The sequence below is a fragment of the Hyaena hyaena genome, unplaced genomic scaffold (assembly GCF_003009895.1).
Source record: "Hyaena hyaena isolate Hyena2069 unplaced genomic scaffold, ASM300989v1 scaffold_367, whole genome shotgun sequence".
NCBI lineage: Eukaryota > Metazoa > Chordata > Mammalia > Carnivora > Hyaenidae > Hyaena > Hyaena hyaena.
The window spans coordinates 1,683,993-1,822,462 of record NW_024081002.1 but is presented as its reverse complement, the minus strand read 5'-3'; the positions used below and the strand labels follow the sequence as shown (position 1 = coordinate 1,822,462).

The 138,470-nt window shown below is 48.1% G+C and overlaps 2 protein-coding genes and 1 non-coding gene across 8 annotated transcripts in view; 1 reads left to right on the top strand and 2 right to left on the bottom strand.

Moving 5' to 3' along the window:
- Positions 1 to 55,948: 55,948 nt before the first annotated feature.
- HTRA1 (HtrA serine peptidase 1) lies at positions 55,949 to 107,156 on the bottom strand. Its single transcript, XM_039250449.1, has 9 exons — positions 106,647 to 107,156; positions 79,907 to 80,006; positions 79,261 to 79,465; positions 63,242 to 63,436; positions 62,268 to 62,300; positions 60,748 to 60,862; positions 59,606 to 59,663; positions 58,019 to 58,114; positions 55,949 to 56,662 (listed from the first exon to the last, which is right to left on the bottom strand). The coding sequence occupies exons 1-9, from the start codon at positions 107,116 to 107,118 to the stop codon at positions 56,494 to 56,496; spliced, it is 1,443 nt and encodes a 480-aa protein (XP_039106380.1). The 5' UTR covers positions 107,119 to 107,156; the 3' UTR covers positions 55,949 to 56,493.
- A 15,040-nt stretch (positions 107,157 to 122,196) lies between these two features.
- Positions 122,197 to 122,269, top strand: TRNAK-CUU. Its single transcript has one exon. It is a non-coding gene; the product is annotated as a tRNA-Lys (tRNA).
- Positions 122,270 to 131,097: 8,828 nt separating this feature from the next.
- Positions 131,098 to 138,470, bottom strand: part of PLEKHA1 (pleckstrin homology domain containing A1) — a 59,147-nt gene continuing 51,774 nt past the window's right edge. For 3 of the 6 annotated variants that reach the window (XM_039250460.1, XM_039250461.1, XM_039250464.1), the window contains 3 exons: positions 137,769 to 137,832; positions 136,087 to 136,176; positions 131,098 to 133,538 (listed from right to left, as the gene is read on the bottom strand). In XM_039250460.1, the coding sequence (XP_039106391.1) occupies positions 133,227 to 133,538; positions 136,087 to 136,176; positions 137,769 to 137,832 (466 nt within the window). In that variant the 3' untranslated portion in view covers positions 131,098 to 133,226. Of the gene's footprint in view, positions 133,539 to 134,821; positions 134,863 to 136,086; positions 136,177 to 137,768; positions 137,833 to 138,470 lie in introns of all 6 variants that reach the window. The other 3 variants (XM_039250462.1, XR_005531467.1, XM_039250463.1) reach the window with 3 other exon arrangements.

Genomic DNA, 138,470 nt, shown 5'->3' with positions numbered 1-138,470 from the left:
CACGCCGGTCAGAGTGGCTAAAATGAACAAATCAGGAGACTCTAGATGCTGGCAAGGATGTGGAGAAACAGGCACCCTCCTACACTGCTGGTGGGAATGTAAGCTAGTGCAGCCTCTCTGGAAAACAGTGTGGAGGTTCCTCAAAACATTAACACTAGAACTCCCCTAGGACCCAGCAGTAGCACTGCTAGGAATTTATCCAAGGGATACAGAAGTGCTGAGACATAGGAGCACATGTACCCCAATGTTCATAGCAGCACTCTCAACAATAGCTAAAACATGGAAAGAGCCTAAGTGTCCATCAACTGATGAATGGATCAAGAAGATGTGGTTTATCTATACATTGGAATACCACATGGCAATGAGAAAGAATGAAATCTGGCCATGTGTAGCAACATGGATGGACCTTGAGGGTGTTATGCTGAGCGAAATAAGTCAGGCAGAGTAGGACAAATACCATACGTTTGCACATATAGGTGGATTAGGAGGAAGTTAACGGAGGACAAAGTGGAGAAGAAGGGGGAAAACAGTTGGGGAGAGGGAAGGAGGCAAACCATGAGAGACTCTTGAATGCTGTGAACAAACTGAGGGCTGAAGGGGGGTGGGGGAGAGGGGAGGGGGGGTGATGGGCATGGAGGAGGGCACTTGTTTGGATGAGCACTGGGTGTTATATGTAAACCAACTTGAAAATAAACTATTTAAAAAAAAAGAAACAAAACATAAATTTTTTAAAAGTTCGATGTTAGCAATGCACTTGTGGGAAAGCCTTGATATCATTAAGTCAGACTTATGATGCAGCCATGAACCATTTGGGAAAATGTTACAAACCTAAATGCACTTGACATTGAGCAAAATATAGACATTAAGAAAAATAAGTAAAAATAGATAGCATTTAAATATATATATACATATCTCTGCCACTGTCTTTGGAAATTATTAGTAAAGATGTGCCTTTGGAATTACACTGCAAACAAATTCAGTACTGGGCCATTCAGCATGGCTGCTCAAAGTGCGGTCTACAGACCATCTTCATTTTCAGTTACATAACAGTTCAGATTTCTGAGCCTCAACCCGGACCCTCCAAATCAGGGTCTGAAGGGTAGGAAGGTAAATCCCAAGAACTGGCATTTCGAAAAAATACCCTCATTGATTCTGCTGTGTGCTGAACATGAAAGTTTGAGGCGAAGGCAACAAACAACTGAAGAAGAACATAACAGTATAACTACTTGGTCCATTTAACATATAACTGAAAGAAGTTTCTATTGTCCTTGTGTTTCTACAAAGGACACAAATCATGCCTTTGTGTAGACCTCATACTACAGGCAGTGTTTATGCTTAAGATTTAATAACTGCATAGGATGATAGTTAAATTTTAATCCAAATTCAGGACATTGTTTTTAAAGTACTCACCAGGTGTTGTGAGAAGATCTGACAGGGTATCTATAAAGGAATCAAAGAAAAATCAGACATGAGTGTGTTTCATCTACAGGGATCCTGACCAAGAAATCCACTTTTGAACCATTGCTTTTCTTTTGGTTGACTCTGAAGTAGAGTTATAGCCACTCCATGTGGATCAATATCGACGGATCTGTAATTTGTGTTTGAAACTTAATTCAAATTGATAAAGGTTTCTTGAGTCTCTGGTGCATGGAGAACGAAATGCTAACTAAGATAATCCCCAGAAACATAGTGATTTTTAAAAAATGGCTTTTTACATCTTAAGAATAAATTCACTGAAACATTCTTTAATAATGCATGCATTTGTTTCTGCATACTTCCTGTTGCAGATATTTCTGTCTTTCATTAAAATAGAAATGAACATTTCATCCCTGAAGAAAAACAAATTAGGCTTGTACCTAATCTGGTACAAATGTGGGACCCATTACTTTTATTATTTCTTTGAGGGAACTGAGCCTGGCCAGCTTCTATGAACGGGCATGAGGAGCTGAGAGGGTGGGCTTTGATTTCTCAGTTCTCAACTACCTGAAATCACTAAAAGCATAGATTGGCAACTATTTGGTCCAAAAAACAGTCAAGTGGCTTTGTGTTGACATAGACAGTGGGGAGGCAAAAATGTCTTTCCTTTCTCATAAAATGACAGAGGTGGTCACTTACTGAGACTTACTGACCCTCGGAGGGCTATCAGGAGAATTAAACGAGAAGTGTAGATCGAATGTGTATCAGACTGGGGCGCATGTTGCCAGCACATGACAAATGTTAGCCTTCCTTGCAGTAAGAATTACGAAGATGACGATAATTATACAATTTCCAACACTCACTGCCTTTAAGTACGTCACCCACATTGTCTCATTTGGTCCTCACGGCAACCCATAAGGGTAGGAGTCCCTCCTCTTATAAAGAAGTAAATTGAAGCACTTAGCTGTAAAATAAGCTGGCCAAGGCCCTCTATTATTTCCATTTTCTTGATGGAGAAATCAGTTTGGAGAGGAACAGGGGTCATTCCTATCAGGACTCTACCCTGAGCTATGTAATATGCATTATCTCTTCGAGGCCCTCCCCTCCCTCTCCCCCCGCCCTGGGGCAGATGGCGTTGGCTTCTTCCCTACCCACGCAGTCATGCGCATTGTGGGGGCAGTGCCATAAGTAGGATTCATTTTCTGAGCAGTGCACATCGTCCAGGACAATCTGTGCTGAATCCTGACCACACCACTCACTTGTTCAGATGCTATTCAAGAGCTTTCCATGTATCATTCTCGTAATCCTCAAAATAACCCATGGTAAAACTGAGGCTCAGGAAGGGGACCCAAGACCAGCTGACCAGGAAGTGATAAGAGGCAGGACTTGTACTCAGGCCAGTTGCTCGTAACCATGGCATAGTTTCGCCTGTCAGTATATACATGTATATATTTAACATTGAACTATGTGGCCCAAATCATAAGGTCTGCACTTTTGCACAAGCAGGCACACTCAGGCACACACAGGGACAGAGTAAGATAAAGAAACAGCAGAAGAAGTTACTATTTAAAGCATCAATCTAGGCAGAGGTATTTGCTGTTTTCCCAACACTTGATAAAAATTCTAGAAAAGAGGGGAAATCATAACCGATTATATCCAGAAAGTCTTAGTTAGATCCTCCTGTGCCCACCTGCCTCTGCTGCCCCACTGAGTGGCTGCAACCCCTGGGGAACACCCTGTTTGTGGGGAGATCTTAGGAAAGAGGTGTCATTGGCCAGAGGCTGGCATGGAGACTCAGGGCCTATCTTCTGGTCAGTGTGGAACATTGCGAGGAAGAGGCCGGGGCCCAGGTGGGCCCCATCAGAAGAGGCCCTTCCTTGTCCTACATCTAAAACCCAGCAAGAATCTCCATAGGGGGCCTTCCTGAGTCCTCGGGGGTGGCGTTGGGCCCCATAACCACCCAATCCCAGAGTTCAGTTACCACCTGGTGTCTGCGTCTCTTCCCAAATGGCTTCTGCTATTCTTTGTGTCTCTGACTCAGCTGAAAAATACAAAGAAAAAGAGTCAGATGAGAACTTTTCTGAAAACAAGTGTTAAATCTGACCTCCTTGCTAAGTCAAGCAGAGGAGGGGGCTACATAACACTTTATTTTGGAGGCTTAGCTGGGTCTCACTCATTAATTAATTCACTCAGCAAAAATGGACTGGTCTCTCACTGCCCTTGAGGCACCGCATGAAGTTCGGGGAGAAGGGAGGACTCCATCAGAGAAGACAAGACTCCATCCTCTGGAGCTCGCAGGCGACTCGGCAGCCCGTCTCTGTAGCCTGCAATCCCGTCTTGCCCTCGAGAGGAAAACAGAGTGTAGGGGGGTGGGAATCTCAAAGCGAGCAATTTATGGGCTTAGGAGGACAGCAGGAAGATTCCAGAGAGGAGCAGATATTCATCTAAATTTGAAAGAAGGCAACAAATGTCAAGAAAAAATGGATCGGAAGTAGGATTGCCAGATAAAAAATACAGGAGGTCTGGGGAGCCTGGGTGGCTCATTAGGTTGGGCATCTGACTTCGGGTCAGGTCATGATCTCATGGTTTGTAGGTTCAAGCCTGCGTCGGGCTCTGTGCTGACAGCTCAGAGCCTGAAGCCTGCTTCAGATTCTGTGTCTCCCTCTCTCTGCCCCTCCCCTGCTCACACTCTGTTTCTCTCTCTCTAAAATAAATAAACCTTAAAAAATTTTTTTTAAAAATACAAGAGGCCAGCTAAATTGGGATTTCAAATAAACAAAGATATTTTGTAATATAAGTATATCCCAAATATTGTATGGGACGTACTATATTAAAAAATTATTTTTAAAAAGGTTTTATTTGAGTTTCAGATAAACAATGAGTACTTCTTTAGTATAACTATGTCCCAAATATAAGTATGTCCCAAATTTGCATGGGACACACTTACACTTAAACACACACACACACACACACACACACCAAAAATATTTTTTTTACAAATATGAAGTTCCAATTTAACTAGGTGCATTGTATTTTTATTTGCAGTATCTGAATACTCTGGTAGAAAGTCATCTTGTAGGTGGCAGTAAACAAATTCTCTTCACTGACCTTTATTTAACTCCCTCCCCAGGTGAACTGACACCCTCTATCCTCCCTATAAACCTATGGATCACTAGGGCTGGGAGGCTGTTCTCTAGCAACCCTGGTAACTTCCATCCCAACTAACTTAGTTGTATGATCAGCGAGAGCCAGGGATGAGCCAGCCTCAACCTTGATTATGCGAGTCGTCCTTGGCATTAAATTCAATTAAATTTTAAGTAAATCAATGAAATGTGGGTTAAAAAAAAAAAAAAGAGGGGCACCTGGGTGGCTCAGTCAGTTAAGCGTCCGACTTCGGCTCAGGTCATGATCTCATGGTTCTTGGGTTCGAGCTCCACGTCAGGCTCTGTGCTGACAGCTAGCTCAGAGCCTGGAGCCTGTTTCAGATTCTGTGTCTCCTTCTCTCTCTGACCCTCCCCTGCTCACGCTGTCTCTCTCTCTCTCTCAGAAATAAATAAAGCATTAAAAATTAAAAAAAAAAAAGAATGATGGCTTTCTATAAAAATGAGGCTGAATGCTTGGGAAATAAAATCAAGTTACTAAAAAGAAATCAGGCAAGAGAGACACTGAAGAGTACAGGAAAGATGTATAACCACAGGAGAATGTCTGTGTTCACACCACTTTGCAAGTGTCTTTCATTTCACACTTCCCTTTAGAGACATGAAGACTAGAAATTACAGATATGCAAAATGGGTATGGTTTATGCAAGAAAGACATTCGAGAACCACCTAAGATCGCTACTGGGACATAGACCTACAGCCACAAATTGGTGAATCAAAGTGTATTTATGTGTCTTAAGTTAAAACAAAACACTTAAAATGTGTATGTGGTCTAGCTTATGGTTCCCCATTTTATTTATTTACTTATTTATTATTTCTGAGAGAGAGAGAGAGACAGGGTGAGCAGGGGAGGGTCAGAGAGAGAGGGAAACACAGAATCTGAAACAGGCTCCAGGCTCTGAGCTGGCTGTCAGCACAGAGCCCTGACACAGGACTCGAACCCACGAACCGTGAGATCATGACCTGAGCCGAAGTCGGACGCTTAACCGACTGAGCCACCCAGGCACCCCTGGTTCCCCATTTTAAACAACATGTTTGAGTAACCAACAAACTGCCTGGTCCAGTCCCATTAGAGAAGGTTCTTTTGGAGCAATGGTTCTCCAAGTGAGGGCTGTGAGTCGGCAACAGCAGCCAGCACCCAGAATGTGTTAAAACCGCAAATTCTTAGGGCTCCCCCAGACTTAAGAATCAGGAGCTCTGGAGGTGGTGCCCAAGTATGTGGGTTTTACCAAGCACTCCAGGTGCTTCTGATGTATCGGAAAACCACCATGCTGTGGCATATGCAGAGGAAACGCAATAGCGAGTTCAACGGTGCCGTGAGATACACTTCCTTCGACCACTGACGCAGCCCCTGTAGGACACTGGACCCCTCGGGGCAGGGGCTGTACTGACATTGCGTCGTGATGCCTCCACTGTCCTTTGTAAATTGGCCCTAGTACGTGAGGCGTCCAGGTAAGCAGCTGGTGAACAGGGAACTAAGGGCTCCAGTTGAGGGCTGTCCAGGGCTCTAGCAGAGATCCTATGGGATTCCCCGCACAACCTCAGGAAGTACAAGCAGATGTGGGCCAGGCAGAGGGGAAGATGTGGGGCAAAATGGGCTCTGAGGAAGTAGGGACACTACTTCTACACTACACTAAAGTGTTCCTTCAAAACAGTCTTATAAGAATAAAATACAAACTCTAGGGGCACCTGAGTGGCTCAGTCAGTTAAACATCCCATTCTTCATTTGGGTCAGATTATGATCTCATGGTTCATGGGTTTGAGCCACATGTCGGGCTCTGGGCTGACAGCTGTGGAGCCTGCTTGGGATTCTCTGTCTTCCTCTCTTTCTGCCTCTCCCCCATTTGTGGTCTCTGTCTCTCCATCTCTGTCTCTGTCTCTCTCTCAAAAAGAATAAATAAACATTTTTAAAAAACCTAAGAAATACAAACTCTATGCAAAGCTTCTTTACCATCTCCTGCAGAGGGAGATATAAATGAACCAGGTTTCTGGATGGAAGGACTGATTACAGAAATGTCAGTCACTGTAAACCAATTTGGGGTTGCTCTAATTCCCATCCAAAGGCTCTTCTTTGAGAGGTTCTAACAGCCTAAAACTAAGTTCTTGAAAAGGAAAAGATCCTGATGGGGCAAAGTTGGGATATTGCGAGCAGAGCTTGTACATCCAGGGGCTTGGGGGACAGGAACGTGAGTTCAAATTCTAGCTCTCTGCTCCTCTGCCCTCTAAACGTGAGCCGATCATTAACCTCACTCTCCATCTCCTTATCTGTAAGAGGATAATTACACAAGCTACTGCATTAGGTTATTGTGAAGACAAAACCAGGAAATCAAGTGTTTAAGATAGTGTCTGTCATGTAGCTGGCATTCAAAAAATTATCATTAGCTTTGAAATATTAAAAATCTAATGACATGAATTAAAATATAGGGGGAAAGCCCCTTGTTTTAGATACTGACTTCGCACCAAGCAAAATACTTTTCAGAACAAAAGAACTAGATATTTAAACACACAAAAATAAGAAACTCGTTAGAGGGGCGCCTGGGTGGCTTAGTCGGTTGGGCGTCCGACTTTTGCTTAGGTCATGATCTCGTGGTTCGTGGGTTCGAGCCCCACGTCGGGCTCTGTGCTGACTGCCAGCTCAGAGCCTGGAGACTGTTTCAGAGTCTGTCACTCCCTCTCTCTCTGACCCTCCCCTGCTCATGCTGTCTCTCTCTCCTAGAAATAAATAAACCATTAAAAAAATTAAAAAAAAAGAAACTCGTTAGAGACCCAGATACACTGTTAAACATCTTAAATGCTGTTAAATGTCTTAAAATATGCAAGTCAGAGCCCCACAGCAACACTTCAACCTGACCTGAAAGGTCAGTAGCGCTGAGGTAGAAAAACCCTGGGTTCAGACAAGAAAAAAATGACTTTTCTCTGAGCTCCCATTTCAAAACACATGTTCCTATTTTACAGAATAGGAAACACGAGGGTCAGAGATGTTAAGTAATCTACCAAAGTCACATAGTAAACAGTTCCCCTTCCTTGCCTTATATCATCAATTTCAATTTACTGAAATTGCAAAGTATTTTTTTTTAATGTTTATTATTTTTGAGGGGGGTAAGAAAAGGGCTGAGAGAGAGGGAGACAGAGAATCCCAAGCAGGCTCCACGCTCTCAGCACAGAGCCTGATGCGGGGCTTCAACTCACGAACCATGAGATCACAACCTGAGCTGAAATCAAGAGTCAGACGCTCAACAGACTAAACCACGCAGGCGCCCCGCAAAGTGTTTTATTCTTAAACAATACTGTTCGAAGAGCACCATATATAGGCTGCCAGAAATTATATTTTCTGCTTCTTTGTGAGATTTAAATTTCAGCTAACGCTTTCACTGGTTCATACATTCTCACACCTTCAAACATCAGGCAGGCTGATGGCATCCACATTTCTGTATCCATCCTTCTTTTGACCCTTTTGCATAGGAAAGGAATGTATAAGGCATAAAAGGAAGTAGACACCATAAATCTTAACAAACATATACCGTTGTTGTTTCTTTGTCACACTTCTGGCCCGGGGAATGGGTCTAGCAAGAAAACGCTATGGCCGATGTCAAAGAGGTTGCTGCCTGCGTTCTCCTCTATGATTTTGATGGTTTCCTGTCTCACATTTAGGTCTTTCATCCATTTTTAATTTAGCATCCCAGAAGCTACATCCAAGGAAACAGAAATACTGCTTGGGACCTAGAACAAGGGCGTGACTTTGGGGATGGCTCATAGGCACACTTGCTCCGGCCCAGCTGGCCCCGCACTGGAGAGGTCAGGCTGCTCCTCCATTAGCATGAAATAGGCACTTTGTTAGGCTCTTGGAAATGCAAGATGTTGTGTCAGGTGCTAAATGAGCAAGATACTGCCCTCTAGCAACCCCTAGCATAGCAGAATCCCTAGAAAAATCCACAGATAATTCAGTGCAAGATGCTATGGAAAAATAAGAGTGATAATCATAGGATGACACACTCTATGTGTCTGTGTATCTATATATGTGCCTGTGTTGTGTGTGTGTGTGTGTGTGTGAAGAGTATATGTCAGGGAAAGATTCCTGGATGGGACAGCAGTTAGGGGTCCTTGGGTGGCTCAGTCGGTTAAGCGTCTGACTTCGGCTCAGGTCATGATCTCACAGTTCGTGAGTTGAGCCCTGCATTGGGCTCTGTGCTGACAGCTCAGAGCCTGGAGCCTGCTTCAGATTCTGTGTCTCCCTTTCTCTCTCTGCCCCTCCCTGCTCACACTCTGTCTCTCTCTTTCAAAAATAAATAAACATTAAACAGTTTTTTAATTAAAAAAATAAAAAATAAAAGTAGCAACTAGGTTTAGGCAGGTGAAGGCCAGGGAGAGGGGGAAGAAGACTGTTCCAGGTAAAGGAAACAGCATGAGCGCTGTCCACATGGCAGAGAACAGCTTTGCTGGAGTGTGGGAGGTGGGAAGTACAGGTTGCCTGGGATTAGATAACAGGCTGTGAGGACAAATACAGGGTGGGAAACAGCGTGCAACATGTGGGGAAGGGCAACATGGGTGGGTGCCATCCAGCAAGGTGTGGAGACAAGTGAGGCTGGAGAAGACAGGCGGGTGGGATCGTGGGGTCCTGGATGCCAGGCTGTCCCACCTGGACTCAGTCTGCGGCGCCGCCATGGACTTTCTCCTTGTTCCAGAACATTTGGCACCTCGACCAGACTGGGTCACATAACTTTCCCTGGTGAGTTTGCACAACAATCGTGCTCTGAAGAAAGACCTGCTCAGGAGAGTGATTCAGAAGTGCCCCTCCCCACCCCCTCACCCCCCACCATCCAAATGTCACCCACATTACACAGCTTCTCACAATGTCTGAAAGCCCCTTCATTAGTTTTCTCCTTATTTCAGGCATTCATCGTTGCCAACCCCCTGAGAAGCTGTTGGAAAGGATAGATACAAGACTATCAATCTGTTGGAATTAATTTATAAGCAGTTATTACTTCCTCATTTTGCAAAACATTGGCCTTCAAGAAATGGGACCAAAGGAAGTTATGCTAAAAATGTTCTTGGCATAACTATAGGGTTCTAGAAAAGTTGCAGAGCTAATACAGAGATCCCATACACCCTGATCCAGCTCCCTTGACATTATCCAATACTACCGGGGCGCATTTGTCATGACTACCAAATCAATGCCAGTACATTCCCACTCACTAAACTCCAGGCTTTATTTGGACTTCACTAGCTTTTCCTTTTTCTCTTTCAGAATCCAATGCAAGACACCACCTTGCGCTTAGGTAGTTTAGTTTGGATAAAACATTAGGACAATGTCTAGAGGCCTAAAGTGAGTAGTTCCAATGCACCTACTATGGGCCAGACACTGGTGAGTTCGTGTCCTTAGGAGCCTAGAAGGTTAGAACACAGTCTTGTATTACAAATGAGTAAAGGGAGGCTTGCAGAGGCCCCAGAGCAGGCAAATGGCATCACCAAAGACGTGGCTATGAGGGAGGTTCCACCGTCCCTCCAACACCACACAAATCTGGTGGCACTGAATTTTTCTCAAGAGCTTGTGCAAGGGCCAGAGCTGAGGACAGTGCCTGCTGCTGTGGCCGTCTGGCACCCAGCTCCACCAAGGGGCTCCAGCCCTGAGCCAAATGCTGAGGTTTGTCTCCTGGGCTCTTTGCAAGAAGCAGCAAGAGCCATCGGGCCAGAACCACTCCCTGAATGCCAGCAGACCTCCTCCAAGGTTCAAACCCTGGCCCAGTCGCTCACCGGCTGCTGACAAGCCACGTAACCTCTCTGGGCCTCAGTTTCTTCATCTGGAATGCGGCAGACGGGATACTTAACTGTGGGGCTGTTAGCAGATTTACATCAGAAAACATAGGCACACTGTCCAGCACACACCTGGTACAGAGGAAGCACTTTGCAGAGGGTCAGTTCCCACATCTAAACTCCAAGCACTGCCAGGCACACACGTGTGTGCATTTGCACATGCGCATGCCTATAACACCATGGTAAAACCATGAGTTCCCGCGATCCGAGATCGCTGCGGCCATAACCTTACTCTGTAGGTAAGAATAGGGCAAGTCATACCCTCAGGGGCTGGCTGTTCAGCCAATCCAAGTCCAGGGATTAATGTCCTATAGGTAAAAGCTAGAGCTAACAATACTGTCCCTCATTTGCCAGTATTTTGATGGAGACAAAGTTTACAGCCCCCACACTGCCCAGAGCCAGTACTCACTGACATCCTTTTGACAAGAAAAGAAGGTGGGCGTCCTCGGTCACCACATGGTCTGTACCCAGTTAATGTAGAACTGGCCCACTCCCCATCACCAGCGCAGTGAGGGCTTCATCATGGGGTGCTTGGGGTGCTGCTTTCAAGAAGGCAATCTCCCAAATGAACCTCTATCTTTGGAGCTTCCCCTACAAAGCCTGGGGGTAGGCATGAGAGTTCTAGAAGTTCTCTAAGAATTAGGGTACTTTTGTCCTGTCTTCTGGAATTTATGAATGTAGCAAAAAGGTGACCGCAAAGAAAGGGGAAGGGAGGTAGAAGAGAAGAAGGAAGGAAGAAATGGAAGGAGGGAGGGAGAGAAGGAAGGAGAAAGGGGAAGGAAGGGAAAACAGAAGGAAGGAACTGAGGGAAAGACAGACAGAAGAGGAAAAGGGAGAGGGACGCAGAGATAGCTAATAGGCAGACTGGCTAACCAGGCTGTTCACATATTCTCTCATACATTGACACTGAGATTCCACAGTCACACTGATTTCTCCGTGGCTCTTTTGTGTATATTGATTTGTGTATACTTGACGCTCTAAGAACCCAAAGATATTCATGAGTTATTGAGCTTCAAATCATCTATCAAAAGCAGTGAGTGACAGATACAAATTTCGAGTCTTAATCATCTTGTCTGTGCTCAGCTCTTTGACCTCAGTTTTCCTGGTAAATATTACCAAGCCAGATATACCTGCAGAAAGAAGTCATGTAATAAGCATTTTCAGGGGCAATCTTACTGCCCATTTTTATAGTACACAAACTGCATCCTTAACCAATGATCAAAGTTTTAGAGCCTCTTAATAACACACACACACACTTTTTCTTAATGCCAGAGATTTTCTAAGGCCAAGCAATCATTTCCTTAGTTGAGCTACTCGCTGAAAACATTGACATAATGACTGACTTTTTCTAGGTACAGCTATTGTAGTTCTCAACCAGAAACAAAGGGGGTGGGGGACATTCCTTCTAAGTACTTGCAATAACAATTATCAGCAAAGACTTGCCTCCTCCTTGATACAAAACTCCCCTCGAGATGGAAAGTCTAGCACCAGGGAACAAGTAGATACAATTTGCCATGATTTGGATTTGCAGGAGTGAAATTAATGAATATAATAATTAGATAATAATTAGAATAATACCTGTAGATAGAACTGGACCCAGTAAAAGACATATTTGGAAGATGACCGTGGAGATCCCCATTTTGCTGGGTTCTTCTCAACTGGAAGAAAAAGTACCTTGACATTTATAGGTTTCCAGCTGAAAGGAGGCGTCGCCGCTTGGGTGGTATATTTCTACTACTGCCATAAATCAGTGTAAAGGAAGTGAGGACTTTTGCTAACAGTTGATGGTTAATCTGTGGGAACAGCTTAGGTGTGTTAGATTGATTGCTCTGTGAATGACCTGGCTATTCTCCAACTGCAAACACACTGACAGTGATACAATTCCCAACTTCCTTTTAGGTGAACCTCTAAGACACTCAGGTGCTCTCTGAATACGGGCTTAAGTTTAACCTTGGAGAATTTGGATAAAGTTGTGGGAAGTCAGCCCCAAGAGTCGGGGCATAGCAGGATGTGGGCTGCTGGACAAACACAGAACATGGTGCCAAGGGGAAATCATCTCTTTGGGATGATTTGTCCTGGCAGTGCATGCTCTTGTTGTCCTCTGGCCTTGGAGAAACAACATGATTGGAAAGTAGAAGGTATGAAGTGTGAGTCCATAGACTCTGTGGGCTCGAACTAGCTTCTACCATCTTCTGGCTCTCACATTGATCCCATAGCACAGGAGCTGAGAAACATGAACCACCTCCAACCATTTCACAGGCTCTGATTTCTTGGCCCTTGGCATTCATGTTGTATAATTCTTGGAGCTTGGCAAACCTGCAAAGGCTGCCCCTGACCTCCTCCTACCTTATGCACTATCCCTCTCCTTGGGTTTGTCATATAGGTATCACTTTGTCCTTTGGGACCCCCAATCTTTGTCACCAGACTTTATCACCAGACTCTGGTAAACCCCCCACAATCTCCAAGGCTGTTTGTCTTGTATTGTGATCAAAATGCTCTTGGTGGTTGGTAACCCTTGGTAGAAGTATTTGCAGGACTTGCCTGTCATCCTGACCTAGAGGAGCAGTGAGTGCCTTGCCTCTCAGCCCAGACACCAAGGCTGTCTGATTACACCTTGGTTTCCTTGCTATGAGCTGATAACCTATGGTCTCCTGGTGTGTCATTCTGGAAGGATACCATGAACTCGTGCCAATCAGGATTTAAGGCTGGGCATCTACAACTTGCTTCATCCAGATGAAAGATACATTCAACCCAGGGATTTTGTTTTTAATCTTACAGCTCTTCCTGTTGTTCCCAAGTTCTGCCTCTCCCCTTGATGAAAATAAGCATGCTTCTGCAGGACAGCCTCATGGTTTTGCATTCTCCTGATGTCAGTTCAACGATTGGTAGGTCTCAGGGAACAAGAGAGCAAGGATACACAAGAATGCCTAAGACCAGACAGCACATCACATTCCTCTGCTGGGGGATATAATAGTTTGGTTCCTGGTAGGCTGAGCTGAAGGCGGTCATGAAGCCAGGCCTGGGATCATCAGAACAGGGGAGCTGTGGTAGCTTAGTAAGGTCTGCCTTGAGCACAGTAGAGAAACGTGGTGGTCAGAGTCTGAAATATCTGTGGGGGAGAAAAGGGTAAATGTGTCTTTTCCTCACCAAACGATGCACACTGCCTTCTCTTAGGGACAGATGCACATGCTGACAAGCACAACAGGGGGCAGTAAGTATTAATACAAGTTGTGATGGGAACATACAGAAAAGGTATCAAAACCAGGTGACAGAGGCAGTTTCTCACAGAAGGGAACACCTGAACGTAGTGTTGAAACATAAGCAAGGGTCACCCAGTGACCACCAGTGGGAAGACCCAGTGAGGAACAAGGTGTGACTTTCTGGACTGTGTGAGAAGGGAAGCGGGAGGGTATCCTGCCAGGAGCTTGGGAAGCAAGCTTTGTTGATAGCTCCTCCCAGACCAGGAACATCTTTCTTGAGAGTTTGGTGTGATTTTCCCAATGGCACAAGCACCCCTCATTTTTGTTATTTTGGTGACCCCATTCTTCCTCCTCTTTGGTCAGTAGGAAAGAGCCAAATAAAACAAGGGCTTGTGTGCTTTTTATTCAGAAGACTCCAGGGAGAGGGAAGTGGAAGGGATGCACCTGTCATTTCAAAGCCACTTGGGGATGTGTCCCAGGTGGGAAAATGGGTAATGTCAGTGGAGCAGGAAGAAGGTGGACATCCCTAACATGCAGAATAGACACAATGAGGCTGAGGGCATCACCATGTAGGTCCTTCATCACCAAGAACCCACCTTGTCCCAAGGCCCTTTGCTGGTTATAAGACCCTGTTCAGAGAGGTCTTCCTGTGTGTAGAGGAGGGTTCTGGGGGGACCCAGCCCTCTAGCAACATCTGCTCCCTCTCCAAGGGAAGGCCCACTTTCCCACTGCACCCTGGCTTAGAAACACCTGTGTGAGTAACACATCTTTGTGGAAGAACCAAGCTATAAAGCTGCCATGAAGAACAACCAAAAAGGGGCACCTGGGTGGCTCAGTCGGCCCTTGATTTCAGCTCAGGTCATCATCTCACAGTTCACAGATTGAGCCCTGCATTGGACTTTGCACTATCAGTGCAGAGCCTGTTTGGGATTCTCTCTCTCCCCCCGTCTCTGCCCCTGCCCCCGCTTGTTTTCTTTCTCCATCCCCCTCTCTGTCCCTTCCTTGCTCACTTCTCTGAAAAGAAAGAAAGAAAGAAAAGAGAGAGGGAGGGAGAGAGAGAGAGAGAGAGAGAAAGAAAGAATGAAAGAAAGAAAGAAGGGAGGGAGGGAGGGAAAAGAGAAAGGGAAAGGGAAGGGAAGGGAAGGGAAGGGAAGGGAAGGGAAGGGAAGGAGAAAACGAACAACGGGACAGAGAAGCAGAGAAGCTCATCAAAGCTCTGAGGCTCGGCACGCAGGCCCACGTGTGAAGGGCCTTCTCCAGACAAACATGATACTGATGGCCACCCGCCTGCAGACTCCGGAGGTGGAACCAGGCTCCCTACCTCCGTCCCAGAGGCATGGCCCTCACTGGAACCCTGTAGGCTTGCACACGGCTTTTACTTATTCCAACACTAGAAACCTTTCCTAAATTGAAATTCATAGGAAGCCCCCAAATATGAAACGGGTCAGCAGAGCCCTTCAGATTATAGCAGGAGGAGTCCCTGCCAGTTTAGACAGCTCCTCCTCCTCCCTGTACTCATGGCCCCACTTACCACCCCCTCCCACAATTTCCTCCTGCAGGCAGGCAGCATGGGGCAGGGCTGGAAATCCCTTGAGGGAGCTCTACCCTTCCTTTTACAGGACAGAGAATTGGAGGCCTAGTGAGGCTCCGGGGATTGTCAGAAGCAGTGCCCTGATGCTGAGCTGGGGTCCCAGGAGGACTCCCCAGAGCCGGCGACCCCCCTCAGCTTAAGTGGCCTAAGCCCCCTTTCCCCAGAGATTGGCTCCACCCACAGACAAGCGCCCTGCCTGCCCCCATGGGGACTGGCGACAACACAGGTTCCCATCACCTCTGCAGGGTGTCTGATCTATGAGCCCAGGAGCCCTGTGACCTGGGACAGACCAGGATCCTTGAGCTGAGGGTGCAAGCGGGAGGCTGGGGAGCCTGGGTGGGAAGGGGTGGGCGTCTTTGGACATGGCTGTTTGCTTCTGGCCACTGGGTCCCAGAAGTCTTGCCACCACGGCTCGCCTTCAGGTGTCAGGCTGACCTCCAAAATCTGATTTTACCCTTGCTCAGTTTACACACCAGAACTGTTAGCCATTGTTACCGTTCTAACAACGCTTCCGGCACAATGTATGTAATGCTTACGGTGCCACTCAGCTTTGAGCTCGCAAAGCCTATCTTCCCAACCAGGCTCCAAGGGACCCTGGCCCCATCCAGCCCCGCCGTGATCTGAAGTCCAGGCTGTCTCTGTGTTTCCTGCTCCTCGTCTGTAATCACGGTGCCTCAAGCAGAGCAGGTGCTTGGCTGGTGTTGGCTGGGAAGGTGGATATGAAGAGCAGCCCCTGCTCCTGATTTCCAGGGTCACCAACATGCAGCCTTGAGCTGGGGACACTGAGATCCAGAGAAGGGAAGTGACACACAGAGCCAGGCCGGTGTCCAAGACAGCCCCCAACAGAAACTGCCTCCCATCAGAAGAATGGAGAGTAAGATGATTGATACAGCTTGCTGTCCCTCAGGACACAATCCAACTACAAAAGTTTCTAGAAACAAACAAACACTCTAATGACCCTTGAAAAATAGAAGTGTGATCATATTACTCTCCTCTTTCTCAAAATAATGCTGAAAGCCCTGGCATGGTTTATAGGCCCCACAGAGCCAGCCCCCATAGCCTTTCCTCTGAGCATACTCCAGTGATAGTCTAGCCCCAGGGCCTTTGCACTTGCTATTTCCTCTGCCTGGAAGATTTTTTTCCCCACAAGTCTGTGAGTTTACTCCCTTCCTTCGCTCCTTCAGATGTTTTCTGATATATATTTCCTCCTTGCATCTTTTCCTAACCACCTCTATTTAGCCTTCCCTAACCCCCTCCTGGCTTGCCATTCTCCACAGTGCTTCTCACCGTCTGGCCTCCTCATATTTTATGTCTTTGCTGTTTTGCCTATCTGTTCCCACTACAATACAAGCTCTACAAGGCAGGGATTTGTGTCTGCTATATCCCCCTAGATTCTGGGGAATCTAGAACAATGCTTAGCACATAGTAGGTACTCAAGAAATATTTGCAGATGGAATTGACTGAATGAGTGTGAGCAGATCTGGAAGAAGGAGAGCGGGACTGTTCACATAGAGTGAGCTCCACATTAACTGGGTACTAAGTACATATACGAGATTATGCTATTTATTCATCTGCTCATTTAGCAAATATGTCCTGAGTACTTATGATGTGCCAGGCACTGCTCTAGCTAATGGGGCTAAAGTCCAAAGCTAGGGATACATAATCTCTGCCTTCCTGGGCTTTAAAAACTAGAGCAACACAGACTGTAGACAAGAAATAAATAAGTAGAAAGAAGCATTTCCGATTGTGATAAGAATTATGAAGGAAATGAAAAAGGTGATAGAATAGAGTATTGGTAGTAGGAAGAACTACTTTGAACAAGGTGCCCAGAGTACCACACTAACTCAGTAACTGCTTCAGAGGAATCTGAGTCTCAGAGAGGTTAAGTAACTTATTCAAATCACACAGCTAGAAAATGGCAGAACCAGAGCTTGAATCAGAAGTCTGACTCCAATGCCTGGTATTTTTCCGCTAAACCCCAAAGTCCTCCCAACCCACACCTAGGAGATCGTATTTCCTATCAAATGGTGGGCCTTGGATTTGAGTGCGTCTACCAAAGGACATGTTGATATTCAGAAACATTCAAAGGAATGGGTAGAGAAAGAAAACAAGCTCTGAGGTCTTCATAACAGGTGCAGAATTTTTTGACATAGGCCTTATGAAAGGCGCTAAGCGGCCTGTCCCCAAAACAGTGAAGGGAGAATATTTTTAAGGATAACATGAGATCAAGACCAACACAATTGGAAGCCTCACAGCAGCTGCTATCCAGAGTTGGTTCACAACAAAATGGGAAAATAAAAGGAAATCAAAACTGCAGCTTCCCACTCCCTCTCTGCTACCTGTTTTTCCCTTTCTCTCCCTCTCCTTAGACACCCAGGAGCCATCTCTCCTTCACCATCACCGTCTTCCCTGGAGTTATTTCCAACTCTTTCCCACTGAGGCACGGAAGATTAGTAAAGCCCAGCGCACTGCTTCTCCGAGGGGGTTGTTATATCTGAGCAGGGAACCCCTGAGTGTGAAAGTCCAAGGACAAAGTGAAGGAAGCAGGGGACAGGAGCCTGGGGGCAATGGGAGTCCCCTCACATAAGATGGCAGCATCATGGAGTGTTAGCCTTTTCAAGTTCAATTCGCCCCAGGGTGATCAGGTACTAGAAAATCCAGTGACACTAATTACACTCACCAGACACTAACTGGTAAGCCAGGGGGCCAATTCATTCATTTACAATAGGAGTATACTTTGGCTTCAGGACCTGTCTGCTTGAAAGACCAAATTATATACCAATAGTTTGTTTGGTGAGCAAAGAATGGGAACAAGGAAACTGGATGGTGTCCAAAAGAAACTCTTATCAAGATAATGGAACCTGTCATTGTCCTCGGGAAGTTTCTGCATAAAGAAGTATTCGGGGCACCTCTAAATGTTTGTGGTCAGGAGAGTGCCTGCAGTTCCCAAATGTGCAGCCCCTGCTGTGGAAGACACAGGACACTCTTAAGTAGGCCACCTCCAGCCAGAGCATGTGTGAACCTGGGCCACAGCCAGTTTGGTTCATGCCATTATTTGTGTCCAATCCAAGTTACGTTGGTGGTTGTTTTTGCTAAATTAAGAGGCTGAAATTTAATTATTTTAGAAGTCTTGTGATCCAAAGGGGCTAATGATTGGTCAATGTGTACCCAGAGGGCATTCTGTGCCATAAGTCCCTCAACCTCTTCCCCTTCATCACCTCTACCCGTGGCTGGGAAAAGACATAGAAAGAGGGATGAATGGAAACCAAAGATACCACCGGTATGTACAACACTCTGGAAAGACTGAGCAGCTGGCGAAGCTAAACATGATTAAATGCAGCCCAAATTAGACTTGTCCTTGAGTCTAAAACTCAACTGCACCAGTCCTAGATGGCAGGATTTTCACCAGGCATCTGTAAAAAACAACAGCAGAGTTAGAATGGACCGGAAAGATAGTAGGAATCCAGTGGAACGAGGCACCACTGAAAGCAAAGCATCCAGGTACATCCTAGTTGCTGCCTGGGGCCCCAAAGGAGGGAGTACCCGGTGCCCTCTGTATAGAGCAGAGCACACCTTGAATACTCCAGACATTTGATGCACTGAACCACTGGTTCTCAAAATGGGGTTCCTGAACCCACAGCATCACCCGAGGACTGGTCTGAACTGCAGCATCTTAGGCTGCAAAGCACGACCCAGCAATCTGTGCTTTAACAAGCCCTCCTGGTGGCTCACAGGACAGCTGTACGAAACAAACCTCACACCTCCACGTGCCTGGCTCGTGTCCCCATCTGGGGGCGCACAGTCGAGTAAAGCTTGGCCCTGTCCTGCTGGAAGGAGGCAGGGCTAGTGGCATTGGGGAAGATTCCAGGGTGGACAGGAGCTGAAGCCGGGGTCTACTGGGTGCCGGGGGAAAAAGGCAAAGGAGGTTGGGGAGCCCAGAATGTCCGGCTCTGCTTTGAGTCATTGGGCCACCAACTAAAGGAGCCACTGCCTGAGACAGGGAACTCAAGAGGAAGGGGGGCACTGGGGACAATGGGTGCTTTTCTGGGCTCTACCTCAGCCCCTGGCTCCCCCTCCATCTACTCCCATGGCTTGGCACCTTTGACCCCAATTCTCTACCTGGCCCCTGCTTCCCCTGTCTTTATCTACCTGCTGGCCGTCTCCACCTGTCACTAAGCCTAACCTGAACATTCAGTTGATTTAAGCCTGCAGCGGATGGGGGTGAGGGGGAGGGCCTGGGAAAGATGCACTGAAGATCTAACAAACAGCCGGGGTGGTGGCTGAGATTAAGCCACAAACCAGAGGGGCCCAGACCCAGGGGAGGGTGGAGAAAACTGTCGGGTGGTTTCAGGGGTCTGGCGGGTGAAGGTCATGGTGTGATGAAAGGAAAGAAGTGAAGCAGGGGTGGGGTGGCCAATGAACTGGCGGGGGGGGGGGGAGGGCTGGCAGAGGCTCCAGTGAGGTGAGGTCTGGATCAGTCACACCGTGTGGAGCTACGGACAGAAGGTGGAGGCTCTGTGCCAGGACTGGGGTCTGGCAGCAGCAGGCTGAGATTCTGGAAGTTGCTAAGGCCCAGGGCACGGCAGTGGGGAATCGAGGAAGGTCACTGGGAAGAAGATCCAAGAACCAAAAGCCTCTGCTGGGTGCTGCGCTTCGGGCAGGAGGCAGACCTCTTGTTCCCAGGCCTTCGCTGTAACAGACCCTTTGGTTTTCAAACAAATTTTGTTATGGAACTAACACAACGGTGCCATCTTTTGTTTGGTAAAGGAAAATGTTTTTAAAGCCCAATTTTCATCACCACCATTTCATAAACTAATGGACATTTAACCAAAAAGAGACAAGAGTGACAGAAGCTCAGATTCAAGGACGGAGAAGAGGCCTTGTTTTCTTGCTTTGCCTTGGACCAGTCCATCTTCAGTCTGGAGGTGCCACCCCTGGTCCAGGGGCAGAGACCGACGGGGGCGTCCCCAGCTAAGTGGGACCAGGGCCCTGGCTGGTAAAGCCTACTGGCTCCGCAGCACAGCCCCAGGGCCAGCTGCCCCCCACCCCCACAAACCTGGCCTGGCCCCATAGTCCCTTGGCCCCCTTCCAATCTGGACTCCATCCAGAAGCTACTGGGAACTTTAAACAACACAGGATGGATCCACTGTTCCGCTGAAGGCTTCAGGGCAATCCTTGTGTGTTCTACATTAAGATCAGACTCCATAGCGTGGCCAGGGTCACATAGGGACCATATGTCCAGCTGTCCTGACAGACCTTTTCTTACTTCTCATCCCAGGGCCTTGACTTCCAGAACCCACCTCTGCTTCCACCAGTGTCCTGGCTGGGGAGGTTTGATGTGGGCATCTTCCCTCTGCCCACCACCATCTCCCACCTTTAACAAGATGAGCTTCAGGGCACCCAGGTGGCTCAGTCATTTAAGCATCTGACTCTTGATTTTGGCTCAGGCCATGAGCTCATGGCTTGTGAGATCAAGCCCCATGTCAGGTTCTGCACCAAGCACAGGGCCTACTTGGAATTCTCTTTCTCTCCCTCTCTCTCCACCTCTCCCTGACTTACACTGTCTCTCTCTCCCTCCATCCCCCTCCCACTCAAAATAAATAAATAAACATTTTAAAAGCCACAAGGACAAGGAGTGTGAGCCTTTCAAGCCAGTGAGGCCACATTGTGGGCAGAGGAGGGAAAGGGAACAAGGAAGAGAGCAGTGTTGGCTCAGAGGACGGGGTGACACTGGTGGTAAAGGATCAAGATTCAAACCCAGCATGACTACCCCCAGTGCTGCCAATCTTTACACTTCTCTGCACCCCAGGATTGGAGGTCAACATGAGGGGAGGCTAGCAGGGCCCCCGTCGGGCCCAAGCTACCTGCCCTCTAGGCTCAGAGATGCTGTCTCTGGCTCTCATTCTGACTCAGGAAGGAGGCAATGGCTCTGAACTCCACACTAAGTGGGCCAAGGTGGGGCAGCCCAAAGGACACCCAGCACCCTAGTGGAAAGCTTTTTATTTGCAAAGGGGATCATCTGTTACCCTCATTGGCTGTAGTCCTAGGTGAGCTCAGGTGACAAGGGTGGCCCTAGAGACGAGGAAACCATCACCTCGGCCCCTCCACTCTGGAGAACTGGCTCACATTGGGTTTAAGACAACAGTTCAAATCCACTGTTTTATTCGCCAACAATCACCAAGTCAGTTTTTGTCATGGCCTTGACAGGTGGTGTTGAAAACCACAACAAGACCTATACCTCCAAGGAAATTGGAACAAAGGAAGAGTCTGAAATGCATACGGGGTAATGACAAGCCCGCCACACTCAGCCAAACCAAAGAAACAAAAGTGCTACTGGTGTCACCACAGCCATAATGGACTTCTTATGCGCATCCAGTGAAGAAAGAAACCACGGTTGATGGCCTCCACAAAGCTGTCTCTGATTCTCAAGCTAGTTCCTTGAGTGAGAAATGTTTCATTCATATTTCCTTCTTCCTTATTACAACATGAAGGCCAGAGAGCTAGTGTAAGTGTGTGTGTGTGTGTGCACACGTGCACACACATGTGAGCATGCATGTGTGTGCACAAGTATCCCCCAAGAGATGGCTGACCCACCATTTCATTGGATATAATTGATTGAACACATTTTTTTCCATGGCCTTAAAGAATGGTTTTGATCAGGCTGAGAGATTAATGCCAGGGGTCCAGCTCTACAGGGAGCTGGCCCCAAGCCAGAGAGAACCAGTCCTGTGGGAGGAACTGCTCTTCCCCAAGGCTGGGGTGGAGCCGCTGAGTCCTCCATCCCATCTGGGGTCACTCCCAGCATGGCTTGGGCTCGGCAGAAGGGCTCCAGACCGAGAGGTGTGCCAGGGTTCAACCCTTTCTTCATACCAAAAATGCCAGGGCATGGGATGGGCTTTAACCGTTTCTCCTTCCTCCAGGAGAGATTTAGTCAAGTTCTCTTTCCTTCTCTGTCGTTGCCTCACCATGTCTCAGGACACTGGATTAATCTCTCTTGCTTCCCTCCCTGAAGACTTTCCTCTCTGATGGCCGCCAAAGTCGCCACCCTCACAGCGGGTCTCTTGCTCACACGCCATGTTGGGCGGGGCCCTTGCTCCAAAACAAGTTCATGCACAACTTTCAAAGCCACATAGAAAGTAACAACAAAGAAAGAAATGTTGAAGACCATGTATATGGAACACTAATGGTAAGCTAGGAAAACAAAGCCAGGATAAAATTATAAACCATAACCAGAAATACCATAAGACCCTCCACTAGAGAACCGCACTTGCTCCGCATCAACTGGGATTGCAGCTCTGTGCTTCCTAGCATCAAAGCAAAGAAGGAAACAAGGTCAGTACAAGATGGAAGCCATCTGTTGTTCTGAGAGGTGCAACTTTTCTTACTCCCAAGGCATGAAAACATGTGCCTCCCTGAAAAGAATGGCCTCATGGACAGATTACCTAGGTGAAGGACAGTGGCTTTCAAGCCATATTCCCACATCCCAGAGGTGCCCGGGGTGTGACCCCCTTCCTCCTCTCTAGCATCAGCTCCAACAGAGTGGCTCTTCTCTCTGGGTGGCCCTGGAACGCTGAGGTGGCCTGTGCAGCCCAGAGACAGGCTCCTGCTGCCTTTCAGTTCCTGCCTGACAGGAATTTTGACTTTGACTTGATTAAAATCTTCCATCCTATTCTATTTTCTAGCACTCAAAACTCTCAGGAGGCTTTCACTTTCATAGGCAGACAGATGTGCAAGAATCCCAGTCTCATACAAGAGGCCCCACAGATGGATCCCCTACTCCCTCCTCCTCCTCTTCCTCCTTATCTTCCTCCTCACTGCTAGCAGCCCAGGTAACGTGTTCAAGCCCTACTTGTGCTAACAACCTTCTTCTGGAAAGGGTAGTTTTTCTTCTAACATTGTTATTCCCTCAAGAATTCTATAGAACTGTCTCTTCTCTCCTCAGAAACCAAGTAGAAGGGTGAAAAAAGCCATATATTTGACAAAGAGAGAAAGGCAGCACCCCCCACATAAAATACCCAGAATGTCCTCCGTCACAGTATGTCATAGGTTATGTATAAGTCCTCCCATTGGACGAAGTGATCATGTTGAGAGAGGAAGAGGACAAAATACATTAAAAGTGTATCTTGATTGCAGATGATTCCCAATGTGAAGAATGTTATTAAAAATGGGGCAAAACACAAATATGTTAGAATCAACAAAATAGAAGATTAGAAAAGACTATCTTCTGAGATATCTTCCCAGTACAAAGAGAGAATGTAGGGTCGCCTGGGTGGCTCAAGTGAGTTGAGCATCCAACTTCGGCTCAGGTCATGATCTCACAGTTTGTGAGTTCAAGCCCCGCCTCAGACTCTGTGCTAACAGTGCAGAGCCCCTTTGAGATCCTCTGTCTCCTCCCCTCTCTGCCCCTCCCCTGCTTTCTCTCTCTCTCAAAAATAAAAATAAAACATTTTAAAAGAGAGATAATTTAGAGATCACTAAATCATTGCCCCTTGTTTTCCAGGGAGAAGATTGAGCCCCAGAAGGTGATGTGTCTTGCCCAAGCTGTCTAAGTCTGGAACCCAGTCTCCTGGGCCCCTAGTCAAAGGTCTTCCCCATCCATCTGCTGCCTCCTTACAGATTTCTAATGACCTGTCGCCTTGCTACTTTTCGATAACTCACTGCCACTGCAAAGAGAGCTGCTAGATAAAAGTAGAGATAACAGAGCCAGATTTTTCCAAATTGGCTTCCTGGTTGAACCAGAAACCACCTTGCCTCCCGTTGCCCTGTGGCCCAAAGGTGAGGAGGGCCCTCCCTGGGGCTAGAGAAACAATGAGCTGCTTTCTCCAGGTCTTACTGGAAGCTGTCTTCATTGAGCCATAGAAACTTACACAGGGTAGGGGCTTGGTAAATTTCCATTTTGTTTGTTCAGTAGATAGAGCTACACACAGTGGCAGGCCGCTGTGGTTACTCAGGACCCGTTCTAAGACTGGGGTCCCAGGGCTGCGCCGGGTCTTTTTGAAGACAAAACTAGTTTAAAATACAGATGCCTTGGCCCTACACCCTGACATTCTGATACACGGACTTGGGTGTTGGGCCTGGAGATGTTTCTGTTCAGGCTTCCCAGATGATTTTGGCGCACACCCAGAGAGATGCTCTGAGCAGGGTGAGGAGGAAATTCAGATTGGGGCCACAGCAGATTCATTTGAGAATAGCAGGCAAGTGGTTTGGGCTACAGGGTGAGGGTCTTAAGTAACTCCTGGCGGACTCTGTTTAATTCAGCGGGAAATGGGGAGCTCTGGCTGGGTTTTGAGCGGGGAGAGTGGTGAGAGATGAATTTTATAAAGACAGACGGAGAAACAAGAAAGGGCAGTGTGTCTGCACTGGGATGCATGGAGGCGCACGCATATTTAGAGTGTGGAGTCATACCCAATGCTGTGCCAGGGGGCTGCAAAGCTACTGGGAAGAAGAAAAATGATCCTTGCCTGAAGGAAGTTACAATCCAGCTGTAGAGAAAGGTCACTGGCACATCGGAAAATAACCCATGAAAACCACTTGGCCCCTTCAAGACCTCTGCATCAGAACTGGCACTAGAGACGTGTGCTGGAGCCCTCAGGAGGCATATGACTTTAAGAAAATAGACGTCAGTGAAATTAAAGACCTTTCTAAGCTTGGATCTGAGGAATAGATAAGAGTTAAATCTCTAATAGAAGAAGATTTATGAGGTGGTACCTGGCAGTGCCTAGACATTTTCCAATTCAAATCTTCATCTACGTTACCTATCAGCTTTTTATAAATAGAAAATCACTAGTTGTTTTGAACTATTTGTACAAATATTTTCTTTAATTTAAACGGTAAAAATGAAATCACTAAGAGTACAGAGGCTGCCTGTGCTATGCCTGGCAGGTGGTATGTGCTGGGGGCTCTCAGAAGCCAATTCCACGGATTTGAGGGACCTACCCAGACCTCACAGAGCAGTTCAGGGCTTCAGCTGGGCCTTGTGGTTGCCATCGAGAAGCTCCTTCACATTTCTGGGAAAGGCTGCATCAGATCTTGTAAGTGTCTGATCACAAACTACTAGATAATTCTCGTGTATTGACAGAACTGCAGCCAGGGTGAGTTAAAATGAAGTATAATTTGAGTCTTGGGTTATCATTTATGCTCAGATTTAAAAGTCTCCTCAAAAACAAAAATTAAAAAATGACAACAAAAAACCCAGTCTCATCAACAAATTGCTGCAAGAAGTGATCAAAATTTAATTTTCAGAGCATTTAAAATTTTTATAATGGAAGAAAAAATCCAACATTTTATAAAGGATAAAATGTTCTCCCATTCCATTAGCTGCCTTTTAGTTTTGTTGATTGTTTCCTTTGCTGTGCAGCTTTTTATCTTGATGAGGTTCCAATAGTTCATTTTTGCTTTTACTTCCCTTACCTTTGGAAACGTGTGGAGTAAGAAGTTGCTATGGCCGAGGTCAAAGAGGTTCTTGCATGTTTTCTCTTCTAGGGTTTTGATGTTTTCCTATCTCACATTTAAGTCTTTCATCCATTTTGAGTTTATTTTTGTGTACGGTGAAAGAAAGTGGTCCAGGTTCATTTTTCTGAATGTTGTTGTCCAGTTTTCCCTGCACCATTTGCTAAAGAGACTGCCTTTTTTCCATTGGATACTCTCTCCTGCCTTCTCAAAGATTAGTTGGTCATACATTTGTGGGTCCAATTCTGGATTCTCTACTCTGTTCCATTGATCTATGTGTCTGTTTTTGTACCAATAACATATTCTCTTGATGATTATGGTTTTGTAGTATAAGCTAAAGTCTGGGATTGTGATATCTCCAGCTTTGGTTTTCTTTTTCAACATTACTTCAGCAACTTAGGGTCTTTTGTGGTTCCATACAAATTTTAGGATTGTTTGTTCTAGCTCTGAGAAGAATGCTGGTGCCATTTTGATTGGGATTGCATAGTATGTGTAGAGTGGGTTGGGTGGTATCAACATTTTAACGATATTTGTTCTTCCAATCCATGAGCATAGAATGTTTTTCCATTTCTTTGTGTCTTATTCAAATTCTTTCATAAGTTTTCTATAGTTTTTGGCCTACAGATCTTTTACCTCTTTGGTTAGGTTTAGTCCTAGGTATTTAATGGTTCTTAATGCAATTGTAAATGAGATCGATTCCTTGATATCTCTTTCTGTTGCTTCACTATTGATGTATAGAAATGCAACTGATATCTGTACATTGATTTTATATCCTGTAACTTTGCTGCATTCATGTATCAGTTCTAGAAGTTTTTTGGTGGAATCTTTCAGGTTTTCGTGTACAGTATCATGTTATCTGTGAAAAGTGGAAGTTTGACTTCTTCTTTGCCAATTTGGAGGCATTTTATTTCATTTCATTGTCTGATTGCTGAGGCTGACTTCCAAAACTATGTTAAACAACAGTGGTGAGAGTAGATATCCCTGTCATGTTCCTGATCTCAAGAGAGAAACTCTTAGTTTTTCCCCATTGAGGATAATACTAGCTGTGGGCCTTTCATAAATGTCTTTTACAATGTTAAGGTATGTTTCTTCTATTTCAAGTTTTTGAGAGTTTTTATTAAAGAATAGATGCTGTATTTTGTCAAATGCTTTTTCCGCATCTATCAACAGGATTATATGGTTCTTATCCTTTCTTCTATTATTGTGATGTATCACACTGACTGAGTTTCAGATATTGAAACAACCCTGCAGCCCAGGAATGAATACCATGTGATTATGGTGAATAATTCTTTTAATATATCATTGAATTCAATTTGCTAGTGTCTTGCTGAAAATTTTTGCATCCATATTCATCAGGGATATTGGCCTGTAATTCTCTTTTTGAGTGGGGTCTTTGTCTTGTTTCGGAATCAAGGTAATCCTGATTTCATAGAATGAGTCTGGAAGCTTTCCTTCCTTTCTATTTTTTAGAACAGCTTGAGAAGAATAGGTATAAACTCTGCTTTAAATGTCTGGTAGAATTCCCCGGGAAGCCATCTGGCCCAGAACTCTTATTTGTTGGGAGATTTTTGATAGTTAATTCAATTTCAAATGACATTGGATAAAGAGTTAGTTGGGATGAGCCCTCGGTGTTATATGTAAACCAACTTGACAATAAACTATTTAAGGAAAACAAAACAAAAATCTATAAAGAACTTACCAAACTCAATACCCAAAAAACAAGTAATCCAGTGAAGAAATAGGCAGAAGACATGAATAGACAATTATCTAAAGAAGACATCCAGATGGCTAACAGACACATGAAAAGATGCTAGATATCACTCATCACTGGGGAAACACAAATCAAAATCACATTGAGATACCACCCCACATCAGTCAGAGTGACTAAAATTAGCAATTCAGGAAACAACAGATGTTGGCAAGGATGAGGAGAAAGAGGAGCACTCTTGCACTGTTGGTAGGAATGCAAACCAGTGCAGCCACTCTGGAAAACAGTGTGGAGGTGCCTCAAAAAAATTAAAAGTAGAATTACCCTATGCCCCAGCAATAGCACTACTAGGAATTTATCCAAAGGATACAGGATTGCTGATTCATAAGGACACATGAACCCCAATGTTTGTAGCAGCACTTTCAACAATAGCCAAATTAGGGAAAGAGCCCATATATTCACCAACTGATGAATGGATAAAGAAGATGTGGTATATTTACACAATGGAATATTACTCAGCAATGAAAAAGAGTGAAATCTTGCCATTTGCAATAATGTGGATGGAACTGGAAGGTATTATTTTAAGAGAAATAAGTCAGTCAGAGAAAGGCAGATACCATATGTTCTCACTCATAGGTGGAACTTGAGAAACTTAACAGAAAACCATGGGGAAAGGGAAGGAAAAAAATATTACAAACTGAGAGGGAGTCAAACCATAAGAGACTCTTAGAAACAGAGAACAAACTGAGGATTGATGGGGGAGCAGAGAGGAGGGGGAAATGGGTGATGGGTATTGAGGAGGGTACTTGTTCAGATGAGCACTGGGTGTTGTATATAAGTGATGAATTATGGGAATCTACTCCTGAAGCCAAGAGCACACTATATACTCTGTATATTAGCTAACATGACAATGAATTATTTTTTAAAGGCAAAAATGCTTTATTTTATTTAAAAGAGCAAAATATATCCCTGTCTTTCACTTTACATTTGTGTAAACTACACTTCCCTAATAAATGTTTTTTAAGAAGGATAATACATTTCTTCAGCACATGATATGGTGATAAATTGCCCCATAATATTCAGATGGAAGAAATTCCACAGTAATATTCCTAATCTAATCAATCCCTGCCACAAGCCTAGCATCCACCAATGCTAATGAGAAGGTGAATACTTACCATTCTCAGAGGTCCTCCTATCTCCTACAATGGCCCTAGGCTCTCCCTGAATGGTTGATTGATACTGTGTTAATCCAATCCACCCACCAGCATAGCTTATTGAGGCAGATCTTACTGGACCTGCTTCCTGCCCAGGCTAGTTCGCTCACATAGTGGTTGATGACCCTTGTATCCAAGCCCCGAAGCTAAGTGCCCAGGCCTTTGTTGACCCCCAGGTCACCAGCCCAAAACCTCTGGTTTGTGATTAAAAGCGACCATAACACTCAATTTCTGAAGAAGGTCCACACCAAGTTTCCTTACTGGAAGAAGGAAAGCAATACTCACTGAATAAACATTTTAAAGGACAAAGACAAAAAGTAAACTTGTGTTTTGATGACATCATGGATTATGCTCATGTAATGTATCACAGGAGCAAATTTCTAAAGGACAAATAAATTTTTAAGTAAGTTATAAACTAATAAAGATGAATGACTTCCCATCATACACGGGCTCCCACCTGTTCTCAAAGTGTTTATGAGTCACACACCAGCCCCAGAAGGAATCTTAACTACATTTTTTTTTTTTACCCAGCAGAACTGCTCTTCGAACTTCATGAAAAACCATTGTGTGACTGGAACCCGATTTGTACGGCAACTGGGGAAGTTGGTTAATTAAGGCAATCCATCAGGACCCTCTAATACATTGAAACATCATTTCCTAGTGATTTAGGGGGAATCATATTTTCTTTTCCCAGTTTGATGGAGATATCAGACACAGAGCACTTGTAAGTAAGGCATCCAGCATGATGACATGACTTACCATATAGCGTGGAAGGAGAACTACAGTAAGTTTAGCAACTAGCCATTCCCTCATACGGATGCAAAGACAAAAAGACAAAAGAAGGAATCTATTTTTTCCCTTGTGATGAGAACTCTTAGGATCTACTCTCTGAACAACTTCCGTGTCCCCCACACAGCCGTGGTGACTGTCACTGTCATGCCATGCTTTCCATCCCTGCTACTTGTTTATCTTATAACTGGAGCTGGTTTTTTTTAAGTTTTTTTTTTTTTTTTTTTTTTAATTTGAGAAAGAGAGGGGTGGGGAGGGGCAGAGAGGGAGATGGGGAGAGAAAATTCCAAGCAGGCTCCAATACTCAGCAAGGAGCCCGATGGTGGCTCGATCTCACCAACCATGAGATCATGACCTGAACTGAAATCAAGAGTCGGTGGCTTAACCGACTGGACCGCCCAGGCGCTCCAGGAGTTGGGCTTCTTAAGTATCAGGTCACTCAAAGGTTTAGTTTATTCCTCTCTACTTTTCTAGCTTTGTTAAATTTTTCTTTCATTTTGGCTGAGAAATGGGAATTAAAGAGGCCAGTTGATTGGTCTTGTAATGGAAGAGTAGGAACACACAAGCTTCGAGGACTCCTTCACTTCTCCTCTTGGAAACTGCCACCCAGCAGCGAACGATCCAAGAACCAGCATGGATTCAGGGAACACTCAGGCCCAGTCCTTCCTCTCCTACCCTCCACTTCACAGAAGAGACAACAGAGCTTCGTGGAGGTGGATGGGGTAGACCCAACCCCTCCTCCTCCCACTGGCCACTCTGCCTGTGAAAAGGCCTCATGAGGAAGGGCTGCTGTGGACAGGGGCAGGAGGCTGCTTGTCCTCCAGAGCAGCTCAGCTGGGGGATGTGAGGGACAGGAGGGCCACCATGGCGGGGACGGGGGAAGGGGCATCTCATGCAGCTTCTGCTCTGTGCAGGTGCCGCTGGCAGTTAGTGTGTTCCGGAAGGACTGAGCAAAGTCTCTATTAATGAGTACCCACCTCAGCCCCCACTGTTCCCCAGGAGCCCTCATACAAGGGGCGGATTATCTTAGTGCCCTTTGTGTGGCAGTGGCTACAGCAGAGGCCGCTGGGGAATCAGGGGGCAGCTTCCTGTTCGTGCTGCCAACACGGATTGCCCAACTCCCCTCTATCACAGCTCGGTCACCTCATGACTGTTTTTCCACGCTGCGGGTCCTTAATCTTTTCCAGCCTCTTCCTGGTCAGTTTCCTTCTTTCTTTCTTTCTCATTTTTTTATTTTTTTATTTTTTTGACATGCTCTTCTGAAGCCAAAGTAGCACAGACCTCAGCTTCCCCTTCTCTTTGCAGGTTTTCAGGGCGTTCTTCCTCACCCCTTGCCCAGCCCACTTCACGGCTGGGCAGCCCCATCTCAGAACTCAGGCTTGGTCCTGCCAGAGAGCCTTAGGCTTCCTGTCCCCCGCCTGGCTGCCAGGCGGGAGACTCCCCTGCTGCCTGGCACCTGCCTGTCTATCCCAATTGCTTTCCTGTTGGCGTGTGCCTGGAACAGGTATCCCTCCCAGCTGTCCCTTTCACAGCTTTCTTGCACAAGTGTCTCTCTGTTTCTCTTTGCCTCGGGCTGTGTCCAGAGTATTGCAGCCATCTGTCATCATCAGCTTGTGAGTTAACACCCAAAGCATCAGGGTGTGCATTTAGGTGTCCTCTGCCAGGGTGATCGGCCAGGGCTTGCTGGCCACACTGGGTGTATCGTAGAACACGCAGGTGTAATATCTGGGGATCTTTGGACAAGAAGGGACTTGCTAAGAAGCCAACTTATCCACCCATCTTATATCTTTGAACCAGCCCCAGATGGTGAAACCTACATGTCGTGCAAGGCAAGGCATTTGAAAGCCGAGGCCCCACTGCTCTTGGGCACCCTTTCCCATGGAAAATAAAGTGCAAGGCCATGGGAATAAAAGCTGTTAAACACTGCCCAAAATAAGGAAGAGAAAACACCCATTTCCCTTTGTCCCACTGCTGTTGGGGCAATAATACTCTTCCCATCTTCCTGGGAAAACTGCAGAAACAGGAATGGGCTAGACTGGCCTGTGTTCATGCTTCTCTACTGCCTACCTGGCCCACATGTGTCCTCTGCCCTCCATAAGCGGGCATGCACGCGTGTGCACGCACAAACCTACACAGGGAGCCAAAAGGGATTCAGGTAGGAGTCGGATATTAAACCAGGTAGGAGTCGGATATTAAACCAAGTCCGTCACTGAGAAATTTTTCCAAATCCATTTTGAACATTATATATTAGACAGCGTCATAGCGTCATCTGTCTGGTTCACATGTTACATGAATTCACCTTCTACTGCATAACATAGTTCATGGCTCCTTCCCTTGTTCTGAGTGGATCACTTCCATGGACCTCAAAGAAGAACTCCATTTTTATCATCTCATCCTCCCTGATTCCAGAAACTTTTCTGCAACGCCACTCCAGCTTCATCTTCCTATTCCAAAGCTTCTTCCTTCGCCTTTCTTCAGGTGGTGGCACATCTGTGTACAAGAACATCTTAGTTTCTTGACCTTGCCCAGTCCCACTATTCCCTGAAAGGCAATGATTACGATTCTTAAAGTCCTTTTTTTTTTTTTTTAGATCCTCACAGAAAAGTGGAAACCATTTGTACATTAAACATAAAGGGGATTTTCCTCCCTAAATGCAAGTGCTCCATTGACCATCTAGGCCCTTCTGCATGCTCACACAGCCTCCTGACAATTTTCCTGCACTTTCGCCTGTTTGCTTTCCTGAAGAGTCAAGTGCCATTCAGTCACGTGCCTTTTGGAGGGGTTTTGTCTTTTCTCCATTCTCTTCCACGGAGGATTGGAAGAATAATGTTCACAATACTCATGCCATGCATGAGCCATCCCAGTGTCTGTGATTACAAAGGACACGTCCTCTTTTTCCTTTCCCATTCAACAAAATCAGGGAAGGGCTCTGGCCTAACTTAGGTGAGAAGCTCACCCCTTAGCCAATCATCAATGGGGAGTTGCTAGGGTCTCAAGAACATGGCAACTCCCACTCGAATGAAGGAGTTTCCAGAAGCAAAAAGAAGGCATTTTCAAGAGAATTAAAGACAAAATACTCAAAACAGTAGACACCTGAAATAAAGTATTTGTAAGTGTGCATGTAGATGTAGTGAGTTGTGAAGACATCACTCCCTGAAGACATGTTTACACATAATAAATGCATTGAATAGACATCATAGAAATGTCAATAGCTATTACAACATGGTAGACCATAGATACTGAATAACTTTATATTTTTCTAGAAAAAGTTAAAGTATTAAGTTCAGAAATTTAATGATGAGAATTAAAATAAGTACAGAACTTATAGCCTCTCCACATCAGCAAAAGAAGAGAAGGAGAACATCAGTCTGAGTAAAGGCAGGAAGGAAAGGAAAAAAGATGCAGACAGAAAGGATGGTAAACACAAAAGATATTTAAAATCAGTTCAAATATATAAGAAATCACAATAATTGTAAACAGGTTATGCTCACTGTTCAAAAGAAACAGACTATCCACTTGTTCTTTTTTTAAACCAAGCTATATCTTGTCTATAAACTCATGCCTAAACAAGATGACATAGAGAATATTGGAGAAAGCTATACATCACATGAAGTGCTAAACCAGAATCGGCATGGTGATATTAATTTATAGCCAAATAAATTCTGCTAGTAACATTCACTAGCAGATATGAGAGAAATGCTACATAGTAATAAAAGAAACATTCCACCAAACTTTGGTGGCATCTGCCAGAATAATCTTGAAACATATCAAGCAAAAGCTGACACAATTGCAAAAAGAAATTCATAAAACCACAACCGTAGTGAGGGTTTTAGCAGGTTGTTTTCCTCGCTTACAAGTCAGGCAGGCATAGCGTCGTTAAGCATATGGAAGAGCTGTGTATGGAAGGGAGACATTGGTCACCATCCATGATGAAAAGTCAATCACTAACACAATTTCTGGAAAATCATGTTTCCACTCTGTGATTGTGAATGTCCTTTCTCTTAACTTGAAAATCATTTGCCCGTGAATAGCATGACTGACAAATGATTGCTACTGGGAAATGATTAAATATCCTGGGATACAAGACCCATTTGTAGAACCTGCCAAAGGGAGACAATTTTATAAAAACAAGAACAAAGCAGTCCTTGGCTTTTTATCATTTCATCAGTTTGAAGAAAAAAAATGGTGTCAGGCTTAGGGAACAAGAAGGCCACTAACATTTCCTAAGGTCTCCCCCATAAGACATGTGACCTACTGACTGGAGGCCTAGCCACCACTGAGGAACATTTTGTAGGGCAATGGTTCCCATCTAGGTTTTTGGCAGGAACTTGAAGAATACAAGATGCAAACAGCAGTAAAGATTACGATAGAATTTCCATGCTGTCTATAAAAGCACACAGTTAATGTGATATTCACTCAATCGCCCTTTACCACCATATTTCTGTTTGATCAGGAACATTTATTGCCCTGACTATATTCTCTTCCTCACGTCCACATCTGTCTCTGACCCAATTTCACACTGAGCCGCCTTGGAGTAAGATCAGGGAAAGAGCTACTTCACGTCAAAGGCCCTGCATCATTCACTGAGCATGCAATCAACACCACCACAACAAGACATAACAACACATATTTCAAATGTTCCTCCACCTCCATGGACCCTTCTTGAGAAGAGTTCATACCATGTGGAGGGTCCACAGCCCAACACTTGAGAACCGCAGTTTTAGGGTCTCACTATCTTTACATACCTTCATAATGCTTTGATTTTGTTCAAGTCAGTGCCTGGCAGGAAAAAGGAAATCGTTAATCTGCATCGTCTATTCAATAAAAATGTATAGAGGGATTGTTCCATGTCAAGCCCTGGGCCAGGTATTGGGATTCAAAATGAGTAAAAGAAGGTTGCTGCCCTTGAAGAGTTTATGGTGCAGGGGGGAGACCTGTATAAGCGGGTAATAATGATACAGCATGGTAAGATCACAAAGAAGGCTATGTGGACACCTAGGAAAGACTCCATGTTGGAGGGAGTGGCACAGGGCAAGAGCATTAGTCATAAAGGGGAGGCTTGAGTCAAGTCACAAAAGAAAAGTAGGCAGTGAGGAGGCAGGGGGAGGGATGGCAGGTGGGGAGGGCTTTCAGGGCAGGGGGATTAGAGCATGTACTGGCCATGAACACAAAACAAAGCACAAGCACACTGGGAGAATTGTGAGGGAAGCATAACAGAGTGGGAGGTAGTGGTGAGACTTGGGGCTAGAGAAGCATGTAGGAACCGGGTCACGGGTCTTGTGTGTGCACCTCATCCAGGAGAGATGGTGCATCTGTTGTAGAATGAGGCTTAGCTTTATCTCTACAGAAATTCTGAATGGATCTAGAGGTCTATAATACCTACCTCTTTGCTCTGGGCTGTTTCCTTGGGTTTTGAATCAATTCTTGACTTGTTTCCAGCCTCTATCAGTCTCCTAGAAGCCTTCTGTGACCACTGTTTACAGGACAGACTTCCAAGTTTGACATTTGAGGCCCTCCACTTAACTCCATTCAATCTTCTAGTCTCTGTACAAACTTTTCTCCTGGTCAACCCGTGTTCCAGCAACAGCCTTATCCTGCTTCAACTCTTCCCATTTGCTCACAACAGCCCAGCTCTAATTCCGCAATTTTATTCCTCCCCTAAGACCCACCTCAAGCTGTTGCCTTTGATGGATTATGAGAAACTGTCTGTCCACAGATCCGGCATTTGATATATGCATCTAACATTGTCAAACGTCTTATATGTTTACTTCTCATCTCTTAACTGTGAGCTCCTGGACACAGGGAATGTGCGCATAAGGACACACTCTGCTTTTCAAAATATAGATTGTGTTAACGTGGATCAGAACCTGAGGTTTGTTCTATCATTGGGGAAGAGAGATCCATGATTGTGAAGGCGATGCTAAAAGCCCAGTACCAACCTAAGACATTTTGACTTAACAGAGTACGAGAGAACAGACAAGGACCCACAGTTTCACTATGAGATCCAGACTATTTCATACCAATTCCTGCATTGCCAAAGTTATCTCCTGGCCCTCCAGCCATATCAGCAAATGTGAACATCCATAAAGGTCTGAATCACTAAACAGCAAGATATGAAAAATATTTACCTCTGAAAGTGACAATGTAAATTTATGAGGGGACTTTCCCTTTCTACTGTATAAACTTGGGCATTGTTTAAATCTAGTGCACATACAGAAAATCTATTCATAATAAAAAATAACTAAGTTTTAATGCAAAATGATCAAAACACTTATAAAAACAATCTTGTGTTTGTATGTTGTGTTCCTTGCCAAGGTGTCAACAACAAATTAATCATGGATTCAGCAAATGCTACTAAAGAGAAGATGACCATAACAACCACGAAAGAAACATTTTAATTAGCATTAGGCTGTGTCAGCCTTGTTAGAATTTACAAGAACTTCGGGAAAGATGCATTGGGTGGCTCAATGTTCTATATGAGCCTATGATTTCTCTCTTAATACATTTTTCTACTGCAAATAAAGAAGCCAAAATCATTCCATAGGTCCTTAAAATATCAACAGAAAAACTTCCACTGGTTGATGGAGTTTTTGCTACAGGACAGTAGTTTGTGAACCAGAGATTATGATTTATTCCATGAATATTTATTGGGGCTACTATGTGCCAGGCACTCACTGTGCAGTGAGCCACCAACACAGGGGCACAGGGCAGCAACAAGCTCTATCAGGCCCTGTGCATTGTGCCATGTATCTTAGCAACAACTACCTCATTTATTCTCACCTAGGTTATAAGACAAGTATTAATATGGTCACAGCCCTTGTGCAGAAGCCTTCCTGGGGCTTCCAGACTAGAGGAGGAATGATAAACAAGCAAATAAGTGGGTCAAGAGGGACGCAGCAGACATTTCTCCCCTTTATCCACTCCTAGTTTATTTTTGTCACCCAAGTAATATATTTGGACATAGTTCAAAACTACCGGAAAATAACCATGTGATCTGTTCAAGATTTGCCTCGTCCCTTCCCTTAAGCTTGTTGGGAGGCTTGCTTGAACTTGACCATAAAATTAGTTCTAATGAGTTAAGAGCCATAAAGGCAATTCTCATTAGCATGGATATCTAATCTTAGCATCTAGACCTTTCCCCGGGAAAGATATCTGAGGGATGCTCTCCTCCACGGAGACCCAGATTCTGACCTTGGCCAAATTTGTGATTCAAGGAAGAAGACTGGCATCAGCCCACTGGACACCCAGCTTTGAAAAGGGTAAAGGGCTGATGGAAAGTAATAACTACCAGTGCCTTTCTGCATCCTGCCAGACTTCAAGCATAGTTCACTAGAAGTGCTCCGTAATGCCTTAGAATTTAGTAATTTCCTTTAAGCTACAAGTTCCAAAACCTGACCCCACAGCCCTGTGGGCTTGAAGACCCCATGGACACCTAATGTGCAGGGTGTGAGTGCATTTTCCAGACACTATAAAGTTCATGGCTTTCCTACAGTCCTCAGGAGAGTTTGAGCTTTACAGGTTGATGCCCAAAGTGTAGGAATCCATGTTCTGCAGTCATGGTCACCCAACGAAGGGGACCCAGCCTGTTCCGGAAGACCAGATGACATGACAGCAGCAAGCTCTATCAGACTCTGTGCATCATGCCACGTACTTAGCAACGACTACTTCATTTTCTCTCACATAGTTTATAAGACAATTACTAATATGGTCACGCCCCCTTTGCAGAATAATTAAGTGGCTTCAGGCCTGCAGGATTAACCACTAATTACCTTTGCTCTTCCTATGGGCAGAAGCACTCGCCTCCCATGGGAACCCAGGATCACTATGATTACACAGGTCCTCTACTTATTCCCTTTGCTGTTAAAATTGGATCTAGAGAAGGCCCCAGAGGTGTCTCTCTCTCCCTCTCTCAAAATCTGATTTAGAAAAAAGGGAAATCCGGACAGGTTCCCAAGACCTCACAGTGCTAGGAGCTGTGACGCCCAGTGCACGCCTACTTCAAAGAACCATTGTGCATCTTAATTACAGGTAAATACATGGACATAATAGTCTCTGTTGACTCTTTTCAGGTCTAGCCATTTAATTATGGTCTGCTCACGGGTGAAAAGCCCAAGTTCCCCACCCCCTGTCAACACTACTTCCACAAAGCTTATAATTCAACTCCACTCAAGCATAGTCTATGTGGCCTGTGCACTTCACAAGGCAATAGGCCCCAGGCAAGTGTGGGAGGGAGGGTGGTCACAAAGCTGAATAAAACATTTCATGTATTCCTCTTGGCAAAAAAAAAAAAAAGGATGCAGGATACATTTTATGTGATTGACACATAAATTTGAAAAACTGGGCACAAGACATTGCTTTGAATGTTTTCAGGGGTCAAACTGAAGGGTGATAACAGTGAGGAAGATGCACTTGTCCCCTCCACTTAACATCAGGGCTGCCATGTCATATGCAATGTCTCAAGACACCACAAAAATTCTATGAGGTCGGTTTTAGTGGCCCATTTTAGAGATGAAATAAAGTCAAGAAAAAGGCCCAGTGGCTAAGCAGCTGAGGAAGAGCTTAAACCCAGTTCTATTCACCCCCAGAGCCGTGCTCGCTTCCCACTGGTTCTTGCTGCAAAGTGTCTGCTGTAATGTGAGTACACCCTCTCGTTCATCTGTTTTATGGATCTGATCTTCCAAGAAGTATATTTCAAAATGGCGATTTAAAAAATACAGTGTCATTCTATGTCCATCTACTGATGAATGGGTAAAGAAGAGGTGGTTTATATACACAATGGAATACTACTTGGCAATGAGAAAGAATGAAATCCTGCCATTTGCAGCAACATGGATGGAACTGGAAGGTTTTGTGCTAAGTGAAATAAGTCAGGCAGAGAAAGACAGATACCATATGTTTGCACTCATATGTGGGTCCTGAGAAACTTAACAGAAGACCATGGGGGAAGGGAAGGGGAAAAAATAGTTACAAACGGAGAGGAAGACAAACCATAAAAGACTCTTAAATACAGAGAACAAATTGAGGGTTGATGGGGGGGTGGGGGAGGGGGAAAATGGGTGATGGGCATTGAAGAGGGCACTTGTTGGGATGAGCACTGGGTGTTGCATGTAACTGACGAATCATGGAATCTACCCTCAAAACCAAGAGCACACTGTATACCCTGTATGTTAGCCAACTTGAAAATAAATTATATTAAAAAATAAAAAATAAAAAAACAGAGTATCATTCTAGACTGGAGCACCACACAATGTGGACGGACCCATGATCTAGGAAGAGTCACAGTCTTCATGCTGGCTTTCCTTTCCAATGTCCTTTTTAAGAAATCTGCCATTCACCATTTTCCATTCATTTTGTCACAAGTAACTCACGTCTTCAACCACAGGCCCAGGGCTAGCGTCCAGAAGCCCAGCTACTGGGGAGCTACTTGGTCTTAGCTGATCAAGCTGGTTTCTTTTGGTTGAAAGTGAGCATGAGGAATCATACCAGCCTCCTAGCATTCAACACAGGGACATTACCTGTTGTGCCCATCTCTACACAAAAGTTAATCATTTACAGTATTTCTTCACAGCTTAGACAATGGCAATAATGAATAGTAATGAAATAGTCTGCCAGAAAGATTAGTTTTTATTGCTCCATTATGTTATAAAACAACCAAATCACTGATATTTAGGTTATCAAATGCTTGGAGTGTGGAAATACATCTTGTCCTGATAGCAGCTTCATTATTATGGATAACTCTGATTCTCAAAATTTGCCCAAGCAAAGTCCACCACCCTCTATTTTTCAAACATCAAGCTTCTAGAAGCCATATACCTACTATCAAGTAGTAGACTGATCTCACATGATGTGTTGAACATCATATCAGAATAATAAATTTTTATTTCATATAACTACTGACATATACTGGAAATGCCATAAAATGTCTACTGTTGCTACTCCTAATAATGCTTAATAGAGGGCAATTATGAGATATGATCTATTCAACTGTTCGGTACTCAAGAGAAGTCTAAAAAGAAAATCAATCACAGAAATCAGTTGGTCCAATCCAGGTGTACTAAGGCCCCAAACACCCTGCTAATTAAGTTCATAAAATTGCCGAGATGGTTACCATCTTGAAAAGTCACACTGTTCTCAAATCTTAGGTTGGAATCAAGGGGTCTGGGAAGGGTTTTGGAACTCTACTATGAATCAGGTAATTCTGATAGAGGTGATCTTTGAGAATTGCACATTAAAGGGATGCAGTTGACCTGTCTGGGTATAGGGACTTGCCCTCCCCTGGCAAGATGCCCATCAGCGATGTCCTGGGTTGGCCCACACCTGGTACAAGGAGCAGAAATATAACAGTTCCAGTCGTTGTTCTTCTTTTCAAAGGTGAGGGTTGCAGCATTAGGATAAAGGCCACTTTAACCTTCGGGAAGGTGGCTAATTTGTTTAGTTAGTAATTCAAAGGCAGGGATAAGCCATTATAAACCATAGAAGGCAGATATAATTACAGGAGTTTACCAAGCCCCTCTTCCTTCCAGAAACTTCCAGCCTCTTCGCCTCCACAGCCTTCATCTTATTTCCGCCAGTCTCTCACCAATTCCCCTCTTCTAGCCTCCAGCTGCCCCCGCTTCTCCTTGCTTTTCAACATTTAGAATTAGATTAAGCTCAAAGACATTTTTATTTTCATGGCTGTTAATTGAAAAATCAGAGGGCCCTTATTTCTAGTTTCATTTATAAAAATTTACTAAGTATATTTGTGTTTTCTTTTATAGTAGCAATTTTGTTTTCTTTGTATGATGGGGACCCTCAGTCACTTGCTAATTATCGCTCATCTTTTTTGTGCAAGGTTTTGAGCAGGACCTCTAAAAATACAAAGATTCTAGATGTGGTTTCCTTGGGGACAGACATGTTTCACTCACGTCTCCCTTGCTTTCCACAGAAGCAGTATGCTCAAAAATAGAGCGATTGCTCAAAATACAGCTACTGAATTAAGTGGCTCCAGCCTTCAGAAACTTACATCCTGGCTGGGGAGGTGGCTGTAAATGCAGGGAAAAGAAATCTCAACACAGACTGTATTCATGTCTTATTGTTCCTATAACAAAGTACCACAAACTGGATAGTTTAAAACAACACAGGAGAGCCTGGGCGGATCAGTTGGTTGTGTTCAACTCTTGGTCTCAGCTCAGTTTATGATCTCATGGTTCATGAGCTCGAGTCCCACACTAGGCTCCACTCTGACAACACGAAGCCTGCTTGGAATTCTCTCTCTCCCTTTCTCTCTGCCCCTCCCTGCTCGCTTTTTCTCTCAAAATAAATAGATGAGCTTAAAACTTTTTAAAACAATGCAAAGTTATTATCTTATAGTTTTGGAGGGCAGAACAAAATGGGTTTCACAATTTTAAGACCAAGGTGTCAGCTGAGCTGTGTTCCTTCTGGACACACCAGGAGAGGGCCCATTTCCTTGCCTTTCCCAGTTTCTGGAGGTGTTCATACCCTTGGGCTCATGGCCCCTTTCTCCACCTTCAAAGTGCATCTCTCTAACCTCGGCTTCTGTGGTCACATCTTTCCTTCTGAGCCTCCTGCCTCCTTCTTATAAGGATGCTTGTGATCACACTGGGCCCAGCCAGATAGTCTGAAATAATCCTCACATTTCAAGATACTTAATCACACTTGCAAAATCCCTTTAGCCATCAGAAGAGGCATATTCACAAGTTTAGGGGATCAGGATGAGGACACAGGAGTGGGGCAGTGGGGCGCGGTAGGGATGCTCAGCCTGCATCAAACAAGCACAGACCCGGGAATCCAGGGTTGGGGCAGGGGGTGCCCCTCATGTGGGAGTTGTAGGGGTTGGGATTTCTAGAACAGCTGAGCCATGAAGGATAGTTCAAGTTGGGGGGTAAGAGTATAAGTTTTGGGGACAGGAAAACCTGCTTCAGTTCTCCATGGAGACTAATAAAATACTGGTCTCATTTACAGGATGACTAAATTAGATAATGTATGTAAAGGGCCTGGCTATGTTGCATAACTAATCTGTAGAACATTTGGAAACATGAGAGACGACATCCCCCTTAAGTCATTATGGACTTGTTCCCCTTCAGGCTGAAACGATACAACAACAGAGAAGCCATCTGTGAAAAATATAGCATCCTAAGAGCCTTCAAGAAAACATCTTATGTGCTACTCACCTTCCCAGAAGTTACAAGTCCATATCTAGTGTTCAAGTGGTCAAGGTCTCCTGCCAAATTCTATGGCTATTTCCATCCAAAATAAAAAGAAGCTGAGGGTGTGGTCAAGCCAAAGGAAATGCCCTTGGCTCCCATCAGGAAACCATTTCCATAACAACCCAGCACCACACTGCAGCTGGGCAGCGCCATCTTGGGCTGTGCCTGAGTGCTGGCTATTGTCCTCACCCAGAGAGGGAAATGCTCCCTTCAAGAGTTTCCTCAGACAAGGTTTCCTTTTAAAGCATGAGGTTGGGTTCGTGAGGGGAAGAAGGAGGTAAATCTGATGGGGACTGTTGATGATCCCGGCAGTGGGCAGATGATTCTACCATGCTGTTCGGTGACTTATAAGCATGTAGAGCCAGTGAGTTTGGGGGTTAGCACTAACCATGAGGAGCGTGGGAAGCTCACATTCTTTCTCTCTGCATGCCAGAACTCTAGCTCAGGGAAGGAATAAAACCACAGGAACAGGAAAGTCACGGACACCCAGTATCATCTGGGTGTGCTATGCAGGTGACGTCAGAACACGGGGTGGGGGAGGTGGAGAATGGAAAGCAGAAGTGACACCTCATGAAGGCGTTGGGTGCCTGTGACTCTTCAAGTCTTTCAAGCTTTTAGTCCATCAAGTCTGTAAGATTTAAATATTCAGGGGCTCACAGTCCTAGGCCACCTGCTGAGTGTGTCAACACAATCCCCATGATTTCTGTGGTTCATACTCAACATCGCTGTGCCCTGTGGCCCCACAGCTGGTCTCACGATGGTATTACCTCACCGGTCTATTCCTCTCTGTCAAGCATTGACCTAAAGTTTCATTAGCAAATCTTCACTGAGGTTTGCAGACAATGAAGAAAGTTTACAGAGAATCAAGGGTTTCAAAGAGAAATACCTCCTTCAGTTCCTTCCACCTTCTAGAATTTCCCATTGGTTTCCTATCGTATCCTGTGCCTTTTTTCCCCTCTGCCCTCGTTTTTTCTGAGCCTGTTAACCTTTCAGGGCTGTCCAGGAAAAGATCCAAATTTCTCTTGTCTTCAAGAAAGCAGTCAGCCATCTCCTCCTTCTTTTTTTTTTTTTTAAGTGTTTATTTTTGAGAGACAGAGAGCACATGCAAGAGAGCATGAGTTGGGGAGAGACAGAGAGAGAGAGAGACAGAATCTGAAACAGGTTCCAGGCTCTGAGCTATGAGCACGAAGCCTGACATGGGGCTCGAACCTACAAACCTCGAGATCATAACCTGAGCTGAAGTCGGAGGCTTAACCGACAGAGCCACCCAGGCGCCCCTCTACTCCTTTCTTTCTTTCTTTTTTTTTTAATTTTTTTTAATGTTTTTTATTTATTTCTAGGAGAGAGAGAGAGAGAGACAGTGTGAGCAGGGGAGGGTCAGAGAGAGAGGGAGTCACAGACTGAAACAGACTCCAGGCTCTGAGCTGGCAGTCAGCACAGAGCCCGATGTGGGGTTCGAACCCACGAACTGCGAGATCATGACCTAAGCGAAAGTCGGACGCTTAACCAACTAAGCCGCTCAGGAGCCCCTCTACTCCTTCTTTCTAAGAGGGGTCTTAGATCAGGAGTTTTGCCTTTTCAATCCCTACAGCCTCCAAAGTCTACCCCAAAACAAAGAACCATCTACTGCTGCACATAGCAGCTCCAGACAGCTCTAGGTTCAAACAGCAGTGTCCTCTCTTCCACCAGAGTTATAAAAGCCACACTTGCTCTGAGTCTCCTGTATCATCTTAAAGAGCACACAGCCACACTGGGAGCCAGCATGATGCTGCCTTCTGGTTGAACAGTGCCTCCAGGTCTATGTGTCTCACACACCTTGAAGTCAGAAAAGATCCAGGAGTCAAGTCCCTGCTCTTACTAACAGAGCACCCTGGCCAAGCCAGTTAGCATATCTGAGCCTCACTGTGCCCACCTCTGAAATGGGGATAACGGTACCTACACTGCACGTGTTATAAGGATGACATACAAGACCTGACACACCTGTATCTTCAGCAAATGGTAGCCATTCTTGTCCTGATTGTCACTACTTAGAAAAAAACTCTTTCACTCATTGTTTTTAATGTTTCATCCTCTCAAAACTCTAGGAAATAGGTGGGCCCAGGATTCATTAGACCCATTTTTTAAAACCACAGAAGTAGGGACACCTGGTGGCTCAGTCAACTGAGTGGATATCCGACTCTTGATTTTGGCTCAGGTCATGATCCCAGGGTCTTGGGATCGAGCCTCAAGTAGGGCTCTGCATTGAGCATGGAGCTTGCTGAAGATTCTCTCTCCCTCTCCCTCTCTCGTGCTTTTTCTCTTTCTCTCTAAAGTAGATTTTTTTTAAATGTTATAAAAAGAAAAAAAGGAAAACAGCAACCCACAGAAGTAAGGGTTCCCCTGGCCAAGGTGGTCCAGCCAAGTGGAGGACTGAGCTGAGACCAGCACCATGCACTCGCCTCCCCGCAACAGAACCTCCGAGTTGCCACACTGGGCAGCCGGGGGTGGGACAAGGAGGGGAGCGGACTTTCTCCTCAGGTAATGCAATTTTTTCCAGCCGCTAGGTGTGACCGATGTTGAAACAGGCCCAGACAGCCACACGCATGCTTCCTAACGCCTCAGGCTAGATGGTTCTCTCCTGCTTGTGGAAGCTGCAAGGTGGGTTCTGAGTACAGGTGTTCATCCTCTGGGGAGCTGTTTTCTTGTCTCTGGGCCGGATGAAGTAGGGGCATGGGGTCCCTAACAAAGTCCATATTGACTCTTTCAACAGAGTTTCCTCTTTCGCTCCTATGTTTTGTGAATTCTAGTGTTGTGCCCTTCCTCCTTCCAAGGCAATATGTTGATGATGAAAACACATTACCAAAATGGACACTGGGGACGGGGGCCCTGGGGACAGGTGTGGCTCCGAAGTGGGTCAGATGGCTGGTTTGGGCAATGGAGTTGGCTTGGCTTCTTGTTGGCATGGATCAAGACTCGTGTGGTTGCGCGAAACAGAAACCCAGCAGGTTTGGAACTTCCCGTGCCAAAGCCAGATTCGTTATGAGCACCTGGGGTCTGGCGGTCCGTGGGGTGGGTGGGAGCCAGGGCTTGGACTTGTCGGGACAACCTCCTTCCCTCTGCCCCGTCCGTGCTCTCATCTCTCTCACTCTTGCTCCCCATCCCCTCTCTCTTGCTGTGTTTTCTTTGTTCCTCAAGAAAACCACAGGCTGCCAACAGCTCTCTCACTTGAATTTGCTCCATCCAAGGGACCCACAGCTTGGAACCTAGAATCTCTTAGTTCCAAAAAAAATCAAAAAGGCCACAAGTGAAAAGGCAGCACTTGACACAGCTTTTAAGTGCAAGCTACCCCGGGTTGAGTGTTCGCTGTCTTCATCAAAGAGTGGGTGCCAGTGGGAGCCGGGCCCTGTGCCAGGAGGCAGGCAGGCTGCACTGATTGAGAGGCTGCTTAGATGCCCATCCCAGTTTCCATGTGAGCTGGACGAGGGGACAGTTCCAAGCAAAGTTGTGAATGGGGACAGGACATGAAGGAGAAATGCCAGCAGGTGTACAGTACAATGTTGTCTGTACTTAAAACAAAAAGCACCCACAGAGGCTACCTCATACTGTTTCTGGTATATTCTACAGGCCCACACATTTCAGCTGGAGCTCAACTCAGCCAGGAATTCACCACCTAAGACTGGGAACAGGGACACGTTCAGAGGATGGCCGGGATGCCAAGTGGATGAGAGAGCCTATCACATGAGAGCTCCATGTCCTTTCTAAAGTGGGAAGTTAGTCTAGAGGATGAAAGACCAGGGTGGGGGTGGGCACACCAGCCACCATTAAATATTCAACGTGCTGTGGGGCCCCAGCAAGCCGAACTGGGACAAAAAAGTGGAACTTACAGGGACACCAAGTTTTGACCCAATACAAGTCTGAACTGTTTTCAGGGTTGGGGGTTCCCTATTCATGGAGGGGTGCAGGCAGGGGTGGACAGCCCACGGTGGTCACTCATGGAGGAAATTGGGTTAGATGACTCCTAATATTTCCTCCAGTGTCAGAGTGGAGCTCCGTGTTGACCTTATTCTCCTTTTATGGGGCCAACCTGATAGGTCACCATGGCTGGACACTGGAGAAGACACTAAACACAGCGCGTGTCCTGCAACAGCACTCTTCCCTGGGGCCAGAGAATCACTCCCTCTTGTAGGTCTTGAGGAGGTTCTATGGCCAACTGCCGTGCAAGGTACTGTCACCTGTGACCTCCCCCCACGTAGTCTCCATAATGTGAGAGAGGTACAGCGATTCCCACTTTACAGGTCAAGGCACTGAACCCCATCACCATAAAGGTCCATCATTCGGGACATAGAAAAATTAACTGGGGCATATTCATATTACAGAATACTAACATGGAGCAAAACAGAAATATGTGTGTGTGTATTTTATGTGTGTGTACACACACACACACACACACACACACAGGATAGATCTCAAAGAACAAAATTGAGTAAAAAAAAAGTTGTAGAATAAAACACACTAGATATCATTAACGAAATTCCTAAAGCCCACATAAACCAATGCACACTGCTCATAGATATGTAGGTAATATATAAATATATGAAAAAATGACGCACCAAATACAAGGGGGATGAAGAGGCAGGAAGGGTGGGATTGGGCGAAAGCAATCAAAGGAAAGTTCAGATATGTCTATAGGGTGTTTAATTTTTTATTGATAAAAAGCAAATACAGCAAAGTGTAAACCGTCATCACACTGGGTTAGAAGGCAGATGAGTGTTCGCTCACTGAGAGACAGACAGGAATACACGGAGGCCTGAGCCGACTGGAGAATGTCTCCCACATTGCCTGAGATGCTGGCTAAAACCATTCTCAGCAAGTGGATTCTGACCCAGTTCTGCTCGGCTCCCCCCTCTGCCTCACAGGGCTGGCCCCATCGCACTTGACGGTGCCTCCTCCTTACTTGCCCCCGTTTCTCCCCCCACCCACTGTTGGGAACCCCAGCAGCCTCCACCAGTAATACCAGTGAGGGCTCAAGAGCCCCAGGGGAGGGAATTGCTTGCTCAGCATCGCTGAAAGGGGCATCAGAGCTGAGAAACTATCCGATGATGGCAGGGGCCCAGGGGCCTCGAGAGAGGGGCGGGGAGGGCACAGAGGAAGGCAGAAATGACTGTAAACAAACATTCCAGGCCTGACATTTGCCACCCTGGAGAAGATCAATGTGTCACCTTGGTTCCCAGCACGAGAAGGAGGCAGGACTGGCATCCCCAGGCCTGGGCTCTCAGCTAGAGCGCCTGTTAGCAAGCAGGTTTCCAGGCTCTGCCCCGGGTGGGTGTGTGGGGTCAGAAGATCCCATGGCGGGGGGGCCTCAGACCAGGTGTGTCCCCATGAGTGAATGCACACTGGCTTAAACCAGATCACGGCACAGTGCCACGGGGGAAACTAAATCCTGCTAATCTTCAAAAATGGCAGAAATGCTCAGCAATAAAGAGAACTATGACCAAGGAAGGGAAATACAGCAGGAGAGGAAACAAGACACCCAGACTAAAGAGCGAAGAGGTGCTCCTGTGACTAAGTGATGCTCCCCTGCCCCTTCGATCCTAAAAGAGTCCCAAATTTCAAAGAGCAGGGAGCCAGAGGCTGCAGGGTGCTCCCCATAGGAATAGGCAGGATGTGTAGACATTTCTCTGCAGCCGCTCCTGTCCAGCCCCCGCTCTCGTGTGCCTCGCCTAAGACACTCTTCTCGAGTATGGGGCTGGGGAGAGTCCGCAGGTAAGGTCCCTGATCGCCCAGGGGCTTATACTTTAGCAGGAGAAACAAGCAATAAACAAGTAAATGCGGTCCGTGTGTAACATGCAAGGGAAGGGGCTGGGAGGGGGCAGAGAGGTGGTGGGCTCAACATCTCCCCCAGCCTGATGGTGCTGCCCTCAGCTCCCCCTCTCTTGGCTGCTCCCTCCAGACATCCTTCCCTTTCAAGTCCAGGTCCCTCCCCCGCCCCCCCCCACCCCCGCACCTCCCTGAGTTTCATGAGGCCAGTTCACCCCCTAGTGGACACAACTATGCCATCACCATGGCCACGAGGTTTCACGGAACTGCTGCAAGTCTGGTTTTGAATTTTAATTCATAGACTTTATTTTTTTAGAGAAGTTTTGGGTTCACAGCAAAATTGAAGAGGAAGTTCAGAGTTCCCAGGGACCTCTCCCCCACCAACCCCCATTTCCAATATCCCTCACTAGAGTTGGACATTTGTGACAACGAATGGACGTGTGCTAACATGTCCTCATCACCCAAAGTCCATAGTTTCACTAGCCTTCACTCTTGATGTCATAGATTCTATGGGTTTGGACAAATGTGTGTGTCCATCATTTGGTATCATATAGAATAGCTCCATTGCCCTAAAAGACACTCATCCCTCTTTCCTCACTAACTCATGGCAGCCACTGATTTTATTTCCCCCTGTCTCCATAGTTTTGCCTTTCCAGAATGGTATACAGTTGGTATGGTATGGTACGGAGCCTTTACAAATTGGCTTCTTTCACTCAGAAAGTTCTTACACGTCTTTTAAATGTTATTTGATTGCTCATTGCTTTTAGGCACCAGATAAAACTTCCCTGTCTGGATGTATCACAGTTTGTTTATCCATTTGACTACTGACAGACATCTCGGTTGCTTTCAAGGTTTGGCAATTATGAATAAAGCTGCTATAAACATCCGTATGCAGGATTTTGCGTGGACGTGTTTTCTTTCCCGTTGTCTTTCAGTGTTTTTACTCTTTGCAGGTTTTCAGCTTAACACACTTAAAGTAATGTGTACAGATGAGGAAACGGTGGCTGACAAATGTTTGCCTCCCTCCCCACCTTAATCCAGCACAGGGACAGGGCTTGGGGCTCAGACCCCTGAGGCAGCCAGCACGGGATTCTGCAGATGCCCCTTCCAAAGGATGCACCACGGCTGCTGCCCTGGGAACCAACTCAGGGGCTCTGGAGAAGGAATCCCGCTTTCCACTCTCTGCTCTGACTTTTATGGCTGTGTGTCATTGAACAAGGAAAGCCACCTCTCTGAGCTTCTGTTTCCTCCTCTGAGAAGGGGGGCCACAAGTCACGAATTCAGAATTCGCTGGGATGGTGGCTGTAAAGGCTTGGCATAGTGCTGGGCACACAATCAGTGCGGGAGAAAAGTCACAGGAACAGGTGCATGACCAAGGGGAAAGTAAAACAGATTCAACAAGCCCCTAACTCGGTTGCCGTAATTCGACAGAACGTTCTCCGGAAACCTCCATTCACTGCGATCTACTTTCATTAAAGCAAGAAAGCAGCTCAGAATCTCCCACGTCGACTCCACCTTTGTTGATTCCAGTTTTTTCTTTTTTAATTTTTTTTATAGTTTATTTATTTTTGAGACAGAGAGAGACAGAGGATGAGCGGGGGAGGTGCAGAGAGAGAGACACACACAGAATCTGAAACAGGCTCCAGGCTCTGAGCTGTCAGCACAGAACCCGATGCGGTATTCGAACCCATGAACCACGAGATCATGACCTGAGCCAAAGTCTGACGTTTAATCGACTGAGCCACCCAGGTGCCCCTGTTGATTCCAGTTATTAATTTCAGTGCAATTAATTTATGAGGGAAGGGACAAGGAAAATAGGCCAGAAAATAGCTCTCACAGTTGAGGGTTCTTGATTGTTGGGATTTCTGAGGAGGTCTGAGTTCTACATAACTGATTCATTAACACTCTCTTTCTTGAGGTTTCTAGGACCTAAGAAACCTCATGGTTATTTTTTTTTTTATGGTTATTTATTTTCTAGAGAGAGAGAGACAGAGTGAGAGCAGGGGAGGAGCAGAGAGAGAGGGAGACACAGAATCTGAAGCAGGCTCCAGGCTCCGAGCTGTCAGCCTGACATGGGGCTCCAACTCACAAACTGGAAGATCATGACCTGAGCTGAAATCAGATGCTTAACCGACTGAGCCACCCAGGTGCCCCTCAAGGACGCATTCTTTATGCTCAGTATCCACCGTGCAGGGCCTTAGACAGCGAAGCACATTTTTACTCTGGAAATGGTCTCAGATCCTGTGTTCCCGCTCTAATGGCCCATTGGGAGAGAGCACAGTGCGAAAAGCACAAGACAGGCGGGCCCACTGGGAGTGTGCAGGGCCTGGGCCTCCTGCGGATGGATGCTGACGGGGCCCCACAGGCTCCTTATCGCCCCCAGTGTTTATGACCTTTCACGGGGGTGATGCCCATGAAACAGAGGGGGCGCTTTCTAGTTTTGCAAAGTCATGCTTATAAACCAGCCATGGAGCCTGTGCGCGGCCAGCTTTTCTTTACCGCTTCAGAGATGGTCCAATGGAAAATTCTGTTACAGAGGTCCCTCTGTAACAAGGATCTTTGGCACACACCGCACTGAGACAATCACTTTTAAAAGTGCTAAATATCCCCACAAGTGCCCTCAGTTTTTGTCAGCATTCAAGAGTCTCTCATGGTTTGCCTCTCTCCCTTTCCCCCACCATTTCCGCCCTTCTTCTCCCCCTTGTTCCTCCGTGTTCCTCCTATACGTGCAAACATATGGTATTTGTCCTTCTCTGCCTGACTTATTTCGCTCAGCATAACACCCTCAAGGTCCATCCATGTTGCTACACATGGCCAGATTTCATTCTTTCTCATTGCCATGTAGTATTCCATCATATAGATAAACCACATCTTCTTGATCCATTTGTCCGTTGATGGACACTTAGGCTCTTTCCATGTTTTAGCTATTGTGGAGAGTGCTGCTGTGAACATTGGGGTACATGTGCTCCTATGCCTCAGCATTTCTATATCCCTTGGGTAAATTCCTAGCAGTGCTATTGCTGGGTCATAGGGGAGTTCTTGTGGGGATGAGCACTGGGTGTTATGTGGAAACTAATTTGACAATAAACTATTTGTAAAAAAAAAAAAAAAAGTGGAAAAAAAATAAATAAATAAAAGTGCTAGATAAAACAGCTGCCTAGGGGCAGGAAGGCGCCCACAGCAAAAGTGTATTAAGGCCTAGGGGCTGAAAGAGAGGACTCCAGAGCCGGACATCTCAATTCCAATGCACCCGCGTTACCTTCCCCCTTGCCGGGTGACTTCAGGCTTGTCACTCAGTGCTCTGTGCCTCAGCGTCCTCATCTGTAAAACGGGATTCTAACAACACGTGCATCATTGGGTGGCTGTGAGGCAGCGTGCACACAGCGCACTCCTGTAGCCGGTGACGCTGATGGCGGTGATGACCCTGCCCGCAGGGGTGCCCGAGGAGGAGGAGGAGGAGAGGGCCTAAAAGGCAGTGTGTGTGCCTCAGCCAGTGGGCGCGGAGGATCTTACCTGATCCAGTGAGGCACACTGGACAGAAATCCATTTCCATAAAGAATCTGAGCTGCGTTTTAGTTGTTTTTAAGGAAAAATGCAATCGTTAGTGTTTACTTCATTTGATCTTAGCTGATCCTTGGCAGGCACCGCACTGAGACAATCACTTTTAAAAGTGCTAAAAAAAAAAAAAAAAAGTGCTAAATAAAACAGCTGCCAAGGGGCAGGAAGACCTCAGCTCTGTGCGTGCTCCACCCACATCTTGATGGCAGTACCTGAAGGCCATGGTCAGTCCCCTGTGGGAACAATGACTCAGCCCAACTGGGGTCCAGATGCAGGACACAGACAGGGTCCGAAGCCCATTTGGCTCAGGTAGAACTAGTCCCAGCACCCTGCAAAGACAGGGGCCCGTCTATATGGGCTTCAACATGCAGGGAGTATTCGATTCCAAGAACTGGCCTCGGGCTTGGCAGCCAGATTTCCTTTCTGTGAGCTGTGCTGGGTGCATGGCGGAGCGGGGAGGGCTCTGAACTGTAACCAACAACACATATTTTAAAACAGGAGACTGGCTTCCCGAGTCCCATCCTGACAGTTCTGTTGGCCCCACGTGGCAGTCATAGCTCACAAGTCAGTTCTGGGGAGGGCGTTCGGCCCGACATTGGCCCGGGGAGACAGCTGCAGCCATACAGAGACGGAGAGCCCAGGCGGTCTCAGGGCAAGAAGGAGCTGCCCAGACGTGAGGGGCGTGAGGCAGAGAGCGGCAGTGACAGCAGGCTCACCCTCCAGCCCACCTGCGTCAACATCACCAGGACAGCTGAGAGTGACATCCAGACATCAGCTCGCTTTTAAAACGCTTTTGCACTGAGCCTTACCACCTGCTCAGCCCAGTGCTCCAGGGAGTTACTGGAGCCCGTGGACCCAGGGAGGCAGAACACAATAGAAGCCTGTGTGCCATCCGGGTACTACCACACCTCTGGCCTCACCTGGAACCACCTTCAGAGGAGAAGGCAGCTTTCACATAGTAACCTTGAACCTGCACTGGCCCATTTACCCAGATATATACCCCCTTTGACACCACATCAGGTTGGCCTCGCTCTAGTGGCATTTGCCGAAAGGGGCCAAGTGCTCTCGCCGGCTAATGAAAATACTGCCGTCCAAGGCTCAGGCCTGTCTGAGATGTTAACCAGGTGAAGACAAGCACCGCACAAGTTTTAAAACCACGTGCTGCTCTTCACCATGCCCACCAGATACGAGCAATTCTGCAAAATTTGCAGCGGAAGAAATGGAGCCAGAAAAGACGGGGGCCACGTACAGTTTCCGGGCACAGCACCCACTCAGCTGGGCCCCAGAAGAGATGGTGAGGAGACCCCTTCATGCTGTGGCCTCTCTCCTGGCCCGTGCATCTAGGGAAGTATCTGGTAGGGTTGGATGGGGACCAGCCAAGCCACGTAAACGGGCCGACTGGTGTCGCTCCAGGTTTCACGAAAGCTGGGAGCAGGGACTGGACCCACAGAGCCAAGACTGGGAGAGGTGTGGGGAGCGGGAACCCCTCGGGAGACAGAGAAGGGGGCGCTGCCAAGCCCCCGGCCAGCGGGGCTGTTAGGGGACCCTGGAGGGGTCTGAAAGGCTCTGGAGGAACCACAGACCAAGCAGGCTGCAGGCCCCCATGACCACCTTCTAGAGTGGAGATGGACCCAGACCTGCCCCGAGACGGAGGTACTGGGAGCCTTAGTCCCAAGGAGTAAAGGTGGGCAGGTAGTGCCGCACAGAGACGATGGGCTCAGACCTCCAGGGTGTAGGTCACAGCCGCCTGCTTATTAGCTCTGTGACTTGAGCAAGATGCTTCATTTCTGGGCGTCAATTTCTTCACCTGTCAAAGGAGGCAAATATAGCATCCACCTCAGGGCTGATCTGAGAACTGAGCAGCTAATGAATGTAAAGTGCTCTGCCCGATGTCTGACACACAGCAAGCACCCAACAGATGTTAACTATTCAAGCTGTCAACTGAGAACCAGAGGGATGACAGGCTAATCACAACAAAGACAAGAACAGCTATACTTACAGCTATACTTATCTAGAAGCGCGTGCCCTCACAGTTAACCCGCACAACCCCAGGGCAAGGGGGGACATTGTTATTATTCCTCACCTTACCGAGGGGGAAACTGAGGCTCGAAGACATCCATAAACACCCATGTTACTCCTATTTATTGAGTGCTCACTGTGTGCCATGTATTAACTCATTAACTGTTGCTCCCCACATCAGCCATAGGACGAAGCACAGATGGAAAAACAGGCACAGAGCAGTTAAGTAACTTGCTCCAAGGTCACACAGCCAGTAGGATGCGGACCACGGATCTGAAATCTGAACCCACATTTATCTAGCTCCAGAAGCGATGCCCCTTCAACTCAGCTCTGCCTCCCAGGCTTTAAGGATAATTAGTATTGCCAAAACCACCATCAGAACCCAAAACAAGAAGAGGAAACAGGGGCACCTGGGTGGCTCAGTTGGTTGAGCATCCGACTTCGACTGAGGTCATGATCTCGCTTGTGGGTTCAAGCCCTATGTTAGGCTCTGTGCTGATGGCTCAGGGCTTGGAGCCTGCTTGGGATTCTGTGTCTCCCTCTCTCTCTCTGGCCCTCCCCCACTCACACTCATGTCTCCCTCTCTCTCTCTCAAAATAAATAAACATTAAAAAAAATTTTTTTTTAAGAGGAAACAGCTGTCCTAAGAGGGCCTGTGAAAGCCTGTGGTATGAACGCAGGGTAGGTGGGTAAACAGCCCCCACAGGACGTCGGTACCACAGGTCAGTGCAGCCACGTAACTGAGCACATTATGTCAAGAGTGCACCAAGCGGCCATCTTTGAGGCCTCGTATATGACCACATGTGCAGGCAACACTCCAACCCCACCAGGGTCCCGTGGCCCTTCAGGAACTGCTGCTCCGTGTTTACAGAGGCCTGTGCCGTGGCCTCCAGGCTGATTCCTTCCAGCAGAACCTTCTGTGATCTCCCGAGTGGATGACAGGCTGGAGACAGACAGGCTCCGGCCGGGGCTGCCGTTGCCTTGGACGCCACACAGCGCGCCCACCCCACCTGCAGTGGCACCTCAGCCCTGGGGCCCGCCCGGAGGAGCAGGCCCACGGGAAAAACATCTGGGGATGGAACCATTCTCTCAGTCATCACCTTATGGGCAGAGGGAGGGAATGCAAAACCCACGCCCAGGAATGAAAGGACTTACTGGCTCCTTCTGACCTTCCAAGGTCATCTAAACAGACAGTGAAGGCGCCCGAAAAACAAACAACCCAGTGAAGAAATGGGCAGAAGATATGAACAGACACTTCTCCAAAGAGGACATCCAGATGGCCAACAGACACACGAAACGATGCTCAGCATCCCTCCTCATCAGGGAAATACAAATCAAAACCACACTGAGATACCACCTCACGCCAGTCAGAGTGGCTAAAATGAGCAAATCAGAGAACTCTAGATGCTGGCGAGGATGTGGAGAAACGGGCACCCTCCTACACTGTTGGTGGGAATGTAAACTGGTACAGCCCCTCTGGAAAACAGTGTGGAGGTTCCTCAGGAAACTAACAATAGAACTCCCTTATGACCCAGCAATAGCACTGCTAGGAATTTACCCAAGGGATACAGAAATGCTGAGGCATAGGAGCACATGTACCCCAATGTTCATAGCAGCACTCTCCACAATAGCTAAAACATGGAAAGAGCCTAAGTGTCCATCAACAGATGAATGGATCAAGAAGATGTGGTTTATCTATACCATGGAATACTACATGGCAATGAGAAACAATGAAATCTGGCCACGTGTAGCAACATGGATGGACCTTGAGGGTGTTATGCTGAGCGAAATAAGTCAGGCAGAGAAGGACAAATATCATATGTGTGCACGTATAGGAGGATTAGGAGGAACTTAACAGAGGACCAACCGGGAGAAGAAGGGGGGAAATGGTGGGGGAAAGGGAGAGAGGCAAACCATGAGAGACTCTTGAATGCTGACAAAAACTGAGGACTGATGGATGTGGGGGGGAGGAGGGATGGGCATGGAGGAGGGCACTTGTGGGGATGAGCACTGGGTGTTATGTGGAAACTAATTTGACAATAAACTATTTGTAAAAAAATAAATAAATAAATAAATAAATAAACAGACAGTGAAGGGACCCACCAGGGTTGTGAGGCACACAGCCACTCTGTTGCCTGGCGTCACTAGTGATGAGGGTCTTGCTAAATCGATTTCCCCTACACTGAACTTGGGCCTTTGTTCTTCTACAGCCTCTTCAGTTACGGACTGGACCTTGGAGATCTCCTGGTCCAGGAAGGATTAGGCTTTCCATCTAGGGAAGCCATCCTCCATCCTGTCCAAGGCCCCCCTTTTTACGGCTGACAAGTGGAGAGCCTCACCCTCCACTCCTGGTAGAAAAAGCCTCCTCCCTGGTGTGTGCTCTCCGCAGGGACGCAGCCCTGTGTTAACTTCTAAACTAAATTTATGCGACGGTCTACACGGGTCCAGCCTCCACTCTTGGAAGCTTTCACAGAGATAGAGGTGCCTCCAGCTGCTTACAGTCGCACCTGTTTGAGAATATGTCGAGGGGAGCCCTGCTCTCCCCCTCTCCCTCCTGAGGCTTACAGTCTAGTTCTTAGGTCAGAGCCCAGGACAACTGGAATCAGCTTCAGCCTGTAGTTTCTGGGGACTTAAGACAGGAGAGTTCTTGGGTCACAGAAGGCCTGGGTCCATCCTCCTCTGCACTGATTCCTCTATCCTGAGCACCATGTCTGGCACAGAGCAGAAGCCCAGAAAATCTCTGTTGACTGATTGTATGATATACGGGGTCAACAAACTCTCATCAGTTTAAAAAGTTCCAGATGCAAGTACGACTGTCCTCAAACCCTATTTGATGAAGCCAGAGTGGCCAAGCACAGTTGTTAGTAATGCGGGTAAACCCCACAGGATGATTTGGAAATCACTGGTAAGCCTGCAAGCTCAAGCCTGAGTGGACAATGTGGTTTAATGAGGAGCCGTTGACCTTACATGTAATCATTTCAAAGGACACCAACCAGCTGTTCCCAGGAAAGGGGAAAGAAGCAAGCCACAAGGCAGAGTATGAAGAAGTACTTTAATAGCTCAAACTCATTGTGCCCCCAGTTCTGAAGAGGTTCCTAACAGGCAACTCTGGCCGTTTGGGAAGCCAATGCTCACCGGCCTGTGGTCTCCGGCGTCAATCTCCTCTGGGTGCTGACTGGGAGGAAAGCGTAAACGTGCCCAGTACCATTTGGGCTCCCATGGGGCCTTCCTCCATCTATGCATTGTATCAACGGCCTTAGTTCGACTAAGACGATGACTCAGTTAAAGGAAGAGACAGATGTTGACTGTCTAAGCAGGAACAGTCCAAGCCGGCAAGGAAAAGCACACTGTATACATAGGAGTACAGAAGGGCGAGCTTCTGCCTACGGATCTATGACATTACATTTGTTTCGCCTGAAAACTATCAAGGAGGATTCTGTTGGCCGGGGTGCTTCTGCTGAACAAGGAACGTGGTGGTCCAAAGTCTTGAGTGTCCCGTGCCACCAGCCCAGAGTGATCACGCATCGTCCACTGGAGAGTCTTTGAGGGGAAACATGAAATCCAGCTCATGCCTCTACCTACGGGTCGATTTCTTCAGGAATCACCGTAATCATAATGTCTTCATTGCCCCTGCGGACAACCATGTTCAGGGTGCTTTCCTTCTTAATAACGTCACTGACGTCATTGGCGGAGACCACCGACTGTCCATTAATGCTGATTATGACGTCATTTTCCTTGAGCCCGCCCCTGTAACACAAGGGGAAACACAGTTGTAACACGTCCGTTCCTCCAGGTCTAACTGCCATGAAAGGGACTCAAGTGACCATTGACAGAGCCACAGCTTAGAACCTAGAAGCCCTGAGCACGGCGGGTGGGGTAGCGGCGAACTTACGCAAGAGTGCCTTAAACTACCAACGGACTGCATTATTTCCTTTTGAGAGTTTTAGGCCAAGTCATCAGTCCTGTCCATTGCAGAAATGCTTCCTGGTGCTTGTATGATCGGACGACAGACTGACCCCAAAGGGGGCAAGGATATGCCATAGACCATCTACCATGTATCATGACCGTGGCCAGCTTGCCTGTAATGGGCATCACAACTCAGAGGGCAGTCCCCGAAGGAACAGGTGGAATGGCTCTGTTATGAGGCCTTCTTTTGTGTTATTGCTGCTGTAACTTTAGCTCTTGGGTATGACGGTGTCAAATAAGCGATTACGTAAGCTCCTTTAATGGTCTAGCACAGCATCAGCAGACTGTCTCTGTACAGGGCTGGGTGGGGAATATTCTGGGCTTTGCAGGCCATATGGCACCCATCACAACTCAACGCTAGTGCTGTAGCCCTAACGCCGCTGTAGGCAGCGTATGACTACCGGGCATGGCTGTGCTCCAGTAGACTTCACTTAGGGACACTGAAATGTCCACTGCGTATAATATTTATGTATCATAAGAAAATATTCTTCTTTAAGCTATTTTTTAGCCACTTAAAAAGGCAAAATCTACACTTTGCCCGTGGGTCATATTAAAGTGGAGCAGACAGCAGACCAGATCTGGGTCCCAGGGAACGGCTTGCAGGCAGGCCCCTGATCTAGTTCTTCTGTCTGCATATTACGTCAATAGAGGTAAGAAGTGCTGACTGCCGGTTGAGTTACTTCTTTTCATGTTACTTTGAGGTGTTATTCTTCTGGAGGTGTGGACAGGTATGGCCTGATCGGTAACAGACAGAGTTAGAGAAGGCTTCTACAGGACAGATGTCCTTCTGGAGACTTAGGATGGGACCACTGCCCAAGATCTCAGGGACACTGCTCCTTAAACCCTCCCTCCCCAGCCAGGCCTAACCCAGAGATGCATGAAGAGTCGGACACTGCTCTTTGCACCCGAAGGACCTCTCAGGAAGCGAGGACTTTTGAAGATGGGAAGCATCCTTTTGCTGATGAGTCCTGAGCTGAACCAGGTCCAAAGGCCTGGCTGGTGGGATTGACCAAGGATGTCCAACCCTTTTATCAAGGATCCTCACGACCACCTGAGCTGGTATGAGAACACAGCCTCCCCCGACCGCCCCCAGGAAGCCCCGGGATATCAGGCAAAGAGAAAATAATTCTAACTCACGCTTCTGCTGGGGTATCAGGAAGGACTTCGATGATATATGCTCCTGAAAGCACATCTGGGAAGTCCCGGTGACGGTCTTTCAGCTCTTTGGCTTTGCTGCTTGGAAGGAAAACACCCGTGTGAACACCAAGTCACAAGGGGCCCCCTGCTGGCTGAGACTCTGCTCTCACCCAGACTCTCCTCCTGATCCCTGAGTCTGAAATAAAATACCTCGAGGAGCTTGGCTTCTGCTTCACGTATCTGTCTACTAAAGTCAAAGATGTACTGGCTAACGGGAAGGGCAGTGCTTTATCATTATTATTATTATTAATTTTACTAATGATTTAATAGTAGCTATTATAACTTAAGGAGTGAATACGGTATATCTGTTGCCTGGGTTAGGAGCCCCAGCTCTGCCACTTTCTGTGTGACCCTGGGAAGCTGCTTAACCTCTCTGTGCCTTAGCTTCCTCGCCTACAAAACAGGAATAATGAGAATACTCTATGACATAGGGGTCGTTTCGAGGATTAGGTGAGATGGTCTGGACACAGCACCTGGCCCAGTGCCTGGTGCAGAGCAAACGTGGGATAAATACAGTGGCTGGCGTCACTGTGGTTAGTGACCCCTGCCACCCCCTGTGGATCCAAGCCTGGACACACATTCGGTTGCCCAGTCCTCACCACACACCAAAATGCCTGCACTGTTATCCTTCTCCTGGAGAGGAGGAAACTGAGGCACAGAGGTCAAGTCATTTCCAGGGTCATTAGCCAGGAAGTCGCAGAGCTGAGAAAGAACTCAGGAAGCCAGAAGCCAGAGTGTATGCTCCTTCCCCATGCCTCTGTCGCTCACAGTTCCAAGACAGGTAACTGATTCATATTTGAGTCCTCATTCTGGAATGCTAAAGATGACACCACCATTCGTACTATGCATCTAAACTATAGTAATATAGTCACAATGAACTAAGAGTAAATTAATGATGATAACTAATATGTTAATGTCTACATTCGTATGTTCTGCTCTTTGCTGACTATACCTACAAGTTTACCTACGAGAGTTGCCACCGTGCCCTTAGTTACCAGGACTCATATGATGATACCAGACTTTTCCATTCAGGGTAAAACACCAGTATGTTGCAAGCCTGGCAGCCACAAGCCGTGACTTCCACCACCGACAAACAAACCTGACCCAGCATTCCGGCAGCCACAGCCCACACGCAGCCGTGCTCCCAAAAGGCAGGGTGCTCTGGGCTGAGGGAGGTGCTGGGGCACTCCTGGAATGTGGATTTCAACGGAACAAGTGGTAAAAGGAAAGCACGAGAGAGAGCAACCAACACGCCCCACTGTTCAGGCCTGCCTTTAAAGAGGAGGGTAGAATCTTCTAGAAGGAAGGACCTGTTCCCTCCAAACACACACACAAAAAAAATGAAGCATAAAACCAGAGGCCCAGGGGAATGATGGCTCCTCCGCTCTTTCCTGATGTTTCTCAATTATAACCAGAAACTGAGATGCTGAAGGCAGCGGGAGGTTTCTCTTTTCAGGGTGCCAGTGTGAGCCTTCCAAAGTTCAGGTTTAAGTTTAAGGTACAGACCGAGATGTCCCGCTTACCCACCTGGATGTGAGCGACATCATTCGGATGCCAATATACTTCTTCTTGGTAATGGCTTTGCCTGTGTGACAACAAAAAGACAACAGGTCAGCCCAGTTGGCAGCTACACTGGGGCACCAGGAGCTGTGAGGCTCGATCCCTCCAGTGTAAAGTCAGGGCCCCCAGGGCGTACACTGGCGATGTGGGTCAAATCTTTTCCAGACCCTTACCTGCCATGGCACCTGGGGAAAGTCCTGTCACTTCTGTTAATGGCCAAAAACCGAAGTGATACTTGATTCCTCTTTGACTCACCCCCGTGTCTGATAAATCCAGAATCTGAGCCCTGCATCCCACCCCGGTGTGTCTCACGTAGGCCTACAACTTCCACCCAGCCTCTCCAGCGGAGTCTCCACGCAGCCACGGCAATGACTTTCCAAAGTCGTCCACCTTCCCTGTTCTCAGTACCACCCAAGGCCTTCCCCACGGCCACCAGGGCACAGAGGTCAAGTCACCGTGCCCCTGGCTAACCGCTTTCCACGTCCACCTGTGCGACCTGACCTTCACTGCACTCCAGCCACGTGACCCACTCACCGTGTGTGCTGTGCCCACAATGGAGCCCTTGAATCCACTGTTCCTTGGCGTGGAATGCCCCTCGCCCGGCACTCCCCCAGCTCACCACCCTGCTTCATTTTCAGGGATGCATCATCGGTATCTGAAATCTTGCCTGTTTGTCTTCTGTCACCCTCCCTTCTCCCCAAGGCAGCGTATAAACATCACACATGCCGGGGACCCTGTGGAGCCATGGAACCCCCAGCCTCAGCCCAAGCAGCTGGGTCAACAAACATTTGTGGAATGAACGGTCTCCCTGACTCTCAGTTTTTCTCATCAGCAAAATGGGACTCATACTACCCTTCTGAGAGGGCAAAGGAACTTAATGAAATAAAATGATGTATAGAAATCACCTAGGATCCTGCCTGGTACATATGAGACTGAACCACATGAAACATTCATGGCCAAAAAGGGTCACACATCTGTAACCCAATTCCAGGAGCCTAACAACATGCATCCCATTTTCCTTCTTGATCCGAACGAAAGGCCTGGCTGACGTGCAGGCGTGTGACCGGCCCCACCTGAACCACCTGCGGCTGTGCGGGGCCGTGCTTTACCTTTGGCCTGTCGGTCATGGGACTCGGTTAGGAACTTTTTAATCTTATCCGATGGGATTGCAAAGGAGATTCCAGCTGTCACCTTCAGAGTGTTAATCCCAATGACTTCGCCATCCTGAAAGGCAAGATGGAAACAGCCTGCTGAATCCACGGTGGTTTACCAGAAGGCCCACACCCAAAGCGAACAGATCATCTGTAATGAAGGAAGTCTTTGAGCTGCTGAAGGGGGGGGGGGGCGGGGGGGGGCTGGGAGGAGAGGGACCTGGGGCCACAGTGGGGAGAGGCATTGCTTGGGCCGCATGAGCCACGCTCAGCAATGGGGGATCCAACATACCCCAGGCTCCGCCCTCTGGGACCACCATGCCGCAAAAAACAGCCTCAAGAGGCTCTTTTCAAGGTGCTCCTTTGCTCCTTTCACAGGGAATATCTCCGAAACCTCAGAGTCCTTTAGGGGGCTGTTCACAGCCTTGGGCTTCTTCCATTTCCCATGATCTTAAGATTCTGCTACTGATACCCAGGGGGACAACCTTAGCGCCTAGGGGTTACCAGGAAAATGCAGTGTTATCTCTGCTATCTCAGCAGCCAGGATGTCATGGGGGCTGCAGGGTAAGGCCCCGCCTCGCTTCCCCTGCTTGTCACAGACCGGCTTCAAATCTCGGAGGAAGACAGTCTACAGGGTGTGCTCCAATTCAAGACAGATTCCTAGTTTGGCAAACACTACTCGCGGAATAAGAAGCCCCCCTCACTGTTCTTCTGCACGCCTCTGTTGAATGGTTCGTTCAGCTCAGGCTGAGAAGGGGCAACTGCCAAGCGACTACAAATTCCCTTCTCGTATACTTCCTGCTACACTGAGAATTCGGTCCCCGACACCGAGAACCTTCCAGGAGGTGCTGCCACCCAGGGCCTCGCTAAAAACGGCCTCAACTTCCCATCGAGGGACAGGAGGATAGGGCTGGGTGACCCCTGAGCTGCGTGGGCCTCACTCTGGCAGATCCTAAGGCCTCCCTTTTCATGCTTCCGTATTTAACTGCAGACTTAAGTGACATCTCTGTGAGCGGGGGCAACTCCTCATTTCAGCCAGGTCTTAAGGGAGGGCTCCTGGCCAAGACAAAGACCGTGACTGAGCCAAGCCAGCTTGTGTGGTGGCCTGGAGACCTCATCTGAAGGCCGTGCCTTTCTGGGACAGGCCAGAACCGCTAACACCTTCAGAATAAAGGCCTCCCCCTCTGGCTGCTCCTGAGTTGGACCTGAGTTCCACTGCGTTTACTTGTAGCTCTGAAACCCAAGCGTGTCTGCGGGCATCACTTCAGCCCCGACTGCCGCGTGCCTTACTCTTTCCAGAAAAGATAAGAAGGGTAGTTTGTAAGGACACAGTACAGATTCACAGATGTCACTTTAAACAAATCAGATTATGCGCTGTGGCAAGTTCCTGTCTGAAAAGAAAGCAAAAAACAACAACAAAAGAAAAACCCCCGAAAATGTACATAGATTTAAAAAAAAAAAAAAAAGAAAGGCCTTACCAGATTCACTAATGGGCCTCCCGAGTTTCCATACTGAAATCAAACAAAAATTAAAAGGTTATCAGTTTATGTCTTTTCACGGCTCTGTGGATCTCCTTGCCTAACAGGCTCTCTTCTTGCATTTTTTCCTGTCATCCTAATAGGTCGCTGGGAAAAGGGACCTTAAACAATTTCAGAAAGTTTTAGATGTGCCATAAATAGGAAATTTTTTTTTCTTTTGGCTCCAAAGCCCAGAGGCCAACTATAACTTCCCTCAAACACCCAACACAACTTCCTTCTGCTGGAACAGGCTGGCTACCTGCCAGCCCCAATGTTTCAAATCTGCACGGCCCCCACCTATGCGGTCCCTGCTTCGCTGCTGGGGCTGGAAATCCACATGGTTTGTTCTTTTTCCATTAGTTCATGCGGATCACAAGAAAAGTTGGGGAGTAAAACCTATTAGGGCAGTAAATGCACAAAACACACTGCTTCTTATTTATTAGACAGATGCAGGGGGAAACACATTGCTTTTTAGAAATGCCAATCCTGTAAGGAGACAGCCAAAGGGGAAAAAATGTGGTTTATAAAAGATTCCGTTGATGAGAAGGCCTGGCCTCCTTAGACATCGAATAGTCTGGGCCTGACGCTCAGACTGCACCCCAAGGCAAGGCGATGACCTCAGGGGCTACAGCACCTGCACCAGGTGAACGCCCTCCTGCAGAGCCTCAAACTCGGCTCCACCAACAGGCCTGGAGGCAGCGGAGCCACAGCCCCTCCAGTGGGGTGGGGAGCTCCCTTGGGCTGCAGACCTTGGCGTATCGGAAGTCCCCTTCCCAGAAGTCCCTGGAGATCGTGGAGGCTGAGGACCAGCCCTCGGCCTCACCTGCTCTAGGGGGTCAAAGGCAACGCCTTGGCTGCCACCTTGAAGATCCTGGCTCCAGCCCCGGTTCCTAAGCCCAGGTTTCCAAACGCCCGCCCGACCCCACAGGGCTCACGTTGATGATGGCGTCTGTCTGGATGTAGTCCATGTCCGAGTTCCGGAGCCCCAGCTCTTTGCCGCCACGCTGGGTGGTGCTGACGATCCCAGTGGTGACGGTGTTTTGAAGGGAGAACGGGCTCCCGATGGCGACCACGAACTCCCCCGGCCGCAGCTCCGAGGAGCGGCCCAGCAGCAGGACAGGCAGCTTGCCCTGGAACCACAAGGTTGGCGCTGCTGCGTTTGGGTAACAGAACGGACGACGCACAGGGGAGCGCTGAGCAGTGACGGGCCTCGCGTGGGAGTGAGAGCAGGCCCGGGGCCCGCCCCCCCCCCGCCCACCAGCATCAGCATGTTGCAAGCCAGTGCGGGGCAAGCGAGCGCCGGAGCCGCTGGCCAAGATGAACACGGAAGGTCATGAGAGGCCACTGCGGGGTCGCGCCATATCAGCACAGACCTGCGGTGAGACCCCGAGACCAGGGGACAGGAGACAAAATCTGGACTCGGGGTAAGACGTGCCCAAGAAAGGATCCTGAGCCCACACGCCCCCCGGCGGATGCACCCCCACTCATCACAGGCACTGCTATCCGAGTCCTGGGCCCTGAGGCCTGGAGCCGCCCGGGTTCAGCTGGGTGCATTTCTGTGCTAAGTGCAGGGCAATTCTGGTGAGGCGCGGGCAGCGGGATGGGGCAGCAAGGCACCCAGCCTTCCCCACCCCTCCACCAGCCCCAACACCTCAGAAGCAGGCTCCTCCCCCACATCAACCACCTCTGCTCCGCACGGCCCCGGTGAACTGACCCACCCACAAGCCTGACCCCCAGTGCCCTGTGAGGGCCCGGCGGAGTCAGAAGCTCCAAATAACTCTTCCAACTAAGCCCGGACAAACTAGAGCCAGCCGGAGCAGCCAGGGCTGCAGAGAGCTGGGCTTCCTTCGGGAAGGCCCGAGGCTCTCCCCCTCCCTTCCTTCCTGTGCCAAGCAAACCTTCCTCTTGCCTTTGTTCCCTGAGTCAAGAGCAGCAGCTGCCCAGACAACGTGGACCAGGCCCAGGAAGCCGAGGCCCCGCCCAGGCCTCGCGCACTTCCAGCATCCTCACGTTTGTCTGCCTCAACAAAGAAAGAGGCGAGGGGGTCCCCTGAGATGATGGGGTGGGGGGAAACCAGGGCTACTTTAGCGTCTGCTCTGACAGAAATAAGGCAGACACGAGCGGGTGAGGCAAGGTAATCAATGGACCCATTCAACAGATGAAGAAGTTGAGGCTCCAATGGGGCCAATTAAAAGATGCAGACGTTGAGGGTGAATCGAGACAGAGCAGAGATCCACACCTCGGACTGTGCCCCCCAACCCAGATTCTCTCATCCTCTTACATGACGCTATGCCGTAAAGACCCCCTGCCCCCCAAATGAGGAAGAGGCTGGGTCAGAAAGTTCATGGAGGGAGAAGGAATATTGGGGAAGGGATCTAAGACCTCAAACTGACTCTGAGAAATAGCAAGAGGAGACATGCCCCTCAGGGCACAGATGGTGAGAAGCCGGGTAGAGGCCTGTTGGGAGCCCAGAACCCCGGCCAGGTTGCCGGATTAGATCCTGCCGGAGTTTATAACCACTTGGGTCCTCAGTGTTGTCATCTGGAAAATGGGAATAACACGGCACATCTCTCTCATGGGTCAGTTGTGAGGATTAGGTGACAAGACCCAAACAGCACTATGAAGGCCGCCCGGCTTGTGTTAGGCACCCTGTGAGCGGGACACAGTGACCGTGGGGTCACCCGAGGCCAGAGCGCACGGTGCTCTGGAAGGGGCAGGCCTGCGGCCCCGCACCCCTAGCTCCTCGGCGCCCGGCGGCACGCCAGCGAGCTCCCCACGCCTGTTTACCCTGGGCCCGCGCCAGCCGCCCTTGCCAGGAATGACTTCATCCAGCAGTCACGGCGGGTGGGCGAGCAGGGCCGGTGATGTGCACTCGGCCACTCTGGGAGAGGCCCGCTGGGGACACTACGGCTCCTTCGGGGCCAGGCAAGGGGGCACGGCGGCGAAGGCTCCTGGGGCCAGGGCATGTCTGGCTGCCGCTCCAAGGCAAGAGATCAAGTTCAAACAGAGAGGTGGGCCCAGCCCACACCAGCTCAGACACAAACTGGGAACCGCGTCAGGAAGTTCTGCGGGGCAGGGCTCGCCATGGGGATCTTAGCCTTGGCACACCCTTGATCCCCGCGTTCCACCTGGACCCGGGCTCCCAGGTCTCAGGGTTCAGAAGGCAGAGGGGCTCTGAAGACACCGCTTGGGCTCCTCTTTTCCAAGTCTGAGCTCAGGGCAGAGGGCGAGGCAGGGAGACAAACACTTTGGGGGCAGCGGAGCTCTGGGGACAGAGGAGAGACACCCCCCATGAGGGGAGGAGAAGAGCAGGGACCTAGGGCCTGTTCAGCCACGCTCACTGGGGAGGGCCAGGCTGCAGGGGCCTCCAGCACAGGGAAGTCATCACACTCGAGGGGCCACATGGGCTTGGACAAGAAGACATCAGTGATGCTAGCCCGTGTCTCCCCAGAAACCAATCCTCCCTTGAACACAACAGGGGGAAGGAACTCTGGATCCCAAGTGGCCAAACCTGCACCAATGGTACCAGTGGGCAACGCCAACCCTCCCCTCGTGTAAGCTGTTACTCACTCCAGCATCGCCTGGATCATGAAAGACAAGCGTAGACAACAATAAGCAAGCGGACATATCCCAGGGGGGTGGGGGGTTTTAACATGAAGCCTCGACTGACATGGAAGGAGTGAACCTTCTACCTCCCGGCTGACGAAGCACTTTTGTGGCCACCATGAGAGTTAGGGCCTGCGTCCCCCCCCCCCCATTTTACAGATGTGGAAACTGAGGCTCAGAGATGGAGTGACTCCTCACAGCGAATGCACAGCCCGGCTAAAGAAGAGAACAGGCTTCCCAATTCTCAGACCTGCGCTCCCAGTATGTGTTACCCTGAAACCTAACTGGAGGCAGAGGTGACCTAGGGCGGGAACGTGGGTCAGGCCAGGCTTACAGCTCTCCATGAAGTCAAATGCCCTCTCAGGGCCATCTGGCCCCTGCTCCTCCCAAGGGCTGCTGACCCCACCGGCATCCGGCTCTCTAGCTCTTTCAGATCCAAGTGGGCTCATCTGATCAGCCCTCACCTCAGGTCTGTCGGCTCAGCACAGCTATACCTCTGCTGGCCAAATTCCTACTCGGTAATTGAGCATTTTATCCCATGGCTGTCTAGACACACAGTCCACAGGGGGCCTCGGGGAGATGAAACACAGATACTGTGGAAGCGCCAAGCCACACCTCAGGCTTGACCTGCAGATGGGAAATGCTGGCCTGCTCACTCCTGGTTTCGCTCCGTGGTGCCGTCGGAAGGCTGGCTCCCGGCACACCCACATCAAAGCCGCCTCAAGGCTCCTGAGCAGACACTCGGCCTGAGTTTCCTTTGGGAGCGACCCCAGCTTCACAGGCTCGGTCAGAGAAGCAGGCCCCTCTCCTGACAGCCCCTTCCCCCATCTCACCATCCCAGGCATGCAGCAGCCTACGATGTAAAACACAGGCATCTCTCCTCCGCCTGGCAGCAAGCAAGGGGGCCAGCAGCACCCATGCCCACGTCAGATTCTCCAGCCACCAGGTGGATGAAAACCTAAGTCAGGTGTGCACACTGCAGCAGCGGGGGGGGGGGGGGGGGGGAGCTCGTAAGTGGCCACAGCAAAACTCCAAGGCTCTGTATCAGAGCCGAGAAGGAGCCCTCAGGCTGTACTTGGAAAGCCTGGGTCTCACGTTTGGCCCAAGACTTTCGAGGATGAGGGATATTCCGCAGTGTGTCCGGCAGGCTCCCAGTTCTCAAGGTCATGCTCATCCTCATCGAGGCGGGTGGGGGAGCTATCTGGATGTGACCCACCACCGCTAAACAGCATCCTCACACCACCACCACTGAGAATGACCTTAAGAACACACGAATCCCCCTAACACCTGAGTTTTCAGCCCAGTGCCACCCAGGCAGATGGAGAAACAGCCCAAGTGAGGGTGTCAGAAGTCCTGGGTGTGGACTTTGGACTTCCCGGGTCTGTGTTAAATTACTAAACACTAGCCGTAGGCAGGATACTGACCGTGTGGTAGATTTAATGCTGGAACGTGGAGGAGGTGAGTGCAGAGCATGATTAAAGAAGGCTCTCCCATTCAGTTAATTACAACAAACAGCCAGCGGGCCGGCAGCACTGCTCCTGTGAAACACCACCAACATGAAAGAGAACTTTCTCAACAAGCATTCCCTGAGCGTCACCTAAGCGCCGGGCACAGCGAACACAGAAGATCAATGAAATCCATCCATGCCCCGCCCCCAAGCTTACGGTCTGATGGGTTGGAGAGTCACATGGGCGTAAAAAGAGACATAGTCCAAATCTCCACTGCCAAGGTCAGTTCGGTCTAGAATGTTCCACAAAGGCTAAATATAGAAAAACACTAAAAATGATTTGGGTGTATCAATTACGGTTATTTTCAGCTGCAAGTATCAGAAAACCCTACCCAAAATGGAGTAAATGTCCAGCTGTTCAAGCGCAAGGTGGTGCCAGGGCTGATCACCTCAAAGACTCATGGACATCTTTCCTTCTGTCTGATCAACTTAAGCCACTCCTTTCCAAGTGTTATGTAAAGGCAGGACCATGCCCCGTGGATGTAAAGAATCTTTTCTCCCCTGTGTGCCTCTCCAGAAGAACAAAGAATCCAGAGGCCCAGCACATTCCTCTTCCTGGGTTATCGGTGAGCAATCACCCATAAGATTACCCTCAACCACTCTTTGACAAGGGGAACACGGCCCCCATGACTGCCTTAGCCTCCCCAGAATTTGTCCGCATTAGGATCGGGGTGGATCATGGTTGGACGGACCAGGGCTGTAGCATCAGGAAGAAGGAAGGAGGTGGGGTGGGAGCCATTAACGTTCACCAAGGCTTAGGGGGAATGGGTTCATCTTAGAGCAACGAACCTAGGTGCTCCTGGGTGGCTCAGTCAGTGAAGGGTCCAACTTGGTCTCAGGTCATGATCACACAGTCCATGAGTTCAAGCCCTGCATCGGGCTCTGTGCTGCCAGCTCAGAGCCTGGAGCTTATTTCGGATTCTGTGTCTCCTTCTCTACTTCTCCCCCACTCACACTCTCTCTCAAAAGTAAATAAATATTAAACAAAATTTAGACAGCAATCCTAATACCTAACAATGTTTGGGAAGGGCACTAATAAGTATAGGCTCTTTCATGCAGTTTTTTGGTGGCTGGGGGGTGTGGACGGAGGTGAAAGGAGAAACCTGCTTCAAAAACATGTAATGGTCGTGAAAAGTCTGTGTTAGTGCAAGACACAAGTGGTCCAAACAGAGCCTGGCCGAACCAACCACCCCCCCACCCGCCCCGGCCTTGTATGCATGTCCTACATGCCTTGTGCTCTGTCGTTTGCTTGGCTTTTACAACCAGATGCTCTGGGCCACCTGGGCGGCTCAGTGAGTTGAGCATCCAACTTCGGCTCAGACCATGATCTCACGGTTCATGGGTTTGAGCCCCACATTGGGCTCTGTGCTGACAACTCAGAGTTTGGAGCCTGCTTTGGATCCTGTGTCTCCGTCTCTCTCTGCCCCTCCCCTGCTCGTGCTCGGTCTCTGTGTCTCTCTCTCAAAAATAAACAAACATTTAAAAAAGTTTACAACCAGACGCTCAGTGGGACAGACCATCGTGCCCATGTGACGACGTTCCCATGGCTAGGAGCAGGCAGTCCCAGGACCAGAATCCTCCCTCTGCCTCCAACCCAGGTGTCCTTCCCTCCGGCCTCCCCTGCCCACTGCCCAGATGCTCATGGTGCAGGCCCTTTCCACAGGGGCGAGTGACGGCAGCAGAGGTGGTACACAGCAGGGCGCGTGAGGAATCCAAGGGCAATCAGCACAGAAACCAGCCAGAGGAGGCTGAGTTCAAGAGTCCTTGGGGGAGGGCCTGGCCATGCTGTTTCTCTGGTGCTGGGAGGTTGAACTATCCTCAGCCAAGCCCGGGCCAGGGCCTGGAGGCAAGCCTGTGGGCACCACCTGCTTCGATGACTCTCTATGGGGCCTGGACTCCCGCTGAACGTGAATCACACACCGGAAGCCCCGAGGAAGGAAGTCTGAGTCTGTGCTGAGTAACGTCCTGGGTGATGGCCTGCTTTGGGCCTATCCTCCAGCAGTAGCCAAGGGTGATGCACAAGAGAAGGCTCAGACAAAATCACACCACACACACACGCGCACACACACACGTGCATACATGCCACCTCAGCCGCTGATCCCAGAAGCACGATGTCCCAGGCAGCGGGACAGCCAGCTTTGGACCTGGTCCCGTATGAACTCACTCCGTGACCTTGAGCCACTTGATTGACTTCTCTGAGCCCGGGATTTGACCACTTCTAAAATAAGGCTGTTGGAGGCTAGTGATGGCCAAGGTCATTCCAGCTCTGACAATTAGGGTTCTTTCCAAAAGACCTGGCTGATGTCCAAAAAGCCTATTAGCAGACAACCGTTAAATTGGTGAGATCAAAACAGGCACCGCAGTCCTTAATAAATAAATCTCTTTTCATACAACTCCCCGATGGGGGCAGATAGATGGTCCTTGCGAGCGCCTGCCGCAAGAGGAGAGGGGACTCCTGGAATTCTCCAGATGCTGGCTCAGCCCAGAGTTGTGTAGAGAGGATCTAAAGGTAATGGCCTGTCGATCTTTCAGCTTCTGGCCACACCGGGTTCTGCCTACGAGCAGATGCTCATGCCCCTGCACTCCTTACAGAGAAGGCCAATAAAACTGAAGAGAAAAAAATGTTCTTAACCTAATGAGGCAAGTGAACTACTTCTTTCTCTTCCTTGGAAAGTATAAAGCGCTCCTGCTACAAAAATATTTTCGTGGCCGAGTGGGCGGGAGCCGCTGCCTCTGCCCGCCGCCCGGCACGCTCGTTGTCGAGGGGCTGGAGCTCCCAGCCTGGTCCTGTGTGTATCGGCCGCAGGGTGCTTCAAAGGCTAATGTTGCAGCAGCTGGCTGGGACTCAACGGAGTGATTCAGTGCGCTTTCTGGAAACAGTTATGCTAACCTTTCATTTTCTTTTAAAAAAAATATGCAATGGAGAAAATAGCACGTCCCCCATACCCAGGAAGAAGCAGAACCACAAAGCTTGCCTGCTTACTGTGGAAAAGCAAACGAGGCCGCAGAGGCATTGGGGCGGGGGGTGGGGGTGCTGTCAGCATCTAAGACTGTTCCATGGATGGGAGTAGGGGAGGGTTCGGGAGACGGGAGAAGCAGGGGAGGCGGAGGGAGAAAGAGAAAGGAACAGAGCATGGTCAAGCCCGAGCAGAAAGAGAAAGAGTCAGCCAACGACCTTCGTCATCCCTGTCTGTGAACCCCGCCAGAATATTTAGTCTCCATCAGGCTGTATCAAGAAACACTGGCATCTTAAAAATTTGCTTACTCCTGTTGTCTAAGCCACAAAATGTCAACAGTTCTATATGGGAGCCCAATGGGCAGTGACTGTACTCATTTCACGGCATCCAGAGGAGGCAAAACATTGTCTCCATCAAGCCTAACTCTGGTCTTCGCCGCACACCAGCCTCTGGACCCCATCACTTTCATCAGACACTGACTCCAGCTTCACTCACGATAGGGATTGGCCGCTAAGGATTTATTTTATAAGTCAGCGAATAGGAAAGTGAAAAATGAAAGAATGAACAAACCAGATCATTAAAGATCCTTCCCCAAGGGAAGGGCAGGGGTCCATCTCTGGTGGATTCAGTGCTCAGCATGCTGCAGCCACCCAAGTCTACTCACCTGAACTGGCTCCTCACTCCCCATGACCACTTAGACCTTGTGCTGTCCTGTATGCAGAGAAGCCCAAGGAAATACCTTTCCTTTCAAATTTATGTTTAAAAAAATTTTTTAAATAGTAACAGCCTCTGCATAAAAATAATCTGAGACGGTGACACAGGGCATATTACACTAAGCTAATTAACATAAAAAAGAATCACAGAGAATAGTCTAACCACAAAGCCAATGGTTTCAATGAGCTGCCTGGTAACCAAAGCAAAGAGGGAAATACCATGAGTCACATACTCTCATTACCAGATTCTGGTGCTTTCATTAGCAAAAGTGACTTGTTAATTAGCACATGTATTAAAATAATCGGTCCAAATTCATCAGAATGTCTTATTTCTCCCTTGCCCTAGAAGGTGGTCACGATGGTGGTGCGAAAGCGGTTTGGGGAAACTGCATCTACACTGCCGTGAAATAAGGCAACCAAGTCGTTATGCAGTCTTAGCACTTTCAGACTCTCAGGAGATTGACTACATAAGAAAGTGGAGCTTTCCAGAGTATGACCAGGAATTCCCAAGAACAAGGCCAATAAGAAATGTAGACAACATGCAGAAAAAGCAGCTAACGAGAAACGTCGGCTGGTGATCTGACGGGCCCGAATAAACTCACTGAGAAGTAAGTTTGCACTTGGCCCAAGGTCCGTGGCAGGCTTGGTGCCCAATCCTCCCCTGGGGTGGCTCTACCTGCCCTCCTGACACCTCCAAATGTAAGCTTCCTTGCCCGCACCAAGTAGAGTCTCCCCAGCCCCCAGTGCCTTCTACCTCTTCTGTTCGCTCCTTTTCTGTACCTGTCACGGTCTTTTCCTCCACTTCTCCCGTTTCCCACCCTGGACTGTCACCTCACGGCTCCTGGCCACATGCTGATATACCCTCAGCGCCTGACACACCATTTGGCCAAGACAGACGTTCAGTAAAGACTTACAGAATCCATGAGTGAATAAAGAGTAACTGAGGAAAATGATCAAAGCAGGCTCTAAAGACCTTTAGGATTTCAAATTGGATAATAATTTTCAAAACATCTTGGATTCATGGAAACCCTGTGCTGAGAATACAGAGAAATGGGCAAAAATAAGACCTCTCCCTGCCGAATCCAGCAAAACCGAGCAGCAGGAGCAGCAGCGAATAAAGCACAATTCACACTCCCACACACCACATGCACACACACACTCATGCACGTGCACACGCACACACATACCACACATACGCACACACCACATACCACACACACGCACACACCACACATGCACATGCAGTGCACACACTCACACACCACACACAATTCACATGTGCACACACACACCACACATACATATGGACGTGCACGTGCACACACCCCAAACACAAGTACACACACGCATACACACCACACGCACGCACAAACACCACATACACTTCACACACGCATGCACATATGGATGCACATACCACACACACGCACACACCACACACGTGCGCATGCACACACACTCCACACACACATGCACACACCACACATTCACCACACATGCACACACACCACACAATTCACCACACGCGCACACACACCACACAATTCACCACACGTGCGCACACACCACACACACGTGCACACACCACACACAATTTGCCACACATGCACACACACGCCACACGCGCGCGCACACACCACACAATTCGCCACACATGCACACACACACCACACACAATTCGCCACACATGCACACACACACCACGCGCGCGCGCACACCACACACAATTCGCCACACATGTGCACACACACCACACGCGTGCGCACACCATTCACCACACACATGTGCACACACCACACGTGATTCACCACACACACACACACGTGCACACACAAGTCACCACACATGCACACACACGCACCACACACACGTGCACACACCACACACAATTCACCACACATGCACACATGCACACACACGCCCCAGGAGAAAGAGCAGGTGAAATCAGCCTCTCTGTCCTCTCGCCTTTGGTCCCCTAGAGCCTCACTCGCTTCTCGCTTGGGTCTCAGGAGTACACTTGGCCCCCAGCACACTCAGCTCCCCAGGACAAGGTGTTAATCGCCTCACACCGGGGTTGGCAAGCTTCCTCTGTGAAAGGCCAAAAAGAATTCACCATGTGGCCTCCATCCTAACTACAACTCTGCTGGCCTGGGGCAAAAGCCGCCACAGACTCTAAACAAAGGAATGGCCATGGCTGGCATGGCAATAAAACTTTATTTACGAAAACAGGTGTAGGCTGCATGGGGTCTGCAGGCGGCACTTGGCCAGCCCTGGACTCTAACGCGCCGTGACACACTCACTAAACTGTCAAATGGAAGCAGTGTGTGTCCCCCACTCAGTGAAGGGGACGGGAGACCCTCCAGATGGGGCACCTACAAATCCAGGCTGAAAACCTGGGAACGGCTGTGTCAGAACCATAAATCAGAGTCTTAATCCAATTCCCTGAAGAGGGAGCGCCGAAGTGAAAAAAGGCATTACCATATTAAGAGAAAAAATAGCCAAAGAATTTCCTTAACAATCAGCTAAGTTCTTGAACCGGGGCCAGAGAACACACTGGGGCTCCGGTTTTGATAGTTTGGGGAACTGAAACATTTCCACATTCCAGGAGGGGCTGCAATCGTAACGTGAGGGGCCACGTCTGGCCCACGGCTGCACAGAGGCACGAAGGCCGGCTTCTTCTCTGCTGCCTGGGTTTCCATTACCTCATGAAATATTGATCCCCACCCCCTAAAAATGGTAAAAATCAATACGGTAATAGAAGCCTTGTAACACCAACAGGGTCTGTGGCATCTCTACAAATGCAACGGCAGCCTCGGAGTTCTGGGAGAGCGAGCGAGCGAGCGAGCGAGACCACGGAGCAGCCGGCACGGAGGGAGTGGGGAAAAGAATCCAGGGTGGAAAAACACAGACGCAAACTGAGAGGGTAACTATGGTCGTGCTCTCAGCCCGGGCTCCCGCTTGCTTTACGACGAGGAGTGACAGACTCCAGAAGATGGGACGCCATTCCAGCGCAGCCTCTGCGTTATCTGATTCACTCTTGGACGGCTCACGCGGCTTAGTCAGCGCCTTCTGACGGTCAGGTTGCCTAAGGAGAGCTGGCAGACGGGCGGGCATGAGTCATGCCTAGCGCCGCACCACCCGGGCCCTCGTCACCGTCCCGGGGCCTCCTTGGGCCCCCCGTCACGGCAGACTCGCCACCGTGCACCGGGCCAAACCTTCAGACACGGGCCTGGAGAAGACAGGGCCTGCTGAGCGGCCACTGGAACCCGTATATGGAAGGCCCAGGGCCCTCGACCCAGAGTGACCCCTGTCCCAAGCTTCACACATCAGAGCCGGCAGCTCTTCCTGCCCCAGTGGCCGGCTCAGCACTAAAAGGACCTCTGAAAACAAAGCAGGCCCCTCGCCCAGAAGTCTTCCTCTTTGGCCACTTCAAATGAGTCTGGCCCGTAGGCGGCAACTGGCCCGAATGTGGCCCGAATGTGGACGGACGCAGGCCTGGGGGTGAGGGAAGAAAAACACCTCACAAGCCTCAACCTGGCCGCTCACACATGCTTCCCCGGTTGCTGGCGTCAGGGGAAGGCGCCCACAGGAAACCTAACGGCCTCAGCAGGGCTTTGAGTTAGCAAAGATCACAGGGCTACTGGAGGCCGGGCAAGGCCAGGTGTCCGTCCAAACCAGACAGGCCTCGGGATCTGACGAGCACTGGCTGGGGAGGGCGCGGTGGGCGGGCGCCATCACGCCCTCACGTGACAGTGGGACACAGGCCACCGTGTGAGCCCGGTGCCTCCCCGCTCTGGCAATTCCTCGGAGCAGAGGGCACTTAGATCCGTGCCCAGACACGGCTGCCCAGCACTCACGACCTGATGTGTGAGTGTGACGTGCGTGTCCCTCACCTTCCAGCCACGCAGGAAACACTTACACCAACAAATGAGGCAAGTGTAAATTGTGCTAAGGACATGAGCAGGGGGGGAATGAACAGGGACATGCGACTGTCCTCAGAGTGACAGGCAGGGGGCTGGGATGTGGACTGCCCCCTCAGGTCGTGGGCTGGGGAAGGGCTGTCTGGGGCAGAATCTGGCGGGAGCCCCGAAGAGATGGGAAGGCCAGCTCTGGGGGAAGGTGCAGGGAGACACCCAGGGGTGGGGGTGGGGAGGGAGGCATGGCCAAGGCCCCCCGGAGGAGCAGCCCTGCTGTGAGGGAGGCTAAGCAGAGTGGGTGGCCGGAGGGCGGAGGGAGGAGATGAGGTTGGGAGGGGAGGGCGCCCCATCAGGCCAGGGCCCCGAGGCCCACAAAGGAGCTAAGCTCTCTTCCTAAGAGCCCAGGGAAATGCATCAAGGGGAGACAGCAGTGGTCCGAAAGCTGGATCGAGCAAGGGAGGCATGTGCTTCCTCGTCCACACAGCTGGAAAACTGCTGTAACAAAAGGAGATTTCCCCTCAATACACCCCCAGTGTTTCTGCTCTGGAGTCTGGCGGAGAGAAACCAAACCACTCTCTTTTTACCTCTGCGTCTATACCCACCCCCTCTCCTCTGTCTCTCCCCATCACCCCCCCCCCCGCCCCCGTTTCTGAACTACTCAGGGAGAAGACGGCATGGACAAAATGCTACCTCTGGATGAAATGTTTAGATGTTCTGCAAACACGGCCAGTGTCATGTTAAACACATTTGGAAACAGTTTGTATCTGAAGCTGAACTCGTCTGCCCTCAAAGCTGCTTTCTATTAAAATGTTTGCATGCGTGCTGTCCCAACTTCCTGCAGCTGGCGCTCCCTCCCCGGGCTGCTGCTGGCCCCAGGAAAGAGGAGGTGCAAATCCTAGGACAGAAGCACAGAATGGACTTGAGGGGGTCAGGGGGGGCACCGACCTCCCCCAGCTTGGGGGGCGGGGGGCAGGGGAACAGACCGGGCAAGCCTTCTTCTGAAAGCTCTCCAGTCTCCAAACTCAGCAGGGAAAGTGAGTGCACATGTGTCTTCTCAGCCGTGAGAAGCAAAAACAGAGTTCCTTGGTCGCAAGCCCAGACATGTTGCTGGCAACCTCAAGCCAAAGGGGGTTCACTGGAGATGGGAGGGGAACTCCAAGAATGGACAGAAAAGTAGACAGACTGGGCTCAGAGACGGCTGGAACTCAGTGCCTGGGGGTCTCCGCCAGCGCGGCCCCTGCAGTTTCTGTGAGGGTAACACACAGTTGCACCCCTGAGGGGAGGGCCTGCTTGACCTAACAGTCATGTGTCCACCCCCGGCCCCGGAGGGTGGGGCACCGCGACTGACAGTCTCACCAAGACTGTCCAAGGGGGGAGAAGGAGACCCCAAAGAAAATGCTAGCTGCTGTTCCCGGGAGACAGTGGCCGGTGGCGGGATGACAAGGGCGCATGACAGCAGATGTCCATGGTCATTTCTATTCCTTAAAAGTGTTAAGAATCCACACTCAGTACGAACATAGCTGTTTAAAGTCACAGAGAGCCTCCAAAAGAAATCACGAGGGGGGGCGGGGGGGTGAGTAAGAAATGGGCCCAGGTTATGAGCCACCAAGTGAGCCACTGAGCCCGTGTACATGGCAGGCAGTCACATGGATTTCACTGGGTTCTTAGGAAACAGCACCGGAGGGTGGGGAGGGGAGCCGGGCCACAGCCTCACGTGGCACCATCTGGAATGATTCTCGATCCTCAGGCTCCATTTCTGCTGGTTCTGTTCGCTTTGCTCTGAGTTTTCACACTCGCTTTCTCTTTTTCCATTCCTGACGGTGACACAGGGCAAGCTCACAGCCCATCCACAGCCTGCAAGTTATTGCACTGTGTGCGGCTGGGGCGAATGTGGGGCGAATATGGATTTGCTCCGAGGAGAGGCTCCCTCCAAACTGAGCCTCCTTCCCTGCCAGTCTCCGCCCCCTCCTAAATAATCAATCATCAGACTAAGGCAACAAAAGGGAAAGAGCTGGAAGAGATGGCTTTACGCTCCCCACTTCCCACTACTATCAGCAAAAAATAAAAAAAGCAGTTTAGTAAGTGGAGACGAGTCTCTTGTGTGGGTGTCTGCAATTTAATATCCATTCATTTCCGATTCCTTTCTCAAGAGCCACATTTAGTTCAGCTTTTAAATGTTAAGCACCTTTCTCTTGAGCTGGAAACACATGGCAGACTGTGTGCTGTTGGGCGAAGCGCTGGACCCCCAAGGGTGGGGGGAGGCGAGCGGCAAGGGCGGAGTCAGAAATACGGCAAAGCCGGTGGGTTGAGATGTTTTACGTCCTGCCTGGACATGTCAGGGATGACACAAGAGTAGTCTGAAAAGAACATCCCCCTGGCCAGAGGCACATTATGTGCCCACGCACTCCGAACACAAAATTACTCAGCGTGGCGGCAGCTCGCATGGCACCGGGTCGGCACCCTGCCTGCAGAGAGCCCCGGCTGCTGGCTGCCTCCCAGGAGCCCAGGGGAGCCGAAAAGTCTTGCGTGTGGCCACAGGATGTGCTATTCTGGCCAGCCTCCTTCCGGTGAGATTCCACATCCTGGACACCTTTCTGGCAGCACGTTCCTAAATAGGGAAGCGCCAGCCGTCCCGTGGGCTATTTCAAGTCCAGCCATCCATTCCATCACCCCAAAAGGCTGGGTTCCATCCCTCCAGTGAAGGCCACGGCCTTGAGCAGTGGAAGGTCAGCAGCCTGTCATGGTTTGGAAGGTTAGTTTCACCGCAGCATAGCTGTGTGACTTTGGGCAGGTGACTTAAGCTCTCTGAGCCCCTGTTTTTTCCTCTGAGAAATGGGGATGATACAGCTGATTAGGGGGAAGTTACACATGAAGGCAGAGCCTGGATCAGCATTGGAGCTCATCAAGTAGAAGTTTTTATGATTATATTCTGACCAATAAACACATCTTCTAAGAGAGCTGTTGCTAGAAATTCCACAGTTACCTAATAGAAATAATACGCAATCAAGACTTTGCTAAAGGCCACCAGGCACAGGGCCAGATAAACAGCACAGACAACAGCCTGTGTGATACTCCACTGGTCTGCCTTCAAGCCCCCAGCCAGGCAAAGGTTCGTGAAGAGGTGGGAAAGAGACCCCTCATGGCTCTCAGCCCAGGACCTTTTCCTAGGCCAACAACATGACTCCGGCCTCCCCAGGGTCTTCCTTCCATCTGAAGTCTGCAAGCTCACAAGAGCACGAAGCAACCAGAAAATGCAAATCTCACTACACACGCCACGGAGCAAACCCAGCCTCCGCAAGCAACACGCCATCAAGTGGGAACTGGTGACAGCCTCGTAAGAACTGGATTTAATTTCAGGTATGAAGGCTTTGCTGAACAAATCAGCAGCGCAAAAATGACGACGAGGAGAATATTTAAATAGAGAGCAAACCGCTTTCGAACATGGTATTTCCCAGACTGAGCTCACGATGTCTCAGTTTTGCAAAAAAAAAAAAAAAAAAAAAAAAAAAAGTCCTAAGCTCGGATGATTATCATTTGGAGTATACACCCTTTTGTGGGACACTTGTGTGCATATGAGTACATCAAAAGCTCTGAGAAGTCCTGTAAGGAGAACTCTATTAGCGGTGCTTTAATTCAAGGTTTCCAGAACTTAAGAATGGAGCATTGTGTTAAAACACATCTAGGAAAGCTGCAAATGTCCAATTTGGGATGCTGAAATCTGCTGAAATGCACAAATGAACACAAATCTGTTAACAGCAGTTGCCTCAGAGCCAGGAAGGGAAGGGAGACTCAGTGTTCAGTGCTTACCTACTAATGTCTTCACTTGTTAGTTTCTTTTATAAAAACATAAGCCTCTAGTTTTAAAACTCCAATCTTGGGGCGCCCGGGTGGCTCAGTCAGTTAAGTGTCCGACTTTGGCTCAGGTCGTGATGCAGGGCTCGGGGGTTCATGGGTTTGAGCCCCGCATCAGGCTCTGTGCTGAACACTTGTTCAGAGCCTGGGGCTACTTCAGATTCTGTGTCTCCTTCTCTCTCTGCCCCTCCCCGCTCATTCTCTGTCTCACTCTATCTCTCAAAAATAAATAAATGTAAATAAAACTTTCTTAAAAAACCTGTGATCTGATAGTCTGCTTATGAAAGAAGCTGCCATGAGCCCCCTTCTCCCACCCAGCCCAGGCCATACACCCCGTATCTCTTAAATGCTCCCAGTCTCACAACCTGGAAATCGAGTTCTGCAGGTGCGGCGCGCACTTACCTCGTGGTCAATTTTGATAAGTGCAATGTCTGCCTTTTCATCCACATCCTTGATTTTGGCTTCGTAGGTGGCGCCATTTTTCAGCTCAACCTTGACCCGATGCTTGTTGGTCACCACATGGGCGTTTGTCACAATCAGTCCATCTTCAGACACGATAAAGCCAGACCCACTGGCCACCGGCACCTCCCTCTTAGAAAAAGGAAGCCTAGAACCCCGAGGAGAGAGAGCCCAGTGAAGCATGACACACCTTACGATCAACTCTTGGACACATTGATTAATTGGTTCTGCAAGAGTAACACACACCTAGCAATCGTTGCTTTACATGCTGGGTCTATGTATCATTCAATACAATGGAAGGCTACCGATTGTTGTGAGCATCAAAAAAATTCCACTTATAAAATATTCTTAGGGACTCTCTTTAGCACGAGAGGTTCTTAACTTCTCTAGAAGGTCAAGAATGTGTATTTAAAGAGCCAAAAGGGAAAGCACACTAAGGGACAAATAAATGTTATCTTCCCGTAGGAATATATTCGATGGCCCTTGGACAAACCCAAGCGCCTCAGAGGCAGCTCTGACGCTTTGCTAACGGCAGTGCGGCTGGGGGGAAGCATCAGAGGTCGTGGGAAAACAAGAAGGCCCTCTTTACTTGCGAAACAACTCGATGTGAACCACAGCGGGAGCGATCTTCTCCACCACGTCAGCGATGAAGTTGTATTTATGGCGTAAACTGTTGGGGTCTTCCTGCCCTGAGAACAAAGCAAAGACAAGACACTTTAAGACTCCGTTGCTCTGTGCTGTGGGTTCTGAGAAAGGCCATGGGCGAGAAGGAGCCAAAATATACGCCCGGGGCCTTTGGAAACCAGGACACGCGAGGGCAAGACCCCAGACCTGGGCTCCTTTGCAAAGATCCTCGCAGCTCCCGAGGAAACGTCCACTTAGGTAAGAAGCGACACCCATCACAGTGGATATCTTTGTTCTGCTTCTTTCCTCCCAACAGCTTCGCTGCAAAAATGCTGAGCCAGAGGCACCAGCTGATACCCGGACCTCCTGGCGGCTCCCCTGCAAAGGCTGTGCTGCCCAGGGTCACCGTGCCAGAGCCACCCTCTGCCACATCCCTGCCAGTTCCCACAGCGGTACCAGGAAGCAGCCCCTCCCAGCACATCGCCGCCACGGAGGGGAGGGCTGAGGCTGCCCTGGAGGAGGCGCACCTTAGACATTACAGTCTGAAAAGACTATCATGGAAAGGCATTAAGGCAAAGGCACAGATCCTGTCTTGCCCACTGATACCACAAGGTGAACAGAGGCCACCGTCTGTCCCCAGAGCCATTTTCCCCTACGCCTTGTTTCTTCCACCCCCCTGGGACATCCCAGGCCAGAAGGCACAAGAAGTGCCTTGAGGCCGTGGGGGGAAAAGGGAGAGAGAGAGAAATCAAACGACCACAGTATCTATACAAAGATACACACTGTAATTAGTGAGCCCCTATTTCAAAGCTGCTTTCGGACAAAGCGATCCCACATCCCAGTGGGGGGCTCTCACCCAGCAAGGCCAGAAAGTTGTTTTCCACCAACACCATGGCATCTGGTCCCAGGACACCCGTTGCCACTGGCATGGGTGGTAACAGAGGCCGGGTGGCCCTGGGAAGTATTCCCTGAGCTGGCTGCTCTGGCCCCAAATTCATGGCCCCTGGTGATAGCCCTCGACGCGTCTCTCTCTGCCTTCACAGACTAGAGGGGCTCTAGGCCAGCCTGCAGCAAAGGACCCCTTCCGTGCTCTCTTCGTGTCTCCCTCGGGCCAGTCACCTAGCCCAATGCGACACAAAGCAGGCTCCGGGGACCAGCAGCCCTGCCAGCCTTGCGGCCCCTGGGCCCTGGGCACACACTGGCAGGCAACCTGCGGGAACCTTCCCAGCAATTTGACCAGGTAACCTTCCGTCTGGCGCGTCTAAACATTTTACATTGAGGCTTATGTTTTGTGTCCTTTTTACAACATTTTTGTCGTCATTCATTTTTTAGCATATTTTCATTGACCCATAATGGATAGGGAATTAAAGGAAAAGAAATCTGTTCCTTTGCCACAGATGGTCTAAGACACACTGATCTGTCCCCTCACCGGTCACTCCCTGTCACAGCTCACTCAGTGGGATTCACAGCACCACCCACTCGGCGGTTTAAAAAGAAACCACTGCCTGCAAAACGGCCCGTCATTCACCCAAGAAAGGGCCTGTGCGCCCCACTCCCAACCCACATGCACAGAGGTGCACACAAACACACCCGCACTTACACACTCATACCCATGAGCACGCACACACATATGCACAGACACATTCATAGACTCTGTCTCTCACACAAACATATATGCACATATACTCTCACACCCACTCACACATGCACATACATACATACACTCTCCCACACACATACTCACATATATACACTCTATTACACACATACACACACATACACAAATTCACACACCCATATTCACATACATTCAGATATAGATTCCGTCTCTCACACAAACATATACGCACATATACTCACACCCACTCACACACGCACATACATGCACACATATACATACTCTCACGTGCATATACACATACGTACACAGGCTCACATACACAGATGCACATACCCACTCACACACACACTCATACACACACACAGAGACACACACACCCACACACCTCCGTCCCTGTGAGGAAGGGTTGTAGCTGCTTCCCAGGCTCTGGGTGGTAGTAACAGCTGTGACCCTTTCAAGCGTCTGTGGCTCTCAGAGCTGCGTGTCCACAAGTTTTCGTGGTGGCACCAGAGCACCTGTTCAGACTGTTTGCTGGGTCCCTGCCATGGCTGTGTGTCCCCACCAGGGACCTCAGTACTGCGACTCGATACCGCTGGGCCCCAGGATGTGGAGGGGACCAGCCTACCTCTACCAAGCTTTCCTTCTGAGAAGTGGGAGCCCATCGATGAACCAAGGGCCCCTCTGTGTCCTAGCTACCGGGCTCTGAGCCACCTTACTTCGGGGCTGGGATCTTTTTTTTTGCACAGCATGATTTTCTCAGGTCAGAAGATCTGCACCTACCAGATCATGAAAACTAATTCAACAAATTCACAGTAGCATCAACTGATTATTTTTGCTTTTAAAGCCCTTTCATATAGTGCCTTACTTACATTCCCCCTTCCTCTCTAAGGATGAGGAAAATCAGTTATTGTTCCCATATTATATTTATGGAAACAGAAGCTCGCATACCTTAAATGACTTCTCCATAGACATTACATTTTCTTAACAGAGAGTATAAATAATGGGAAAATCTGGGCAAATCTACAACTTTTCTTCTTTTTTCAAAAATGTTTATTTTGGAGAAAGAGAGAGAGCATGGGCAAGCAGGGGAGGGGCAGAGAGAGGGGGAGACAGAGAATCCGAAGCAGGCTTCACCCTGACGGCAGAGCCCAATGCGGGGCTCGAACTCAAGAACCGTGAGATCATGACCCGAGCCGAAGTCGGACGCTGAACTGGCCGAGACACCCGGGTGCCCCTACGACTTTTCTTCTTAATATTGGCCCCAGACGTATCTGCCACCCTCCCAGGTCTCCAGGTAGCTGCAGTTAATTGGTCCCCAAGTGCTCTGAAGGGAGATATAAATAAGGGGATAGAGAACCTGGCGAACATCACCCAGAGACAGCTGTCAACAAAACGCATCTGGGCTTCCTCAGGCCAGCTTCCCAGGAAAGACCAAAGAGAGGTTTAACTCCAAAAGGCCAGCAACCCCCAGGGCACGTGAAGTTTCAGAGACTTTCTCCATCGCCAGGGTCTGGTAACTCACTTCCTCTTTTTGACTTCCCAAAGTAGGCATGGGAGAATGTGCCTGCATCAGGGGTAAAAATGGGGTTTTCCAGGTCCCGCGAGAACCAGCTACATTCTCACAGAAGCTAGAGAAAAAGGCTCCAGGCACTGGCGCACCGCAAGAAAAGGACACTGGCCTGGGCGCTAGAAGGCCCAGGTCCCATCCCATCTTCTGGGGGGCCTCCCTTTCCCCATCTGTAAAATGGGGCCAACTGCCTCTAGAATGAGCTGCAAAGTCATCCAGTCCTGCTCCAACATTCTGTGATCTAATCTCTGTCTCTCCCTCTCACGCCAACATGCTACGGCAAGATAAAGAACGTGTGGAATTTGAGTCTGGGCGCACGTCTCTCCGAACTCTGCAGATGAGTAAACAGAAAGGAGAAAAAGTGGGAGGAAAGACCACAATGAAGAGCCCAACGGACAAGCCTTAATTGTGAAGCTTAGATGAAAAAACAACCAGTGGCCCCCCTCCCCTTGCCATCACTGAGTGGACCCGCATCAGCAGCAGGAAAATGAAATAGAGCAGAAGCAATGATCGTAAGGAACATCAACTAATTGGTCAAAGATGGGCAGAATGTGAAACCAGAGAAGCAGCATTTGGCTTCTCAAGCTGCTATTTCAGAACGAGGAACGCAAAAGTCTCTAAGACCAGCAGGGCTCAGGATCAGAGTCCTGCTCCATGTAAAAGGTTGTCCATCAAACGAGAGGGGGCTGGCACCGCCCCCGGTCTTTACGGGCCCTGGCTGGCTCATCTGCTCAGATCTCAGCTGCCACCAGCCAGCTGTCTTCCTTCCACAGGGGTCACCCGAGGCGGAGAATTCCCAGAGGTGGACCCCAGGTGGCTCTGCCACAACGCAGTCTCTAAGTGATATTAGACGATGGAGGGCTGGAGGCGTCCAGGCCACTCAGCCTGGGGGGAAATGGCAAAGAGCGCGGGCTGTGGCGTCAGAGCAGAGTGTGTGTGATGCTCGGCACGGGAGTTACGTGCTGTGCGACCTTAGCCATGTCACCTCGCTCCTCGAAGTCTTATCCCCTTGTCCATAAAATGTGATGACAATAAACCTGCCTCGATGTGATTTGGATGCTGAGCTTGGCCAAGTCATGGCCGTACTGTTTAAAAAGAAAAAGAAAAGGAGGGGTAAAGGTGCTGCCCAGGGGGCAAGTGCGGACAGGCGTGAGCATTGCACACCTCAGCGGTACAACACAGCAGTAAAGGGAAAGGTGATGGGGTCTACAAGCCAGTCTCCCGACCTCGGCAAATCTGTTTATGTCTTCACGGGGCCATCACGGCCACTGCTATAGAGGCAGAGATCAAGGGGAAGTTGCATGACAGGCCGATGTTTCTGGCTTTGATGTTCACCTGTGCACCCCAGCGTATAAGGCAGATAATATGTATATCATGACCAGGTGGGGCTTATTCCAGGAAAGATTGATAAGATTTACCAAAAGGAAACTCATCAATGTAATACTAAGAAAACCCAAGTGACTACCCCAATAGTTGCAAAAAGATGTGACAAAACTGAAAACAGCCGTTTGTGATAAAAACACTCAGCAAACTAGAAAGAGAAGAGAACTTCCTTGACCTGATAAAAGGGATTTAAGAAAAAAAAAAAAAGAACCTGAAACTAACATCAGACTTAATAGTGAAAGACTGAATGCTTTCTCTCTAAAACTGGGAACAAGCCATCCATTCTTACCACTTCTATTCAGTATTGTATTGATGTCCTAATTGGAATAATTAAGCTAGAAAAAGAAATTAAAGCCATGAAGATTAGAAAGGAGAACATGAAACTGTCATTAATTGACGATGACACAATAGTCCATATGGGAATTGCTTAAGATTCTGAAGTATACTGCCGAGAGTGAGTTCGTCAATGTCACAGAACAGGTCAGTATACACAATCGTATTTCTAGGTATTAACAATAAACTATTGGGGGCGCCTGAGTGGCACAGTGACTGAAGCGTCTGGCTTTAGTTCAGGTCATTATCTCACAGTCTGTGGGTTCAAGCCCCACATCGGGTTCTGTGCTCCTGATTCTCTCTCTCTCTCGCTCTCGCTCTCGCTCTCTCTCTCTGCCCCTCCCCTGCTTGTGCTCTCTCTATATATAAAATAAATAAAACATTAAAAAAAAAAAACTATTGGGATGCCTGGGTGGCTGAGTTGGTTAAGCGTCCAACTTCGGCTCAAATCATGATCTCCCGGTTCTTGAGTTCGAGCCCCACGTCGGGTTCTGTGGTGGCAGCTCAGAGCCTGAAGCCTGCTTCCAACTGTGTCTCCCTCTCTTTCTGCCTCTCCCCAGCTCATGCTCTGTCTGACTCTCTCTCAAAAATAAATAAAAACATTTAAAAAATTTAAAAAAACAAACTATTGGCAATTGAAAAATTTTAAATACCAATTATAGCATAAAAATATTAAATACAGGGGTGCCTGGGTGGCTCAGTCATTTAAGCATCTGACTTTGGCTCAGGTCAGGATCTCATAATTCTTGGAATCGAGCCCTGCATCAGGCTCTATGCTGACGGCTCAGAGCCTTGGAGCCTGTTTCAGATTCTGTGTCTCCCTCTCTCTCTTCTCCTCCCCCATTCACTCTCTCTCTCTCTCTCTCTCCCAAAAATAAACAAACATTAAAAAAATATTAAATACATAGGTAAATATTTAACAAAATATGTGCAAGATCTATACACTGAACGCTGCAAAAACACTGCTGAAATAAACTAAAAAGACCTAAATAAATCAAGAGATATACTATCTTCATGAGTCAGAAGACTCACTATTGTCGAGCTATCAATTTTCCTAAAATTGATCTACAGATTCTGCAAACTCCCCATGAAAATCAATTTGTAGAAACTGATAAGCTATTTTTGCAGTTAATGTGGAAAGCAGCAAAAAAAAAAAAAAAAATCCTAGGATATTCAAAATAATCCTCAAAAAGAGAAAATCAAATGACTTATACTATGTGATTTCACTTTAAACTGAAAAATTCTGAATAACTAGGATTAGTAGACTAATGAGTCACAGCATTTTATAGGACAGGCCTTTCCACATACCTAATAAATATTTATCATTACTGATTTTTAACGCAACAAATGACCCATTAAGTGTAGCCAACATTTCCTATTATTTAATGAGTTTTGAAATTGCCAGGATTTTATCCAAAGATAATAAATGATTTCTCTTTCCTCTGTATAAACTACTAGGAAACACACAACTCTGTAAATGCTGCTTTCTTGGCACTCCTCTTCTCTGGAGTTTTACAGATAATACTTCTTAACTACTTTCAAAAACTTCCATACAGGAGGGAAGAGAGAGATGCACACCATTTGCTAATCATTAACTAGTATTAAAATCAGCATAATAGACACTTCCATTATTGTGTTTGCTGAGAAGTGCCAGGCACTAGGTTAAGAATCTGACATACATGATCACAGTGAGGAAAATGTGTTGCAGTAAAAATGAAAAATCACAATGTGGGGACTATGAACCAACTATTATCTGTGTTTCTCTCCAAAGATATGTGCACGGAATTAGATATGTGCTTTAAAAACATCACAGTGGGGGCACCTGGGTGGCTTAGTCGGTTGAGCGTCCGACTTCCGCTTAGGTCATGATCTCGCGGTTCGTGGGTTCGAGCCCCGCGTCGGGCTCTGTGCTGACAGCCAGCTCGGAGCCTGGAGCCTATTTCAGAGTCTGTGACTCCCTCTCTCTCTGACCCTCCCCTGCTCACGCTGTCTCTCTGTCTCTCTCTCTCTCCTAGAAATGAATAAATAAAAATATTTTAAAAAATCAAAGTGTGTGTGTTTTCATATTTAAGGCAAAAATGTCTGGTAAAGATTAGATGTGGGGCAGGAAGAGATGAAACTCATCCTTCCCTCCGGCCAGAAGGTGTACAGGGTATGGAAGTATATGGGACCAGAGAAATACACCAGAGGAAAGACTAAACTAATAATAATGACAATAAGGCACCTGGGTGGCTCAGTCGGGTAAGCTCTGGACTCTTGATCTCAGCTCAGATTATGTGCTGAGTTCGAGCCCTGCATCGGGCTCTACACTGATGGTGTGGAGCCTGCTTGGGATTCTGTCTCTCCTTCTCTCTGCCCCTCACCTATTTATGCTCTCTCTCTCAAAATAAATAACCTTAAAATAATTATAATAATAATAATAACAGTAAATAATTCCATCGTCTCCATAGGAAACATTACAAATATACATATGAAAGGTGATCCAAGAGTCTATAGCCAAAAAAATATACGGGGGGAGGTATTTTAAAGGCAAAAGTGTATTTCACAGTTAGTGACAACATCACGGCATTTTTCTAGATTTCTGGAGTCTGCAGTATTTTCTCCCTTTAAAAATCTTGTAATTGTGGCAGTTTGCTTTTTCAAACCAAAGATGGTGTCCATGCCTAATATTGTATTTATAATTTTGAATTCCTTTTCTTTTTTAAAATTTTTTTTAAAATTTTTTAAAGAGAGCACGCACACACAAGCTGAAGAGGGGCAGAGAGAGAGAGAATCCCAAGCAGGCTCTGTGCTGTCAGCACAAAGCCCGACATGGGGCTCGATCCCACAAACTGTGATATCATGACCTGAGCTGAAATGAAGAATCAGATGCTTAACTGACTGAGCCGCCCAAGGCGCCCCTTGAATTCTTTTTCTTAAAGAGGTTCCCCTGAATTGTGTAAGCTTCGGATCCCATGAACCCTGGACCAGCCAGCGGGGAGGCAGGAGTCCCAGCTCCTATCCAAGGAGAAGGCCAGAGTCCTACCCATTCTCCGGCTCCCTGGTTTTTTCTGGAGCTCATGACCGGCTCGCAGTGTAAGGCAAGGGGTGGGGGACCTTGAGCTACATCTACAGGAGGCGCTGCCTCAGCCACCAGGACTCCGGTCACCGTCCGGACAGCATGGCTGGCATGGGAGGCATCTGAGGCATCTGCTTTAGAAGGACCAAGGGAGCCCTCCAGGCAGTCCCAGGAGAGCCCCGGGCCACATCGGTGGGCAGCTGCCGCCGCAGACCTGGCTTCAGGAATCCGAGCCGTGGGTCCCAGATGCCTGCCCCTGTTCTCAGCTCCACTGTCACCCAATCTGGCACGGCAACTCCGGTTCACACACAGGGGGAATAGATGGGATGCCAGGCTGAGCTCCAACCCCAGCAGGTTCCTAACAGGGTTAGCGATACTGCAAAAGATCACAAAGCTTCCGTAGTGCCAGGATGGCTCCAGAGCCACACGCGGCCTCAGATCCCGATGCGGCCCCTGCCAGCCGTGTTAGCTCCAGGCAGTGGCTTTCTCTCCGTCCAAGCCTCAGGCTCCCATTCTGCATCTTGAAGATAGCACCACCTTGTCCAGGCAGTGGGGAGTCCAAAGCGGGACAAGGCACACAAAGCCTGCCCTCCAGGCCATTATCACCTCCCAGCTCTGGGTCCAGGCGCCACCCAGGTGCACTGCAAGGCCTCCAAGCGCCTCCTCCCACACTTCTAAGACTTCTCAGAATCCCGCTTCTGCATCCTAATTCAGGCACGCCTGGCCCCCACACCGGCCTCCCCCAAAAATATGGGGGAGTGTCTCCAAAATGAAATGATGTTCGCCTGGGGCACGTGAACTTACTGCAGGACCTCACGCTGGCCTCCGTCTCCGGAGCACAGCTCCACACGGCCCTGATTCCCCAACTCGCTCTCCCAGGGTCCCTTGATGCACACCCTCCGCTGCTGCAAACTTCTCACTGGCCTCCAGACCCGCTACGCTCCACCCCACCCACCCCTGCACTCACACTATTTTTCTTCCTGCCTGGAATCCTCATTCTCCTCCCATACAGCCGGTCCAATCCCACCCAACCCGCAATATTGACAATAAAATAACAACACCAAGAATAATAATAGTACTCATTTATTAAGCATCTACTATGTGCAAGCACAATGTAAGGCACTCGACAAACATTATCTGTAATTATTCCTGCAAACTTCTAAGGCGGATCCTATGCCGTCTCCAGAAAGATGGGAAAATGAAATGTGCCAAGAAGGGCTGAGATGTGAAGCATGTTGCTCATGTCCTGAGAGCTGGCAGGTGGCACAGGCGGCAAGTTCCCCCTGTGCTCTGCTGTGGTAGCCTCCCTTCCAGGTGCCAGCCCCTTCCCTCGGCCTCCAGCCCCCTGCGGCACCCGTGGCTATAGGAAAAGGCTTCCCACTTCCATGCCTGAGAGCTCAGGGCCAGGACTCAGGACTAACAATCCAGCCTTGGCTTCCAACAAGAACAATCGCGCCTTCCAGTTTCTCAAGAGAATTGAGAAGTAGAGCTAATTTGGAAAACAGAACACAGTGTATTCGAGGGAAAAGAAATGAATCCCCCTTTATTCACAGGGAACAGCGTGTTCCCAAAATTCAAATCAGTCGCAAGAGCAGATTGATCAAATCATGGGCATTTTAATGCCCTGTCCTACATTCAGGACCGGATAGATGATTTGCAGCACTCTGTGCAAAATGAAAATGCAGGGGTTCCTTGCTCCCAAATTAGTAAGAAAATCCAAGACGGTAACCACAAGGCATTAACACAGGCGCGGGGGTCCTTCAGAGTATGGGCTGTATAGATAGCGTGCCCAAGATGCCGTCCCTGCCTGCGTTTTATTTGATTTGATTTAAAACCCAAAGCGCAGGGGTGCCTGGGTGGCTCAGTTAGTTAAGCACCCAACTTCAGCTCAGGTCACCATTCGTGAGTTCGAGCCCCGTGTCAAGCTCTGTGCTAACAGCGCGGAGCCTGGAGCCTGCTTTGGATTCTGTGTCTCCCTCTCTCTCTCTGCCCCACTCCTGCTCATGTTCTATCTCTCTCTCAAAAATTAATGAAACATAAAAAGAAATTTAAAAAAGAAACCAAAGCGCAGAGGTATTGAGAGGAAGCATCTGCTACTCAGGAGCTGATGGAGAGGCTGAATCTGGCCAAGCCCAGGAGCCCACAGGCGGCCGACAGGGGCTGATGGGCACTCCATGTGCCGAGAGGCGGGCACTCCTGTTCCATGCCCCAAGGTGCCGGGCACACCTCACACGTGGGTGAGACAAGTGTGCAACCGCAGGCGTGGCCCTGGAGCTGAGGGTTCCTTGACTTTAAAATAAGGAGGCTTGGGCTCACGGGGTGGCTCAGTCGGTGAAGCATCCGACTCTTGATTTGAGCTCAGATCATGATCTCACGCTTCGTGAGTTCGAGCCCCGCCATCAGGCTGTGCACTGACTGACAGTGCAGAGCCTGCCTGGGGTTCTCTCTCCCTCTCTCTCTGCCCCTTCCCTGCTCTCTCTCTCTCTCTCAAAAAACAGAGTTTAAAAGAAATAAAATAAGGAGGCTCAACTGGATGGCTTCCAGGATCCCTCCCAGCTCTGGAGGAGAAAGGGAAGAAACCGCTGGTGATGTTTCACCCACTTGCTTCCACGCTAAGCGCCACCAAAGGTACTGGCCCTTCCAAGCCGACGAATCCCAGCGCAGCCCGGCTCCAACAGTTGGCAGGACGCAGGGGAAACGACGAAATCTGAACAGACATGCTCGGCCCACAAGGCCAGGGTTGGCCAGAGCCTGCTCTCCAAGGGACCGCGGGAGGGTGGTCGGGGATAGCTCGCCCTCCTCCACTCACCCCTACCTCCTTCACACTTCCGGTCCGGCCCTTGCCTTCCTTCTGTCACACGGGCCCAGACACAAGTGACAGAAGAAAGTCTTTTCAAAGGCAAGGGCACAAGACGCACCACGCAGAGGTTGGAGATGGAGGCCAATGGAAAGCATGTTCCCGTGTTCACCTGAACGCCCAGGAGACACCCCTGCCCCCGACCAGGTGATGACCAGGAGAAATAATCACCCCCGAGATGCCAGCTTGGACCCACCTTGCCCTAGATTCAAGGTCCAGCCCATAAGCCTGGGGCAATGCACCCTGGCCACTGGCAGAGCTCCTGCCAGCTGGGCTCCCACAGGCTCAGAAACCAAGGTAAGGACGTAACCACAGCAGGCCCCAGGGGGGTGTCATGAAACATTTAAATACTCTTTAGGAAAGGCTCAGTTGCTTAAGGGGTCCGGGACACACTCTCAGCTGTCATCAGCCACACCCCCACGGCCCCAACACCCCAAACAGGATCTCCCCCATATGAGGCCCAGCCTCTGGAGCCCCCTCCTCCAAGTATTAGCCTCCACTCAGGCTGACAACCCAGGGGCACCCCCAGAATGTATTGCCATGGGGCTGCATGCTGGAGGCTGTCCTCTTTTTCATCTTTTGATCATCCAAGGGGCACATCTGAACATTTCTTTGTCCCCAGCATGGCCAGATTAAGAATAACTACCAAGAGGTACTTGCTGGGTAAATAAATCCGGGCTCAGATCCAGAGGGGATCTGAAGGAGCAAATCCCACCCCCAGCACATCACCTGCACATTCCCAGGGCCTGCAGCCCACCTGCTGTCCTGCTCACAGTCTGGCACCTTCACAGACACACCAAGTGGGGCTCTGGGGGGGTGCGGGGGGAGCAACTGCAGTCAGATCCAACACTTGTCCCCCCGATGCGCCTCCTACTCCCCAGCACTGCACTGCCCTGAGCCCAAGGTCCCCGCACTTCTGATAGGGTGGGGGGAGCAATCGCAGAGACAAAGCAGAGAATGAGAGGGCTGCAGGTCAAGGCCAACCGATAGAAGGGCCTGCCGTGGCCCGACCACTCTGATGTCGGGGACACCACACTTTCACTCCATGGCCGGCTCCCCACCCCCACCACGCTGCTTGGCACATCTGACCTTCGCTGCTGTTGTTATTTTAAGTTGGCTTCACCCAACGTGGGACTTGAACTCATGACCTTGAGATCAAGACCTGAGCTGAGATCAAGAGTCAGACGCCTCAGCGACGGGGGCGGTGCCCCAGCACATCAGATCTTTTAATGTCAGAATTGGAACTGGGCTCCACAACTCCGCAGAGCGCGGGCACTTGAAGCTGGAGCGGGACACCTGTTCCCACCTGAGTAGGTGCGTGGAGACGGGACCAGGAAGCAGGCGGTTAACTAACCTGACACCGTGCAGCTGGGAGAGGTGCTGGTCCACACTGGGGGAGGGCCAGGGGGATGATTTTTCACTAAGAAAAGCTCTCTTTGTGAGGTTGCATGATGAATTCAAGAACGACCGTGAAACGGGTGGGGGTGGGGGGCCGACCAGCCAAGGGGGGAGGAAGAAGCGGGCAGGCTGCACGGGCGGAGAAACAGAAGGCGGCTTCCTCCTCTTGCAGTGAACTTTCACTACTTTTTCTCCCCGAGGGTCAGCAGAGAATCAATTTAAACAGGTTCCTAATAGGTAATGAGTCATGATGTGCAAAGGGAATTGGGCCTCCTGTTTGCAAGAGTGGTTGCCTGGGGGCGGGGGGGGGGGCGGGGGAGGAGAAGCACAACCCCATGGAAGCAGCAAAGATGTCCCGAAAGACTCATTTTCTCCATCTTGTCAGTTTGAGTGACTGTAATCTATCTGTCCCACTCCATTAAATTCCAAGTAAGCTTGTCAGGAACGGCCCCAACCCCGAGGCTGGCCCAGCGCTGGTCTGGGGTGTGGAGGCAGCACAAACAGAAGCGAGGCTTTGCACATTCCGGGAAACCAGACCCCCATTCTAATCAGTGCTGTGGCTGCAAATTCCAGGGCGCTGGGGCCCTGACGCACAGGGGCTCCTGTACAACGTTTCTCTGAACCTTGCAGAGAAAAATGCCCAGGAGGGAGAGCGGTAGGTGCCACTTGGCTGTGGCCAGGGCAGCAGGCTGAGGTCTAAAATAAACCTGAAAATGCAGTGTATCATCAGGGGCACTGTCTGCAAATCAAAGAAAGAAGGAAACGGCAGACACAGTTCTGGAGTCCAACTTCCCAAGGCCAAAGGCTCTTGGACCCCTTCTTGTTAAAATAAACTGAATTCAGGGGGCGCCTGGGTGGCTCAGTTCGCTGGGCCTCCGACTTTGGCTCAGGTCATGATCTTATAGTTCGTGGGTGCGAGCCCTGCATCAGGCTCTCTGCTGTCAGTGCAGAGCCTGCTTCTGATCCTGTGCCTCCCTCTCTCTCTGCCTCTCTACCCCAACCCTGCTCGATCCCGCACACTCTCCCTCTCTCTCTCTCTCAAAAATAAATTTAAAAGAATTTTTTAAGTGGTCAAAAAAATAATAATAAGCTGAATTCATAAGGAGCCACTGTTATTTTTTTTAAGGTTCAAAGCTGAATGATGCACTCCTCTACCCTCTGTCTTCTGCATAGAAATAAAGAAATGAAATGCAAGAGAGGCCGGTGTGACCTATTTCTCTCTTCATAATGAAGAAAGGAGGAAGAGGAGGCGGGGCCTGGGAGCCTGGCCTCAATTTCCAGCCCGACTTCCAAGTGCTGGCAGCCCCTCTTTCCGGTGCAGTCTCCCAGACGGCTGAGGGTGGAGAAAGCTCCCCTGACGCCAGCCCCCAGACCGTGAAGGTGCCCCCCAGCCCGGTGGTACCCCCTGCCAAGGCTGGGCAGCAGATGATGCAGGTCAAGGGGAGGAGCACACACACCCTGTGACCCAAACAAGCCTGAGACCCTCCTCTCCCCAACCCACAACGGGCTCTCAGGGGCACCTGGCCAGTTGGCCGCCATGCCCCTAAATGTGCTGTCAGTCACAAGCGCGGCTCAGTGCTGCAGCTTCAACTTTACTGGTAAAGAGGTGCCTTTTCCAGAATAGCGTGTCTATGTTTCACGGTGTCTGTCATTGATCATTACTTTTCAGCTTCATTAGCAAAAAAAAAAAACCCTTCCCTGCGCACCACGGTGAGTGCTTGGGTCTGGTCAGTATTGCTGCATCTGACAGTCTTTCCTGACCTATTATAGTACATATTACGAAAAAAAGTTTCCCATCCATTCCACCACACAATTTTTTTTCCCCGAAGTCTCCTGAATGCCCAGCATGATGTGTCTTTTATTACCTTTAGGGAAACGGCTGACCGCTCAGTTCACAAAAACACTATTAACGTTCCTCTTGATAAGCATCTGGCTCCGGTCTTGACCTTCCCAGATTTCTCATTTGGGTTTTCTTCCTGCTCCGACCTCCCCTACTTGTTATGTCTGGAGTGGCCGAGGCAGCTCAGCCTCCGTAAGCAGCGGGTTGGGAGGCGACAGTGGAGTTGCTCATGGGCCGGACCACACTCCTCAGCGGTAATGGGCCCCCTCCCACAGCCCCCTGGTGGAGAGGGTGGGCCTGGGGGGGAGGGGAGGGGAGGGGGGCCAGGGGGGACCAGAAGGCACAGGGAGGGATATGTCAGTGAACCAAGGCCCCCCATCCAGGAAGGGGACAGTTCTTCCCAAGAAGCACCCCCCAGCCCTCTGTGATGAGCGCGATCCCCCAGAGAGAAGGAGGAGAAGGAAGGTAACTTACAAAACTGAGAAAGAAGCCAGAAGGGATCTTTGGCTCAAATAAGAAGTGAAAAGTGGGCCTGAGACCCAAGACAAGCCTCTTCCCCTCTCTGGGCCTCAGTTACCTCAGCGGTAAGACGATGAGGGGCTAGGCTAGACCATTTCCGACATCCTTTCCAGCTCCCAACAAATTTATATGATCTAATAAGTCTGAAAAGTGCATTTTCTGATCTTTTCCTGTCAGCATATAATTCCCATCCATATAGAATACTACCATTTTCCTTTAAGAAACAAAACCGATGGACATAGGGGAAAAGAAGGAGAATAAGATAAAAACAGAGAGGGAGACAAACCATAAGAGACTCTTAAATACAGAGAACAAACAGGGTTGCTGGAGGGGTGTTTGGTGGTGGGATGGGCTAAATGGCTGATGGGCATTAAGGAGGCACTTGGGATGAGCACTGGGTGGCATATGTAAGTGATAAATCACTGCGTTCTACTCCTGAAACCATTACTAACTACACAGTATGTTAACTAACTGGAATTTAAATAAATAAATTTTTTTAAAAAAGAAATATTCCTGTTTTCAATGCTGGCTTCCTGTGTTACATGCTCTGATTTTTTCCGATAGAAAAAGGCCAGTGCCACCTCATCAGTTCAGATTTTCAAAGTGACTTTCCAGGCTGGGATTAGGGTTCCCCTTCAGGAAGACAAGACAGAATAAAAAGTCTGTCCTTTCTGTATCCACTCAACAGTCTGATGTGGTCATAAAATGGAATAAGGTGCTGACACAGGCTACAATGTGAATGAGCCTTGAAAACCTTACGCTAAGTGAAAGAGACCAGTCACCAAAAATCACACAGTGTGTGATTCCATTAGTATCGATGTTCAGAGGCAAATCTATATGGACAGACAGCAGATTTGGTGGTTGCCTGGGGCTGCGCAGATGGAAAGTATGGAGTGTGGGCTAATAGGTACTGGGTTTCTTTATTTTTTTAATGTTTCTTTATTTTTGAGAGAGAGAGAGAGAGAGAGAGAGAGAGAGCAGGGAAGGGGCAGAGAGAGAGGGAGCCAGAGAATCCAATGCCGGTTCCGCACTGACGGCAGTTTGAGCCTGATGCGGGGCTCAAACCCACGAACCATGAGATCATGACCTGAGCCAAAGTCGGATGCTCAACTGACTAAGCCACCCAGGTGCCCCCCTGGGTACCGGGTCTCTTTGGGGAGTGATGAAAATGTTATAGAATTCGATCATGGGGATAACTGCACCCCTCTGAGAATATACAGAAACTGTAAACCATACACTTTAAAAGGGTGAATTTTATGGTATGCGAATTACATCTCAATACAACTATAGTACAAAAGAAAAATACATCATTTGTTCCTTTTTAACTCTTTTAATGGGGCTACAAGAAAGGTGGATTTTAACTCTGTGGCTCATATCATATATCTGTCCGTGTGTATAAAATGTTTGAATAAACATTTTCTTCCCTTTTCATAACAAACAAAAACATTCTGGCTTCCTCCTGCATCCTGGGAAGAACTGGTATCTGGGAGGCTCAGCGCAGAGAGGCCTGGGCTAGGTGTCCGGGGACTCAAGTCCTCTGTCACAGCCTGGCTTGTGACCTCGGACCTTTACATGCCCCGGCTGGCTTCTCACTGAAAACAGTAGGGTCAGATAAGATGATCTAACAAACAGGGGACTCCTTCCAGCTCAGACAGTCTTGGATTACAACTCCATCACCAGGTAAAAACCAAATTTTTCAAGTGTTCATTCAACTCCAAACATTGATTATCTCTTAAAAGCATCCACCTGAGAATAAAAATAACTTACAGACCAGGGCGCCTGGGTGGCTCAGTCGGTTAAGCATCCGACTTTGGCTCAGGTCATGATCTCACGGTTGGTGAGTTCGAGCCCTACGTCGGACTCTGTGCTGACAGCTCAGAGCCTGGAGCCTGCTTCGGATCCTGTGTCTCCCTCTCTCTCTGCCCCTCCCCTGGTCATGCTCTGTCTGGCTCTCACAAATAAATAAACATTAAAAATAAATAAATAACTTAAAGACCAACCAGGTAATCTACTCACTGAACAGAATGACTCCTCCTGTTCCATCTATCTTGAAGGTTTTCTTTTGGGGATATTTCTTTTTGTCCATCTCAACTTTCAGTGACTTAAGAGGTTGATAATTCTATAGCTGATGGCAACAAACATGGATACAACTCTCTTGGAAAACAACTTGGCAATATATACCGAAGGGCATAAAAAAATCCTTATCCTTACATCCAGTCTTCACACTTCTTAACAGTTACCCTGGGGAATAACCCTAGATACGGAAGTAGCCAAGAGCATGAAATTGTTCACGTCAGTATCCCCTGCGACAGCAATCACCACTCAAACGGACACAAAGCGGGTACTCAGTAACCAGACGCTGGTCATGCTTGGGACAGAAAGATGAAGATGCCAGACTGTGGCTCTTTTTCTAGTTTTCTCTATTTGTGTTATAATCAGACTATATTTATAACTTAAAAAAAACTGATATAGGGGCACCTGGGTGGCTCAGTTGGTTGAGCGTCCAACTTCAGTTCAGGTCATGATCTCACAGTTCATGGGTTTGAGCCCCACATCGGGCTCTGTGCTGACCACTAGCTCAGAGCCTGAAGCCTGTTTCAGATTCCGTGTCTCTTTCTCACTCTGACCCTCCTCCGTTCACGCTCTGTCTCTCCCTGTCTCTCAAAAATAGATATTTTAAAAAATTAAAAATTAAAAGCAATTGATACAGTAAAATATGTCATCAAATGTATGAATTCACATCCCGAGATGTCTACAGAGTCCAGTCAAAGAAATTAAAAAGAGCCTTGATGCTAAGAGAAAGACAACTGGTTATATTCATCTCAAAGACAATTCAACCTCAGTTTAAAAGACACAGAAGCTGGGGTGCCTGGGTGGCTCAGTCGGTTAAGTGTCCGACTTCCGCTCAGGTCATGATCTCACGGTTCATGGGTTCGAGCCCCGCATCAGGCTCTGTGCTGACAGCCACCTCAGAGCCTCGAGCCTATTTCAGATTCTGTATCTCCCTCTCTCTCTGACCCTCCCCTGCTCACGCTGTCTCTTTCTCTCTCTGTCTCAGAAATAAATAAAAACATAAAAAAAAAAAAAAATGACACAGAAGCATCTCAGCCCTGACTTATCTGACATGTCCACCATGGTATTTGCACAGGTTTTCTCTCCTCCCTCGGCGAGAGCACTGTAATTATAGTTCAAGGGCATTAATAATATGTGCTTAGAACTCTTGAGAGAAGAAATCAGTCATTACATGGATGGCTTTAGGGTCATCTTCCAACTGAAGGAGGTCATTTTTTGGGGGGGGAGATCATTTTTGCTAGAGGTGGGGCGAGTTTTCTTCAGCATCATTTGGGAGACTAAGCAAAAGTACCCACGGCTTCTCAGCCTCATGGGAAAATCTTATGGATGGACCCTGTCCCCTCCCAAACACCCACTTGCTTCCAGCAGGAAGGTGTGGCTGACGTGGGAAGGGCCTCAGGATGGAGTTCACACTGGCTCCCCACTGAGGAGCTGGGCAGCTTGTGAATCATGTTCCCCTTAGGCGCCTGTCTGCCCATCTCTAAAGTGAAGGGTTGGGGCTACGGGACCTGCAAAGCCCTTCCATACTCAGGTTGCGTGCTCTGGGATTCGATCCTCTCTCCAGGGCAGGTAGGACTATGGCCTGCAGGGAAGGAGTGATTCTTGTCCACTGAAACCCAGAAAACATGAAAATGAGGAGCAGCCGTGGTCGAAGACGGGCTGTGGAAGCTCCTGACATTTTTCAGAGGACGAGGGATTGTCCGGCTGGCCATCGATGGCTATTCCAAGGGGATGCTGTGTCTGAGAACACTGCAGGAACCCCCCCACCCAGAAAGGAATCAGGGCACATGGGTCCTTTCTCGATGGTCTCTAATTCTTGCCCTTCCTCCTGTGCCTTCTGTGCGGTCATTAGACTTCTCCTACTGGGTTTTTCCAGCGAGGCCTGAACCCATATCGGGCTCTAGTTTTCAGAGCCAAAAGTGTCAAACCAGTGAAGCAATTTCAAGCTAGGGCCTAAGGAACCTCAATTCGGGCCACTTGTTGGCCAGCAAACGTTCAACAGAAACTCTGCCTGGGGAACTCAGAAGGCACGCCACAGGCTCCCTGGAGGCACGGGAGATGGCGGTGTGCTCTGGATAACAATCGGGCTGCTAGTGGTTTAAACCAAAGTGTTTTTCCTTGGAGCTGATGGTAGCGGACTTGGCCTTCGGCTTCCCTGAAACAGAGGCTCAGTGCTTACGAATGCTTCAGCCGCCTTGGCCAAGGGCTATCTCAGTGGGAAACACGCCCAGAGGGGACCCATGTCTTAAACACACAGGACGCGTATTATTACTTTTTCCATTCTCTGGCTTCGCTCCTTGTGCTTCTGGTACCAGGGGTCCTGGAAGAGTCTGGAATTGCCAACTCGGGGTCCTAATTCCTTGCAGATCCAATGCTCCAGGACTCCCAGTTGACAACACACCTTCAAAGCCACTCTCTTGCCTGACCCTCCAGTGTCCCTCTGAGGTCTCCCAGGCAGCATCCTTATCCCCATATGACAGATGAGGAAAAGTGAGGCTGAAGGGAGGTAGTAACTCCCCCAAAAAGTCCAAGCAGGGGCGCGAACCCAGGTTTCCTGACACTGGAAGGTCTTAAAGGAGATAACGGGTCAGGGCTTCGGGGCAGACTCAGGAGACTTCAACAGGCCTCTCTCGGGAGCTGACAGACCGAGCAGGCCAAAAATCAGTAAGGCCGGCATTGACCCGAACTGCATTATCAGCCCATTAGACCCAGTTGGCAAGCAGAGAACACTCCGCCCAACACCCACAGCAGAATAGCCTGCTGTTCACGTGGACCCCTCACTACAACAGGCCACATTCCAGACCCGAATACACACCCTAACAAACGTAAGAGAGCAGAAATCATACAAAGTACGTTCTCACACCATAGTGGAACTGAACTAGAAATCAAAAACAGAAAAGACCTCTGGAAAACCCCCCAAATACTTGGGAGATTGAGTAACAGGCTTCTAAGAAACACTTGAGTCAAAGAAGGCTTGGGGCGCCTGGGTGGCTCAGCCGGGTAAGTATCCAACTTCAGCTCACGTCACGATCTCACTGCTTGTGAGTCTGAGCCCCGCGTCGGGCTCTCCGCTCTCAGTGCAGGGCCCGCTTCAGATCCTGTCTCCCTCTCTCTCTCTGCCCCTCCTTCATTTGCACTCTTCCTCCTCTCTCAAAAATAAATAAAAAACATAAATAAAATAGGAGTCTCAGCAATGGTTTGGGAATAAGACATTGGTGGGTCCCGATCCCAGCCCTGCTTTGTCCTGCGGGGGAGCCTTGGTCAATCACAACCCACTGCTTGGGGCCTCCTCTGTTTCCTAAGCCGGGGAGCTTAGGACAGTGCCACCCCCTCCCTGGGTGACCTAAGGAGCCAAGGAGGCAGCAGGCCCCTAACTCAGGGTGCACAGTGTCCCCTCCCAGAGGGCGCCCACAGTAGCTCTTCACGGCCACTGCTTCTCCGGGGCCGTAACCCACCACGTAGCCGTCCTGCGGCCCCGGGGCACCCCCTGGCTAGCTCACTCTGCCGGAGAAGAGCAGATGTGACCGCCAGATGCTGAACCTTCTCTCCTCTGTATCCGGATGGCGGCCACCTGCCTGGGCAACTGCAACTGGCAGAACTCTCTCTGTCCATCCATCCCCACTAAGTGGTGACTGCCACTTGGAATGGTGGCACCGAAGAGAGGCCTCTCCCAGTCATGGGGTGCAAGGTGACTCAAGTGCCAGATGGTCTGGTGAAACCTCACCCGAGACTGTGTGAAAGGGAGCTCTCCTGCCAGCCTCACCAAACCCTGAGACGGAAACAGCTTGTCACACACACGAGCTTACCGTCTTCTTCTCAAGATCTGATTGCACAACTCATGAAAAAGATGTTTCCTGAGGTCTGAAAATATTGCACAAGGCTCTGACTCACTTAGACAGGGCTTATTCCAATTTGAAAACTATCAAAAATTCTAGCCGCAACAACATGCCCTCCGAAACCATCAGGAGCCCAAGGGCACAGGATTGCCCCTCCCCCCCCATGCAGTGGGCTGCTGTCACATGATCCTGGGAGGGCTGTGTTTATGCAATGTGCTTACTTGACAATTTGTCCCAGGAATCTCAAATGATAGGGTACCCGAAGGCTCCCACACTTAGATGTGATAAATCTTTCCATGTGAGACGCTCCCAAAATGAGAATCATTCAAGAAGCTCTCAGGGCTTCTGTACACTGCCATCTCCTGAGGGTCACCAAAGTCCTCTCCAGGGAGGGTTACCAAGATGGTGCCTGTAAATTCTCAGGGGCCCCAGCGCCTCATTCAAGAAAAGTCACACAGGGGCGCCTGGTGGCTCGGTCGGTTAAGTGACCGACTTTGGCTCAGGTCAGGATCTCGAGGTTTGTGGGCTTGAGCCCCATGTCGGGCTCTGTGCTGACGGCTCAGAGCCTGCAGCCTGCTTCGGATTCTGTGTCTTCCTTTCTCTCTGCCCCTCCCCTGCTGATTTCTCTCTTTCAAAAATCAATAAACATAAAAAAAAAAAAAAAAAGGAAAGAAAAGTCACATGCTTGTCAAATGATACATAGGCAATGACTTGGGGGGGGGAGGTTCACAAGGTAACGGGGAAGGTGGGGTCCCAGTTCCTCTGCCCAGAGACACTTTCAAACATATTTACAGAGAGATTCCAAGTCAGCCTCCAGGACACACGTTTCTCACCACCTTCCTTCTCTGCGAAGCCTTCTGGAACCCACTCGCCCACCTTATCCCCAGGAAGACACGATCATTACAGCACTTCCCTGCTGAGCTAACTCCCTGTTAGATGTCTCAGTCATGACGACAGTTACTATTATTACAGCTAATGCCGACTGGGTTCCAGCAATGCATTGGGAACACTTTGTATAATTTGGAGCGTCCCAGCAACCCAAGGACATATGTATGCACGTACTATTGTTTTTATTATTATTCCGCTGATGAGGAAACTGAGGCTTACAGTGATTAAGTCACACACAGCAGGCCCATGTTTAGCAAGTGGTGATCTGACTCCTTAGGCCGGGTATTATGCAACCTACCACGAACTCCTTCAGATTGCGGGCTGCCTAGCCTTATTCCCTTTGATTCCCTATACCTGGACCTTCTGAGTATGCAGTAGGTGTTCCATAAATGCTCTGAAGAAACTTAGAAATAGAACTCATGTCACTAATTCTGAAAGGTAAATTTTGTACCCTCCGAGCAGCAAGTGGCTTCTTCACTGCCACTCATTTCTGTCTTGTGCTGTGTTACACCAGCTGGTGTCCATCGGTGGCTCTAGGCACACATCACGCAGCAGCACTGGGTCACATCAACCTTCCGATCGCTTCCGGGGGACCTTTTGGTAAAGCGTTTAAAACAGCTACACTTCTCAGTTCCTGTGTTGATACTAATTACCTCTCTCTCTCTTCACTCCTCCCTCCCTCCCTTCCTTCCCTTATTCCTTCTTTTAATGGCAAGGAAGGTGGGAAAGGAAGATGAAATGACTCAAGAAGGATCCACTCCAGAGACCCGTGCAGCCCAGCCTCAGGGCCCCCGGAAAGGCAGCAAGAGACACCAGGTTCACTGAAACTCATGTCTCAGGGTGGCAGCCACCACAATGGTCAACCAGGGACTTTCTGCAGCCAGCAAAAGCTGAAGTACAAGGGAACCAGGCCCAAGGTGGGCCGCATGACCACAAGTCTTCAGACTAGTTTCCTTACAAGAGTCACAGACCATTCCAGCCAGAAGGGACCTCAGAGATCATCTGGCCCAATCCCCTCAGTGCTGAGGCTCTGAGAGGTTGGGGGCCTGTCACCTGGTCAGGTAACAGCCTATGAAGGGTCAGAGCCAGTGGCCAGGCCGCCGGGCCCTCCACACCAGCTGGCCTTGCAAGGAACCCTCAACCACAGCCAAGCTTGATTTTGTCTTCAATCTAAGCCTGACCAGAGCTATTTCTTCACTTGCTACAAGGGGCTGGACTAAAGACGTTTCCAAACCAGCTTGATACACAAGCTCACGGAAAGTCTGATCTTTCAATCCAAGGCACGAGACGGCGTCCAGGACCACACCACTCCAAATGGACTCAGAACCCAGCCCTGCAGTCCAGAGGCTGCCGGTCGCCTGACCACAGTTAGCTCATGGTCTGCACCAGCATCGCTTACTGAATACGGTTATTTTAAGCTCTAATGCAACCTATTTACAGCTCTTCTGGACGGAATGAAATTACTCAAATGCCTGGCTTTCGAGCCTGTTAACTTACTAATTTTATGAAACTTTAATATTTTAACTCTTTAGCAAAACCGACAAGGGAATAAAAGCCAATAACCAACCGGAGAGAGCAAAGCCTTATAAACTGTGGAAAAGACGGCTTGTCTTCCAAGCCAGTGGCTCTTCACCAGGAATGCAGAGCCAGGCTCCACCTCACATCAGTCTTGGGTTGGGGGGGAGGGGGGTTGGCGACTGGTACCAGGACCAGGGCAGGAGAGCTCCAGGCTTGTCTGGGCTGCTGTTTGGGGGTGGGGTGGGCTCTCCTGGCATGGGTACTAGGGGCAGAAATGGAGTAGCCGGCTGCTTCGAGAAGTCTTTTTTTTCTGGCTCCTTGTCCATTTTTAGCACAGATCTGTAGTGCTGGCTAGTCTTTTGCAAAGTCTGGGAACCCAGAGGGGATTTCTCTCCCCAACAGCAGTTGAGGCCGAAGTTTCTGGTTTAGAAACGTCTTTAGTCCAGCCCCTTCTGTTCTTTTGCTTTTCTGTAGCAAGAGCTGCATTGATGGCAACCGAGGACGACCATGTCCTCCAACTCCCGTGCCTGTGGAATGAGAGCTGGGAGGTGTCCTACCTTTCATCTCAAGGCCATGGCCATCTGGAGCACTGTTTATTCCAGCTATTAGCCGCGGCTTAGCTGAAGCTGGCTTATAATCTTAGCTCCTCTGTCAACAGCACAGCATGGGGATTATGAATGCGCCCTGGATCAGATGCACCAGTTCAAGTCCCAGACAAGGAACTTCTCTGTGACTCTGTCTCCCATTTGGGACCCAGGAACGATTACAGCACAATCCTCACACGATTCTAGGAGGGTCAGATGGGCTCACATATGCCTGGCACAGAATAAGCCCTAGATATATGTTAGCCTTTATTATTATATGGTTATATTACTTGCAATTCCTTTCTCTGTTATAATTTCCTGACAGCAGAGAGTTTTTGCTTTCAACAAGTCCAAGCTGCTAGCAGTGGAAGATGAGAGATCTTTGTTCTCTAGTATAATTGGACACTTTCCCATCCAAACCCTGACAGCAGCCTTGTGATTTCTGAAATAGATGATTTGCCTTCATTTCCAGAACCATTCTTAGGAGATGTTGTCTGAACTCTTTGTTAAACAGTTTACAGATAAAAGGGCTTTCTTTTCAATGGTTCCGCCTTCCAACCATCCACCCCGATTCCAAAGAGCCGCTCAACTGCCCAGGGCCTGATGCTCTTGCTGCCCGCTCACTCTCCGCTCCAGACAAACCCTTCCAAGCATCATGGAAATCATATAGCCACTCCTGTCTTGGGGGCTCCTTCCCCACATCCGTGCACGGCTCCCTCCAACTTCAGGCCTCCCGCGTCCACCCCAGCGAAAAGAACATTCCTGCCAATGCGCTCAGCTGAGCGGGCAGCCAATTCACCTCATTCAACAACGACATCAAGTGACCTGCTCGTGGGCAGGGCTTCGACTGAAGTCTTGGCACCCAGGCTCGGGTCCTCAGAGGTGCCTCTGGGAAGTCAAGGGCGGAGTGCTAGATGGCAGGAGCGGGTAGGCCAAGCAAAGCCTTCCATTAAGGAAAGTCTGGGTAGCCCTGTGTCTCAGGCACCTCTTATTTCCTGACGCGTTCATTTATTCATTCATCCCCCGCCCACACATCTATCAGGTGCCTCCTGTGTGCCAGGCAGAGAAGCACAACCTAGTGACACTCTGCAGCGCTCAGTAAATACCCGCAGAGGAAAGGGGAGAACAGCCTTGCCCACTCTTGCCTCTCTCCTCTCAAGGCTGCTATACTCATCTTCCTGTGGCTGTCCCCACGCTGGCTCTCTGGGAGCCTGCTGCGGGCCTGATGGCCAAGGGACAAGGACCTGTTTCTCTCCACATGGCTTCTGCCAACTGCAAAGCTCGCTAAGTGACTCCACCTCATGGGCAATAAATCAGGTGCTCAGCTGGTACCAGTTACTCAAGACCCCGAGCAGTGAGACTACACACAGTAACAGCTGGCTTGTTTTTGTCAAAAATGTGCAATATGCTTTTTTAATGTCGTCACCTCACACCCAGACTATTGCGATGGCCCTCACTCCGTGCCCTGGCGAGTTGTGTGCTCCGGGGCTAGCTTAGTCCTACACTGGGATGTCTTGAAGCTGCCCCAGGTCCAAGAACATCCCAGTACACAGCACAGCTGGCCTCTTCGGGCCTGGGACTCTGTGCCACCAGCCTGAGTCACTCTCACTGCCCTCCCCAAATGTCTGTCCCCAGCCACACCAATCTATTCACCGGCTCCCAAGCAAGTCTCAGGTTTTGCCCAGGCTGAACACTCTGCCTGGGAGGCACTTTCCAGCCCTCCGGAAACTTCCGTCACCCTGCCTGACCTCTCTTTCTCAGTCGTGGGGTTTTGAGCACTACGCTGGCTCCAAGGAAGGCTGTCTGGGTTCAAACTCCAGCTGGGTGGCCTCGGCAAGTAATTGAACCTCAGTTCCCCTATCTGTGAAACGGGAACAACAGAAGCTTCCTCCTCACGAGGCTGTGAAGCCAAGGGAAGTCACACATGTAACACACGTGGCACACGGGCTGGGGCGCGGAGTGCAGGAGTGCACACTCATACCCATGCACTGCCACAGCCATACCTCCGATGTTGTTGGATCGTTACTCTCCAAGATCAAGTCTCCTGCCTCCGCGCCCACCCCCACCCCTGGCTAGGCTCTTTCCTGAGGGCAGAGGCCCTGCTTCCTGCTGCTGTGTTGCTGGAATACACAGCCTCCAATTTCTCCTCCGCTGCTCTGGCTCCTTTCTCTCCGTGGGAGCCAAGCTGTGCCAGGCCCTCGTTGGTCATGTTGGACCATATTCCAACAAAGAAAATCTAGACCAGTTCCTGGCGCTGGGCTCCGCTGCCTCCCTCCGTCTCCGTGCACTGCCCGCCGCGGTAGGAGGCTGCGGCCAAGTGCACTGCCAAGCGCGGCCGGCCCGTCCCTACACCGCCGGATTGGCCGCAGCTGAACTCCGTATTGTTTTTCCACATGGTCTCTCTGCCTGGAGAAGCATCCCTGCGGAAGGTCCCGCGAGAGAGCCAGTTTCTCCACCCTTCGCCCGATCATCGTCACCTCCCCAGCCAGGACGCTCGTTGAGACAGAAAAGATGCGAAAGCAAGAAGGGGTTCACTTCTTCGTGCCTAACCCGCCTCCCACCCTCTGCCTCAGGTTCCGCGATCCCAAGTTCCGTTCAGCTTATTTAAAAAAAAAAAAAAAAGTCACTTTCAGTTTTGTGGGATTGGCTCAAAACACGGGAAACAGGCAGCCGGCCCCGCCGCTGCAAAGTCTGCGGGCTCAGCGATGCCGGCCCCGCGAGCTCATCTGCGGGAACCACGGGGCGGGCGGGAACACCGCTCCCTTCGAATCCGAAGTTACGGAAAAGTTTCCCGGGACAGGATCCCTGATACGGCGACCACACAATTAACTCCAAAGGCGCGGGAAGGGGAGGGGAGGGGGCGGAATGCAGAGAAGTAGAGGGAGGGCGAAGCGACAGAAAGGAGTCCGGCCGGTCCCCACGCCTCGGGCACAAGGCACCTTTCTCAGTCACTCTCCACTCTATTCGCACACTCCGGTCTCGTCTGCCCCGGTTCCCCCGTGCGCTGAGGTGGCCCGCGGGGCCCCCGGCAGCTGCCCCCGGGCGGGACGCCCCGTCACCATGGCCCGGGGCTGCCGCACAGGGCGCGCGGGGCGCCAGCCGGGCGCGGAGCCGGCCCCGGGCCCGGCGCAAAGCCAGGTCCCCAGGGGCCCCGCGGGAACCCCTAACACGCCGCCGGGGCCGGGCGGGGCCGGGAAGGCGAGTGCGGGGAGCCCCGGGCGCGCAGGTACCTTGGCCGCAGGCGCCGCGCTGCAGGACGATGACCGGCGGCTGGTGCAGCCTCTCGGAGCGGCGGCTGGCGGCGCGCAGCTGGCACAGGTTGGCGTAGGTGTTGGCGTCGCTGCCGCACACCGGCTCGCCGCTGGCGCACACGCAGACGCCGGCCTGCGAGCGCCGCCGCACCGTGGCCGAGGCGGGCACCCCGAAGGGCACCACGCACTGCAGCCCCTCGCCGCACGGGCCCTCCTGCAGGCCGCACGCCGCCCCCTCCGGCGCGCCGCACACCTCGCAGCAGCCGCACGCGTCGCGGACGCGGCCGCCTTCGCAGTGCGCGGGCGGCGGGGAGCAGCGCGCCGGCTCGCAGCGCTCGGGGCACCCGGCGGCGGGCACCGAGCGCCCGGCCCGGGACGGCAGCGCCGGGGCGGGCGCCGCGAGCAGCAGCAGCAGCAGCGGCGGGAGGCACGGGGCGCGCGGGGGCTGCATGGCGGCTCCGACGGCGGCGGCGGCGGGCTGGGCGCGGGGCCGGAGAGCGGCGCCGGGGAGAGCGCGGGAGGGACTAGGGGGGAGCGGGTGCGAGTGCGCGCGGCCGCGCGGCCCAGCCCATTGGCCTCGCGGCGGTGACGAGCCGCCTTAGGGACGGGCACGGCGGCGGGGGAGGGCGGCCGGATGGGGGGCGGGCGGGCGGCTACGGCGGGGACCGCCCGCGGCGGGGGCAGGGCGGGCGCGCCCGGGCACGGCGCGGCTCACGGGGCGCGGGCGGGGCGGGCCTCCCGCGCCCTCCCGCGGGGCTCGGCGTCCCCCTCGACGCGTCCCCCCCCGTCCGCCCTTCGCGGGTGCTCTCACGCCCCTCGCGAGCCTAAAACTGAAAGGAGACTCCGCGAGGGGGAACCTGCGGCGGACCCGCGCGCGCGCGGCCGCGGGTCCGAGAAAGTTCCCCGATTGCCTTGCCGAGCCGGGGACCCGCCGGCCCTCGGCGGGGCGCAGCAGAGGGGGGGCGGGCACTTCTCTGGAATTGACCCCCGTGCCCCACACGCGCGACCGTGATCGCGGCCCCTGTGCAGCCGTACAAAGAAGGCGGGGCTGGCGGAAAGCCAGCGCCCAGACCCACGGTTACATGAAAAAGCGAAGAGCAGAAGTAAGTAGAATATAATCATGCGCATCAGATTCCTTTAGAGCGTGGTGATGGGTGGGATGCGTGCTTGTACACGCGCAGAATAGCTCTGGAGCTTAGACGCGAGTAGCTGGTAGCCGGGGGGCGGGAGGTGTGGGAGTCCTGGGTGAGAGAGGGACTTCGGACCACCTGAGTTTTTCACTACGTGCATGATTATCTCAAAACGTTATTACATAAAGAAGTTCATCTTTGATCTTACACTTGAGGGTCTTTGGTGGAGCCTTTGGGACAGATGCAAGTCAAGGCATCACCTGGAGGGGCAGGGGCGACACCGGAGGTGGATCCGCTTGTCCTGGAGGCGCCAGGCCCTAGGGCGTCCGGCCACCAGGCCAATATGGAGCAAAAGAACAAAGCTTAAGCCTGAGGCCCAGGGAGGAGACCTGTTTGCACACGCCCTGCCCAGGCAGAGATGCCCAAGGGCGGGCAGGCTGGGAGCTCTGACCTTGGGGTGGAGTAGGTGTGGCAAGGGGCATGGGAGGCTTAGGGATTTTGCACTATTTTTTTTTTTTTTTTGTATTTGGGTGGTTCCCTTGTGCACGGGATATTTTTCCAATAAAAATAGTTTTAAGAAGCAAAATCCAAATATTTATAACCACCCCTGCCCAAAGCACCTCCCAAATGTGAGCCATGCTAGTGTCCAGAATCCAGAGGGGTACCTGGGACAAAGAGTTGGGAAACAGGAGGTCCAGCAGCCTGGAGCTCGAGAAAGACATTAATGCACCAGATTTCCTAAAGCCATGAACTTCATCCTTGTGTAAAGGGAGACCTCGACCCAGCATTCACTCGGCCCCTGGATACTGGAGAGGGGCACAGCCTTGCGCCTGGCTAGCTGTGATTACCCAAAATGAGGGATGGGTGGGGTGAGGGGAAGAATTTCCAAAGTGGATCAGCCAATACATAGTCTCCCCACTGCAGCCCAGTGGGCAGATAAGATAAACTCAGCCTGTGGCGGTGACTTCTTTTTGTCTAATACTCTTATTTTACAGATGAGAGAGAAAACAGAGCAGAAAGAGTAAGTGACTCCCCCAGGGTTACACTACAAGTTAAGAGTGATACAGCCAGCACCCCATCCTTCACCCTCTAGCTAAGTTTCTGGAGTGAAATAGCTGATTAAAAATAAAAATGCATGGGGGCGCCTGGGTGGCTCAGTTGGTTAAGCATCGACTTCGGCTCAGGTCATGATCTCACGGTTTGTGGGTTTGAGCCCTGCATTGAGCCCTGTGCTGACAGCTCAGAGCCTGGAACCTGCTTCGGATTTTGTGTCTCCCTCTCTCTCTGAGCCTCCCCTGCTCACGGTCTCTCTCCCTCTCTCTCTCTCTCTCTCAGAAATAAATAAAAAAAAATTAAAATAAATAAAGTGCATGATGGGTACGTCTCCTGGCTTTTACCCTATCAGAGGACAAGTCCCTGCTGGTTTCACTGAGTCCCCATCACCCCTTGGCCCTCACTCCCATCTCCACCCCTTTTCTGCACCACACACACCTGACTCCTCCAGTGCTGAACAACTTGCATTTTCTGGAACATACCTTCTGTTTAAAGTCTTTATGTCTTTGCTCATGCCCTTCCCTCCTCCTGCAATGCCCTTCCTCCTCGCCAGAGTGAGTTACTGTGACCTAGTGATGCTGGCAGGAGCCATGTGATCTGATGAAGTTTGGGAGTCAAAGTCCCACTTCTGGCCCTTAATTCTGTGACTTTGGGCAAGTTATTCAAGAACCTTGGAGACCTTCACTGAGAAAATGGAGATGACTCTGCACTGAGTGACTGAAAAAGGGTGTTTGTGGCAACGAAACCACCCCTGTTAAGGGTTCACAGCCTGGAAGAGATGTTCCCAACGGCGATCATCAGGAAGTACAAGCCACAGAGGCCGGGGTCACTCTTCTACCAGGGTGGTGTCACCAGGGAGCCAACGGAGGAGGATTGGAAGACTGAGCAGTACCCGACAAGCAGAATCGATGATGTCCAAGGTTTTAGAAAGACCGTGATTGCATCATCTCCCGGATGTGACCCCAGATCACCCACTTGCGTTAACAGGATCGCTGAGAAGACAACTCATTGGAGGCCCCCCCTCTGCAAGACCTTTTGACTCTGAGTTCGAGAAATGAAAGTCCCACTGGATGGATTATGGAGATTTTGGATCATCCACTTGGGTTTGTGTCATGTGTGTACATGTGCCTGCGTGTGTCCATGAGAGTGCTTGCAGTGAAGGCCACAGGATAATACAATTGAAACCCGGCATCAAGCGCTTCTCATTGATCACCCTTCCCTTGTTCCTAGCATTTCTGGATCTAAAACTAATGCTTTTGGTCTGAAAGGTCTACTCTTTCTTTTATTTCTCCCCCCTCTGATGCCATTTATAAAGACAGTGTCTTATAAGATGTGTGTGTGGTTTTTTTTAAAATACATCATGAAAACTCTTTTCTCAGCAGGGCTTGGCAGATTCCTGGAAAGGATTTTTCCAGAGAAAAGGGGACAGTTCCGAAGCTACATGAGCCCTGCTATCTTCTCTGCAGCTCGAATTTGCAGCATTTAAACTTTAATTTTGAGCAAAGTCAAGTCTATTCATCAATAATGAACAAATAAAACACGATGGCTGACAAAGCCTTTGTTAGGAAATGAGGTTTCTGAACTGGCACAGAGCAACCATGTCTGTGCTGCCCCAAAAGAGAAAGATCTCCCACTTTTTGGGCCTCCCAAAAGTATGAAGGACCCAGAATGGTTGGGGACTCAAATTTCCTTTTCTAACCCACAGGACCTAAACCCTAAGGAGCTGTAGCAATAATTTTGACTCTTCCTACAATCTTACAATTGCCCTACTCAACAATTTTCAGGGGCTCGAAATCTTAGCAAAACAAAGTCCAAACTTCTTAAACTTGACTTCCAGAATGCTCCATGCTGTCACCCGAACAGCCCCTCAAGCCAGGTTGGCTAGGGTGGCAGGCGTCCCCACATTGCCCATCGCGTCCATTCCCACTCTCTCCGTAGTGACAACCTTGGCGGGGACAGGCTGCCCAGGTCAAAGGTGACTTCTGAGCCAATTCCAATTCCCTTCCCTCTGAGAAGCAAGCACGCTCCTCTTGCACCCATCGGAAAGTCATGACCTCCTTTGACAAAAGACACACCCTTCTCCTTCCTGCCTCTCTGAAGACAGTCCCACGTCGGTTCAGTTTCGTTTAGAGAAACTTCTTGAGCATCTACCATATATATGTTGGACACTCTGCTAGACACTGGTGATGCAGCATTAAATGGAGCTCAGTCTAGAATGTTCTGCAATGATGGAAATGTTCTCTACCTGTCTAAGATGGTAGCCACTATGTGTAGCTACTGAGCATTAGAAATGTGGCAAGTGCAGCTTAGAGACTCACTTTTTATTTGTATTTCATTTCAATCCTTTGAGTGTAACCACACAATGCACCCTGTTAGTGGTATGAAACTAGCGCCTATGACACTGGAGAGAGCGATAAGAAAGCAAGCACAGGGTGACAGGAGGGAACTCCAGGAGAGAGAGAATTAGGACTTGAAAGATACGAACTGAACTGCAGCTCACGGGATGGGGAGGAAGTCACCAGGCAGACAGGAACAGGCAGCCATGGGTGGGGGTGAACCTAGGAGTCCACTCAACTGGAGAAGTTCCAAAAAAAGGGGCCCCGTGCTCAGGAGAGGCAGCTGGAGGGGAAGGCCAGCTTCTGAAGGGCTCCCGCCATCCTCCTGAGGAATTTGGGCTTTACCCTGGTGCTGACGCGGAGCTCCAGGGGGCTTGGAAGGAGCTGTGCTTTGGCAGAATCACCTTACTGCAGTGTGGAGGGTGGATTGAAAAAGCAAATGGGTTCAGCACATACATTTTTAAGTATACACACATTATTAGCTTTTAGGCTAAGAAGCACTTTGAATTACATTGAAGATGCAGTTAATGTAACCCAATAGGGTAAGAAGCAGAGAAGTTCCAATAGCTTTGTAACAATTAATTCATTTCAGCATGACCTCTTCCATGCAAGCCCCTCCTTCAAATATAGTGCAAATGGCGAGGATGTTTAAAATATGTTTGAACTGACAAATGGATCAAGAAGATGTGGTTTATCTATACGATGGAATACTACATGGCAATGAGAAAGAATGAAATCTGGCCATGTGTAGCAACATGGATGGACCTTGAGGGTGTTATGCTGAGCGAAATAAGTCAGGCAGAGAAGGACAAATACCATATGTTTGCACGTATAGGAGGATTAGGAGGAACTTAACGGAAAACCATGCGGGAGGAGAAGGGAAAAAATAGTGAGGGAGAGGGAGGGAGGCAAACCATGAGAGACTCTTGAATGCTGAGAACAAACTGAGGGCTGATGGGGGTCGGGGAGAAGGAAGGGGGCTGACGGACACAGAGGAGGGCACTTGTGGGGATGAGCACTGGGTGTTATATGGAAACCAACTTGACAATAAACTGTGAAGGGGAAATAAATAAAAATAAATAAATAAAATATGTTTGAGACCTTCAGAGGCTCTTTATACTAGCATTTCTTGGGGGTCTGGGTGGCTCAGTCAGTTGAGGCTCCAACTCTTGATTTCGGTCCAGGTCATGATCCCAGGGTCGCTCTGTGCTGAGCATGGAGCCTGCTTGGGATTCTCTCTCTCGCTCTCTCTCTCTCTCTCTCTCCCTCCATGCCCCTTCCCCTCTCTCCTGAAATCTCTCCCCCCTCTTGCTCTAAAATTTAAAAAAGGAGACACTAGCATTTCTAATATCAAATCACAAAACATTCATGTCTCTTAATCAAAGGAGGACCCGTAGAAACCAATCTCTAGCCTCCCTGCTGTTCTATGTTTCCTTTTAAGCCTTCAAGATCTATAATTCAGACTTCTCATTAATTTAGGCTAACCTGTCCTCTGTCATTTGCAGAAGACCGATGGTCTGTGTTTGCATTAATCAACTCTCTTCAATGTATTTGCTGTAAGAAATGAAAAGTACATGCCATATGACCAAATTTTTCCACTCCCATTGACCGAATAATTGATGGACACAAGTTCAAGTAGAGCCACAAGCAGCCACCAAAGTGCAATGAGTGACAATGTGTCAATTTTCTGATAGGAGCAGCATGAAAACAGAACAGGGTCACATATAGAACAGGCTGCCTTTGAGGCAACGATGTCTGAGTTTGAATAAAAGAAATTCTGAATCAGAATTTTAAAGGTGCTTGTAAAAAGACGTGCTTTTAAATGGGGGAGGATGTTCACTCTTAGAAGTGTTTCAGCATCTAGTTATATAGGCACTAAGTTACAGACAAAGGGCCAAAGTTCTAGATGTATTAAAAAATATTCACTGAGTGTATTTATCAGTAGAAGGGTGCTTGGATGTCCACATTTTTAAAAAGTTTTTTAAGTTTACTTATTTTTGAGAGACAGAGCACAAGCAGGGGAGGGGCAGAGAGAGAGACACAGAATCTGAAGCAGGTTCTAGGCTTTGAGCTGTCAGCACAGGGCCTGACGCAGGGCTCGAACCCACGAACCATGAGATCACGGCCTGAGCCGGAGTCCGATGCTTAACGGACTGAGCCACCCAGGCACCCCTGAATGTCATCATTCTAAACCAACATGACCTAGAAGGCCCAGATTCTTTCTATACAGACTTGCATTGTTACCTTCTTACATTTACAGTTGCATGTGGTTTCTTTTGAATCCCTATCCTAATGGGACCATGAGAAATGTGAAGCCATGGGAATATAAAGGTGGTGCCCCTTAGCTAATGACTACTCTAGAAGCCTTGGCTAGAGGTCCCTGAGAGCTGAGGTCTCTGCTTCCATCAGTGTAACTCCAAACCCAGCCCAGCAGCTGGAGGGGCCACCCAGACGGCCTTCTATGGGCTTTGCGTCTCCCCCACCTGCTCCCACCCGGTGCATCTTCCTGTGTCCTTTGGCCCATATTAGGTGCACTGGAAATATTTGTTGATATTCTTGACTTACCAGCTATGGAGAATATCAACCTTGAATTACTCGAACCCAGAGAAGGGCTGAGTTCACCCTGCTTCTGGCTGCAAGGCCAGTGGCTGTCAAGCCTGAGCGTGATCAGGGACACCTGGAGGGCGGGCTGGCTGACGGGCAGGTGGCTGAGCTCCGCCCTGAATTTCTCATTCAGCGGGTCTGGGGTGGGGCCTGAGGACTTGCATGTCTAACAAGTTTCCGGTGATGTGGTGCTGTTGGCCTGGAGAGCGCACTTGGGGTAACGAGGCACTAGGCAAATAATCTGTGTCCCCTCCTGTCCCTGGTCGACCCCCCATCCCTGCTCTGCTGGTACATCTCCACATACACACGCTGGGTTGTATGTGGGGGAGAAGCATGGCGTCATTTGCAGGAACGGATGACCAGCCTCAGCGGGACTTCTGCAGAGACACCCCAGAGTACGTCTTAAGAGTGAGTAGGAGTTAGGGGCACCTGGGGGGCTCAGTCGGTTGAGCGTCCGACTTCGGCTCAGGTCATGATGATCTCCTAGCTCGTGGGTTCGAGCCCTGCATCCGGCTCTGTGCTGACAGCTCAGAGCCTGGAATCTGTTTCAGATTCTGTGTCTCCCTCTCTCTCTGACCCTCCCCTGCTCTCTCAGAAATAAAAATAAATAAATTAATTTAAAAAAAAAAAAAAAGGAGTGAGTAGGAGTTAGAGACCAGGGTGCGGGGAAGGGCTGAGCAGAGAGTCGCTGTGCCTGTTTATTGAATATGGGGAACCTCCAGCTTCAACTGGTGGTTTTAATCAGGAAAGGGATGTGGTCAGATTTGTGGGTTGGAAAGATCACCAGGACCAGGGTGAAATCTGGTTTGAGGGATGGAGGTGTGGAAGGAGGGGGGGTCTGGAGACAGGGTTTAGCAGGAGAGAAGAGTCCGGGTTTTAGCAGCTCAGGTCGTGGAGTACAACAAAGAAACGGTTTGCCCCTCAGCCTCTAACCAGCTCCGCTCCTTCCCACTCAGGGTCAAGCGCAGACTCTCCAAGGGCAGACATGAAGGGCACGGGGCCCACGATGCAGAGCAGACTGATAGTCCCAGGCCCTCAGGAGCCCTGCCTTTCCCCCCTGCTTCCTCAGTTATCGTCAGTCCTAGATAGAGAGCGTGCCTCGTGCTAGGGTGCAGGGGCACGACACAGCAACAAAGGTCCTGTCCCCTCGCCAAGCCAAGTGCCCATCCGGTTCAGCTCCAGGAGAGGCCTCCTTTCCTAAGTCATACCAGGTGCCTCAGGGGCTGGGCACCCTGACACTCTGCCCTAAGTTGCTGGTGACCTTGGGGAGGGCATTCTCGTTTCTACCGTCCCCCGCTCTGAGAGGAGGAGGCAGACGCCCCTGATGTGTATTAGAATCGCCTGTGGAGCTTTTGTAAAATGCTGACATCCTGAAATTTGGCAAGGCTTGATCAAATTCAGTAAAAGTACTGAATCAGTGTTGATTTTCTGATTTTGATAATTTTACAGTGGCTGCATAAGAGTAACTTGGTTTTTAATTTCGTGTTTTAAAAAAAATACATGCAGGAGCACCTGGGGAGCTCAGTCGGTCAAACGTCTGACTTCGGCTCAGGTCATGATCTCACGGTGCGTGGTTCGAGCCCCACATCGGGCTCCGTGCTGACAGCTCAGAGTCTGGAGCTGCTTCAGATTCTGTGTTTCCCTCTCTCTCTGCCCCTCCTTGGCTCTCTCTCTCTCTCTCTCTCTCTCTCAAAATAAACATATAAAAAATTTTTTTAATGCATGGGATGCCTGGGTGGTTAAACGTCCAACTTTGGCTCAAATAATGATCTCACGGTTGGTAAGTTCAAGCCCCACCTCAGGCTTTGTGCTGACAGCTCAGAGCCTGGAGCCTGCTTCATATTTTGTGTCTCCCTCTCTCTCTGCCCCACCCCCACTTGTGTTCTGTCTCTCTCTCTCAAAAATAAATATTAAAAAATAATTTAAAAACTAAAAATAAAAGAAAATACACACTAAAGCATTTAGAGTTATAGGGCCTTCAGGTCTGCATCTCACTCTTAAATGTTCAGAAGAGGAGAATGAGCAAATGTGACCGATATATGGGGAAGCCGGGTTTAGGGTAAATGAGAGTTTTGTACTATTTTTACAACTTTTCCCTAAGTCAAAAATTATTTCCAGATAAAAAACTTTCTTGACAATAAGTCACCCAGATCAACTGAATCAAAAACTCTGGATGCACTGGGGCACCTGGGTGGCTCATTTGGCTAAGCGATGAACTCTTGGTTTTGGCTCAGGTCTTGATCTCAGTGAGATGGAGCCCCAAGTCAGGCTCTGCACTGACAGCATGAAGCCTTCTTGGGGCTCTCTCTCTCCCTCTCTCTCTCTGCCCCTCCTCCATGGATGCACACATGCATGTTCTCTCTCTCTCTCAAAATAAATAAACATTAAGAAAAAAATCTCTAAAGGCACCAATAACAAAAGGATGCTCAACATCATTAGTCATCAACAAATCAAAACCACATTGAGACACCACTTCACACGCACTCGAAAGCTTGTATAAAATGTCAGATGATAACGGGAGATGGCAGACATGTTGAGAAATGGGAAGCCTCCAGCGCTGCTGATGGGAATGGGAAATGGTGCAGCCACTTTGAAAACCAGTCTAGGGGTTCCTCAGATGAACACAGAGTTACCACGTGGCCCAGTGATTCCATGCCTTGGTACACACCCAAGAGAAACCAAAACATATGTCCACACATATGAGACTCGGACACAAACGTTCGTACCAGCGTTATTCACAATAGCCAAAAGGTGGAAATACCCCAAATGTCCAGTGGGGGTGCCGTATCCAAGCAATGGAATAGTATTTGGCCATGAAAAAAGAATGAAATCCTGACACATGCTACGAAATAGACGAATCCTGACTACATTATGCTAAATGAAAGGAGCCAGTCGCTAAAGGCCACGTTGTACGCTTCCATTCAGTCTACAACAGGGAAATCTACAGAGACAGAAAATAGATTAGTGGTTGCTTAGGGCTGTGGGGAGGATGGTGGGAATGAGAGGTAGCAGCAAAAGGGCAGGAGGTTCTTTTTGAGGTGATTGAAATGTTTTATGATTGTGGTGATGGCTGCAACCCCCTGAATATGCTAAACACCATTGGCCTGTGCCCTTGGAAATGGTGAGCTGTATGGTATTTGGAGGATATCTCAATAGGAGTGGTAGAAAAGGGATTCTCCAGGGGGTGTGATTGAGCATCCCTGATGACGAGTGTTCAGAGCACCCAGGGATTCCAGGGAGCAGTCGGGCTGAGAACCACAGACAAGCCATTTCTCTGTGTTGAGACTATATGAATACACCTCTAAACCATCCCGTTGTTTTACAGCCAGAGTAATGTCCTTTGGGATCCAAAATTCTGTGGCTCTGGGAATTCTATTTGTCGAATTCACAGCCTGTAGTTTAATCAGCCGGTCTGTGCTCAGATGGGCCACCGCATTGCCCTCCCCCAGCAGGCTGGGAGCTGTCTGGACTGGGAAGCCTGACCTGCCGATTGCACCAGACAGTGCCAGCCACCAACGCTCTCAGGTTGTTGAGTTAAAGAGACACTTGCCTCAGAGGCCGGGCATGGCACAGAAGTAACGCGTTTTATCTTGATTTTCATCGACTCTCTTCCCTTAAATGGATTCCTCTTATTTTTTTTTTAATTTTTTTTTATTTTTTTGGAATCTTTTAATCCCCTTCACCCATTTCGCCCAAACTTGGTTCTATTTTTGATGCGTCCTCCAGCCGTCAGCTGTCAGCGCTCCTGGATGGCGTGGGACCAGCGGAGCATTATCCCCGATGAATCACAGCCGAGGTACTTTTCCACTGGCCCCTCTCCATCCTTCCTTAAAGCCCTGTCACCTCGCATTGTGGAGACCTGTGTCCCTCTTGCCCGATGGACTCCACTTCTTGGAGGTGGGGTCTGGGTGCTCATGCCTAGCCCAGATCCTGGCACCCAGTCATTAAATGACTTCACTGTTCCTTAAAAAAGAAGAGTCACCACTTGAAAAATCACCACCAGTGTTCCTGTCATGCAGACCTGCAGCCAGAGAGGGGGGAGGGACACATAACCTGACCCCTCAGCTGCAGGAAGACCAAGCCCGGCCACTGTGATCATTCAAAGGGGGTTCAGGAAGTCCTCACTAATGGCCCAACTTCCCTAGTTTGAGATTCCAGAGGAAGCACAGTAATGGCCCAGAGGGATGCTATACAGTGAGCAAGACACGCAGGATACAGAAGCGTGCGGGGAGCTTGCTCCTGACTGCTAAGAAACTGATTGTCAGACTCAAACATGGGCAGAACAAAGCCCGAGGTTAATTCTGGGTGGAGGGGAGGAGGGTGATTGGTGACATTTTCTGAGCTAAGCAGTAATTCTGGGGGAGATAGATGATTAGAAGTAAAGGAAGAGAAGGTAAGAAAGCCGAGGCCTTTTCCATCAGTGAGAGTCAAGTTCCTGGGCATGCTCTCCCCACAGCAGGGGCTCCCCATCTGAGGACCCCCCAACACTGGACCATGCTTTTGCCTGTGGTCACTTCTTGTCACTCAGGCCCCTCCAACCCACCCTGTCCCCGCACTGAGCTCAGCATCTGCTCCTCAGCCTTTGTAGACTCCGCCCCTGACTGCTGTTTATGTATCCAGCATGTAGTTGAGTGTGCACAAGTACTGAGCACTGAATAAACCCAAAAATTTATACATTGTTCCAAATCTGTATTCTCTGACATTAAAAAAATTTTTTTAATGTTTATATTTGAGGGTGGGGAGAGGGGCAGAGAGAGAGAGAGAGAGAGAGAGAGAGAGAGAATGAGGGAGAGAGAGGCTCTGTTCTATCAGAGCAAAGCCTGACACAGGAATTGAACTCACAAACTGAGAGATCATGACCTGAGCCGAAGTGGGTTGCTCAACCAACTGAGTCACCCAGGCACCCCTATATTTGCTGACATTTAAAAATGAAGACATTGGCTGCCTGGGTGGCTCAATCGGTTAAGTGTCCAGCTTTGGCTCAGGTCATGAACTCATGGTTCATGGATTTGAGCCCCGCATCGAGCTCTGTGCTGACAGCTAGCTCAGAGCCTGGAGCCTGTTTCAGATTCTGTTTCCCTCTCTCTCTGACCCTCCCCTGCTCACGCTCTCTCTCTCTCTCTCTCTCTCTCTCTCTCTCAGAAATAAATAAACCATTAAAAAAAATAAAAATGAGGACACTTTTTCATCCTTTTTAATCCAAGACATCCATTCATACATCTTTCTAAAGTCTTCAATGAAGCTCTGTCCCTGGACATGGCTTGTTCACTCCCTGTTTCCCACTTTCCCTGTCCCATCCCTAGTGACCCATACCCTGCTCTCTGGCACAAGGAAATAGCCGTGTGGATGCCATAGAGGACACGACTCCCAGGATACCTTTAAAGATGGTGTTTAGATATCACAACATAATTGAAAAATAATCAGGACGAGGCTTAGTTGGTTAAGCGTCTGACTTCAGCTCAGGTCATGATCTCATGGTTCATGAGTTCAAGCCCTTTGCTTGGGATTCTCTCCCTCTCTCTCTGCCACTCCCCGACTCATGCTTTCTTTCTCTCTCAAAATAAATAAATGAAAATAAAGAAGTAAACAAAAAAATGTCTTAATTTATAAAAATAAAAACCTTAAAATTAAAAATAAAGGTAACAATCAGGACAGGTTGATACTGGCATACAGATAAACATAAATCACTGAAATAGGAGGGGGCTCAGATCAGACTTAGACATCAAGCAGCAACCCGATTTAACAAAGGCATAACTGCAATTAGGTAGGGTCTTCTCAATAAATGGCACTGAATCATCTAGCTAGTGATATGGAAGAAAAATGAACTAGGTCCCATATTGAAATAAGAATCTGTTCAAAGTGGATCATAAACCTAAATTTGAAAAGTAAAAACAATGCAGAGTTCAGGAGAAAGATTCCAGATAGGAAAATGTCTTGAAGATCCCAGGGTAGGCAGAGATTTCATAAACAGGACACAGAAATCACTATTTAAAAAATTGACAAGTATGACTTGATTAAAATAAATAATTTCTGCTCATCAAAAATGAAAAGCACCCACGGAGAGAAGATACTTACAATACTGTGTTTCAACATGGACCCATACTTGGAATATACCTCCACAATAAAAAGACAAAGGAATAGAAAAAAAAATCTGAGCCAAAGACTTCACAAAAGAAGATCTACAAATAGCCAATGACATCAGGAAAACACAGATTAAAACAATGACACACGCCTACAAGAATGGCTGAAATGAAAAAGCCTAACAACCCCAAGGCAGGCAGAATTCTAGGATGACCTCCAAGCTTTCCGCCCCTTGGTACGCATGCCCCGGAAAATCCCCTCCCCTCGAATCCAGGTAGGACCGTGGATACGATGCTGTGATTAGGTTGTATTAAATGCCAAAGACAAGGGTGGCTCAGTTGGTTGAGCATTCGACTCTTGGTTTCGGCTCCGGTCATGATCTCGTGGTTCATGAGTTGAAGCCCCACGTGGCGTGGAGCCTGCTTGGGATTCTCTCTCTGTCCCTCTCCTGCTCATGCTCTCTCTCTCTCTCTCTCTCTGTCCCTCTCCTGCTCATGCTCGCTCGCTCTCTCTCTCTCTCTCTTTCTCTCTGTAAATAAATTAACTTTTTTAAAAATGCCAAAGACAGAGGGATTTTGCAGAATTAATTAAGGTCTATAATCAGTCTAACCTTGAGTTAATCAGTGGGAAGGGACCCTGGTAAGTCTGACCTGATGAGACGTGCCCCCAGCTTGGAGATTCTCCAGCAGCCCTTGAAGAAGCCACTGTGAGTTCTATGGCTGCATAGAAATGAACTTGGCCACAACGTGTGAGCTTAGAGAAGGACCACAAGCTGCCACAGCTCTTCATGCCCCCACCTCCTATCCACCAATCAGCCGTGCCAATGTCAGCTGCTTGGGGACAGGTGCCTCTCTCTACCTTGGCATCTCTCACAGAGCCCGGCAGTTCGCAAGAGCTCAGGACATTTTAAATTCCTTAATGAGACATGGAAGTGTCTGACTCAAGTGAAAGACAGGATTTCTTAATTTTCATTTTCTGTATATCCTCATTTGAATTTAAAAGACAATTTTTTTTTTTACTATAGGTATTTTACAACTTTGCCAGTACATCTACAGGGTAGATTCAAATGTTCCTTGCCCTCCCTAGAGGAGAATTATAGTATCGCATCAAATAAAATTGCCGATATTTGGTCATTTGTTGACTTAATAAAATGGCGATCTTTTATGATTCAACCTCATACATCACTGCCCTTTTGATGTCAGGGTAGACCATATCATTTTCTCTATCAGACAGGATGTGAGCATTGATGGCATGTGTCCCTGAAGTTTTAGCAGTGGCTACATGCCTGGCAAGCATATCTTTTCCCTCTTCCATGACCACCATTTTCCAGATGGAGGTGGCCCAACTTGTGTGCCACGGTACAAGTGAAGAACAGAGCTGTGGCCAAGCCATGGTGGGCAGACAGCACGACCGATCAATAAGCCTGCATGGTTATAAGCCCCTGAGATGTTTGCTACTGCAGCAAAACCCGGTATGTTCCACCAGATACTCTTTGGTCTGCCATGTAATAGAGGTATCTTCTCTGTGCCTCCCTCACTTTTCTTTAATGCATTTATTCTGAGAGAGAGAGTAGTCTTGCGCAAGTGGGAGAGGGACACAGAGAGAGGGGGAGAGAATCCAAAGCAGACTTCGCACTGTCAGCAAAGAGCCTGACACAGGGCTCGAACTCACCAACTGTGAGATCGTGACCTGAGCCGAAATCAAGAGTCAGACACCTAACCGACCGAGACACCCAGGCGGCTTATTCCTTACTTTCCAGAGTTCGGCAAAATTTCTTGCCCATAGGAAGCCCTTGGGAAATGATGACTGCATTTAATCAAGCACAGTATTTCTTCGGCTGGAAAAAAACTGAGCACAACCAAAGACATTTTGTAACATTTGTTAATGCCTGTTCTACCTTTAAGCTTAAGGACAAGAATCAGTCAGGAGCCAAGCTCTATGATGTCAGCAAAAATCCCAGAACAATTAAGGCTCCTTAAAGGCTGAAATGGAACTGTTTCCAGAATCAGAACGAAATGCAGTTGTCAGCTCGTATCTGCTAGGTCCTGTTTGGGCTCCTCCTGTTGTCTAGGCAGGGTGGTGGGGTGCCTCCTGTAAGCACCGACAGCATACCCAAGGCAGGAGATGGTCAAAGCTAGGACTGGGTGGCGAAGGGCCTTTGTAGACCATGGGATACAGTTGTTGTTTGAAGAACAATGGAAAAGTACCAAAGGTTTTCACCCAATGAGTAAACAATCTGATATTTTAAATGTGAGACTAGATTGTAGGGAAACAGTGGAAACACAGATGGGATAGAAATTCTCTCAGAAATCACAAATTAGGGGCACCTGGCTGGCTCAGTTGGTAGAGCGTGAGACTCTTGATCTCAGGGTTGTAAGTTCGAGCCCCGCGTTGGGTGTAGAGATGACTTAAAAATCAAATATTTTTCAAAAGGCAAAAAACATTTTAAAAGATTTTTTTAAATCTTTTTTTAAGAGATGGGGTGCCTGGGTGGCTCAGTCAGTTAAGCATCCGACTTCAGCTCATGTTCTGTTCTCATGGTTCATGAGTTCGAACCCCGCGTCAGGCTCTGTGCTGACAGCTCAGAGCCTGGAGCCTGCTTCAAATTCTGTGTCTCCCTCTCTCTCTGCCCCTCCTTGGCTCACACACTCTCTCTCAAAAATAAACATTTAAATTTTTTAAAAAATATTTTTTAAAAGAAATTGTTTCTTTTCAAACAAAATATAAAAACAAAATAAAGAACGTAAATAAACCAATATCTACGGAGAAAATGAAATATTTGTCAAAACAAATAAAAATCACCTCCAAAAAAATTCTTGAGGCCAACAGGTTTCATGGTTGAATTCCCCGTAACTCTGAGTGAACAGATGATTTCATTTTCTTTGAGAGAGAATGTGGGGGGAAAAAAATGAAAAACTTCCCAATTCATTTTACAAGGTAGGGACACACAGATACTAAAAACAAAGATCCTTATAAAAGAAAGGATCCCTTCTCCCCCTGAAAAAAACCTACAAGTCAATGTTATTTATGGGTATAGGTGTGGGGCTACTAAAAACAAGCAAATCATTCTGCATTGTACTCAAGAATGGAAGAAGCATGAAAGAATGCTGTGTTATTCAGAATTGTATTAATATAATTTTTCATATCATCCCAAATCCCAAAAAGTTTCTCATGAAATTCCATATCCATTCCTGAGAGGAATTTTTTTTTTTTTAGTGTACTTAAAAAGTAAGGAACTTTTTAACGTGAGAAAGAATATCTTGAGTCAACAGCCAGCGTCATATATAATACTAAAACACCAGAGACAATCCTATTAATATCTGGACGAAACCGAGGGTGCCAAGCACTAGAAGTTCAGGGCAATTCAATGTTAATGACCAGTTCCTGGGGTGGAGGGTGGGGGAAGAAGAGTTTATTATAAATTTTACTGATATGAGAGATACGTAGCACATGATTTACAAACAGTAATAAAATATACGATGCTCTTTATTGTGAATTCCGTACAGGCAACTGATTTTCACAGAATGCTTTCTTAATTATCAGCCAGGGGTTAGCAAACCGGCCCGCAGCCCTGATCAGTCCATCTGTTTTCGTACAACCTGCACACCAAGAATAGTTTTTACATTCTGGAATGGCTGAAAAAAAAAAATCAAAAGAATCGCATTTCGTGGCACGAGAAAATTATGTAAAATTCAGGTCGCACAAATTCCACAAATGAAGGTATTCTGGAACACGGGCTGGTTTGTTTCTGTAGCATCCGGGGCCGCTTTCCCTGTGCTGAATGAGTGGTTGTGACAGAGGCCTGTGGCCTGCAGAGCCTGCAACATTTACTATCTTGCCCTTTACAAGAGAGCTGCCAACCCTTCGGCTAGACGATCAACAGAAGAATGAATGAAGCCCTCATGTGGAGCACTTGCCAGTTTGCAGGGTCAACGTTCCCGCCAATGCGGTGTCACTGACCTCAGAGCCTGGAGAGAGTCGCCGAGCACAGCACGAGGTCGCATCGCAGCCTTGCAGGTACAATGTGAGTAACAGCCAGGGTACAGATAGTAACAACGTGCAGTAAAATAACTAGGACGTGAGGAGTTGTCCTTAGTGCCATTCTTCCTGATGGAACTTATTTATTTATTTTATTTTTTAAATGTTTATTGAGAGAGAGAGAGAGGGCGAGAGCGAGCGGGGAAGGGACAGAGGGAGAGAGGGAGAGAGAGAATCCCAAGCAGGCTCCATACTAAACACAGAGTCCGACATGGAGCTGGATCTCAACAGACCGTGGTGAGATCTCTCTCTGGAGACGATCCCTGGGTCACGACCAGAGCCAAATTCAAGAGTTGGATGCTTAACAGACTGAGCCATCCCGCTGCCCCCGGATGTAACTTATTTAACTGCTAAGTTCTGACAGTCTGATCTTAATGATGGCTGCAGCACAAGCTTGCAAAACTCCCCCAAGTTCAGCAGTTGACTTCCAAGCCAGTCCCAGCACCACCCCCGGTTTCGAGTGACAAAAGGTACGGCAGAGATGTCGGCCCTCCAGCCTGTGTCCACACCAGATTCCACAGAAACGGGGAGAACACACTTGTCTACGCCCGCCCTGCCTCCACGGTCCTTCTTGTCACTCGTAGCTCTGAAATGCAGGTGTGTTCCGAGCACCCGCCCAAGCCTCCTCTCTAGACACCCCCTCCCCACAAGGGCGAACGCTCCCAGGAAGAGCCCTAGTCGGGAGAACCCCCTGTCCACAGAGTCACCAAACAGACTCAGGGTTTCATCTGTGCTGTAACAGGAACAAACACCCTGACAATATTATAAATTTAACATAACGTAATTATAGGTTTCTAAAAAGTGGATTTTCTGGAACTCAAAACTAAGGATTTGGAGGTTCAAAAATAGAACAGAAAAACAGGTCTTTGATATTAAAATGTATTGTAAGCTACAATTACCAACGCTGTATGTTCCTAGCAGAGAAATACTCATATTCATGTTCTAGAAAGTTCAGAAACGGACTCCAATGGAAACAATTACTGCCTGAGTGCAATAGGCTGAAGGTTAGTGTCCCCTTCAAATTACTCTGTTGAAACCTGAACCCCAAGGTGAAGGTACTAGGAGAGAAGAGCCTTTGGGAGGAGATGGGTCATGAAGGCACCGTGTCACCCTTATAAGAGAGACTCCTGAGAGCTCCCCTGTTCCCTCCGCCATGTGAGGACCCAGTGACCTCTGAGTCATCTCTGAACCAGCAAGCAGGCTCTCATCAGACACCAAAGCTATTGGTGCCTCACTCTGAGATTTCCAGCTTCAGAACTGTGATGACAAATAAGTTTCCGCCATTTCTAAGCCACCGAGTCTATGGTACTCTGGTCTAGCAGCCCACACTAGCTAGGAAACTGATACAAGTAGTATTTCAAATCAGTGGGAAGAAATGGATTTTTTAAAAAAAATTTTAATGTTTATTTTTGAGAGAGAGAGAGAGATAATACAGGAGCAGGAGAGGGGCAGAGAGAGGAAGACACAGAATCTGAAGCAGGCTCCAGGTTCTGAGCTGTCAGCCCAGAGCCCAACACAGGGATTGAACCCACAAACTGTGAGAACATGACCTGAGCCGAAGTCTGTTGCTTAACTGATTGAGCCACCCAGGCGCCCCAAGAAATAGACTTAAATTAAAGGCACAGAGACACTGTGGAGTGTCTGCACTGGGGCGGTTGGAGGAGTATATCAGATCTTTACTTACTACTATTTGCCAAAATTAACTCCACATGGAATTAGCTTTGAGGAGTAAAAAGTTCCAATAAATGTATTGAGAGATATTTTAAGTATATATATTAATATTTGTGTGAAAAGTCACTAAGCACGACAGCAAAGGCAAAATCCATAAAGAAAAAGAAAGACACTCAGAAGCACCTGAAAGAAAGACAAGGCGGGAACAAGGATATTTAAATACGGAAGAAGAACAGCGGACAGATTCGTAGTTCCGACACAGCGTTCCTGGAAACAGGAAAGACTCAAACAGCAATGAGGAAAACAGATAAGGACAAAAACAGCCATCCACAGAAAGGGCGAATGCAAGTGCTCAGTTAACGTTTTAAAAAGTGAATTTCCAATCGTTTACAAAGAAGCATAAATTAAGATCACAACAAGATACTCTTTTTGCCCCCAGTCAGACTGTCCCCAAATGAGGAAACGCGGTGCTGTCCAGGGTGGGAGATGGGCACACTTCGTGCACTCTGGGCGCGAGCAGGAATGAGTGCGCCCTTCCTCCAAGGTGCTTTGCCGTGTCGAGATGTGAAGGACGCATGCCCACGAGACCCACAACCCGCGTGGAGGGACGTGTGGCCCTGGAGGCAAAGGCGTGGCTTGCAGTGCTATTAGAATGGCAAAGTTGGAAACAGTCAAAAGGTCCAGTAACGGAACAGGTAGACTGTTGCATAGACACACACAAGACCAAAGGCTTAAGCCTCTAGGAGTGTTGATCCATATCTACTGCCACGTGGTGTCCATATCCTGTGACACGGAAAGAAGGCTACAAAAACAGCCTGTGGTCCCAGATACGTAAATGTGCCCAGGTACGCACGGAAATGAGCACGAAGGCGCATCGAGAACAAAGCGCTGGACTGTCACGTGCTTTTTACTTTTATTATTGTGTCCGGGGCTTGTCAGGTGGCCTTTACTCAAATGTGAAATTGAACGTGCATGGGTGTGAAAGGGGCCTGTGACCCTCCCAACAGCTGTGAGCCACTGCTGAGGCCACGGCATTCGTGAAGGGCTTTTCCGGGGCGGCCAGTCCCACCAGCGTGTCTGAATTTTACTTCCTGCCTCACTGCTCTTCTGGGCCAATCTAATCAACAAAGAGCTAGATTTGGGCTATTTCCACTTTCTAATCTCTCCCAAAATTTGAAGTCATCGGTTTTTAAAAGGAACTGCAGGGGAGAGAGAAAAGCTCTTTAGTCAGCCCAGAGTTTGAGAGCAGAAGCTTAAATTGAATTCCAGTTCCAATAAACGGAGCTGAATGTTGGCATAGGAAGGGAGAGGGAACCGGGTACTTTGGGGTCATCTTGGCTTAAGTTGTGGGAAAGTTGAGAAAGTGATTCCAAAGCCTCAAGGAGAAAGCTGCATCTTAATGAGAACTGAAGGGCGGGTGGAATTTCAAGGCAAAGATGACCGGGAGAGTGATGTCCAGTAAGGGGCAGCACGAATTAGGACAGACAGGTGGGAAAACCAGGAAACGAAGAATGGTTCAGTTGAACTGGAACGTGGGATATTCAAGAAGCAACATGTGAGGGGCGCCTGGGTGGCTTAGTCGGTTAAGCGTCCAACTTTCGCTTAGGTCATGATCTCGCGGTTTGTGGGTTCGAGCCCCGCGTCAGGCTCTGTGCTGACAGCCAGCTCGGAGCCTGGAGCCTGTTTCAGTCTGTGACTCCCTCTCTCTCTGACCCTCCCCTGCTCACACTGTCTCTCTCTCTCCCCTAGAAATAATTAAAACATTAAAAAAAAAATTAAAAAAAAAAAGAAGCAACATGTGAGAAGGTGGGAGGGCCCTGAAATTACGCTAAGTTTAAACGCTGCTTCCCAAGGAGAGCATTTCTTCAATGGGGAACTCAGGCTTGTTCTCCAGAGATCACAGGTGCCTGATGAGAAGTTACACATTTCACATTTGAAGTTTAATTTTTAAAAGGCTCATAAGTTAGACCTGGATGGCCTCCTTGTCCCGGGACACTACCACGTAATTCTGGTATCCATGTTTGTGTTGTAACCACCTCAGTGCCAGGTAAAACACAGGTGATCTCACCACCTGCCACATAAACAACAGCTTCACATTTGTTTGTATGCTTTGAGTTGAAGACAAAAGGAGCTCTTGCACTGGACACTCTGCTCAACTAACGCAAACACATTTGAAAACTTGGGATGTAATTTTCAAGGTATGTAATTTATCAGAACTGATTCTAGAAGAGACAAAACCTGGGGCGCCTGGGTGGCTTAGTCAGTTAAGCATCTGACTTTCGCTTAGGTCATGATCTCGCGGTTCGTGGCTTCAAGCCCCGCGTCGGGCTCTGTGCTGACTGCCAGCTCAGAGCCTGGAGCCTGCTTCAGATTCTGTGTCTCCCTCTCTCTCTGACCCTCCCCTGCTCACGCTGTCTCTCTCTCTCTCCTAGAAATAAATAAAAATATTAAAAAAAAAAAGATTAAAATGGTCAACTTCACATTAAAAAAAAAGAAGAGACAAAACCTAAGCACATCAATTTTCATCGAGAAAATGAGGAAGTCGGCAGATACAACCTCCCGAAAGGGGTCCCGAGGGAATCCTAAGGAAAGCACCAATTCTGTAGAGGAATAATCTCAACCCTTTTGGGACAGGCCAGAGAGGGAGGAGAAAGGCCAAGAGCAGCTACACGAACCAAGACAATGAACATGACGTATGTGAAAGTCACCAAGGAACACAGGTCTCTGGGACTAACAGCCCCTATTTGGAAACAGTAAATAAGGTTCCACGGGCAATAGATTTTCACATTATGAAGGTACCAAAGGCAGGGAAAAACGAGCTTTAATGTAGTAGTTTTCTACGTCTTGGAAAGTTGCCCACATTTCCCATCCACTCATTCCCCCTCACCTCTCACTGTGCCAACCACAATGCTGACGAAAACTAGTGTGACTGGTATAAGTATTACATGTAGTTTGTAAGAGAGAAAGAAGCAATGAACCTTTAAGAGAATATTTAAATTTTAGCACCGATTTGGACCCTTCAAATTCCAAATCAACATCTACTAATGTATTGCTATGTCACCTAGTTTCTCCTAAGTACCTTCTTCTCTTCTGGGTCCTTTTGAAGCCTCTCCAGTACAAGGCTTCTGTCACTCGCTCTGTCGCTCACTGACCACCTCCGTCTCCTGCACAGGTCATTTTCCGCGCTTGATTTTATCACATGCTGCACTTTGTGTTTCTTACTGCAGATTCCTCGTGGACGTCTTCATCATCTTCCTAGGTCCCCGTGCGTGGCCATTTCATACACTAAAGACACTGATCTGACCCACGGTCTTACTCTAGAAGGTCAGAAGCTTCCTCACCTGGAGAAACACCTCACTCCTACCCTACAAGTGATTATAACCAGTCCCTACAACCAGTTCCAATGCAAGAATTTGGCATCTGGAAACTATGTTATTGAGTAGTCCTTATTCTAGTAATCTTATTAAATAGATATATAAATGGCAGGACTTAGTGTCTCTCAGGGAGGTTAGGATCAGGATACTTAGGTACCCTTGGTTCTCAAATGTTAAATTTAAATGTATATATAAAGAAATTATTATTTTCAAATTCCTAACATTTGAAATACAATGGTTCTGGGAAATGTTAAAAATAGATTTAATGAAAATTCAACTGATAGTCTGGAGATAGTACGATATAAACGAAGAATAGTTTTCAAGACTTCTACAGAGACAGTAATACCATACTAGTTAAGAGCCCAAATTTTGGTACCAAAATAATTGGGTTTTAAACCTTATACGACAAAGTGTACCTCCAAACCTGAAAAACGGGAAGCGTGCGTGACAATAACGGCAACAAGAAGGGGTCCTTGTGATGACAGCACTGTTTTGCATCTTGACTGTATTTATGTCAATATCCTGGTTACAACATTTTACTCTAGTGTTTGGGTGTGTTATCCCTGGGGAAAACTGAATTAAGGATACACAAAAACTCTGTATTATTTCTTAACAACTCTATGTGAACCTATAATTATCTCCAAACAGAGTTTCATTAGTCATTTGCAAATGTTGACTTAACTTGTAATTTCAAAACTAGCCTATGCAGTTACATTTCTTTTCTAACTTCTATGATGAGTGAAACAAAGTGACGTGGACTACAAATTCCTTTATTTTAAATTCAGCAATGACATAACCAGAAGGTGGCACTGCTACCACATGACTAGACCAGGGTAAGGGACAGTCACTTTAAATGTCGTGAACACGGAATATCAAGGTTTTATCCATATCAAAACTGTAAATGCTAACTCCAATTCAATCATATTTTCAGTAAGTCTTACATGAGGTTTGAAAAAATACACTTTTCATAAATCATTAAAGAATAATGATTTTTAATAATCATTAAAACATAAAATTTAGGGGGGCGCCTGGGTGGCTCAGTCGGTTAAGTGTCCAACTTCGGCTCAGGTCATGATCTCACGGCTCATGGGTTCAAGCCCCGCGTCGGGCTCTGTGCTGACAGCTCAGAGCCTGGAGCCTGTTTCAGATTCTGTGTCTCCCTCTCTCTCTGATCCTCCCCTGCTCACGCTGTCTCTCTCTCAGGAATAAATAAAAATATTTTAAAAAATAATAAAATAAAATAAAATTTGGGGTCTGCATAACATGGAAGGTTGCAAATGAAAAATCCAAAACCATCTAACTACGTGTATTTTCATCATGTCGGGTGTAGGCCATCAAACCCGTCTACACAAGGAAGATTCTTACCCAGTATGGTATGAAGCCGTTCTATTGCTGTGCTTTTTAGTACACATACTTCCTGCCTCACCAACTGACCACATTTTGACAAAGGTACGAGCCCCACTTGAAGATTTCTGAACTGCGGCTAGAGTAAAAGAAAAGCTGAGAAAGGAATCTCTTCTTTTGTGAAAGCAACGAAATTTAGAACTTTCTCATTTGGGGCTTTTTAAAAACAAAAATGTGTAAGATCTTTTCAGGGAAAGAAAATTAAATTGCACCAGTTAATAAAAATTACTAAGATAGGTAGCCTTTCTCCAATTCCATCATTATTAGATGCCGGATATAGGAGCAGATGTTGACGATCTGTTACCAAGAGCCAGTCTGCAAAAAGCAGCCTTTAACAGCCTGACAAGCAGCTTCAATGAGCACATGTCAACGGCCCGTCTGGGGATCAAAATGTGGTCCACACCCAGCCTTGTCGGGCTGTGTCCAGTGTAAGCAGTAACCAAGCACTGCAAAAGCAGCTTGGACAACTCAAACTATGCTCTGAAGCCACCGTCTGTAGCACTGCTTCTGAGAACATGTTTTTCTTTTGTTTTAGGTAAGCAAAACAATCAAGCTTTTTTTTCCCCCCAGAAACAACCATCTTTTCTTGTGTGATTTTCTAACAAGCTGTGCCTTTCAAAGATCACCAAATAGTTACTCCGTCCTTAAATATGGAAATTCAAGTCAACTGACCAAACATAGTTGGCACTAGTTCTATTTACTTGTTCACATCAGAAGCCGAACCAAACCAAATGAGAAGTAAGTTAGAACTTTTAAGTTTATTTTCAAATCATTACAGTGTTCAACCAGTTTGACATTGTAAGATAACAGACGTAAAAGTAAACACTGGGAAGCACATGTATATTCCCATTCTGAAAGAAGACATGTTCTATATACAGAAAACAAAATGCAGCAAATATTAAGGTATTCAAAGTAATTTTTTGACAGCTTGGATGTGACATATTTACAAGAAAAGTATGTCTTAAAATAATTAAATAATTTTCATAGAATTATAAAAGTACTGAGATAAATATTAGGAGACCCTGACAATCACAAGAACATTTTCCTATGCTACTGAATATGAGGGTAGTTCTATAAAAAGTCCCAAAATAGAGCTAATATTTTGCTACTATGAAATATATCAAATTACCAATACCAAAATATGCTAAAACAAACATGCAATGTAGAAGCTGTACCAAAGAAAAAAGCATTAGGCTCCTGAATATTGCAAACTGTGTCCACGAGAGATCTTAGGTATGTTCATGACAGAGGAACTTTCAAAAGAGCCACTGTAATGGACGTATCATCAGAAAAAGTGATAACTACTTAAAACCTTTCCATTCTACCATTTTCCAATCTAGCTGCAAAACGGGGGGAAAATCAAAAGATGACTTTTCAAAATATTAGCTTATGAATAAAAAAGTTGAGTGGTGCACGTTACGCATTTGGATTTTTAAACTGATTCTATGATAATTCCGATGTAATAGATAGTAAACTCTGGACCCCACTGCTGTGGTAGGAAATCTCTCCCTCTCTGTCTCAAACAAGAGTCATTTTAGAAAATGAAAAGGAGAAACAGTGACACGTATGAATTCAAAACAAAACAGCACAGTAAGATGGCAAAATATCATAAAAATAGCAGCATGTGAAATTCAAGACCATTTTCTTAAAGCAAATGTTTAAGAATCAACCGTAAAAATGATACCTCAAACTGGTCTTTTATTTGACACTTGAAACTAAGGATTTCTTAGAGCAGTGCTTACACTGATGATATCCCCGTGATTAATGTACACTCAAATGTGTGTTTTAAAACACGTATATTGCACAGGTAGTAGAATAAAAGCACTCTGGCATCTCAAACATAAGATGCTATCTTACTTAACACATTAAACTATGCTACTCAAAGTTAAATCTTATCTCAATGTTTAAAACCAATCACATCGGACTTTTGAGCATAGTAATCTGACAACTTCTCAAGCAAGATGAGAAAACACAGGCACTTGAATGTAATTAGTGACAAAAAGGAGAGGCATGACTAAGGGCAGTATGTCTTTACGTATAAACTCACAGTCTTTCACTGATCCAAATATAGAAAGAAGAACTATTTATAAAACCTCGATAGGAAAGTCAGATCTCTTAGAAATTTCAGACCAAGTCATCTTCACCACTTAATAAAGCAACGACTGCTTAAGTCCTAAGCTTTTTCCAACACGTGTCCAAGCTACAGCTGTCTGAATCCTAGTTCCTACCTCCGGGAAACCTCCAGCCCTCACTGATGGGGCCAGTGACAATCTCTGCGCAAAACCTGCTACTCACCTTGACAACCAGAGCATCAAAAGTGGTGATCGTTTCTCAACTGTCCACGTCGAAGTATAAAGTGTACAGCACCACAGACATCGTGATTTTAGTTATCTTAGTCTGACAAGATTTCGTTCAGTAATACTAACCAGTAAGAATGTGGAAATATCGAGCATCTAACAGGAAGTCAAAGTAGCATTTTAAAAACAACCAAAATAATACGCATTTTTAATGTTTTAGGTTGTGAAACATTTAAATTGTCAAATTCACTAGGGAAAAAGTATCACGCACACATTTTTATCACCCAAAAGACAGCACACAAAGCTTCAGACGGTTGATACTGAAACACTCGGGTTTTTTCTTTTCCTTCGCCTGCTGTGTTTTGTTTTAAAGAAATCGCGTCCTGTTTGGCCACTCCCTGGATCCTTGGTTTACCAGCCTGTAAAGAGTACATCTAAGAGGCAGTATAATGTGTGTGTTAAAAACCGTTTCACCCTTTATCATCTTTGGCTAGAAGCCTCGTGAGAGGAAACAGGGGCTGGGGAGACGGGGGGGGGGGCGGGGGGGGCAGGGGGCCCGCGAGCTTCTGTCCTACACGTCGCTGACCGGAAGGCTTGCATCATCCAGGTCCACCAGGTCACGGTCGTCACCCTGAGGGCCAGTTTTACTTTGAGGTTTTGGCAGCGCGCATTCAGTCACTTTGGGAGCTGGTTCTCCTGGAGAGACAGTCTGGACCTTGACGTTCCCTGGCTTGACCTTGGCAAGAGATTCGTGAAATCCTCGCTTCTCCACGGTAACGCTGGAGACCACAGAGTTGCTGCGAGAGGCCGCGCCGAGTGCGGCGGTGGCGGCGGCGGCAGGGCGGAAAGCGGGCCTGGGCTCTGGGGGACAGCTGGGGCGCTCCTGGAAAGAGGACAGGCCGTCAGACACCGTCAAACATTAACGACGGAGTTAGTCACTCAGCGTGAGACTTCACTCTCTGAAAAACAAACATACACACGCGCGCGCACACACACACGGAGCAGAAGCAAGAGCCATGCAGCAAATGTGTGCACGTTCCTTCCCAAAGCAATGCGTTTTTAGGAGTGAGGTTAAAGCCATGACAGTCCACAACCATTTCCACTAAGAAACCAGGTCTGTCCCCACAGCTCTGCCACTGGGTCGGCCCGCGCCTGAGCGGTGTGTGGAAGGGCCCTGCGGCGGCGTCTCATATTAAGAGTGTGTTCTAGTCTCTCAATCGACACTGGGATCGTCCCACGTATTTTAGAAAGATAAAAAATAAAGATGCAAAATATCAAAATGAAAGGCCGTAGGTCTTTAATAAGCAGAACTGTTTTTCAAACCTACGATTCTGTCTGGCAGTCTGACCAACTTCATTCTTCTGCCCTGAGTTTCACAGCAGCGGATAACTGTGCCGCCTTTTCACTTCCCCCTAACTGTATTTACTTAGTTTTGAACACGTCACTCATTCATATGGCTTCAGATTGTAAAGGCAGCAAAGGGTACATATTTAATCATTTATTAAATCTGTGGCGAAATAAGGGTCAGTTGGGAATCTTAACTTCCACTTGCTTCTAACTGAAGATGTCCTTCAATAGGACCGTTCCAAATGCATTGCCATGTAGCTCTTAGCATACTGTGTTCATGTATGACGCTATTGGCTTTGAAAACAAAGCACTACAAATTCACAAAACACTCTAGACTCCCACGAGCTGGCGAAATTTCACCTGAGATTTAAAATGCCATGCAAACTATAGTACCGTAGAGTTTATCCAATGCATAAGCACTCATGAGTTTGCACAGATGATTAGAGCAAGAGTGCACTGAAGTGGTGTAGTGTAAAAAATTTCAAAATACATAAAATGCAGAAGTTGAGACTTGTGGCAATTCAGCAAATTAATTTCTAGGACAGCTTAATGTGACGTGTTCAATCAGTAAGGTTTGATTTTTTTCATGATTTATCTTTTCTCACTGTTTAAATCTACATATCCAACCGGATGACCATAGTGAAATCGTTTTGCGTTAGTGTTGACAAAGTCAGTTACGAGAACTGCAAAAGGCAGTCTGGTTAACTCAACTTTCTACGATCAGTTGTGAGTAGTGAGTAAGTCCGGGCCCTCTAGTAAGAAGGCACGTGTGCGTGAGAGCCCACATACGTGCTGCATTCACCAGTTCTTGATGTATACCTCTGTATACAAGGGTTCGACAGCCTTCTGGCCTGCCGCATCTGGAACACAGTGCAAAGCTAGGATTAGAGTTAACCTATACTGAGGACAGGGAGCAAAAGAGAAAGTTCTGCCGACAGTGACAGCTAGAGAGTCCACTTTGCCCCCACCACAAAGCACGAAACACAAGTGCCCTTCTCCAAGTTTTCCTCTTTCCCAACAGACAGTGTTTTTGCAGAGAGTCTCATACTTGGCTGCTGAAAAGGTCACATAAAACACAGGCAGTTACAAAATTAACACCTATGAAAGTGACTTCTAAGATATTCCAAAAAGGATCTAAGGACAATAATTTAAGAAATGAGAAACATGGATTTGTTTTTACTGATCTGTAGTTTATCACTACCAGGAAACTACCAGAAAATACCACAAGTGCGGAATATCTGGCATTTACAATAAACCCGTAGAAGGTAATAAAGGCTTTCATGCTACATGTTAGACGACATTCTGTGGACAAAAGGGCTACATTTCAAGACCCTTAAATTTTTTTTCTATTCTTCAGTAGAACGTTTGTGTTTTCTGATGAAACCAGTGACTGAAGGGTCCTACAGCCAAACCTTACTGCTATGATGTACCTGAACAGGATAAATTAAAAATTAAAAACATTTTCCTTGTCATTTTTGAGAATGTTTAACATTTCAATTTTATTGTCATTTTATCACAGAGACAATAATGATCGTGAAAAGCAGCAGGCTTTTAAATTACTCTACCAGAAAATGAGAATGAGGACACGCAATGAAAAATAGTGATGGAGAACACGAAATCGTATTTCCGGTTCTGGCTGCTCAGTGGTCTTACAACACTAGTAAGCCAAATAAAACCTTAACTGAAATTCGAAGGAATAGAGAAGAAATGGGACTTTCACCAAACTGTGTAATGCTACAATTTAAGGCGCTTGACAGGATTAGGCCATATCCCGTATGGAGAATTTGTCAAGTTGTAACAAATCCAGACCCACTGACAAGTAAGAACTCCTAAAACAAAGCAAGGAAACGCTCATTCTTTAGTTGCCCTGCTTGTGCATTTAAGACAATACAATGCACAGAAAGTTATGTATACATAACACTACGAGGAAGCATTAAATTAGAAATGCATTATTTTTTCGCAAGTCCAATTGGTATGAAAGTCAACATGCAAATAAATCTCAATACAGAAAGAAACCAGAAGGATTGCGGGGGAGGAAGGAAAATAACTGGACAGGATGGGGGGACCCTAGGGAGGAAACATACAGAAGATGCTGTTCGGCCAGGCCCCCGCTGTGCTACAATGGCCCCAGACACTGCTTTAATCCAACTGTGCATCTCTTCAGGGCTATCAGCCTAAGGGAAAGAAAGGATTCAGTCAGTCAATTTGTCCTCAAGATCAGCTCCTACATCTACAAATCCAACGTATTCATTTTGGTAAATTACAATGTCAACAACAAAATCATCCCGAGACAATGGTTTCCAAAAACTTTCAAAATCACTGTTTTAAGCCAGGTTTTGCCAGGTAAGTCTCTGTAATAGAGACAGAAGTTGGGCACTTGGTGCTTTAGGATCAGACACATCAGAAAATCAATATGAATACTTCTGGAGAGAAAATGAGAGGAAGAAGTCAAACTTTCTCATTTTGCTCTATCTACTGCTACACTGTCTGAATCCGCTACAAGACTATTTATGTGACTGTGGAGTTAAAAAGCCATTTGATGCCATTTTATGTATTATTTTTCTAGAAATCATTTCTAGGGCTACACTAACTACTGAGAGAAGTATTGGTGGTCATATTCCAAAGTATCATATTCCTTGACAGGACCTTGCCTTCCAACGTGAATGAAAAACTTTATTGTGACTTTAAATCCAAGTAAACAAAACCTAAGAGGGGTGTAGAGATACTGCCCTTCTGTTCAAAATTTTTAAGCTACAAAATAACACTTTTGAACCATAGATTTTTAACAAAGACTTTTTAAAGGAAACACCCAAAGCAGGCAAAGGTAAAGAAACAATCTAAAACTCAATTGGGCAGAAAAGGAGGTTTAAAAAGGTTTATGTTCTGATAGTTATTCTTGATCTAGAAACTTAACCTAAAGAAGAAATCCAGGCAAATTTAAGCCCAAAAATGTTTACCATCACATTGTTTATCAAAGTAAATACACAAAACTATGTAAATAGTAACAGAGTAGCAGAGAAACAGTTTAACTGTGGAGCATTCACACACTAGAGTATGGTGCAGTTCTAAAAAGTCTTCACAGAAGTTTTAACGATGTGGAAAAATGACTATAATATATTAAGAAGAACATAACTGTGTGTACTTTGTATGACCTACTTGTTATAAAAATACACGCCTTTAAAAAGGCACTAAGGATGGTTTCCTGAATATGGGATTCTGGGTGTTTTACAAACTACCCCTTTCTTCATATTTTTCTATATTTTCCAAGTTTTCTGCAATAATAGTATGTAGCTTTTATAAAACAAAACCAAATGTTCTTTAAAAAAAACACTTCCTATCTACCTAATACACTAAAAAGTTTATTTTAAACTTAAATACAAGATGTCTAGCTACCACTGGTGAGATCTACTGTCTACTTTTAATGTGGGTATTTTCAGTCCCATTTCTAAAATTACCAAAAATGATGCAGTCAAAATTCTAAAATATGTGTAAAATTAATCCAAATTGAAAGTTAGCATCTACATTAAAACAGCACTTCCCTTCCCAAAACTACTACTTAATTCTACTCTACCAGTTCATAACACCCGCTATTTGCTGAACATATGACCTACCAATAATTTTATATGTAACATTTTTTAAGTTGTGAATTACAGTTGTCATATTTTTCATTATCCTCATAAGCAGTAAGTTTATTTATGTTCCTGTCACCTCTAAAATTATTAATCTCTTGTTAAGAGGGTCTATAATCTGCAAAGAAGACTCTCACCTGCACATAGAAAGTTCGAGACGATGTTACAATTTCAAAGAGATTGTCTCTCATCATTATGTCACTGTTAACAAAAACAAACGTCCAATTGCACTTAAATAGCAGTTGTTCGATAGTTTTTCTTCAATTTGTTTATCTGGTACCAAATATTAACATATATATGTCAATAAGAAAATAAATAGAGATAAAATGTTGGTTTAATTTAGCAAAACCAAATCATCTTTTCCAACTTATTTTTGCATTAAATTTTACAAAGTTTATATTGTTATAAATATACTTTTAGAAAACGTTCATAAAAGGAGTTTAAAATTCAAACTTCTCAACTGTGAACAAATCAGTTTGCTCAAAGAAACACAAGCACAGTGAACACATTTTCTCACAACGCTCTATTCTGCAGCAACTTCAAGACACTTAAATTACTAATACATCAATCTGTCAAATACGATAGAAACTGTTCACGTTAACACTTTGCCCCTCCATTAATAAGCCTAATTTTTAGTTTTCAAATGAAACAAAAACATCTCAGTACTTTTTATCGAAGGATTTTGTAAATTCTAGCATATCCCAACTAGGATGCGTTAAAAGTAATGCTACAAGTAACCCAGACAATCATCATCTGCACACACCACCCAAATTAAAGCACTGCTGAGCACCAGCACCGCGGAGCACCAGTACTGTTGAGTACTGCTGAGCACCAGCACC

What these genes read in the sequence shown, in the direction of transcription:
- HTRA1 (XM_039250449.1), bottom strand. Translation starts at nt 107,118, where the DNA reads ATGCAGCCCCCGCGCGCCCCGTGCCTCCCGCCGCTGCTGCTGCTGCTG. An exon ending in CCATGACCGACAGGCCAAAG is followed by an intron (nt 59,664 to 60,747) that starts GTAAAGCACGGC and finishes GTTGTCACACAG; the next exon opens with GCAAAGCCATTACCAAGAAG. An exon ending in ATGATGTCGCTCACATCCAG is followed by an intron (nt 58,115 to 59,605) that starts GTGGGTAAGCGG and finishes CCTTCCAAGCAG; the next exon opens with CAAAGCCAAAGAGCTGAAAG.